The following is a 144179-nucleotide window of genomic DNA, read 5'->3' as shown; positions in this document are numbered from 1 at the left end:
AAGCCTTGGTGTGAATCCAATGAAAGATGCAATTAAATGAAAGATAATCCTAAAACATTTCTCCGTCTCAACTTCTGTGATTTCAGATAGAAGCAAAAGTACAAAAAAAGTCACAGCAGCTTCTTACTAGGACGTCAAAGCCTATATTGAGTTTTCAGATTAAAAAAGAAGTCTGCCATCTTCAGTCAACTTTTACGCCAGGAAGATTTAAAGATCAACAGTACTCTGAGTATGATTAGACATTCCTATCCCAGAGAAGAATAAACTCAGAAAACCCATAGCCTGGAAATCTGAACAGTGAAAGAGATTAGATATGGAATTTAAAACTTACCTCTGCTATCTTATAAGCTATGGATGGATTTTCAGTAGATTTTTTTTTTAGTGTTTCTTGGAAATGAATTATATTTCTGAATTTTTTTAGCCAGACTAAGCAACGGAGGAGCTTGCCGGTGCTGGGTTTGACATTGTGGTCACTTTGCCCCCAGAAAAGCGGCTGGCCTGAGCCAGGCAGCACCTCAGGGGCAGGAGCCCTGTGCTGTCTCCCAGTTGCCCTCTTGGGATCCAGGAGAGAAGCGGGGTGGGGCAGAGTTGGTTACATTCAGAGGAAAGGATGGGGTGTGCATGCGTAGGTGGGGGTAACCAAAAGGCTCTGACTAGCCTGAGAAAAGAAAAGGGGCTTATTTAAGAGAGCAGTCATTTTCCAGGGCTTTGTTTTACTATACTCAGAAAGCAAGAATTATCCTTCTCCTTAGCATGTAAAGGATTTATCACTCAGTAAAGAGAAGTTATCTCAAAATAGGGCTTCTGGTCTGGGGTTCTAGGTGCTTCTCCAGTTTTGTGACAACCCCAATCTTGGATGATACTCCGAGAACTAAACAGAGTATCTTTCGCCTGTATTCAGGGACATGCTCTGCAGGATAATTCAGCATCAAACTGACTCCTATCCTTTAAGTTATTACAGCCTCATCATGTTTTCCAATTCCTTTCCAATCAGACAATGCATATTAGAAAGTGACATGTGGACTGTGGTCTTGTTTTGATTCCAATGAGATCCTGCATTGCAATCCTGAGACAGAGCTCTTCTGCTTTAAATGGCAAAGAAAAAGCCATATCACTGGTGGAAGTGGGGAGACATATTAAATGCTGTTTGTAGATATTTCATTTCAGGTTTATGAACTAGATAGCAAGAAGAAGAAACTACACAAAGAAGTTTTAATTGGTCTGTTATTCCTGGGCTCAGTTCAATTCTCTGTTATGTAAAATGTGTGATGGCCTTGCTTTCTGTGGATGGGAAATTCTCCTAAGGAGAAATATGTCTCTTTCTTCCTTGGGGAATCCTCAGTACCCTGGAGACGCTTCTTGTTTGACATTTTGTTTCTCAAATGATTAGTGGGCCTTTGCTCAGATGAAAGAAGCCATTTTTCTTTCCCTGACGTCAAGTAGTACATGTAATTATGTAATTGCAAGGCTCTTTCCTTTTTGCTTAAGGCTAAAACTGCCCTATAATAGTGGATATACAGGGGTCTGCCCTCCCCCAGTGCCTCTTTCAGCAAGAGGGAGCTTGGCTGGGCTACTTTGGCTATGTTTTGGTGTCAAGTAGAGCAGTGAGCTCTGGAAACCCCAGTTCAGCCCTGGCCTGTTGTCCATTCCCATTTGCATACATGAGATCATAGGGGTTTGGGGGCCAGACTCAACAGACCTGATTGCTAACCAGTGCAGCACCTGGCAGGAGTATCAGCTTCAAGACAGGGCTGATAGACAGTTATGGTAAGTTTAGTTCATAGCTGGATTACTTCACACGAGCCAAGGGTTAAAGTAATCAAAGACCTTGTATTTAAAAAGTGGTGAATAAAAGAAGAGTAAGAAAAAATGCAGTGAAAGTAAACTCTGACAGGGAAAATCCTTGAGTTGCATAATTTCAGAGAAATGCAATCATTTAAAATATTTTTAGTAGCGCTACGTTTCAGACTTTTACCTTTTTAACCTTCTTGTAGTTTTCTTCTCTTTCACAAGTCTTTTAAATATTATTAAATGGAATAATGGATTTCCCTTTTAAGTTAGTTGGATTTCATTCAGTCATTAATGATTTCCCTTCTCTCTCTTTCTTTCTCTCTCTCTTTCTTTCTTCCTTTCTCCCTCTTTCTCTTTCTTTCTTTTTCTCTTTCTTTCTTCCTTCCTTCATTTTCTTTCTCTCTCCTCTCTCTCTCTCTCTTTCTGAAACAGAAGCTTTTGATATGAAAAAACCAGTGGAGGAGCAAATTTGTTATTTCCAAGAGCAACAATCTACCCTGCGGTATTTGGTGTTCTGTTATTGTCAGAAAGGAGGCAATTCTTTCAGAAACAGCACTGGACCATGATATATAAAAAAGCTTCCTATTACTCCATAATCTTCCTTTTTTACCAGGAAAAAATGCTAGAAAAAAAAGTCCTGAAACAGTACAGTCCTTGCTGACAATTTGCATGGAAGTTCAGGGAATATGCTTTTTTTGTATATTTTTTTTTTCATGAAATACCTTCTCTCTTTATCAGTCTGGATTACTACTGTGGATATAGCTGCTCCTTACACGAAAGCCCAGACAGTTTTCTCCAAACAGAGAGGGATCCAACGGACTGTTTCTACCCAGCATGGAGATTTTATGCTGAAATATACAGCAGTTTTCCTTTGACTCTAACAAGCTTTGAACAGAGATTATACTTTTTATTATCAAGATATTATGAGTATGTGATTTGTATATGAAAGGATTAGTCTGGAGTAACCTGTAAGCTCTAGGCATTACTATAACACCATAACAACAATGAAGACAAAATCATTTTTTAACATGCAAAACAATGAAATGAATGGACACTACAGGCATGCAGAACATGCAGCTAGAACCTTACTGCCATTTGCATTACCTGTGCAGGTTGCTCTAAACCCTCTGAACAAGGATATTTTTGTCTGTATGTAAGTTCAGGGTTAAACAGCTCTGCAGTGCATGAAGACACGCTCCTATGCCGCCCAGGAAGGGCTGCTCCAGGGCTGGGAGAAGTCCCCTTCCAGATGCATTTATGCTCTGGACATCTTGCCACTTCCCACATTAGCTCTTGAGGGCTCTTCCTGCCCAGACCCTGGACACTTAGGCATGGATTTTACTTTAGAGGTTTCCTTGAGAACCTTCCTAATTTGGAGGAGATTTAAGCAAGTGTATAGAGCTTGTCCAACCGCTTAGGATTTCAATGAATCTCTTAGGCGTTAGATGTCATATTTCTCCATCTCAGTGGGCAACAGCACCCTCAGTGTTGCAATTATGTTCATATTTATTCATATTAGCAAATGGTACTCAATAGTTCACACTTTGTCAGGTACCTTCCTTAGGCAACCAGAAAAGTAACTGGAATCCAGTACCTGCGGATCTTGCTTTCTGAAGTCTTTGATCAGTTGTATCTGAAATAAACCAAAATCATGTTTACTTTATCAGAAAGAGTAGGACATTTAGAGAAACATGATTTTAAACCCACAAACAAGTCACTTCTGCTTTACTTAAAGCCAACTATCTCTTGATTTCTTCAGTGGCTTCCCACATTAGCCTGGTTCCCTGGAGGAACAGTCTCCTCCTCCCTTGGGTGATGTGTTTCTTCAAGTCTGCTGCAGGATTTTGATCTCCAGTATCCCAGGACTTCTTGCCCTGCCATTATCTCTTAAAAAAATGTCCACGTATGCTGAAGGGTGGCTTGTCCTACCATTATTGTTTTATTCTGCTTGCTTTCCCCAGCAGCCCTTTATTAAGCTAATTCAAAGTAGTGACTCAGCTAATGTCCTAGGAACTGGTTCAACATTCACTATCCATTATTTACTACAGAGAAGCCAGGTCTTTAATGCACAAAGGAATATGCTGGTTCAGAGTGCGCGCAAAGCTTTTATGTGCAACTATCAGTTGTTTAGCAAGAGCAAAAGGCGTGGAAGGGAATCAGGAATCTGATTTGTCTTTCGCAGTTCCTTGAACTGTGCTTCTGGCAGCTCGGAGGGAGCCTTCCCTGGGGAGACATTAGGCACATATGCTTTTGAAAGCAGGAGGATGTGGGGCCGATCCTCGCTGTTGCTGTGAAGTACGCATGGCCACGACATGCAGCCCAGCTGGAACCGAATCTCCCTCGATGCGAACGGGGAGGCACGTAGCTGCACGGCCGCTACGGCTTTTCGTGACCGAAAGCGCATGTCCTGCTCGCTGTGTTGCCAAAAGGGAGGGCAGCTCCCAGTAAGGCACCCACAGCACGTCTCCGGCACTGAGTGCTAGTGGGGCTCTCTGGGGCTGTGGATGTGTACTGAGATTGAGCTTTAAAAACTTCAAAAATGATTTTAAAACTTCAGAAGTCTTTAAAAACTCACCTCTTTGTATGAAACTCCTTGGTTATCCTATTATGTCTTTGCTAATCAATATTTCATCCCTTGGAAGGTAGGTCTGTATCCTCTTTGTGTGCATGTGTGCCGTGAATGATGCTGCAGGGCAGATGGGTCAACGGGTACAACAGTTTGGCTGACTGACTTGAACTACTGCTGCCTCTTGATGACATTTCATGCACCAAGTTACAAGGGGCAAGTTTTTCCAAAGGGATCAGAAATCTGTTTGAACTAAAACAATCCTTCCTTTCTCACCAAAAAAAAAAAAATTGAGAAAAAAATATAAATAGTCTGTATATCTGTGTTTAACACACACATGCACGCTTGCACACACACTTTTTAATTACTGTTTATTTCACAAGTGTAATGCTCCAAATGACATTTCTGAAGTACTCATACAATGTGTCTGGAAATCCTAATGGGGGAAGAAAAAGAAGCCTTGTTTTGTAACTATCCTGTTCCATTTTCTGGCCAGATGGCAGACTGGCATGTAACAGCCTTTCTCCACCGCTGCATGCATATGCAAGTCAATTGGAAAACTTCAGAGAGAAAAGTGGTCACGTGAAGCTCTCTGAAACATTTGACAGAAATCTAAACCAACGCATTGCAAAGAGTTACAAACAAAAATCAGTCTCAAAACCAGTGCTGCTCCTGTGACACCATGTCACATTAATCACTGATAGATTATCCTAAAAAGGATGAAAATTCCCCCTTCCCAGCCTGTTCCCCCAAACAAAAAACACGTCCTCCACTGCGTTGGACCTTCCTTAGCGTCTGCCAGCATGGATGGAGCTGGTAGCTTTGCTAAAAGGTCAGTGAGGGGTTCGAGGCCCTGGATGGGAGAGGATCCCAGAGGGATGGATCCTCACAGTGGTTTGCTTTTCCTCTCAAAAGCACATTAGAGGGTCTCTGAGATATGACGATTCTTGATACATAAATAAACTCTTGCGTGTGGCCCGAGATCAAGCTTCAAGTGGAATCCATTGGCTGGAGATCCAAAGTAACAATAAACTGGAGAATCCCCTCCGCCAAATCTGGCAGCACAAACACTTACCTCTTCTATTTATATAAATAGCAAGTTAAACACGCTTTTCTCCTTTGATTTAATATTGTAAACAAAGAGAATTTAAGTGTAGGGAATCTACTGATATATTAATAGACCTGTACTCAAAGTGGAATAGGAAAGAATGTAGTAATATATACAAATGTATTTATGTTGAAAGACCCTGAAGAGTTACCATTTGCTGCTAGCTGTGTGATTTGCATTACATAATGCAGCTATCTGCTTTAAGATGTTCTTTCTGTTTTGTGGACGTTGTTAGCAGTTCGTCAGTAAACGAATGTTTGGATGTTGACGTGTGAAATGAGAAAACTCCAGTTAACAGAGTTTACATGTTTCCTTCCTGAACTATTACAACCTGTACATGTATGCATTTGGTCCCATTTTATACATCCCCATTAGTAAAGTTTCTACCAGTTCTCCTTTGAGATCTGTTCTGCTGACCATTCAGTGCACACTCAGGAAATCTTCTTTTATATTCTTCTTAACTTTTAGTTTCTCCAGTTTCATGGCATTACTTTAGTAATTCATATAACTGAACAGTACTAGCTCTGGACCTTTTCCAAACGCCACTGAAAGCAATGTCCAGCATAGCCCTTGGTACTTTAATGCTTTTCATTTTAAACCTAGCATTTTCCACTACTTATGAATGTGAGAGGTTTTGAACTATCACGATGAAATGTTTTAGGAGGTTGGCTGATAGGTTTGCTTGCTTTGTTTGCATGATTGGGCTGCGCTCTTTCCAAGTTTAATTAAACAGGGGTAAAACATTTATTAGGACTGAAACAAGGAAAAACCCTAGAGAAGAGGGCCCACTTTTGCTTGGAGGAGCAGTGCGGGTTCACAGCCCCGTGTTGAAAGCGTTCATTCACAAAAGAGGCACAAGCAAGTGTCGGGGGCTCCGTTGCTGGTGGCTGCTTCATGGCCTCAAACGATCATCTAATTACACGGCATTTTAGTCCCGCGTGCTTCTCGTGAAGGACATATTTTGACTTTCTTCATCAAGCTGGCTTTTGTAATTTAGGCTGTGATTGAACAATGCATTAACATGAAATCCTATGGGAATTAGCTGCCTATAGGCAGTGAGGATATATATATATATATGTATATAGGTGTACGTATGTGTATGTGTACATGTGTGTGTGTGTATGTGTGTGTGTGTATGTGTGTGTGTGTATACATATATATATGTATAAAAATATATAGCTAAATTAATGTTTCCCACATCCATAAGAGGGGCTGAATTGATTTAACTAAGCAGGGGCAGATCAGGCCAATTTTTTGCAGTTTAGTTGTAAGCCGGCTTAGACGACGGCTGATTGCTGACTGCACATGGCTGCTGCATGGCCCCGTCTGTGCTCGTTGCCCATGCTCCCCGGCCTTGCACTTGTCCCTCACCCGCTCCACTGAACCTGAGGTTAACATTGGAAGTGGCCTTATGCTCCCAGTGATGGGACAGCTGTGCTTTAAAATGGACCATGGATTTAAGTGCAGTAGAGAATGGGACCTTAGTAATAAATGTGGTCATGTCCAGCAGTATATTTGCTCAGGGTCATTTATCAAAATGTTCCATAATAAGCTGGATTGTGAAAGGCTTTTCTTTTTTATCCTTGGAAAAGGACACACTGAAAAACTTGGCCTCTGCAGCACAGTTTATTGTAAACCTTCAAAGAAACAACGCTATTTCATAAGCAATCTTGCTGTAGCCAGGCAGTTTGTCAAAATGTGAACTCTTTGCTTATTGTCTTTCAGTGTTTATCTTTAATTAGAATATCTGAATTCATATTTGAAGAGACTGTTGTCTGCAATGGAAAAAAAAAGACTGCTAATGACATACTTAATACCAATATAATCGAAGGATATTAATGTCTTTAAAATTAGCTTAAATTAAATATTTCCAAAAGCTTATTCTGACTTGCATTCCATCTTTTCTGTTGGTCTAGAGGCAGTACAAAATAGCTAACTACAAGGAGAGATCTGCTTCAGAAATCTTATTACTCTCTGAATTTAACACCAAAGATTTAGACAATACGGTGGGATTTTGTATATGGAAAAAATAACACATCACAAACAATTTAATCTGATCTGCCAGGAATAGTGTCTGTTTATATCATAATTTAGAAACATTGGACAAGGCTGAGCATAGAAGGCCCTTTATTATTTAATATATTTCTCTAACGCTGTGAGGTGTAAAAGTGACCACCCAAGGGACAGATAATCATCACTTGCTCTCCCTGAAACTCATCCATGTTTCATTCATTAAGTGAGTGTTGCAACCCTTCAATTTTGTTTTAAATTCTGGACTTGGCTGAATCTAAAAGTTATGACACTCAGCAGAAGCAGTCACATCTTGACAGACCAACCCAGATCACCCAAAATCAAAGACGTAACATTAAAAAATACACCCTGAAGAATAATGAGGCTGGGCCATGGAAGGATGCAACTAATTTTCATGGCTATTGTGGTTACAAAAATAGCACTTGAGGAGAGCAGGGATGCCCCCTGGGTAATGAACATACAGAGCCCCAAACCCTGACAGCCCTTTGCAGTCACTCCAATGTCGTGCCTCAACTTCTGCACAACCCTCACCGTAGAACTCCGATTGTAAAACCAAAAAGATGATAATTTCACTTTGGCCCACACAGAAGCCAGCTTCCTCAGCCTTGCTACTAAGCTGAAGTTTAACAGCAGTGGGAAGCAAAAAGAATGTCCATAATGATAAGACATGATAATTTTTACAAATTATCCACAAGGGCATTTGTTATTATTGTTTGAAGGATCAGTAATCAGCACTGAAATGTGTTTGTCAAAATAAATCACCAGTTTGGTGATACCTAACCCTGAGTTTGTTTCTCACGTGTGTTTCCTCAGTGAGAGCTTAATTTAAGACTTGAATCAGAGGAAGCCTTTCCCTTGACCAAAACTCATTAACTCCCTCTAGTCAACAGTTTGGAGGCCAGAAAGGATCTTTCCGTCTGACCTTCTGAATAGCATACATTGTGGCATCATTCACAACTACCCCTGTACTGAGCCCAGAAAAAATTGTCTGGACAAGTGCATGTTCTCTAGAAAGCTATGCAAGGCTTTTGGGCAGAGACAACATCTTCAATTGGATCAACTCTTTTCTAGAGTAGAGAAAAAAGAAATAAAAAAAATGCTAAACGTTTGTTACATGTGAGGAGAGAATCCATCACTTCTTTATCTGTCTCTTTGAATATTTACTAACCAAAATGTTTAAATTATTGATAGCATGAACTAAAGTATGGACAAAGCTTTCCTTGAAAAATCACTGAAACATTTCCTTGAAAAATCTCTTTGCATGACTTCTATCTTTCTTCTGCTGTAGTATGGCTTGATGGTTCCAACATATCCCTTCACTGTTAACTGATTATTCATCAGTGGTTTGAAAGGAGACCTTTCAGCTAGAAACCTCCTGAATATTTAGCGTGCTTAAAGATTTGTTTTAATCTAAGCCCACTGGTGATATGTTCTAACTGAAAGTACCTAAATCTCAGTGGTTGTTTCTCTTGGACAGCATCGATCTTGTCTCTGCAGGGTAAATCTCTCTACATTGTCCAATAAAGGAATGTGGGAACACATATTATCTTACTGGCCAGTTATCACATGAGAAATCTTTTTTTTTTCAAGTTCAAAGAATTCTTAAAGGGAAATAGGAAGCATGATTCAGAAAGATAGGGAGGAGAAGCATTATTAATATTCTAGGAGTATTAGAAATTCTTGCCTATCAGCTTAGATTAGTCTGGATGTGACGTAAACATACATACATGGATAATATATTTTAACATACGTATTTAGAGGGGAAAAAGTTAACTCTAACCTGGCTATGCAAACACTCCAGATGAGGAAAGCACGGGAGGGGGGATTTGCTCTACCATTTCACTTTTTCCCACCCATCCGCTGAATGCAGCAAGGATTTTCCCTGTCTGCTTGGTGTGCTTATGAGGAATGATGCCTTCCTTTAAGGGTGCTATCAAAACAGCTCAGGGGAGCGCACCTCTTCTGGTCGTCCCTGGGAACAGTTCACTACCATGCGGTTGTGAGTGGGTTTCTCGAGCATGGGGCTGGGTCCGTGAGCCTCAGCACCAGCCCCCTTGGAGACTGGACGCGGCAGTCCCGCATAACCAGCGATAGACAGGAGTCAATGCTCCTGGCCTCAGCTTCCTCCCAGCTCTCCGCAAACCCCCAGCGCCTCCAGGAGAGACTTATGGGACACTGTGCCATGTTGCCAATGATAGCACAGCACAAAATCAGAGGTTAGCAGGACGTAATTTACTGCTCGATGGTGCCTTCCAAACCTTACCAAGGCTTTGAAAATATCAGGCTCCTCAGAGAATATCATTTGTCAGAAATATTGAAAGGTTTGTTCCTTTCATCACACGATATCTAATGTTTTTCTCCAGTTAAAGTTCCTTTCTGGTCTTGTACCAACTACTTTTCCAGCTTGCATCAACAATCATTTGCTAATAATAATCGCTAGACAGCTTGGAAACTGGTTTCACAAAACATCCTCAATCTTAGCTTCTGAAGGAAGAAAAGATAGGCAAAATTAGCAACGTTTTTTTCAGTCAGCAAGAATGGCTTGTGAATACAGCTTTCCAGATGGAAAAGCGAAAGCATAAGGCCTTGCCTGAACTTTATGTGACACTGAATAAGGTGCTGCGCTTCTGTGAAACACATTCAAGACAGCTGTGAGATAAGTCATGTGCCGTGCCTCTGAAATGACCTGACAGACTACAGTAAGATGTAGTGTTAAGGCAAAGGCCTATTGAATACGTGACGCATGAATACATTCCCCTTAGGGCTCCCTGGAGCCGGACTTGGAGGCCCCCGAGCAGCCTCCGGGGCATTCGGCACCCACTGCGCGACCTGGTGATCCTCCGCAGCCGCCTGGGCTCCCCGGCACGCAGCGATTGCTGGGAAACATTGAGGACGTTATCCCAGAGCAGATGGAAGGAGAAGCACGTGAGCAAGCAGCTTGCCAGCCCCTCTGGCCGCAGTCGAGCCGCCCGATTTACCCGCCTGGCTCCGTGCCATGGCCCAGCCGCTCCGTGAGCCTATTCCTGACAGTGGCTCGCACCAGATGTTTTAAAAGATAGTGCAAGAAAACCTGAAGGTGACAGTTACAGAATAACCTGCCAACAGAGAGAATTTCCTCCAAATTCAATTACTCAGAGGTTGGCTTAAACCTTGAAGCATTAAACTGTATACCCCTCGTAAACTCTGTGTTTGTTTGCTCCTTATGTCTTCACGATGGTAACTGTGAATGTCCTAGGCAAAGGCTCTCCCTGTCTGTTTCTATTTAAAACAGAGAAATTCTTTAAGTTAAGGCTAGACAGAAAAAGTAAGATGCAGTCCCAGACATTACATCTGTCCTGAAAGGATTTTATAATCACTTTTCTACTCTTTGTAAATAGTTTTGCTCCCTACTGAAGGCCACACTAACAACAGGGAGATCTTCCTGATGGGCTGTTCAAAGACCTGGTGCATATTAAATGCACAGAATAAGCAACCTCAGAGAAGTCGCTTTGTGTTACACCATGTTACTAGGGGATGATAACAGAAGAGACGCAAATAATTCAGAGATGTGTGAAGGGAGAGTAGTCAGACAATTCAAGTTATGCTTCCAAACTATCATGTAGGACACTAACGAGACCTTTAAAAGAACAGGCTTCAAATATAGCTGCTGGATGCTCAACATTTTTGAAAATCTTGTGTGTTCACATCCGGACATGGGTGCCAGAATGTAACTGTCAGCACTATTTGGTCCAAATCTCATTCATAATTTTTAACCTGATGGTCCAGTTTAAACACAGAAGACTTCACATTTCAAATAAAGCCCCTCTCTGTGGGTAAAGTTGTTGGGAAGAATAAGTAATTAAACATTTTGAAATGCAGTGGGGCCACCTCATCTCCTCTCAGCAGGTCCCAGGCTGTGAAGGCACGGCTGAAACCCATCCTTCATGGCTGGCCCCCAAAATCTCCCTGCCACTTTCTGCGGCCCATCAACTCACCCAGGCTGTTCCCTCAGGCCTGCCTCATCCATGACGGCGCTAGTCTCTCAAGAAAGGGGCTTTTGTTTGACCACTGCACTGAGATGAGGGCTGGGACGATGATATTTGCTCTCTCCCGCCAGCTCACCCCTAGGGTATACTGCCACTGTGCATGGTGTCCACCTGGGGGCACGCCGTGTCTGCCACCGCAGAGAGGGGGGACCCCAGAGGGCAGCCAGCGGGGAGCAGGATTGAAGCAGAAGCAGACATGAAACTAATGACACGCATCTCTGGTCAGGGTCCGTCTTGCATGGCTGTTCAGTAGGCTTGCATATGACTGAGGTACCTTAGTGTTAGCCCAGTGATATCAATAACACAGTACTATCAATGCGGGAAAGAAAGAGCGTGTGCTAGATGTAAAACAAAAACAATAACAAAAAAAAGACAGGAGAAAAAAGAAAAATTGGAGGGGAAAACGCGCTTCGGAGGGAAATGAGAAAAGGGTTGTGGAAACAGGACTCAGCTGGAATACTGAGAGATTATTGAAATAATACCAAAACACTACCCAAAGGAACCCTGGAAAAGGCTTGGAGAGAAGAAGAATTAAGTGTAGAGAAGAATGAAGGCAGAACAGAAGGAAAAAAGGATAAAGATATGAGGGGGGAAATCAAAGAGACAGAATAAATCATTGTTGGCACTTTTTTATTTTATAGAAAATTTGCTTTCGTACAGCATCTGACTTGCTGCTTCATGTACACGAGCAAACAACCCCCCTCAAAGAAACTCACAGCCCTGGAGATGGAGGCCAGAGACAAATTGCATATGCTCCGATTTGACTCTTGTTGGAAGCTACAGATGTTCATTGTTTGGAAACACAATGGACAGCTTAATATCTGCAGATGTTCACCAGCCACCCTCCAAGAAAACTAACAGACAGACAAGGGAATGAACACTTTCAGCAACAACTGCAGTTTCTGCTACTGCTTCAGATGATATATTTTGTCAGTTGTTATGATCTGGAGAGCACCTGCTCCATATGCAGAGTCTGTACGACACAGCAATGCCTCTAAATGCCACAAGCCACCAACGCAGGAAGCCTGTAGCTGGTCCATAGAAGTGCCGATAAGCTGACTTCTACTGAGACTTGGTCTCCAGCATTGCTTTTGACTATTTTATCTGACAGGAATAAGCAGATATTTAAAATTACAGACGTATTTAGATGGTTGGATGGTTCAGAGAAGCCATTAGCACAGCAATAATAACACTTCCGAACCAGAGACAAAACAAGAAAACCCCTATAAGAAACATGAGCAGTAATTTGTCTGTAACTATACTCCCTATTCTCAGGGGAGAAAAGTGTGCCTCTAGGAAAAAGCATGTCTCAGTTTAGCCCTACGCGATATACTGTGATACAATTAGTTACTAGACATTTAAACTTGTAGAAAGACTTCTGGTAACACTTTTGTGGCACTCTAGATAACAAATGCCCATTTTAATCTGAAGAGAAAAGGTATTTTTTGTCAATTATCAATGCCCTACTACACAAAAACACAAGTGAGACAGCACTGAAAAATAGTAATTTGGCAGTAGCGCCAAGTACCCCTGAAGAACATTCAGATAGTTTTGAAAATATTAGCTTTTTTATTATTGGCATTATTACCTCTCACGCCCATTCGTGAGTTTTCACTGTCAAAAGAGTAACCTTCTACTAACACAAACAAGTAATGTTAAGTGAAGGGAGTACAGTTATCACCTTCAGTGTGTTAATCTGTAAGAGAAAGAAAAATAGAATCTGGTCTTCCACTGCTAGGAAGAGAACACTAAAAAAGGTGTGTTTTATTCAACTTGAATAATTTAGCGAAATGGATTCTCATTTGGCAGCAAGACAGACTTGAGTTTCTCATCTTGAGTTGTAGCTGCATTACAAATGCACATTGTACTCCAGCAGTGCTTCTTGCCCTCCGGGTGCGGCCCACAAGGACACCACAGTGGAGCTCAGCTCTCCCGTACGGGGTCGGTTTGGTTCAGCTGACTTGAACTTCTCTCCCAAAGACTGCCATAAACCAATGGAAACAAAAGATCTGCAAAGCTGAAGGTAAAATCCTGGCTCTTCTCCAGTGAAACCACTGAGGAATTTAGCTACTCATTTCAAGAGAATGAGGAATTCATCCCCAAAAGATAGATATCCAAATATTCACCACAAAGTCTGTGGGACCTTTTGATGCCCAGCAGTTTTGAAAATGCACTCACTTCTGCCTGGAGGTGGGTCACTTAGTTACACAGAAAGAAAAACACATTTTGCGACAGACAGCAGGAGAAGATAGGAAAGGGTCCCTTGATAGGAAAAATGCGATTTAAAAAAAAACAGCATGCCATTAAAACATGTATAAATACCTACTATATTCCATGGGTGAACTGTGTTCTCTTTGGTGTACGTGCCTTTTTTTATTAATTCATACACTAAGTGCTAGAGTGTTTCCTAATGCCATTAGGTGGTGCTTTCAGTAATTAGTAGAATAAATAGTTCCTGTAGAGTTCTGTTCCGCATCATAATCTCATTTTCTTCAGTAGAAGAAAATTTAAACAAAACACTATGAGTGCCTCCTCTTTTTGAAGCCCCCAACCTTGCATAAAGCTGAATATCATGTTTCAGAGGCACTCTGGCTCCCCTCGGGTGTTATAAACTGTACTTTGGGCACAATGAGGGAGGGATTGGTTCTCCTCATGGAGTTGCTCCTCCGAATGGAGTTGTTTCTCCTCATGGAGTTGCGTTTTCGCAGGGAGTTTTGATGGGACAGCTCGCTCTTCTGGAGAGTCTGGATGAGAATCGATGGCTTCTCATCAAGCTCTCGAGCACTGCAACGTGGGGCTGCGACTTTGACGGTGTTGCCAAACTTGGAGTAGTCGACGGCATATACGCCTTCCTCTTCGGTGACAATGGGCACAAAGCGGTGACCCCATAGGATCTCCTCTGCTATGTAGGAGGTTCTTGCCTGCGTCGTGATGCCAGTAGTCTCTACAACTCCTTCAAGTACCACTATGAGCTCCAGATCTTGGAGAGCCAGGTCAGCAGCAGAGATATCATAAAGAGGACTTCGTTTGTCTATGACGTGACAAATGATTAAGGGAGCCACAAGGAAAATATTGTTGCTTTCAATGGGATTATCCACAGGGATATCTACTTGGTGAATGGGTATGACTTCTCCTTCGGGGGTAGTAGTCTTCCTCACAACCTGGATTCTCACAGAGGCACTAATGATCATGCTCTTCCTCAGGTCTCCCACTCGAAACATGAAGCAAAGCTTGCCGTTTCGAACAGCAATGACTGCCTGTCGGCTGAAAATCAAGGTCTCTGCCCGCCTGTGAGCTTGCGCAGTTTTCATGAATATGCAGCCCAGCATGACGGCATTGATGATCAGACCCACAATATTCTGCAGAATCAAGACTGTGATGGCCAAGGGACATTCTTCTGTCATCATCCTGCCCCCAAAACCAATGGTCACCTGAACTTCAATGGAGAAGAGGAAAGCAGAAGTGAAAGACCTGGAGAAGAAGATTACACAAGGTTACCTCTAAGCTCGTTGAACACAAACTGAGCAGTTCCTAGTGTATGCTTTCTAAAAACAAACTTAAGGGCCTGTGTGTAACAGTCCTGGTATGCTTAAGACTTCTGTTAATGTTAGTGAAAGCATTGCACGTTCAGTGACTCAGTGTTTGCCTGATCAGTGCATCATCTAATGGTGAGAAGGAAGACTTGAGAACCTGAGCGCCTAAAAGACTGGCTGTAACACTAGGTGGGTCTGAGAAGCTCAGGAGACCCACTGCTCAATAGCACATACTCCCCACCATGTTAGTGGACAGTGCTCTAACACTGGCCATGACCTTTCCACCTTCTCTATCCCATGAAGATCTCGGTGGGGACTAGAGGTTTGCAGATATGTGAGCAATTGGCTAGCACACCAAGATTCTTCCACCAGCCTAGGAAACGTGGAAAACTGCAGCATTTCACTCATACTACCTGCCTCTCTGTGTTGTGAAACCCTTTAATAGGAATGAGGAAATTCCTAGATTCGTACAGCCTCCAAAATCCTTGCTCTCCTTGTGACTAAGCCCTGCAGGATCAGGCTGCAGAGGGAGGGCCGTGGCCTCCACATTCCCCCTCTGGTCATCCTGGTAGGAGGACAATGCTGTGATTCAAAGTTTTGGTTTAGTTTGCTGCCATGGGAAGACCAGCTGGAAAACTTCAACACAGAAATGGGATGTAGAAGTATGAGTTAACTCAAATGGCCCTCATGCATTACAGTGCTGGACATCACAGGATGCTGTCCACAACCTTTCCAAACATATTTTCCACAGAGTCCAAACACAAACTACTACATTTAAAGTAGATCATGATATCATCTCCCCTGTATACACCAGGTCTTTCATTTCCTTGTTTAATTTGACACAGGTGATGACACTCACCAAAGTCTCATATGTACAAAATCACTATCTTAGGGTTCATCTGTGAGACATGCAACACATGGGTTCTCATATGAACTGGCATGACAGTTACCCTTTCTAATGTGGTGCAATGCACCAACCTGTGTGTGAAGCATCTTCATGCATAACATGACTTTACCTATGAAAAATGTATGTCCTTTCCATGAGGATGGTTCTAAAATATTCAGTGGTTTTGAAAGAATCTGTTTTATATTAACTTTTCCTTTTTTTTTCCAACCTTATTTTCAGTGAATCCAGGGTCATGAAGTAAAGTTAGAATAGCATAGGCAGTATCAGGGATAATTTTCTGTAGAAAGAGAAAATTCATCTTTCAGAAAACTACCCAGTCTCTGCAGAGGTGTCTTTGAATGAACTTTGTCTTTTTTTCCCCTTTTCTATTTGTTTTAAACTTTGGCAGATTCCCTTGTACTGAAGGGTTTATTCTTGCACTTTACTGTTAAGAAATCAGGGATGGCGGAGCCGATAAACAGAATTAATGGAATGATTTCTTTGTTAATGAGTATTCAATTCCACACAGAATGAGGCTTCTGCCTGAAACTTAATTCACTATATGAAAAGCTCTGTGGAGTAGAATATTCAGATTACCCTTAACCATACTCCTCAAAAAAAGAGAGATAAAAATAAATGATAGTCTGCCTTTCTTCAGTGGAAGTTCTGAGACTGAAGAAGCAAGTTTTTCTAACATTTTGCACAAGTGAAGTGGGAGCCAGAAACTCCACATCATTCTATCCCCAGGTCTGTCGCTTTAGAGCTCTGCAACAGGTCTCCTCTTTGGATAACACTTCCTTTGTGTGGCAAAATTGCTGTAAGACTTAGAAATTCCACAGTACTTTGAAATATTAAAGTGCTGAGCAAGTTCTATGTGCTGGTTAAAATTTCCAAAACTAGGAGTCCCATAACTCTATAATGGGACCTACCCAAGAAAGCTCTCCTAAAACATCTAGGGGCCTAAATCTCAGAGAAGTAAATTTAAAAACATTTGCCATTATTTCGTGCATATTGTTCCACATCATGGGCTAAAATAAGAAAATACACTACTTCCTCATTTGCTCTGCTTATTCATACCCCTCCCACTGATCCCGGAGAGCTGGCAAGGGGCAGCTACCTGCTAAGTTGGGTGGGACAATCCCACAGCTTCCATCCAGGAGCGATACACCAGAAATGCCGAGGGAACCCCAGAGGATTTCCCCAGGGGCATAAGCTGGGTTATAACACCTCATTGTAGAGGCGATTGCTTGTGGCCAGTTACTGGAAGAGACACAAATCAACAGCCCCCTTGTCATCCCCCTGCTCCAAAGGCCCCTAATTACTGAAGATTACTCTAGCTTGGAAAATCTCCATTTAGCAAAAAAAGTGTGAAAACAAAGGGAGAATGAAATCTCAGCTCCCTCACCAGCCAGATACAATATCACTTCAAACTTGGCGAGGTGCCTCAGAACGACATGTAACAGAAAGGAGAAAAGACCAGCGGATACCTGGATTGCCTCAGCCCCACTCCCCACCCTGCAGCCCTTTGCAGAGGCCCTTGCAGCCCTGCAAAGAGTACAGGCAGCTACTCCAGGACAGTCAGGCAGCACAGGATCAGGATTTTTCTGCTTAAAGACTTGTGCTATAAAAACAGATCTTACTGCTAGGTGACAAGAGTGATCTTATTGCTTACCCCTACATTCAATTAACAAATACTCACTGTTCTGTAGACGTACGTGTTGCTTTATCAGTGCCTTGAAAATTATCATGGCTTTGGGGGTTGAGCAGCATGTAACCTAGTAGTCCCTAAGATTTCATCGTAGACCTCCTGTCTGATACAGCAGACACATCACAGAATTGGTTCCTCCATCAAACTGCTGGCCTATGTGTTCCTCAAGGGCCAGTAATTTTGGTGCACCTCGGATTTGGCTGTCTAGTAAAAGTAATTTTTACAGAAGACTCTTTTTGCCTTAAAGGGCACTTTGCTCTCTAGCCCTCGCTGAGGCTGGTGGCTGGTGTCCTGCCTCTGGGACGCCGCTCTCGAGGCGGGCCACCTTTCGCTGACGCGGGGAGAGGCTGGCACCGCGCTCAGGGCGATGCCGCTGCCGTAGACAACGTTGCAGTACGGATAACACATACCCACTCTTGCAGCAGGCTCTTATCTCGACAGCAAGGTATGCTACCCACAGAGTGTGGAGACACATGAAAAGCAGCAGGTCTCCCTCTCTTTCAGATCCTGTAAGGAATCAAAGAAATCTACAGTACAGTATTTTCCAAGCCTTGAAGGCTTGCTGAATTTATCTAATCTAGAGGAAAACACTGCACTTTTCAGTTGTCTCACCCAACGGTTCAAGTAAACCAAAAGCTGCCTTTTAGGCATTGGCAGGACCCCAGGCAGCTCCGTTCCCCCCTTTCTTCATCCCACCTACTGCACTTTACCTGACACACGTCACGCACGGTGTCCACTTGGTGCTGTTTGTAGTGCACTCAATGCTTGGGTCCATGTCCCCATGGGCGAAAGCCACCAGCCACCACATCATGGCAAAGAGCAACCAGCTGCACAAGAAGGACATAGTAAAGATGACCAGCGTGTGACGCCACTTCAGGTCCACCAACGTGGTGAAAATGTCTTGCAAGAACCGTCCCTGCTCACGGATGTTCTTGTGCGCCAGGTTGCATGCCCCGTTCTTGGCGATGAAGCGGGCTTTGCGCGGCCGGTCCCGGATCCGCGGCTTGCGCAGGTTCTCCGCAGCGATCCGTGCCAGCACATACTCCTCAGGAATAATACTCTTCCGAGCCAGCATCTTCCTGCCACCATAGTCCACCTAGCGGGATGCCAAGTGGGGGATGGTCCCTCTAGCACGTCTTTGCAGGTCTCACTCTGTACCCTGTGAAAAGAGAGAACGTGGTCAGATTTGCCACCTCTGCATCGCAGCGAGAAGCCCTTGGTACCCCTGTGCCAACAACCATTACAGTAAAGGTTGCTGTGTGATTATTCTGCAGCGCCCTCACTATTTCAGAGCATGATTTTCATATGACCAATTGGTATTGGCTCCCAGCAGAAACAAAATGTGCTACTTTGACACTTCTTGCAGCGAGGCAGGCTGCAGAATAAATCTCGCAGACTTGGTCTGAAGTAACATGCCATAGGACAAGTCGGTTCCTCGGGCTGCTTCTCCGCAAAACAGCTGTGCCCAGGTGGGTGCCGCAGCACGGAGCGCTCAGCTACTCGCACACTTCGGGATCGGCAGCATCTGACTCGTCTGTTTTAGACCAGAGCTAGACCGTGGAGAGACCTCGGGGAGTAATTTCTTCTGGCTGTAGCCCCGCAGTGCAGCCAGGAGCCCCACCGAAAAGCCACTGTGCCCAGTGCCCCGAGAGCATGACACGCCGTGGCTGCGCCGTCAGTGCGGGAGGCAGGGAACAGGACCCCCCCCCCCACGGCCCCGGAGCGGGCGTCCAGCTTTCCCCTTCCCAAGTTCTCCTCGCTTTCCAGGATGAGGCGGAGAAATCCTCCCTTTTTCCCAGGCTTTGTCCCCCGGAAGGCGAGTGACGGAAGGCTCCCGAAAGCGAAAGCGGCGCTTTCGGCTGCCGGCGCTGCAAAGGGGCCGCCTGGCCCGCCGCGTCCTCCCACAGCCTCCCCCCCCGCCCCGGAGAGGGGGGCGGCTCCGCGCCCCCGCCGCCACTCACCGCAGCGCGGCGGCGGCGGCGGGGCGGAGCGGGGGGGGGGGCGGCCCCGGCCCCCGTGACACCCACGCACACGTGCACACACGCTCTCACACACACACATGCACACAGGCTCACACACGTGCACGCACACCCGCGCTCACACGCTCGCACACCCACGCGCGCTCCCCCGCGCACGCACACACGCTCTCGCACACATTCACGCTCACCCGTGCACGCCCTGCCCCGCACTGGAAGGACACGGCTACCTGCGGCCGATCGGGCGATCAGGGGATTCAACGTGCTGCAGCCATAGTTTAGGCTTGATCCAGCAAACTTCCAAGCCTGGCTTTGTTTGTTTTGGTTTGGTTTTTGTTTTGTTTTGTTTTGTTTTTTGTTTTGTTTTGTTTTCGTTTTCGTTTTTGTTTTGGTTTTCATTTTTGTTTTGGATCCGCCAGGCCAGGATCCGCCTGGAGGGCAAGCTGCTCAGACCCGCTGCCTGCGTGGAGCGCCGGCTCTGTGCCGATGTACGAAGCAACCGACCGCAGCAGGACTGCAGCACGCTTGCTTGCTTCCTCTGGCCAGCCAAGGGTTTCACCTTTTTAACTTTACCTTACCTCGGATCTGAGAAAACTCACAGGCAGAAAACTAAGCGCCTGCATAAAACTGCGGAGGACCAAAGCCAGAATCGCATGGCCTTTGCAGCTTTTGACAAACTTAATTACTGTTTCTGGAAGGACAAAAAAAGAAAGGACAAGACCTTCCTTTTAGCAGTACAAAACTCCTGTTAGCTTGGACGGGCACTGAGTCAGACCCCTTGCAATGTTCAGCTGGTATAATGGGCATTGACAGATGGGTATTGGCATATGAGATGGGTATAGGAGAAACTATGCACAATGTTGAAAAATAAACAGTGAAATCACAGAAGTTCATTCTTTTTCCCACAGGTCGAGGTTTACAATTCTGGCAATTTCTCAACTTCTTGTGTTTAATGGAAACTTGCATTCTTGGAAATTGCAGCTTTTTTTTTCCAAAGTCATTGGATTTGTAGTAGGAAGAATAAACAGTACATCAACTTTATGAAAAGGTCTAAATTTAGATTTTTAATGAAGCAAAGTGCTCTAGAAGTCATTGTGTCAGATTAACTCCTCCATGCCCAAGGAATGTGTGTGTGTGTACGGGAAGGAGGTTTCTAAGGTTTTCTGTGCATGGCTTGAGAGAATGACTTCCACAGCATAAAATTGGTATGGAACATATAACATTACTTCTCTTTGTAAACTAGAGAAAGATAGAAACACTTCACAGGCTTGCTGCAGCCAGGAAGTTTTTAAGCATATTCAGGCTTTGAAAAGTTTAGAAGGCGCATCTGAAAGGCACTCTAATCCGCTCGCTGAAGATAGCTGTCCTGGAGAACGCGTGCACATGCTCAACTTCAAACAGATGGGGAAACTTTTCTTGCAATATCCTTTTTTAATACCAAACACCCAGTAGTTAGAGAAGATGCAGGCTCAAAGCCCCAGTCGTATTTGGCAATTAGCTAAACATTTGTGCTTAAAATTAAGCAGACCACTAGATCCAGTTTGAAAAAGCAGAATCTAAAACAGCTCCTTTAGCTTCTAGCCAGATGCTGAGTACAAATACATCAGATCACTTGGGTGGGTATCTACAAGATGAGAGTCACCGTTTCCGACTGTGGCACCTCCTAGGCTCGGCTTTGAGAGCTGAGTACATTATACTGCTTCAAATGCTGTGGGAGAGACTGGTCGCGGGGAGGGTTGATACATTTGTTTGATGTAGTTTTTTGTAGATAGTCTCCAAAAGTACATCCGACTTGGGCAAAACCATTGGAAATAACTAATTTCATATGCATGCAAAAATATCCTTTCCTTTTCCTTCCTTTCCTTTTTTTTTTTGCCCATCCCCCTTCTAGCTCCTCTGAAGTATTTATTCCATGCTAGTGCTGGAAACAAGATTGGTAGCTGCATTCCCAGTATGGTAGCTAGCTGCATTTCAAGAAAATAAAGAACAGTCTGGATACTATGTGGAAACCCGCCTCCTTTTTTATAAAGACCTTCAGTTCCATTATTTTGCTTCTATCTCAAAGTAATTCATGTCCAGTCATCAATTGCGTAGTCTCCTTTAAGGTTATTATTGAAATCTATAGCTGTATGCATGAGGGCAGTAAAACACTGAGAGACAGAACTGGAGCTGAAAACACCATGGTTAAGCAACAATTGCTTTGCACAAATGGGAATTTTACCTTAAAAAACAAAAAACAAAAAACAAAAAACAAAAAACAAAAAACAAAAAACTATTGCTTTGAGAGGGACCAGCCACTGGAAGTTCTTCCCCCTTGGCCAGAGCGCTGCCAGATTTGCAGTCCCTGTTGCAAGAGGGATCAAAACTGTCTGACAGGGCAGGTGGGAGCAAGGAGCCAAGGAGGTAGCTTCCTAAAGCAGGTCACGTGCAACAGAGGCTCTCCTTGCTCTCTGCACTGCCGGAGACCCCTCCGAGCTCCCAGCAACTTGGCAATTTCCTCCCCCTTAACTGTGTGCACTGTGCAGAGGCCTGATTTTTCACAGCTGAGATAGGAAGGGGTCTCAGCATGCGATATGCAGAAGTTATACGTCATTTCCCCCTTTCATTGGAAGAAAAAGGCTCATAAAGTGCTATCTTTCTATCTCCATCTTTTTAGTACTGCAAGGCCTTCCCTCTATCCGAAAGGGATGGATGTCTTCCTCCACTGATACAGCTTGCGATGAGCATTAGAGGAAGCCTCCTGGACCATGACTGGGGCACTGCTGGGATGCAAAGATCAGGAGCAAGATTAACAATAATCATCCCCTCTTCCAGGCTGAATGTTAGGCAAGATTTTGAGCACAGCATACGCATCCCCAAGCTACAGCACACGAATATGCTGCAGAGAAGGACAGCTACCAAAAATGTTGCTCTTTGCCCTTTTAAATACTTGCTTAGTTGCCATATGTACTTGCAAGTCTGAGATTTATATAATGGCTGGGAAAATCTCCCAAAATGTCTCCTAACCCTTTTTTGTAAGGAGGGCAGTGTCTGAGTGTTGTGAGCAGAATCTTTTGAGTGAATAAATGATCAGAATTGATATCGATTTTGGATCCAGTTTTGTTATGGCCCATCATGCTTCTCCCTTCTTGCTGTTTCCTTTCCCCTCCACCCACAAGAATTACTGATATTATGGTAAATATCACTTTACAATTAGAACCATCTAAAAAGGATTAAATAGTGTGCTTAGATTTCATGAATCTGAAATTTCCACATCATAGCTGTGTCCAGCCCTTTCAGAAAATCCTACCAGTTTTGTTTGAAATTCTAATCTTAGCTTAGAGATAGGCTGACTTTGCAGGCCTCCAGAGATGTCACGTGCTCAGCACGCGGCTTCCACAAAGACACAAAGCTGATAGATAAACCATATTCGGACAGCATGGATGAGCGCGTCCCCGGCTGAAGGGGCAGTAGATCCATCAAAGATGAAAGAACAGAAACTGCAAACTAAGGGCATCTGTTACCCTGAACCAGCTTTCTTCTGTCTTACGCAAGAGCAGCAGGACAAAAATAGCCCTCATCATTAAAATACATGTAGCTGCTGCCCCTTGCACTGTACTACCTAAGTTGCATAGTGAGGTTCGTAGCTGTCCTGTGGTTTGGTGGCAGGGTGATTGTTTGCCATTAAAACTATCTGGTTTGGAAATGATTCATGTCGATGAGATCTTAGCCACTCTTTGGAGGAACAGCCATTTCTTTCAGCTTTCTCTGTCACTGTAATGGTCTTGTGCCACAAAGCTTTGACAAAAGACTGTGTGGAACCAGTGCCTGCATATATGTGTCTTCGACGCTCCTATGCTGAAGAAACGGAGGCAGAGGTTGCTTGTGCAGAAACCACCCCGGGTGCAGAGCGTTGCATTTGTACGGCTGCGGCAGTAGGGCGTCAAGCTTCGTTCTTGGGTGCCCTCACCTGTGTCTGCCCTGTTCGACGGGTAGCACTTCTGCCACGCGCCACCAAGGGGAAAGCTGGCGCTCTGACTTTTCTGTGAGCACCAGGCTAAGGGGTGAGGACCAGCGTCCCTCAGCACAGCTGGGGATACGTTGTCAGTTCTGTAAATCTCTTTATGGTGCTTCCATCGCTGACATGGGGTCTGGCACGTTTGTCACTGGCAGCTGAGTATTTTCTGACTCTCTGCAAGGAGCTACGAGGAGATGGATTGGGAGATACTCGGTGGTGTCTCTGAGGATGTGGTGCTGTCCTTTCGAGGTTCACCTGGCAGCTGAGCACGTATCAGGACAGGGTTTTGGGGAAATGCACGCAGTCCCACAGTGCGAGAGAGCAGCCGGCGAATCCCTTCGAGCCGGGGCTGCCGGCCTGGCCTCTGGCACAGTCAGCAGAGCAGGGCGGTGGGGGGAAAGGAGAGAAAAGTGATCTGATTTATGAAATCCAACATCTTTAACCTCCAGTTCCCTAACTCCACCTCTGCTCCAGGGACGTGCATGTGCCAAGAAAGGGGTGGTTAAAGAAATGCCTTTTGTTCCAAAATATACCTTATTCTCACTCTCTGCCATAAGTCCTCGCCTCATTTCCCTCTAGAAATGACAGTATCATACTACACCCTTGCGTAAAACCCACCAAGATTTTTGCATCCCTACTCTACTTGTCCATCTCTCTGTTTTTGTCTTTAATTTTAGCTGTGTTTGTTTTTTCCCAAATCCCTAGTTAATAGCACAGGCTGAAAACAAAGGCTCAACTTGGCTGAACCTCAGCACTACAGAGGCTCAGCCTGTCACAACACCTTTATCACAGAAGTACTGGCACGTCTTTTGCCCCATCCGCTTTTTAGGTCATGGTATCCCTGTCTGGCAAAGTTAGGAAATCCTCTGTTTTTTCAGTACACAGAAGATATTAGCTCTTACGTCTTTCAGTTTAAAATGCTTTAGCTCAAAGTACAGAAATACACCACATCTGTGACTTCTCCAGTCAGTCTCTGCTAAAGGGTGAGATGACAAGAGTCACAGTAGTGTTACCTTCTTTTTGGTGTTTGATACTCTGAAGTACGTCTGCCATGTTATATGTTCCTTCCTGGGACAGCTGTTTCCTCCAAAGCTCTGGGAATAAGCCAGTTCAGATTTGGGGTTTCTTTGCTTCCCATATCATAATTTATGGAAAGGATGTAAAACAGTTTCCAGGTGGGCAGAACATGGTTAGAATAAGTCTGTAGCTGTATTGCAATAGCATTTTTTTCCATAAGCGCTTCTTCTCTATGGCCAATGTGCTATATATTTCCCTAATGATTTTTTTTTTTTCTGGGAAAACTGGCTGCAGATCCATCTGTTTATGATGATTCACATTTCTGAGTTCACAGAGCGGGAGGCAGGCAGATCCCTGAACAGGGTGAATAGGGACGAGAATGCCTTTTTGCCTCCTCCAGCTGGCGGAGACGTGGACACTCCTCTCCCCACTCTTCACCAAACTTATGATCTGCCATCAGATGGAGGCATCATGGTTTGAGTTTGCTGGCAAGTGAAAACACAGCTTAGGGCTTCCTGCAGCCTTCTAACCTGCTGCACAGTTTTCTCAGGGCAGAGAACAGGCTCTGGCCCATTGTATTTAGTAGTGTAGCCATAGCCTAAGAGTTGGCTCTAGGAACAGGCGAAGTTGCCTTAGGCAGCAAAGGGCTGGAGACAGAGGAACAGTCGCTACCTCCTTTTCCTGTGCCAGAAATCTGGAGACCTAGGCACAGAGAGAGGACATGTGAGCCTATTGCTGGGACTGGGACAAGCAATAGCTGCCATTTCTCCTCCCCTTCTTCTCTGCTGGTAGCTGGAGCAAAAGCCAGGTTTCAAGGATTTTTCTTTCCAGGTCTTGTTCAAGCTCTGCTTTTTTCTCTCCTGTAGCAGGAGCAGGAAGGTTTGTGGCTGGCTTCAGCCTTAAAATAGCATAATTTAATTTCGTCTGCACTCCTGAGAAGCCTGGAGCTACCTCAGAGGGCCCTGTCCCCAGCTGAAGGGGATTTTTCTTCTAATTTTTGAAATAGAGCTGTGAAATTTTTTTACATCTCCAAGAATCTTCTTTGTACTCTCCCTGTCTGTGGGTGATTTTTATAGCAGTGAATTCTGCCGGCTGCAAAGTGGATGTTACATTAAAATATGCCTTTGATGGAAGATAGATGCCACCTCCCGTCTTCTTTAAGATCATATCACAGGATAACTGGCAACTCAGAGCCCTCTGATCTCCGATGCTGTGGTGGGACCTGGAGAAGTAGATGGCCCCAAACCAGAATGATTCAGCCATGAAAATCTACAATATGTAGAACCTCTCAGATCTTCAGGTTCCTGCCTCTGACGGAGGGGACCTAATGGTCATAGCCTGTACTGCGGAAAGAGGAAGGATCTAATCTAGCTGGTACAACAAAAAGACACATAACTGGTAAACAGGAATCTGTATCTTTCTGCTTTTCAAAGCATATCCAGCATTGGAGGGTGTGCAGCTGTGATAGCGAAGGGTGGTGGTTCTGGACCATATCATTTACACTGCACTACGTTAGCTCCTTAGTTACATGGTTAAATATTTTACTGCACATTTAAGTGATATTTATGGATGTAAGCTGGTACAGCCTGAAAACCCTGAAATAAATTAAAGGGAGAGTTAAGAACTGTCATGAGAACAGCTATGAGATAGCCTTACAGAGAGTACTTGATGGCACTCTTGATCACTTATTTATACCTTTTATCCAAAGGGTAACTATGTAAAGTATTTATATGTCAAAACAACTAATATACATGCATGCAAATGAATGTGCTGGGTCAGTGAACGTGCAACATGGTAACAATTGAGCTGAATGCTGAATTATTATATAATAATCCATAGCATGAACATCTCTTTATTCAGTTAAAATGATAGAAAATGTCTTAAACAGGATAAATGTCAATACGCCACATATTAATTTCTATTAATAAAAAAGGTATTTTTAAAAAATATCTGACTGCTTATAGCCTGTTCAGAATGTGGCTTATTGTATTAGAGGCATAAGTAACTCCTGCAGGGAAGTTCAGCTATGTTTGCATGGGTAGCGTCTAATAGCAGACAACTACTATTAATAGTGAACAATTAATAATAACTATGTAGTAAATAGATTAAGACTTTTCTAAAAATCTGTCTTCTCTTGATGGATTTCATTTGGAAGATCCTCCAAACTCCACAGCTTCATTGAAGCCAGTACCCTAAGCTCTCCTGCGATAACAGCCTCAGCACAATGCTAATTTATATGAGTCAAAGAACATTTGCTTCACAATAATTATTTGATAATTTGAAAATCTTGCCCCACAATTCTGCACAGAGGTCAATTCTGTTGGAGAAAAAAAAGACCACTTAAAAAAACCCCCAGAAAACAAAACAAAAAAACCCCCAACAACAATGTCGAAATGATTGGGATGTTTGTTTGGCAATGAAGAATTTGATTTACAGTTTTGTTTTCAGACTTTTTTTAGTACCTTGTTGGTGTTGCCTTTGAATGGATTTATTTCTGAAGGAAAGTAAAGATCTCTTTATTTGCCATCATTGAATTCATATCAGAGAACTTACATAACATATTTTGATTTCCAATTAGGCCTTCCAAAGATACTACTTGAGGATATAAAATGCCAAATGGGCTGAATTCATCTTCACTTTTTAACACATTTAATTGGAGGATCATGACTTTAGCCACTAGATAGTCATATTGAATATTTTCATTTCCTGACAGTGAAAACATGGTGCTTATCCACAGCTTTCTCATAAAGGTTTGCCTCAAATACATTCTGTTTCTGTTTGTGATAATATGTTGCATAGCTTGTGTTAAATGTACATGTGATGCATCCTTCTTATTGTCGTGACACATTAGCAGAATGGGATGTGAATATTTCAGCATCTTTTCAAAACAATGCACGTTCTTGTGCAACAATCCCATCGTTCTGGGAAGAGAAATCACTTAATTAAATCAAACAAGCAATTTATTGTATAAGCAATCTGGAGAAACCTATCTGACCATATCGAATCTTAATGATGTCATCTGTTCTTTAAGAAAACATAATTTGCTATGTTTGTATTGAGCTAACAGAGGTTTTACATGTAATGAAATGCCAGATCCTCTGGGCCATATTTTCTGTTGTTACTAATGGAATTCAGTGGAGCTGTATTAATTTACAGCAGAGGTGTTTTGCCAGTTTACACCAACTTGAAAAGGATTCATCCAAGTGCTTGAGAAGCCTTTGATAGCATATTCTTTCAGCTAAATGATTTTTTGGGGGGAAAAAAAAAAGACAGGCAAGCTCTTGCGAACAAAGACCTTTTTCAGGTCTGAAATAAAACCACAACTTATAAAGACTTCAGGTACCTTTTTTGCATATCATAGTGCCTAATAAAACAATGACCTCTCCCTACAAACCTTGTCTCTGGCTTATCAGAGCTGAATCCAACTACTGTAGGACTGTCTACTTTGCAGGAGATGCCTTTGGATCAGTGCCTTCTCTGCAGGTTATACACAAATTGCCATGCAAGTGGCTAAAAATCTCCCCTGACTGTCTATCTCCACCTCTCAGAGGCTCCCTGAGGCTATAAATTTAGCCATCTAAAAGGCAGGTATTGAGTCCAAGCTCACTGCCTAGACTTCTTCTGTAGACGTTGGTGAGAGACAGGCCAATCCTCACTCCAATGGGTGAAGCACCCCATGGACTGAGTGATGTGGACCTTTGACCGGCTTTCAAAAAAGCGTAACTTTGTTCTTAGAAGCCTTTCTTCTGACCAGAAAGGAAATGTATCCTGACTTACTTGTACCTTATGCTTCTTTAGAATAAAAGATTGTATGTGTGTTGTTGTGGATAAACTCACATATGTATACACTACATGTTATGTATCAAATGGCAAGGTTCTCCAGCTTGTTTTAGGAGGTCTTCGTAACAAAGTGAGATGAGTATGAAGAGTTAGTTGTAACAAATTCTCTTAAATAATCTATAATACTCATCTAAAACAAGCTTGAAATTACAGAAAAATCAGCAATAAACTCTGCTCAGAAGTAGAAGTCCTTACAGCCACTGACTTGATTTACTTCCTTAAAAAAAAAAACCCTTTCCTATTTAGTAACTGTTTTGTTTGAAATGTCAAGTCCAAATAATTGTCATGCTCCCAAAATCCCTGGAGCATAAATAACAATTAGTAGAGCACCAGTGGTTCAGGCTAAGGTATTCTTAAGGAGATTCTCACCCTCTTTCAAACTGTAATTGCCTAGAAAACCTCTTGAAAAAAGTTCCCCTTAGATGAATCCTGCCATCCACCATCTGCTGCGTGATGTAGCTCCGCAGCAGAGTGAGTACATGGAGAAATCTGTTTTACCTGCTGGATCTTGAGAAGGCAGAAACATCCCAGTTTGCAACAGTGCTGCTTTGTAGCAGAGGCTTGTGGACCGGCTTCAAGCACTGCTTAAAACCCCTATAATGGGTTTCACAGCACATTAAAGATTTGACTCAATAATAAACACAATGGTTGTATGGAATATTTCTGGTTTAGGAGAAGCAGTAATGAGCAGTTAGCTGTTATTAGTTTGATGAAAGACCACATACAGGACTGGGAGCAGAGCTATTCATGTCAGCCATCAGACACAACTCAAGGGATGGCAAAGGTAACCCACAGGTTGCAACTTAAAGGTTGAGGAACACTCTTGGGGATCCACAAGCCGTGGCATTGGCAACACGAGCTCTTACTCCTTCTGTTTCCCTCCCAGAAAGACTTAACAGAAAAAGAAATGCAGATGAGATAAAAAACCAAAATTTTAAATGTCTCACAAAGCTAATTTCCCTCCATCCACTGTTTAAAAAAAAAAAAAAAGCCAATGTTTACATTCAAAGCCCCTTTCTGAAGGGAAGACCTTAATAATCCCAGAGCATAACATTGCAATAATAAAAGCTTGTTTAGTTTACTGCATGGAAAAAAAATTAAGTTATTGCACTAGGGTATACATCCCCCTGAAGAGGAGGGTGTTATGATAGGAAGTGAGAGGAAGGCCAGAGAGGGAGGAGAGAGTGCCGAGCTATGTCAGGAAATAGAGCAGAGCGTATGAAGCTAAATCAGGAAGGAGTGGGTGGCCACAGGCAGAGTAGGGAGCATTCAGGGATACAATCATGAACCTCAAAGAGAGGATGATATAAGGAGATATTAAAGAAAGGAAAAAAAAAAGGAAGGAGGCTGCAGTAAGAGGATAAGGGCTGACCAGCAGAGGAGGGAGTGTGAAAGAGTCAAAGAAGCAAAATCTCTGTAGGCTGACATTTCCTTTACCAAGTGTGTCCCACAGCCTAAGGAAACTGCTCCTTAAAGGGGGACATATTTAAGACCTTTACATGAAATTAAGAAAAATTTGTTGCAAAGACTTCATCCCTTCTGCACCATTCTTAGTAGCAAAACTGACCTGTGCGACACTTGGGAACACCCTTCTCCATTAGCGGAAAACACAAAAAAGCAAAGTTCAGCCTATGCCCTTGGTGAGTATATAACATCATATGCACAGCAGCTATAATGCAAGGAGCTCCGGTGGGTCTATGGCAATTTGTGTCGTGTTTGCTCTCTCTCTGGGGAATTTGTGTATGCTGAATAGAACTTTATATCTTCAGGAACCAAACTGTGCTTTTAAACCTGCTATGCAGCTGTAAGATACACTGCAACTATCCTTTCAAATACTTTGCCACAGCTAAGTAATATTAGGGCAAATACTCCTATACTCCTCCATCAAAAAGGAGGAAGCATTCTGGTAGGTTTTTCTCAGCATTTTCTTTTCTATGTGTTGAAATGGCAGTTTGTTAAATTCTATAGCTCTGGAGGCACTGATGAGCAAAGAAGGTGATTCTTACTCCAGTAATGGCTTTGGTACAAATTCTTGGCACAAAATTGGTAAGATTCTTACTCCTGTAATGGCTTTGGTGCAAATGCAAATGTAAGAGGAAAGAGGTGCTAATTGTTCACCCCTCCCATGTTTGACAAGGTGTCTCCTAGAGTTCCAGTCCCACAACAGCCATTTGATTCAGTGGGTACCGGGAGTCCATTTAACTGGGCAGTACCACTTAAAATAAATCTGGATTGCATCATCATCAAGAATACTCAGATGAACAAAATAATTTCTATTTCATCTTCATACTGAATTTGACTGCAATGAATCCAGTTCAGTCCTAACTTTTCACTGAAGACAATGAAATTAAATCAAGAAAGATTTTGGCCTTTTGGCTCTGAAATCTGTGAATACCACGCTCTTCTGCAGTAAATATCTGCTTTTTTTCCCTTTGTTTGTATGACAAACTTCAACACAGGGAATTAATCCAGAAAAGAGTAAAACGTTTTCACAGCAGTAGACAGGGAAATCACAGAAGCACTACCCCTCAGAAAATGTTCAAGAATGATCTTTCTGTTTAATTGTGCTACAGAGCTTTTATTTCCAATAGTTAAGATGGAACAAAAAATATATATATATATAAATTACTGTATCATTTTTACACTATGAGACTAAATGTGATCCCAGTTTCAAGTACTACAACTTCTTCAAAATTCAGAGCATTTTTTTGCCAAGTCCAGTCTCTTATGCTCTTTTCACTACACTAGAAATAGGTTTAAGTGTACCTTGTGTTTTTCTTAAAGCATATGAAAATTGCTTAGAAAGAATCACATTGAACACTACCAGTGAAGTCATAAAGCTGATGTCTCAAACTCTCCATTTGGAAGTATGTACATGAAACTCCTTCTGGAGATTTACTCTCTGTTGTGCAGTTGTAAAGATTCAGAATTTATCCATATGCATTAAATGAGTGCAGACAAGCTTTTCAAAGCTATATGATGCAAATATGAATCTAAATGCACCTAAATCCTTGAAGGTATCAAAGTCATTTGAAAATCATGCCTTCTTGGTCAATATCTGATTTAGAGATACTTCAGAAATGTGCAAAAGAAAAGAAAGGCTTTTCCAGGATAGGAAATAATGTGAAGGACTCTACACTATAACTAGTGACTGGCTAATTGCACACCAGTTGAAGTGGAATATTTCAGTAGAAATGCTTATAAGATTGCTAATATCAAGTTTATAAATTCATGTTAGCTTTAATACAAAGTCTGAAGATACTGCATCTGAAGTATCTGAAGATACTGAAGAAAGTGCATCTTTCCATAAGCCTATTGAAGCATGCATAATTATAGGGTGATTTGGGTCTTTGACTCTCTTAAGAAAGTCCTCAGAACAAATACGGATTTAGGAACTGGCTGGGTGGATGAGCCATAATTGCATTAAAAATGGTACTGTTCCAACTATAGCGTGTGAACTAAAGTGAAGGACAGGAAGAATTTCCTTACTTCTGATAGGATTCCTTTCCCTCAGTAGCTGGTCCTGCATTATAACTTGAAGAGCAAAGTTTATGCCTTTGGAATGCAGTGGATTGCCCCAAGTGTTATGGGTTTGGGTTTTTTCCTTTTATTTTTTCCCCCTTGGGGACAGAATGCTTCTGGTGATCTCTAGCTTCCTTGACAAACTGCACGATCCGATTGCTGGCTCCAGCATAACATATGCAGCTTGTAAAAGCCATGCATTCTTTTGCTCTCTATAAGAAAAAAAAAAGTCACTAACATGTCTAAGGAAAATGCTGAATTCCCAGGAAATAAAAACTTCTGCCGGCGTGTGTGCATGTGCATGTGTGTGTGTGTGTGTGTGTGTGTGTGTGTGTTGACTTTTTTATTGGTTTGAAGCATACACGTATTGCAATGGGTTTTATTATTTTGGAAAGATGGAAGTGTGAAGAAAGAAGCTCTGAAAAAAGATTTAAGTGATGTTACATTGAATAGAAAATATTTGCATTTCATTTGTTTAAAAATAAGCTATTAAAATACATCATGTGACTTAGTGATTCTTCACATGTCAGCCCGGACGAATGAAGCAAAGATGCCATCTTCTTGAGAAAGTAGGTTCTCAGGCGTATCATATTCTAAAATGTTTCCTCGCTTCATGACGATGACCAGGTCTGCCGTTAGAATAGTGTGCACCCGATGCTGCCATAAAAAAAAGCATATAGAAATTCTCATTATGATAATTCTCATCGCAATTCATTAATGGGCTTGACCCGAAGCATATGAAGTCGGTGAAAGGCTATCCTTGTCTACAGTGGTAGGTCCTTGTACTGTATCTTTAATCTGAAGAGATCTCAAATTACTTTACAGCCTCTGGCACCAAGCCTGAAAATACTTATGCATGCGCTTCACTTTCGGTCAGCTAATTGCAGTTATGGACAACACAGCTGTTGGAATAAATCCTATGGCATCACTAGATTACTTCTCCCCTTTTAGGAAAGGAGTGAGAAACATTTTGGCTATGTCTACACTGTGAGGTGACTTAGCTTCCTCCTTCACTCAGGGGTCTATGACTCTGACTGTCTACACTGCACCTATCTTAGATCAATCCTGGGCTCTCTTGCTGTAAATCAATTAGCTCTCTCTGACATTAAGTTTGTGTGTGCTACAGGGTATAGCTCAGCCCTATAGGCATGAATGAAAACACGGATGAAACCCGGCTGAGTTTGATTTTCATGCTGTGTGAATACGGCCGGTCAGTTATAGACAGGACTAGCTCCTAACAACGGGACACTTCACTACATAGCCTGAAGGGCTGGGACTGTTTTAGCGGGTGGTTTCCTTTAATGGTATGAATCTAATGTTGGCTGCATGCCTAGGCTTTAGCTAAATGCAATCAGGGCAGTCATGAAATTAAACCCAGAAACTATGCCATAAACACTTCCTTGCACTGTCATCTCAGAAGTCATGCAGTAGAAAGGAAGCAGAGTGAAAAGAAACTAAAGAGTTAAAAGATAACTACCACAGAGCCAGAAGTCTTGTGAACAGTGCGGACTGAAAGAGTCTACTTGTGAGTCTTCACCAAAGTGGTGAACAGGCCGTCCTCTTTGAGGAGTAAGTTTGAGGCAGTGTCACATTCAACTAGAAAGCCCTCAGAAAGGACTAGGACAATGTTGGCATCCAAAATGTGAGATACGCGATGCTAGAAAAAAGAAAAGAGAAACAGGTGGGTGGAAGAAAGTTCAGCCTTAGATGAAGAAAGGAAATAAGCCAATTCTGTGAAGAAAGCTAAATATAAATGGGTATCATTTTGTTTGAGATGCCAAGACGAAAAGCGAAGCAAAAAAAAAAAGTGAGATTCCAGTGAGAAGGACAATACTGAAAATTTGAATGGCCTTAACTGGATGGGAATTTCCTTACTGCTACTCTTTTCAGTATTTAGACATACAAGAATCTTAGAGCATGTTGTAAATGAGCTAGGTTAAGTGATTTGCCCACGTCACTGACAGATTTGAAACCAGAATACAGGAGACATAATTCTAATCTCTAACCACAAGATTGGATCCCAGACAAAGCAACTGAAACAGCTGTTGAAGCACATATTTATCTCATGGATAAAACATGTGTTTGTTGAGTAACTATGCCATCACAAGGTGGAATAATTCTTAAAGTTATCCTGTGTATGTGTGTATGTGTGAGTACGTATGTGCGTATATATGCATGCACATACATATATATGCCCATGTACATACCTACACAGATACACAGAACTTTTAGGCATGTTTCATGTCACTAGAAAAGGCAGAAAAACAGGAAAAAAATCACAAACATTTAGCTGAGTAGGGTTTAATTTTTTGAAAATTTTCCATTGATTCCAATTTGTAAAAACTTTATCAAGAAACCAAACTTTTATTCTGAAAGAGAAAAAAAGATCATGTCTTGGGAAACGGCACCAAAAAAATTTTGAAACCCCAGCTCTTTTTACAAATACATGCCACTACTGTAGGCACTATATGTGGATTTTAAAGGCAAAATTCAATTCAGATTTTGAAGAAAGCTTCATTAATGGTTATACCCACGGGTTCAGTTTTGATTTGTTCACTGAGAATGAATTCAAATTTTGTTGGAGATAGCGGGGATGCTGAAGTTCCCTGATTCCAGATGCTTTACTCCTGTAAAGTCCATGTCCAGATCTAAATGTTTAGTACAGTTTATTCTTGAAGATAGCAATTACATGTAAAATTTCATTTTGAAGTTATGTGTTTTGACCTGTTCTAACACCTGGGAATATTTGGCCTTGGGTTTTACTTTTATTTTGTTTTCATATTGATATTTAGCTGGTGAAAGGCAAGAACCACTGCTTGAGGAATGAGGAAAGACAGCATCTACTAGCATGCATACTTACAGCTATTGTTACAACTGTGCGGTCTGCAAAGGCAGTCATCACAACCTTCTGCAAAATGTTTTCCTACCAAAAGAAAAGGCTGAATAGTTACTCTGTCCTTGTACATTTTACATTGTTATGTGTCTTTAAAAACCAAAGAGACAAGATCATATTCCATAGTCTCTCCCATGCGTGCACCAGACTCAGTAATGAAATGTGACACAGGTAGAAGCAATGATTTTCTAATATGTTTCACTCTGTTATTTTTCCCTCACCATAGGCACTAAACGCAAAAACACATCAACAACAACAACTGAAACTAAATGCTAGACAAAAGCAAAAACGCTGTCAGTCTTTGCTAAAGCGATCTCTTGACTGACGCCTAGGGAACACACCTACAACACCTTCTATCCTAGCAGATCCATGCACTGCACCAGTGGCACTAACTGCTACACTCACTGTGGCCATGTCAATAGAAGCTGTGGCTTCATCCATGATGAGAATGCTACTCTTACGAACGAAGGCTCGGGCCAGGCAGAAGAGCTGTCTTTGCCCTACGCTGAAGTTCTCTCCTCCTTCTGTTACCACTGCATCTGTAATAGAATTAATTAGGGTGAATGTTGCACCACTGACACATTGGACATTTATATGCTCAGGAACAAGTGATTTTGAGTGGACACCATGAAAACTCTGCTCGTGCACTATTCCAGCAACAAGCAAAATCTCTGTAAAAGCCAAAAAGCATAATCTTGACTGAGCATTGGAATGGAGCGATACCAAGAAAAGTGAACGCAGCTGTTGGGAGAGAGGTAATACATCATCAAGCAAATAGTTGGCACAGATAGTTAACATATCTGGTAAACTGCAGTAGAGCATCTCAGTAATATGAAACACTCTTAATATGGAAGGAAATACGTGAGTTTCCATCACGAACCAGATCTGAAATGATAGGGAAATGCAGTGTTCTCGTCAAGAGCTACAGGTCTGCTGACAATGCCAGATTCTGCTGAAGGAGCAGAGGTAAAGTGCTCCTTTTTAGCTCTTTGTTGACTGTTCACCTCACTGTGCCGCTGAAAGGAAAGCTTTTCTGCAGTGAGTGGAAAATCAGACTATTGTTCAGCTTTTTGGTAAAGGTAGCAAAGACAGAATATGCATTAGGTGCCTGTCAACTGTCATGATGGCTCAGAGTGTGAGATACTAGGGCACTCTCATTACATCTAGTGAGATACTAGATACTCTCATTACAGAGAGAAACTCAGGTACATTTTTCCTATGTATTTGTTTGTATGTGTACATGCTTATGCATGTATACTTTTTTTATTAGCCTATATTCATGGATGCTTGGTTCAGACATACCAAGACCTCCTGGCAATGACTTGACCATGTTCTTCAGCTGAGCAATCTCCAGTGCTTCCCAAAGTCTATCATCAGTGCACTTGCATTCTGGATCTAAATTAAAACTGCAAAGAAGAGCATAACAGGAGTCTTGTCACTACAATCATCGTTCATTCAGGCATTTTGGAATTGTTTATGTGACTTGATTTCCCTTAGGCAGACTGTGCAGACTGACTGGAGCGAGCAGGAAAGGTTAGTTCAATTTTACACCCCTTCCTCTTTCACAGCCCTTTCTGGGATTAGCACCCACCACAAACACACTGTGCAATCCCGCTCTTCACCCCTCAGACAACAAGCACCTACCGGATGGAGCCACTGAACAATATTGGATCCTGGAGAATAATGGAGAGTCGGGAACGGAGTGTATGAAGAGGCAATTTGCTGATGTCTATTCCATCAATCACTATCCTCCCTGTTTAAAACGACATGCAGCAGACGTGTGAAGGAATTGCACAAATTGTGTGATTTGTCAGTAGCGGACAGAAAGATAAAATAGAAACTTTGGGCTGGACTCCAAATTATGAGACAGAGTGCTTCTGCATTCTCTCAGCACTGGGATATAAACATGGAGAAGGTGAATATATGTAGTAACACAAGCCAGAGGGAATCCAGTTTATTGGTGACACCGGTGCCCTTCTCTCTCTTTTTTCCCCCCTTCCCTTAAAGGAAATGTGTGGCTTCCATGCTAAATGATTAACGATAGCACCAGAAGGATAGTTTATTATGAGGCAACCTGAGCTTTACAGCAAAACAGAGTAAGCACAAGAGCAAATGATGTAATTAGCCATGTTCTCTGCCTTTCTTTATTCCCCTTAACTTTAATTGTAGCAGGATAGCTTTCATTTCAGATTGTGCCCATTTGTTTTGTATAATATACTTATGTACCTAATCCAAACATCAGGAGCAAAACTGTCCTTGGAATTATAGGAAGGAATGATGTAAATTAACTTTTTAACAAGAGAAAGATCAGAGAAACAAAAAGGACGCCCCACTCCAAGCCATTTTAATACCATCCATGTGGGTTCCTACAGGTCAGTTCCACTAAGTATTTAGTTGTGAATTAGCCACATACTGTTCTGCTATCATAAGATTACTGGAAGCAGCCACATCAATCACTCCTTAACCTAGCAGTTCCTTCCCTTACAAGAAGTTACTGCAACATCTGAGATACTTGGTAAAGGAAGAGGATTTTTTTCCCCTTCTACCTCAGGTCAATGACCATTTGGATCTCATCTGAAAACCTGATTTGTGACGTGTTAGGTGTGGCAACAATTGGCATGTAGACAGAGGGAGATGGGGAGAATGTACACAAAAGTACAGGAGAGATTATGGTTGGCTACTGTGCATGTAGGAGAGGGTCGGAAGGATGCAAAGAATCTCTGTCCTTGAATCCTTGAACAAAAGCCAGGAACAACTGAGCCTCCTGACTTTCCCAGAACACAGAAACTTCTTCTGGGTTATGGGAAAGAGATGGGACAAGGCAAACTGAAAGAAGGCATGAAATGGGGTATTTTCATCAGGCTCAGTTCTGCAGTTTCCCTGTGGATTTCTTAGCTGGGCAGCTGCACCAAACCTTGGAAAGGCCTACGTTAAGTTTATAAGTTCTCTCTCCTAACATTGAGGAGAAGTGAACCTAACCATAGAGTGGCAAAAGTATGGACATTCAAAGCTGTGGACATCCAGCCCTGCTGTCATTCCCAATTGTTACGATGCTGCAATTTATAGGTTACCCTGTGTGGTCCGAGTCTAATGAAAGCCTTAATGCTCACCTAGCCGGACTACCATTAGACTTACGCTTTTATTAGTAGTTTAGAGGAACCGTGCTTTCATCTGTGGGGTGCAAAGTCCAGTTGTTTTCAGACTTTCAGAAAGTCTGAATCAGATCATGAGACCAGAATGACACGTCAGTCGCAACATGAACTTAAGCAATTTCTCTTCCCCACAAATGAAAACACAAGAGAGTGTTTCAGGAAGATGAGATGGACTAATGGGAGAAAAATAATGTGGCATTGCTTGGGAATGGAGGAATGTATTTTTGATAGAAGCCAAGGTACTCAGGGGAAAGAAAACGCAGATGAGGAGACCTAAGAGAAAAAGTAAAGTAGAGAGGAGTTGGTAAACCAGGAAAGCAAAGAGGGGCAATCAGGCAAGACAGGAGAAACGAGAGGTGGTTTGACCAGAGGGCAAGAAAGAGGAGATGCTAAAGAGCAAAGAAGGGAAGAGTTGTAGGGGAATAACATGGAACATAAACAAATTTAAAGAAATAATAGAGATATGAGGAAGCAAGATGGACACCATGAATGAAATCCTGGTTCCAGTAAAGTCACTGGAAATTCTGTTTTTTAGCTTTTTTTTTTAAGAGTTAGGACTCCACACAGGAGAGGAAGGACCAGCATATGGGCCCAATATCGTCTAGCAAGATAGAGAAAGGGATGTGGACAAAGGATACACAGAACTTGATTTAAAAGAGTTAGGCTTGCCCAGTGGGAAAAAATAGGGATACAGGAGGAACTGACAAAGAAAAGATAGAGAAAGTCGATTAAAGTAGAAGGAAACTAAAAGCTGGGCATAAATAAAGTTATTATTTGTTTGCACTGTTTTAGTATCCAGGAACCCCAGTGACAAATCAGAAGCCTATTACTATAGATATATATAGGCATAAAACAACAGCAAAAGCAAGTATCAGATGAACCAGATTTACTTTTCCTTACACATCCTACTGCAGTTTCCCTAGCAAATATTCCATGTGGAATGGCCCAGCTAGAAATGTGCAAATCTTTGAAACAAAAAGATGACTTTCCAGTAAGTTTACATACTCCTGCAGCAGTACACATGTAAATGTATTATAAACGCCAGTGTGCATATTGCTGCATACCAGTTCATTCCAATTAGCTGGGAGAGTGAAACACTGCAGGAGCAAAAACATAGCAAGAAGTTTCCAAAATCCTTAAACAATTTCTGCAGTAGCTGTGGGAAACCACAATAAAATAAAAAATAAATATCAAGGGAATGCACTTGTTGAGTTCTATTTTCTATTTTGCTAATATTTTGACAGTTATAATAATTTAATGCAGTTATTCTTTAGGGAGAAATTTAGAGGCTCCAGAGAGCTGCATAATTTTCCTTCTATCTGGAGCATGGAATATTGTTTTGTCAGAGCATATGAAAATAAAAAGGAGAGATTTAGAAGCATAATCTATGAGGTGCAGAACATTTCCTGGAAGAACCAAGCGCTACTCACAACACGTCAGTTTGTACTTTGCAGGATGAGGCATACCGAGCCCCATTCTAATCAAGCATCTTCCAAGCCAGAAAGGCAGGCTATAAGCTATCAACAAGTCTCCTTGTTTCTTCTGAAGAAATAAGGGGGAAGCAGGTCAGGCGTGACAACAAACTCCAGTGAAAACTCACCATCAAATATGTCCACCATTCTGAAGAACGCCAAAGACAGGGAGGATTTGCCACTGCCAGTACGACCACAGATCCCAACCTGCAAGAGAAAGCAAAATGTTGCTTGTTACAGAAGGAAGCTATAAATCAAACTTATATTGTTCTGGGAAAGCTGGACCATGAAAATGGCCCTACTGGTGAGAAGAAAGGTCCTTCCCAATGGCCAGTGTCAGATGCTTGGGAAAAAAAACAACGAATGTGGCAAGCATGCTCCTCATTTCTGGCTCTCTGCATGAGAAGTGTATGTGTAAACTGAAGAGATCATATAATACAGGCAATAGTGATTACCACCTTCCCAAAAAACTTTCTTAACAATCACTTCATAAAAGCTAGACAGCTTCAGCTTGACAAAAAGAGAGTATTATTTACTTTAAACTCTGATGGTATTTCTCATTTACATGCAACGGGTTTGTATCCCTGCTAATTTGACAAGGAATTTAAACACAGAGCTGGTTGAGAATTTTTTTCCTTTGAGTGTTATTTTCCAGGGGAAAATACAATTTCTGTAACATCAATAGTTTCTTTAAAAAAATGCAATTTTGATCATGGGAAAAAACAAATTTTTTTTGTTTCTTTACTTAGAATTTTGCTATTTGAGTTTGTTGAACTGACCAATGGGGCAATGTATATTTTAATTTTAGTTGATTTGAACATTTTGTAACAATTCAGTAAGTGAAATTAAACATAGAAAACAAGTGAATTTCAGGAATACTGGGATATGTAGTCAAATACACTGAAACAAAATAGTTCTGGTTTTCCCAAATAATTCTTTGGGAATTTCTGTCCCAGGAAGATTTTTGAAATTTCAGCTGGATTCCAAAGATATTGTGTGCTGAAATGTGAGATACTCTTGCAGCTTTGCTCAGCTCCAGTTTGGTGTTCATCTAATTTCATCTTGCCAATTAGGCTTGCTCTATGCTAGGTGGATGGACATGGAAAGAGATGGGCCTCTAAGAAGGACAACTGATCCCATCCAAGAATGAGATGTCCTTGGTGTCTTGGCCAGGGACCTCAGAGAGAATTATCTATTTATGCACCTGTCATTGCAAATTGCTGTTACGCTTCTCTTCTGCCACATTTGAAGAGAAAGCACAATTAAGAAGGACGTGGTCTAGAATGAGGATGATATGCAACTGCATGGCATAGTACCTTCTGTCCTGGTTTGATGTAAGCCTTCACGTGCTTAAGAACAGGCTTCAGGTTGTTTTCATATCGAACGCACAAATTTTCAATCTTGATTTCCCCCTCTTGGGGCCAGTCTTTAGGGACTTGGGAGGGGTCTGAAATATTTACAAAAAAAAAAAAAAAGAAAAAAATGTGATGACAGGTCACCTTTTATCATAGTCCTCTTTCTCCCCTCCCTCCTCACTGGGCACCTGTTTGGAGCCACATTAGAAATCTGTAGCCTTCAGTCCTATTGCAAAAGGGGTAGGCAGCACAGCACTGGTGACGAGTGGGCCCTGCTGTAAGTTGGTATGCTTGGGCTGGTTCCCAGGGCAGCTGAGAACAGCCTGACAAGCACATTAGCTCCCAGATCTTGACATATAAGATGAGAGGGTAAATGCTAAAGTGGCTGCCAGCAATGGAACGGGATAAAGCCAAACAAGCAGAAAGGAACATAGTGCCAGTGCAATGTTAACACAGTCTTAGGTCAGTAGCCACCACAGGAAGGGCAGTAGGAGGAAGGATGTTGTTACTGCCTCACAATTTGAGCTGTTGACATTATCACAGCTCGTATTTCACCCTGGTTTGCAAATACGCTGGCAGGTTTTGTCTCCAGACTGAGGGGCTGGGCTTTCCAAAGAATCTTACCGGTTTGCAAGCTTCTTTGGCCTCGTACTTCTAGCACTTCTAAAATACCAATTTCTACCATCAAAGCCAATTTGAAGTATGAGGAATATGAACAGCAATGTGGGGTTCAAAGAAGAGTTGCTGAGGTCCTATTGCTCAGTGTGTCCTGCGCCACAGCCCCAACTTGCTGCAAAGATCAGAAATGTCAAAATATATGACTGCTAGTGCATTTCTACTTTTATCCATATTTTTCTTCTCTGAATGGCTTCAGGGATGTTTTGTTTATACTACCTGTAACTGTGCCCTAGTACTTTCTAACTGTGCTATGGGGTGATCCTCTGTCTGTCTGGCATTTGGTAGTTTTTTATGTCGATCAGCATGGGTTACATATAAACCAGAGATCCCATGGTTGCTTTTGGCTGTCCTTGTCACTCAAGCCTGTGGGAGTTCCTATATAACAAAGAGAGCAGAATTTGGCCAAAGAGGCCTATATCTGCCTTGGTTCCACAATACCCAGAAAAATCAAAAAGTTTACAGTGCAATACCCAGGTAGCCTTCATAGTTCTCCGACTCCATGTTCAGGAAGCTGTGTACTTTTTTTACTGCACCCATCTGCACCTCCAAATCAGCAAGATTTCTCACCACCCAATTCAAATAGTTGGTTATCTGCATCGCAAAATGAAAACAAGGACAAGGGTTAAGTTTCTATCTGTTCATCTATCTGTTTTTGAATAAAGGTCAAATACATTTCTAAAAGTGTTTGGCCTAACTCAGCCCAGTGGGTCTAGACCTAGCGCAACAGCATTAAATACGGAACAGGCTAGTCATACTCCACCCCAAACAATCTTGACACAGAAATTTAGTGCTCAGTATTCTCATCCTTATTTTGTGAAACAGAAATATGGAAAGGTTACATCTACAGTCTGAAGATGTGACTGATTAAGGGAATCTCTTATTCTGAGCATTCAATAAACAGTACTGAAAGGCACTTTTAGTGCCTTTTTAAATGCAGACATAGAAGAAACTAAAACTGGTAGCTGTGCTTGGAAATATTGCATTTTCTAATTTTTCAAAGACTGCAGATAAAGAATAAGAAAGTTCACTATTCACAAGTACATTTACAACATTTTGATGACCATTTATTTTCTGTCTCCTTCTATTAATATTTACATCACTCTTTTCTCTCTCTGTGGAAAATGTGGTTGTTTTAACATAGAAATATGCAGAAAAAATGTATTGTCATCTCAGTGGTATTTCCCTTTTACTTTTTGTTCAGATATACAGGGATTTGATTAACAGTAAAGATATTATTTGCAGTAGATAAAAGTTGATAAGTATTTGTCTAACAATACCAAGTAGCTCAAAGAAGCGGATCCCTAGTCAGGACTGACTATCTGTAGGCTGAACATTGTAAAGTAATTTCCCAAACTTAGGTTCCTAAGTCTGTATTGAGGTGTTTGTTTTAAAAGGCCCCTGAACTCATTAGGAACTTTTGAGTGCTAAGCATCTTTAAAAACTCAGCAACTTTAGACACCCGCATAAAGGTTTATATACCTAACTTAGCCAAAGAAAACATCCTATGCACAAATATATCAGCAGAAAAGTTTTGTCGTTTCATTTGTGAGAAAGATCACTGAATCTGCCAAATAAGAAGTTTGTTATGAATAAATCTCCCAGACCCACTTGTTTTCCACTTACCAAATACTGATGCAATAGGCCTACAGTAAACAATTTTCACTGAGATTCCACAATAAAATTTGTTGTCAATTTAGAGGATGTAGTTGTTTGTCAAAATGATAAAGAGTCATTCTAGGAGGTAGCATGAAGTAATTCCTTATTTTTAGAAACCTACACTTCTATGTTCAGCTTTTGAATTAGGAATTTACAGAAATGGGTGCATTTGTAGATAAACTAAATGATATGTAGACCTGCTGCTTGCACAGTCACAGACTGCAGTCACAGGTCCAGCAGAGTTGATAACAGAGCCTGGCATCCCAAAGGGTCTACATGTCATTTCAGTCTTCATCACAGTTTGCAATAAAGTTGGCAGTGTTTATATGAGAAAAGAAAATGAGCTTATGAAGGTCTCCTGTAAACACGATGTTGGTACATACACTTTGCTCTTGCCAAGTTTCATACATCAGCCCACTCTTAGCCCCAAAGAGAAGTGACACAAAAGCAAGTTGGGGACACAGCTAATGACCCAATTGCATCCAAAGTGTTACTAGTTTTGTTGTGGTGGAGGAAAGAGATAGGTACCAACTTAATGACTGGAGAGTCTCTTAGCCTGCTATGTTAGACTTCCGCAAATGGCTGATTTGCTCTAATGTTCAGTTTGCAGATACAAACTAAATACAAAGTAGGGTTTGCTTATGCAGACATCTCAGAGCTTCCAGATCTCTGATAATGAAGCAGGATTACCAGGAATGTTTTCAGAGTGAGGTTAAGACATCGGGATTGATTCTCAGTCGTTGGCAGATTCTCATAGCCCTGCAACAGCAGCACAAAGGGGATTTAAGGCCACCCTAAGGCAGTTGCTGAGAATTTTCTGTTGTAACCATGTGCTGGCCAGCATCCAAGCACAAAGCCAAATTATATTAATCCCATACACTCATCCTTCCCATGGCATCTGCTCCCTCATGCCAGAGCTGTAAAGCAACCAGCTTTTTGCCATGCCAGCCATGATTTCAAAAATTCATCTTCCTTTTATCCTCATCCTGCTTTCTCCCCTGCTCCCTGTGGATTAATTCAATGATATTGCTGCTCTCTAAGATGACAGCACTCGCTTTATGCTCATGAAGCACTTTGAGCCCCTCTCACAGTCTACTACGCTAAAACCTTCCCCATAACTGAGCTCAAATCCCTCAGTACCAATGATTAAGAGTTAAAATGAATTGGCTAGGGTTCTGTCAAATCCTCATCATTCCTGACCACATTTCCTCCACTTTCCTCATGCTACCTGTCACGCTGAAACATGCCTACCAGCCCTAAAGGTCCCAATCCCTAAACCCATTCAGAAGTGGATGAACAATACCGAGCGTTTGAGTGGTTTCCCTCAAAAGATGGAACTGGTATTTCTAATTCTTCAGCATTTATTTTATTTGGTCAGTGGTTAAATGCTACCTTGGTTATGACAGTCTGTGGGACAGCAATTTCGGGTCGGTTTTGCCATATACAGGCGCAACTAACACTGTGTTGTGCAAAACAGATTGCACAGGAGGTCCTCTTACGCACTTTTAATTTTCCTGCTCTCCTTGGGAGCATGCAGGGCCTGGGAATGGTTGTGTTTTTTTAATTGGCTCATGAAACCTGAAGTAAGTCCAAGTTGCCCTGAACTCTCTCAACTTTGGCTTGAATCCATTATTTGCAAGACTGTTTTTTTCAAGATTAAGAAAGCTGGAAGATAACCATGTATATGTATTTTTAAAACTACCATGAAACTAATATATTAGTCTGATAGTGCTTATGCTTTGCCTCAGTACATACCGTCAAAGCATACAGGAGACCTAGCCCCACAAACCCAGAGTTAGGCCCTTCGGTGATGGAAGTGACAGCTGCAGTAAGAACTATACATGCACCGAGGTAATCCTAAAATGAGAGAGAGAGAGAAAGAGAGAGAAAGGAAGAAAAAGAAGATTGTAGACAACATTAAAATGCAGCAACAAGAAAAAATCTTCAGTTACAAAGCACATACCTTTTACTAAGGCTTATATCTATAATGATATCTAGTAATTAATTCTGGGCTGTTTTCCCTGGAAAGCGTTAGTTCTTTTTGGTGCCCAACCTGAAACGCTTTAAAGGAACTTGTTGAACACAGGCGAAACATGACAGCAAATCCAGCTGTGCTAGGGTATCTCAACATGGCCACCTCCAAAAGAGGAGGTATCAAAAAAAAAGTGTAAAAAACCCATAAGAATTGTATTACACTGACACCCCTAATTCCTACCACTAAAACAAATAAATCCTCCTCCACGTCTCTCCACTCTCCTTCACATGGGCTTGACTTTCAAAAAGGGAGAGGCATCAGTGACTTTGAAAAGCCTATGAAGGATTTTGGTACTGCTTGGATTTTACATGGGAAATGTTCACATTTTATGGACACAAGTGTGCAGACAGACATAAGCTGTCTACACCATGCAACGGGACACTGCACATGGTGACGGCAGCCCTAAGTCTGCCATCACACTCAGTCTGTGGGTGATGTGGCCTACGGTAGTGTGGACTCTCAAAGCAGTATAGCTGTGTCGCTGTGGTACTATATTTGGGCTATAAGCCCTTGCTTCTGCCCTGCCCCACTTTCAGTTCCAGTGACTCAGTGGCAGATACCTGAAGGATCTTAGCCCTGGTTATCACCTGCCTCACAGAAAATGCTGTGGAGGAGCTATCAGAAAGATCTGATTCCTCACAAGCTTTGAAGGAGCTTGAACCCATCTTCTCGATGTGCACCTCAATTTTGAAGTGAATGCCAGCTGCATGCGATCCCACGTAGATTTCCAGGTGCCTGATGGCCAGAACTGGTGGTCCTCCCATGCTCCCACCACTCTTGGCCTGCTCGGTAATATCCTGCCTGGAATCTGTCCCTACGTGATTTGAAATGAGAGCTGCCTAGTACATTCGTCTGTAGGAAGCGTTGATAAGTAAATGGCAGACTCTAATTTAACATCTACAGTGAAAACATGCACTAGAAGCACAACGCTCTTGAATCTCCACCAGCTATTGGGACAGGACTTCACAGTTGCTGTTAAATCCTATAACGTTTTGAGCGATGTTAGTATCATTGTGCCATTAGGCAGAACTAAATGAGCTATTCCTTGGCAAGCCTACGTTATTTCAAATGCTGTGATGAAGCAATGCGTATTCTTGGATCAAATTCATTCCTAGTGTAAGCGAGCCTAAGACTGTGAAACATTAATGGACACTGCAACAACTTACACCAAGGTTGGATGCTGCTCTGTTCTTTTTCTGTCTTCAGTCAAGAAGCAAGCTCAGCCTGATCTCAGATGCTATAGGAAGCTGAAAGCTTCATGCATAGAGGAAAGCTGTGCCTAAAAAATGCAGAACTTTGTTGCTCCAGCAGTGTACCAGGAAGTGCAAGTGAAGATACAGCTCCTGATGTGAGGATTATTCATGCCTGTCACTATTTGTGTCTAGCAGAGCTTAGCTCCTTGCTCTCTGGACATGTCTGCAAGGACAAGATCACAGCTCAGTTTACTTCCTGCTCTTGTAGTGCAAGATAAACAGGGAAATCACGATGATTTTGCTTGCCCCTCATGTAGGCCTTGCAAATTAGGAAAGCTGCTTGTGTGCTGTCCATGGAGAGCCACCATCAAAGGCAGGAATCTGACTCATTGACACTGGCTGCACTGTGTCCTGTTGCCTTTGTTTTTAAGTTGGAGTCCACTTCTGCCATCTTTGTTGATATTGAACTGTACATTACAAACAGTATGGGCTCACTGCTGGAGTAAGGGCACTGCAGATGGGGGCTCTAAATTACAGCTGCAGGATTAAACCCATTGCTGGGGAGATCCCTCAGGGCCCGGGAGCTGAACGGTGCCTAAAACATGGCCCTTGCATGTTGTTGGCAAAGTTCACAAAACTACTTAAAAGCCATGTCCTGTTTGGAAAGTACCTTCTGCAAGGGTAGGTCTGCAGATGCTGCACAGTAGTAGAGAAAGCCTTATTTCAAGTTATGTAAATGTTTGTTCTTGCACTCTCTTCAGACGGTAGACATCACACCAGCTAAAGATGAGGGAGCCTTGTATTTTCTTACCCCTGGCCAAGAAAACTGAAAAAAGCCTACGGCTTTAACTTAAACAATCCCAATCTATTTTAAGGAACAGTGTGTATAATCTCATTGTGAGATTAATTCTCGTTATTATCTCCTCCTCTGCCTCAGGCAAAGTCTCTGTTTGCTTCCAAGGTTTCAAAACCATGGCTGGGACTAAACTGAACGTACCGTCCTGACCTCCAGCCATCTGTTGGCAGCCGACAGAAACAAGTAGGCAATGTTGTTCGTGTCCGTTAGTTCCAGCATACGTTGTTTAAACCTGGCTTCGTGCCTGCCACAAGCAAAGTTGTTATGTTACAACACATATACGCACTCACACACAGAGCATGAAGCATTAAACTCCTCTCTCCTTCCCCTCCCCGCAAGGCAAAAGTTGTTGCACTTGTGCCGCTGCCAAACTTTGGGGTAAAAACTCTTCCCTCAGGATCCATGCGTGCTGCTAGTGCTCTCTCTGACCCAGCAAAGTTGCACTCACAGTGGGAAGGAATTTCTTCTACAAGCAATTACGTTTGACTGGATTTTGGATCAGAGCATGTGTCCTAAAAGAGACTGGGATGCCAGGGGAGCAAGGGCCTGCTTTACTTTGCAGAGCATATCTGCCTTTAGAGCTGTAAACGGAGACTGCCGCTGCCCTGCAGCCCGCTCCCAGGCGGGTGGTGCCCGCCTCCTCTCTTCCGTACAAGCCAGCAACAAATCCTTACGCTCCGGAGCAAGAGTGGAGCAAAGGTCTCACCTGCCGCTTTAAAATCTAGTCTTACCTAAATTACAGCTACATTACAGACATGAGTGGTCATTTCTTTGCTTCCTCAGCTGCCCCTTCTTTCTCCCTCCTACATAATGCCAATAGTGATTAAAAACCAGTAAAAGAAGGTCAGAGTGCCTAAGATTTTGGGGAGCGAAGCCTCTATTGGCCTAAGCACATTAAATTCATGGGGCCTTACAGTACTTTAGGCTCTGACTGGCAGTTAGATGGAAGATATTTTGTTGTTTCACATTCCACTGTCAATACTATCACTTAAAAAAAATAGCCAAACTTCATTCAACAGCTTATCGTCTGTTTTATCATGGCAAGCTCTCTCTTACTGCAAAGTTTCAGGGCCCTGCTGTGAGGCACCTGTAACCCTTGTTCTGCCAAAAACCTTGGGGTTTTTTGCCTTTTCATGTTGGTATGTTATTTCCTTGGTTATATTTTGCACAGCTTGTAAACGTGACAAGCAAACCCCCCTCCCCACCCCGAATAACAACTTGTAACAGTAATGACGTGAGGAGGAGCAAAGATTCGGTGAATATTGTGCTCACGTCTGTCTTTCTGGCAGCAAAACTCCTGTTTTCCTAACGGAAAATCTGACATGCTCAATCTGTATCTTTTCATCCACGTCCAGCTCATCCTCTGGACAGTCTTAGACCTTTATCCAGTCAGATGACAAATAGCAAAGGTCACTGAAACCACTTTCTGCTCCAACTGTGCTACTTTGTGGAAAGTTATGTGAGGAGCTGTTCTATTTTACCCTGGAACATACTGAACTCAGACTTCAGAGAGTGACTAAGAGGATTATTAGCAAATATGACCTTGCTGATAAAAACTTCTGGAGACATCAGGTTTGGTTGACAGGGGACCGTAGGTGGGGAAATGGAAAGACTTTGATTCTCACTGGTGGTGATTCTGGAAAACTCAAACGATCGGTTATGACGCCTGTTCCTTTCCTAGGGCTGCCTTTTGCTCTCTGCTGTCCAAGACCAAGTTGCTGTTTTGTAAGGTAAAGAACAGTTGAATGACTTCTAAGGAGTGCTAAGCTCCTTCATCTTTTTCAGAAGATAATGTGATGAAAGGCCACTCCCAACCTCTCAAGAAGCGTATGTCAGCATCAGGCCTTAATTATGACTTACTGTTTTAATACACCATTCTGATCAATAAAGCTTGTTAGAACATTTTGTGTTGACCATTGGCTCACACCTCTTCAACAAGGAAACAACATTTTTGCTTGCCCTGCCACAGTCCTTTCTGTAGCACTCTGAACTGTTGGCCTGGGTCCCAAAGCTAGCATTAAGCAATGAAAGTCTGAAGAAATTTGTCATTCGTTTATGAAGATTAAAGACAGTTCTTCCAGCTACTGACCCCCTGACCCTCTAGGGTTTTGACCCTCCCCTACCCAGCCCACCTCCATCTTGATGGAAACAGGCACATAGGGTTAAATTCAGCCTAAAGGGTCTTGGTCACAATGGGGCTGGAAAAAATGTCAGAAATCCCCTGCTGAGTTGAAGCTGATCAAATGCATGTTTAAATAGCAGTACAGTGTGATCTGCACTGAAATTCTGCAAAGTACAAAATGAGATAGACTTACTCGGGGACAACATCAGGTTGGCATTTTGACAGAGTTACACTAGCTTTAATCTAGTGAATGTAGGAAGAGAATTTGGCCTACGTTTCGTGTGGTAAGAAGAGAAAAAAAAATTAATGCATAGCAAATCAGAAGAGTTCTCTGAAGTCTTCTGGAATTTTATTTTTCAGTTTTGATTGACAAAGCTAGGTTTTAGAATATTAAGTTCAAGTCTCTGCTCTGCCACAGTCGGAAAGGCTGTCTAGTTTCTTTCTTACTTCTCAGACGGAGAACACTATGATGTTTCCCTGCCTAAGAAGTGGGCTAAATGCAGAAATGATTCAGAGGCACTTGTACAGCACAGACTGTAGCAGAAGCAGTGACGCCTGTGCCTCCTCTGCAAAGGGAGCTCCCTACTGTCAAAATAAGGAATGGTTAAACTAAACACCTTAAAAATTTAAAAGTCGTACCCTCAAAAGTCATCATCTTTAACTCAGCAGAAAACCAATACAGAAAAATCAGCATGTTACTGAAAGTCTGCCCTGGTGTTTAACGGTGCGGCAAGGAAACAATAAAACAAATACTGCTTCCCTTTTATGAAATGGCTTAATTAAAGCCCACCAAACCAAATAATTTGCCCTCAGACATGCTCCAAGGAAGCTGCACAGGCCAGAGCACAACCCAAGCCTCTCTCTTATCATTTGTTTTACAGACCCGAATGCTCTAATGGTAGTAAGTCCTTCTGCTGTTTCCGAGAAGTGACAGAGTAAAGGCAGCTGGGTGCTATCGTCAAGTTCCTGGAGATCTCTGGAAGTTAGAGAAACAAAAGGCAGCCATTACAGTATAAACATCTCTGCCTGTAGATATTTTACTGCCTAATAAATAAGAATAAATATTTTATTGCACATAGTCTTTTCAGGATCATACAGAATAGTCTTTCTATATCAAAAAGAAACTGACATGGAATTCTCACATTTGTCTTTTGATAGTAAAGCCTTCTGAATTAGGGAAAAATCCCATCTCCAAGCAACCTCTACAGTTCTGGGCTTTGCCCACAGCTAAGCATAGAAGGGGCCTCTTCTACAGCCCCAGTTTTGAGTTATTTTAAGGGATGTCTACAAAATACCTTCAGATGATGAGCCTGGGGGAAAATAATAATAAAGATAGAGAATACTAAAAATAATCTATCCTGGACAAAGATACTGGTTCTGTGGGATATTACAGTTTTCTTCACAACCCACCACCAATTAACCTGTCACTTTTCCAAATGTAATCATTTCAACCTCTCTCTTCCTTTTTGTCCCAGCATGATAATGACATTATCTTCTGTATTCTGGCTAAAATCCTGCTGTGAATTTTAGCCAGATCCCAACCACCTAACCAACAAATAGTCTAATTTATTAATATAATTAACTGAAACTCAGAACAGTTGATTGTAAAGTCTATAGCACAAAGTTTGTGGCTACCGCATCAGGTATAAATTAGAGCTTGTGTATCTGCAAGCTTGTCTGTTTTATTGAAGCTGTATCAGCTGGACTAATGAAGACTTTGCGTTTCCATATAAGCCTTGCCTCATTTTGAATATCTGTACGTGTTACACCATCCTGAACGCAAAATATAACAGAGTATAGCAGACCACCTATTTGTAGTGTTAATATTACTACATCAATTGAAATAGAGATAGCTCTGATACAGAAATAAAGAACATGGATGAGAAATTTCCTCAATTATTCACTGACAGGATTTTCAAGTCCTGCATGGAGCTATGATGTATAAACCTAAAGGTTCCATTCTGCTGAAATAAAAATGTTTTCCAAACCACAGAGGCAAATACATCTTTCTTTCACACTCAGAAAAAACTATCACACTCTGTCATTGGCACAGCAGCCAGCTGTGTAAATATGAAGAGAAGAAAGGCCAGAGCATTAGATATTTAAACTCTTAATTAAAGTCCTACTATACCGGCATACGGTATTGGATAGCTCAGGAAAAATAACTGTTCCATGATGCCGAATGTTACATATACAGAAGTGATTTTTCTGCTTATATTTTGATGATAAATACACTCTATTTCAAATTTATAATGGAAAATATACAGCTGTTTTTGAAAGCTGTAATGGAAAATATGACAAGGAGTCAAAGTGCAGCAAGAAATACTGTAAATATTTGCATTTCTAAAAATTAGTGAAGCTCATATGCCTTGATAGTACTACATGCAAGCATGTTATAAATCCTGGCTCAGGCTATTCCTTCATCATACATTTCACAAGAATAACTTTTCTAGAAATAACTATTGCATTCATCCTTTATTTCTATCGTAAAGTAAAAGAATACAACTCAACCCTGGATGTCCCACAAGTGATTAAAAGTAATTTAAATAGATTTTTAACAAAAGAGTGCTTGCCGACACTGATTTTCCCAGAAAACTGTAATGGAATAAAATGAATGAGGTAATTATGGGCTTGTGCAACATATGCGACTGCAGTCTGTGTGTATGCTGGCCTACAGGAGTGACCAACCTCTTGCTGGCTCGCACAGTATGGCTATCAGTGGGAAAAAATAGGTTCGGAAATGGATGGAGGCTTTACTCCCGCATATAAAATCACAGAGGGAAAATCTCATGGTTCCCTGGGGTCTAACACTTGAGATTTTGCTTATTCTCACATATTTTCAAGTAGGACATTTAAACAGTGTACAGTGCTAATATGTAGCAAGACAGGATGACACTCAGAAGATCATAATGGAGTTAAGAATGAAAACCAGGTCTTCTGATTCTTCATCTACCTCTGAGATCTGCTGTAGTGCCAGGTACAGTTTTAGTTTGGAAAACTGATGGTGAAAGGATAAGGTTTCTGGAAAATCTTGGAAAATTCAAGCAAATTGTTTCAAAATTAAACATTTTTGTTTTGCTAATTCTGATTTCAGAGTTTTCCCATGAATAAATCTTGGAAATTCTGAGGAAAGCTGCAGAACAGCAGGCTACAGTGAAACTAAATTATTCACCTGTTACTCTGTGCCCTATCTGATCCATTGATTTAAGGGGGATAACTAACAGAAATCTTTCTTGGACCATCTAGATAAGAGTGTTGTCCATGAAGCCACCTGTGCTGGAACACTCAGTTGAAAATCACTGTGTCTTAAGTGGATTGTACAAAACATTAGTTAATGCTTTATCATGTGCTGACTGCAATAATGGGACCTGAAGTGACAATTGCAAATGATGGTAGGTTATTTTGGTCTCTGTGTACTTTCTGTAAGCAGGTACTTTGATTGATATTTTTAAGTATCAGGAAGCAGAGTATAACTAGCCAGACATCTCGATGATTAAAAAAAAAAGAGGCATGACTGATTAAATTTCCAAAAAAAACCTTGAATGCCTTCCTAAGGATGCTTTACTAAATTATATATTGGATTTAACACTGAAAGACATAATTGTAAGAAATTATGACACTATTTTCCCTGAAGAAAAGGAATCTTTACAATTAGCCAAACCATTTTGAATATGAAATGTTACTGTACAGTGGAAATGACTTTCTGTGGATTTTTTTCCTGTTATGATGGAGAAAAAGCTGTGACCAATGTTAATGCAGGAAGTTATTTTCCATTCTTGACTAACTCTCAGAAGTTAGTCAAAAGTTAAGCTTTGACCAGATCCTAGTTGCCTCAGTTGACTAACAAACTTCATGTTCACTAGTTTCGAGAACCAATAGTATACCACAGAAGGATACCACAGTCACTATGGCAAGTTTTCTCTTTGGCTAGCTCCAACGACCTCACATTCCATCACAATCCTTACATAAAGAATTTTTAAAAGACATCTTCAGGACAGTTTCTTAATACGTACTTGGAAGCAACTCTGAAGTATTTCTGGATGAAATAAAAAGCTATCCCGAGAGGCACGAGGGCAACAAGGAACCATGGTGTGGCATATGAGATCATTCCAATGGCTGACAGGCAGAGTAAGGTGGACCGAGTAAGTGACTCCAGGGTAGGAGGAATGTGCTAAAGCAAAAAGAAGAAAATATATAGGATAAAAATCACAGATAGTACCACTACATGCCTTTTCCTATAGAGAACCATAGGGAAAGTGAAACAACCACTGCTATCCACTAATTGGCATCCCCTTTATATCAGGAGCCCTTCTATTCCTATGGGTCCGCTCCTCTAGCGTGCAGAGGTTAAAAATGAGTCATTAGCATTTTCTAGAGGTCAGTGCTTCAGAGATCATGGGGAAGCAGGAGCCATTTCCATCTTGTTTAAATAATGGGCAAGAAAAAGATATTGTTCTTGATATACCAAATATTTACAGAAACAGCATGCTCTTTCTCAGAGCCTTGTAATTTTCCTTCTGTGTTCCCACCACCCTTACATTCAGAATTATTGCTCATCCAAACATTTTGATTCACAGGCATAGCGGAAACATCCCTTTCTCTCCTGAATGCTCTAAGGTTATATACGTTACAGCCAGGACGGGCCATCTAGTTATTTCCTGTGTACTCTCACATAGTATTATATTTTACCCTATTCCTATTCCTGATTTGAGTCAAAAATCTTGTTTTTTGCTAATACAAGTCTTTCAACAGAAGCAACCAGTCTGGATGTGAAGAGGTAAAGAGCCAGCCATTTCCTACAATGTTTATTCGAATGGTTACCACCTTTATTGCTGAAAATGTATGTTTAATTTCTATTTTGAATTTGTCTTTTTCTGTTATCATCGCCAGAACTGTTTTGTGCTATGCATTTCCCTACTGAGCACTTCCATACGTCATCTATTCAGTAGCTAGGTGACAACTTACAGAGCCAAGATGTTCTAAAACAGAGTATATTTTCCGTATATGTCTACCTGATCAATGATATTTGTATCAGCAGAGAAGCGATTTAGAATTAGTCCCAATGGAGTCGTATCAAAGAACCTGTTGAACAAAGTAAAAGTAAAAAGTTACTTGAAAAGGCATTCCAGTTTTGTATAAAAAGCCTGGTCAGACAGAACACAGGCCTGTTTCCAGCCATTTCCTAAAACCAAGTAGTAAACATGAATAACACAGCAGATCATGTCCGCATTCTGATTATCCAAACACTTCTCTTGACCTTTTTTTCCCCCAACTTTTAAGCCTCCTCTTCCAAAAAGTTATCATCTTGGTCTCTACTCTTTCATCTATGCTCTGGCTCCAACAGGGTTTAAGATCCATCCCAGGGACATGCTATCCCTGGCTGCTATTCAACCTCCTGCATAGGACAGATCACTGGGACTCAGGCGTTTCATGGAAGAACAGTGACAACTGTACTCAACATGCAGGCACTCTTTTGGCCAACCCACTGCTTGTGGGAGACTGTGGTTAATGTGCACAGAACCTGGCTCCTGGCTGCCCGAAGCAGCCCAGAGTCCCCATCATGCCCATTCATGCCCATTGCTCAGCCTTGGAACTGGGTGCCCTTGAGCTAGGTCTGCACTCAAAACCTTCCTTGACATCTAAACCTTGGGGGTTGCTAGCCATCTGACATTTACATCTCTGTCAGAAAAAAAGGGGTCAGAATTTCACATGTTCCAACATGAAAATGTTTTTCCCTTGATCACTTCTCTTTATTTTCACTTTTTGTGGACTTGAAGGAAATTGGGCAAAGAAAAGAACTTTTCACAGGAGTACCCTCCCAGTTACAAAAAGCACAGTTTCAAACAAGTAGCTTTTCAGGAGGAGCATTACTTTTGCAGTACCTGATTGGCCCAAGGATGATCTTGTTGAGTAGATTATGGTGTAGGTTCTTGGCTGCTGTGAGGCCCATCCACTCCACGGTCAGAGATGTGATGAGGCAAAGGACAATCCCTGCTCCAGAAAGGATGCTGAACACAGCTACATGATAGGTCTAACAAAATGACAAACATGTTAATCCTAGAAATAAACACACTTCCCCCCCCCCCACCCACTATGAAGAACCCAATCCACTGCTCTTCAAAATTAGTACCTGGCACTAGTAAGCTGGTATGTCAGAATGCCTGTACTACATAATTATGTTAATATAATCTTTGGGAAATAAAAGAAGTATCCTGGAACGGCAGTTCATCAGGTTGACACCATTAGAAGATCTGACCATGTTCAAGATCCCTCAAGTTACTGATGAGCATCCTTCAAGACCTTGAAGTGAAAGCACTTAGATTTCTGGAGATAGACTGACTGGATAAATATGTAAATAGGTAAGTTGTTAGCTGAGAAACTCAGACAACCAGAGCAGAACCTCTAAAGAATTTAAGCATTTTAGAGACATTGGAAAGTTCCGCACCATTAAGCTCAAGCACCAAAAAAATTCACAAAGCAAATCCTAAACTAATCTGGCAGGACTCTAACAAATTTAAGCCTTCTGAAAATTTGCCAAATGGATTCTGCTGAGATATATGCATATTAGTCAAATCTACAGCAATAAGCAGGTCCTATTTAAGTAGAACTTTTGGAGACTGTTTTTATCTGGCAGGACATTACTGGATACCCAGCACTTAGGCAAATGAGGTCATTGACTTAGGTGTTAAAAAACAGATGGAAAGCATGAATTTCCTGCTTTTGAAAATGTACGCCAATCATTTTTCTAACTGGAAATATGCTTCTTCTCCAGTTTTATATGTTCAAAAAGGTTGATAAAATTTGAATTGTCTTATATTTTATCAATTCACCCATTCTATATAATAATTGATCTAACTATATTTATCTGTTTTTCTAGTTTAACTAGTTTTAGACAAACAGCAAACAATTATTAGAGAACACTTTCCTTTTTTTTTTCTAGCACACTCCAAGATATGGCCCACCTTCTTTGTGCTCTTAACATCATCAGCATTCCTGAGTTCATTTCCATTGTCCATGGATGTCCACGTAGCCAGCCAATAATCTATAGCTACTATAACTGAGTGTTTTAATAACTTTGAGAAAATCATCAGAAAGAGCAAGAAAAATCCTCCAGATGTAAGATATCTCCAACAGGTTTTCCATGGCATCTTTGTCCTGAGTCTCAAGACAGTTGACATATTGTCGTCTTCATCTTCTTCCTCTTCTTCCTCTGTGACTCAGACATTTGATCAAATTAGTCTGGATTCAGTACTTCACAGGGAATTATTCCAGGTTTTACTGGATTTGGTTGACTTTTTTGTTTTGAATGGTACTTTTTAATGGCAAATTTCAATTTATCATTTAAAAACAGCAAACACTTCAGACATTTTCAAAAGACATTTCTCGTGCTCTTTGGGCAACTCTGTAGACTGTCAATCTTTAATCAGATATAGTATTGTTAATAAAATATTTTTGTAAATCAAGTCTGCAGTTTTGACTGCACTTATAGTAGATACTAGGCCTCGCAATTCTAAAACCTTTCCCATCCTGTTCAGCTTCTTCTATTACATAGTCAACAGAGCACTCAGGGTTACATGGGAAGGTATAGAATGGTCTCCCAAGCTTTCCATCCAAAGGCTCAGTCATCTGTTGCTTAGGAGAATTTCACTTTGACTTTATTTAAAAGTACTAAAATTTTATCTATATAAAGGAGTTCAGACATGGGATTAAGATTTCTTCCATCCTACCTTTGACTATATGAGAATCATTCACACCATGCTGAAATACAACATAGTGGCAGACTTCTGTTCTGGGAGATATATATTTCATATATGCATACACATTACCTTTTCAAGATTACATTTCTCAAGTAATAAGACCATAACTTCTCACAGCCTTTCAGTATACACTTGGGGAAGGCAAATGTTGACCTGATTTTACTAGATAGCCTTAAACTGACAGTACATGAAACACATTTCTGATTTCGAACATTAAAAATGAATTAGTAGGAGATTTCCTGAAGTTGAAATTACACACATTTTGGGACAGTGACACTATGTGCGATCCCAAAGTCACATAACAAGTATGGGTGACTAGAGTGCAATATCAGATTACATTTCAGCCCTCAAGTTACTGACGTGTTTTATGATCCTAATGATGTCTGCATTTTTCAAGCGTTCTGTGGACTAAATGGATATGCCTCTTTCCCCTGTGTTTTCTATCTTACCCCAGGAAGAAGATATTGGTTTCTAGTCTCTTGGATTAGCTTGTTGCAAGGCTAACATGCATAGACCAAAAGCAGGAGCTTGGGAGTGACCTTGATTTAAACATCTCCAAGAATTCTACTTATCAGTAACCCTGTGGTTAGTGCTCCCTTAGAGTTATTAGCAAGCATGCAATTCATCTGTTCTCTTCCCTGGTACCATCCTACTGCTTGCCAGGACTGAATACTCCCTTTATGCCTGGTCTAGCATCCCAGAAATGTTCTTGATTGGTCTTGTTGCCAGCTGCCAGTAAAACCCTCACCCAACTTGAAAAGTAAGTCAATCTGAATCTCAGGCCACTCTGTCCCACCACGAGCTGGGTGATACAAGAAGCTAAGCTTGAGAATAAATCCTCAAACTACTTCCATAAACAGACTCAGCTTGAAAAACAGCAGATTAACTCATATCCAAAAAGGTACTGAAAATAGCTACAAACTTGACCACATGGTGGTATTTCAAAAGCCTAGTACAGACTATTCACAGCCACAGCTGATCTAACAGCATCCTGCCAACAATTAGACAGAACTACCTCAATTTACATTAACTACATTTCTTGCTACTGTTTTACTGCTGTCTCACCCTTCAATACCTCCTGGCAGTACCAGTTAATACAGAAACTAACTTCTTGTTGTACACCTTTATCCTTGCACAATGTATAGAGAACTCTGTGGAGAATCCATTAATCAAATCATGCTCTAAACAGGTCAAAGTATTGGACGATCCACTATTATTACCAAAGTGTCCACATCTTCATATTTCATTGTGAAGAACCTCCACCCATGTATTATTCAAGTGGAAATGCAATGATACATGTTAATGAGTAAAGTGAAGAGATGAAACATACCTTCATCTTCATCTTCCAGTTGTGCTTTGGATTCCCTGGGGTACATTGCCCTTCTAAGAGTTTTCCTCTCCAGAGTAGTCTGGTCAGCTTCCATATCCTGTAATAAGAAAACTTTTTCATTAATTTGAGAGCTCAGCTGTCTGCCACTGTCATAGCACTAAAAGTAACCTCAAAGAGAATGTATTTGTATCATTTAGCTCACTGAATGCAAAAGCACAGTATTTTAGGATTTATCTTTCAGAAAATCCTGCTTTGTTGACTTTCTTCCCTCTCTCCTTCCTCCATTCTTTCATTCCTTCTCTTCTGAAATGATAATAGAGCTCTCAGGCTATAGGGCTATGAGAGACTTTAGGAAGCTACTTAGTTTGCCCCTTGCCACAGCAAAGAATCAGCTGTGCACAGCATCCCAAAAGGATGTTTATCTAATGTGCTCTTACAGACCTCCTATGATACACACACTTCCTAGACAATTTATTCCAGTCCGCAAAGCTCCTTACAGTTCACAAGTTTTTTCTTGAAGTTTAGTTTAAAACTTGCTTGCTGACCTGTTTTGATTTGTTTTAAATAATTCAAAAAATATTTCCTTCAGGAAAGCCCATCTTTGCCCAAATGTTCCTGTTTACCTTTTCCAATTCTTGATCTTGGCGATTCATCAGAGTTTTCCAGTGTTCATACAGCTCAGTATCTTTGGTTTGGATATCCTTTAGTGTCCCTTCCCTGAGCACCATTCCATCCTTCATCGCAATGATCTAGGAGAGAAAGTATTCAATAGGTCTACTCAGTGACATATTTATCATAATGACTGACCTGGATGCTGCAAGACATATCTCAGTACTGGTGAGATTACCATTATGCACTTTTCTGTGTTTATCATATACAACTACATTCTATCAATAACTTTTTAAATTTGTTGACACAACTCATTCACTGAAATTTCTATAAGTTGTGCTTATCTGTATCCAAATTTACTTGTAAAAAACATGGACAAGACATAAGAAATAACAGTCATACTTGCAATTAAGTCACAGTTCTTCTGTGGCTTTCAATCAAAAAAACTGAAGTAAATTTGTTCCTACTACTATAAAACACATACTGTGTAAGATTGCAGTTAGCTATATGACATATAAAATCAGGAAGGAGGAACTCTATTACACAGAAGAATAGTGATCTTGTCAAGTGTCGTGGTGCTATATATGTTCACCATTAGCAAATCTGCATCGTGGTGTCTCCTCTCTTACCCAGTCAGCATGCGGTAGATACTGTAATTTATGTGTCACCAGAACAAGAGTCCTTTTGTCTTCTTGGAGAAACTTCAAAATCCCTTCCTGCATTAAGTGATCACTTAAGTGAATGTCCAGTGCAGAGAACGGGTCATCCTGAAATAAAAAATTAAAAAACCCAGCTTTTTTATTATTGTTTTATTTCAATAGTTTTTTAAAATAGGAAACATCTGCCATTGCTAACCTTTCAGCACTCTCTAATGACTAAGACCTAGTCAGAGGGGTAAACTATGACACAGTGAGCTAGAATCCATAACTTGTTGATTCATAGCAATAACTCAGTTCATTTTTCATGTCTAGATCTGTGCGCTGCTGGTAGCACAAAGACAGTATGGGGTAAACCTGATCAGGAAAACTAGATCTGAAATGTCTCATCCAAATTAGAAAATGCTGGGATCTAAGCCACAAGCTTGGGCCTAATCTTGGTGAGAATCTGACACAGATGAGATAAAACAGAGACAGGTGCTTGTTACTTTTCTCCAAACTAAGCTGCAGATGTGCTTGGTCTTTCACTTGGAGTGAGTACGGCTAGCAGTAAGACAATATTCAGACTTTGTTTCTTGACTTCTCCAGGGGTGTCTCAGTAAGCATGTTAATATGCAACTATTCAGCAGGAGACTGCTGAATGCTCAGTCTGTTCATTCTCCAGAATCATGCTGCATTATGATGCTTTTGCTTACCTAGAAGCCCTATTAATTTCAGTAGGCCCATGTTGATACTAGATTATCACTGGGAGTGAGTGCAAGTTAAAGGATCTGTTCCACTCTTTCAGTGGTAATCTCTGTAAGAGATCCGTCCTTCATCAGTTGCTCAGTATGCTTTAGTACTGCCTCTGGTGGCTGTTTATTTCCTATCTCTGTAATTTGGACTGGGAGTTGAATACAAGTCTCTATGGAAAAGCTAAATATAAGGAATGACAGTTTTATTACTAACTTTCCATACTTCATATGAGAAAGAATAATCTTACCAAGAAGACAATGTTGGTGTTCTGATAGAGCGCTCGAGCTACGCAGATTCTCTGTCGTTGGCCGCCACTTAAATTAATCCCCTAATAAATATAATGGATCAGAAACATGCATATTTGAATAAATATTATGATAGGACATGAGAAATGTGGTATTTTATGATTATACAGAGTTCTGATAAAAAGCAAAGGCTTAGTTAAAGTGCTAATCCTGTTGATAAATAAGCATAATCCTTGTACACTATCCCAAGAAAAAATGATTATTCAGAAAGTAATCATGAATTATAAAGACCTTCTCTAAGCTTAACAGGCTTCTTAGATTGAAAAATGCAACCAATAGTAACATCAATATGCAAGCAAAATATTGGAGACTATGATCAAAATAAAATTTTTTTGAGATACAGAACAAGGGAAAAAGCTTTTAAAAAAGCTTTTTTAAACTTTAATGAAAGAAAAACTAAGATGTAGCTATTAAAAAGGAGCATATTAACAAAAGTTTTTTCCCCTTCCAAAACTTTTTCAGCCATTAAGCTGACAGTTTCACTTGTGGCATGTCCACCCTGCAGTCCAAGGATGGATTACCCCTCATGTGCACATCCCTGAGGTGTTAATAAGCTAGCTAGCTTGTGTACCGAGATCTATGCCGTGGCTGTACAGTGCTCAGCCTTGTCCAGCTGTCCAAATATTTACCCAAGGATGTTCCAATCAAGCTTTATTCTGCCACGTATGCATTATTGAGATGCTGGAGTTAGCTTTTTAAAACTAACTCATTCATACATTCAGACTGTAATGGAGATGTGCTTTACAAGAGCTTGGGAATAAAGCTCTACTGGTTTGAGATCAGTGCCAAGTAACCCTATTTTCTGGGAGGACACTACATACAATATAAATTTACTGAATTTTCACTTATAACAATACCTCTTTGCCATATAGACATACCGTAAAAGGGCTATGTTTCCACTCACTTTAAAGTCAGCTTATCTTGTTACTACTGCCACTGGTGTAAGTTTATTCTACAATGACCAACAAACTTATCAAAATAAGTGCAGGTATGAATCTTTTGCAATTTTCTTATGAATTATGTACAATACTCGTCCCTTGAGTATCTGTGTTCTTTTACATGATGTATCATAAAATCCAATATAGTAATTCTATGTCATTTGAAAAAAACAGTATATGCATGGGGGAAAATTCTGACTTCTGAAACAAAATGAATTATTTAGATTTACACCTGTCCTGAGCTCTCCAGATTAGAGATCACATGGTAATATAGGCTAGTGTCAGAATACCCTGCTCAATGTCACGTCTATCCAGAATGTTGTAACAGTTAAAATAGAGTAACTGCAATAAGCCCTGGTGAATTACTAGTTATTTATGAGGCTGGGACCCTAATACTGTCCAGATGAGTGATGCCAGGGAGAGTCTTCTTAATACATAGTCTAAGCAGGTATAAAAGCCTTCATATTATTTACCCTTTCTCCAATTTCTGTCTGATCACCGAATGGTAGTAAGTCAATGTCAGGCTGCAGAGAGCATGCATCTGTAACAGCTTTGTACCTGTAAAAACAATATGGTTATCACAATTATCTAGCCAACCACTTTCTTTGGTAGCACAAAAAACTCCAGCTCAAATTCACTGCTAAGTCATTGTGGCTCTGTGATGGCCGGATAATTGCAAAAATAAGTGGGGCAAGCATTACAAAAAAATGGCATCTTTATTAGAGATCATTACTGGTAAGTCTACTTTTTTTAAAGATTTGATGACTTAAATTACTGAGTACATTCCTCCCTGCCATGGAACTATTTTGCTGGACTCTGAAGTATTCAAAGCCATTTTCAATTTGTTATTATTCTTCCCATTTTAAGTGCCTCTACATTTACTTCAATGTGATATTACAGGACAAAGGGTTCTTACAGTACTTCTGATGTTGCCAGAATCAGGAAACCACTTGAAGGAACTCAAATTCTCTTAGGAGATTTCTAGCTCTGTGGGGTACTTTGGATGGTATGCTAATAAGCAGCTGGGATCGGACTCTTTCAGTGGTATAATTCAGCTTTTCCCCTTTGATACGAGTGAAGTTAGGCTGTTTTGCACGAGGTAAGAATCTGGCACCTGACATTTTACACGCTCATCTGGACTTTGACCTATTCGCTCATTGCTAATTTTTATTAAGCAGGAATGCAATCATACATCTTAGCAAAGCACACACTGAGAGGAATAGGATGTATTTTTTCATGACTTAAAACAAAGTGAGTGTTGCTTTTGAAAGCTTCAGCAATTTATTTTCCTTAAATCAAGACACTTTTGCCACTGTGTTTGTTAGCTGACCTTTTAGAAGGACATAAGGAGGAAGTGCTAGACAGGTAAAATACAAGTTGTGCACCTCAGCTTTCACATTCCCTTCTCCCGTGTTTTCCAAGGAAGAATTAAGGCTATTTCCTTGAGGTAAGCACACATGAGGCACCCCATCTTAACCCGCGAAGTGTTTCTGTAAAGTGGCTGCTACAGTACCTCGATCACAGCAGTATTAGGACATAAAACTCAATAGAAACATGCCGAATATCTCTGCTTACAGAGTCCTCTGGCAACCTCAGGCTCCATTAAACAAAATTAAAAATGTCATTAGTCTCCAAGGATGAGATTCGTCTCACCTAACTTTAGCTGCTTGAAAAATATATATATGGCTTCCTTTGTATCCCATGGAGAGAGAGAGCCACTGCCAGTGTGTGATTCCTCACACATGTCCAAGACACGCATCCTGCTTAGAGAGGAGACCCTGAAAGAGCAGTTTAAAGTAGAAATCCTGCTTTGAAATGGCTGAAGTCAGGTGAGCTAAATCCACCCCAGGGGTAATATGTCCACAGACATTTTTCAGAGTCTGCAAATTTCCCTCTTTTGCCACTGCAAGTGGATTGATAATTACCTCTGCTTGTTAAATGGGCTCCCAAAGATAATGTTTTCCTCCACTGTTGCATTCAATAGCCACGGCTTCTGAGCTGCGTAAGCCACCGAGTATCTGTTTCTACTAGAGATACACAGATAAAAAGCATTAATAAAAAGCAAAGTACCCCTGGGAAATGTCTGAGAATCAGGGGTAACAATGAGTGTTCATAAAAAAAAAAAAAACAAACACAGAGAAACACATAGACAAAGCAGCTGTTACAAAAATGGAGGGAAGAGCTTTACATGAGATCTTTTGTTAGAACAGCACCCACTCTCTCCCCTGATGGCCAAATCTATATTCTAGGTTGTCTTACTACAGACCTCTGGTACCTACCTCAATTTAGTAACTGCAATTTCAGTGCAAAAGTGAATTACAAATAGTCAAAATGATGAGATTTTCAGACAAGTTATTTGGTAATTTTTTTCTCCAATATCAAAACAGGCAGTGAAAAGGCACTGTTTTATTGTCATCAGCACATTTAACTCACTACTTTGTGAAATTTCAGATTACTTTACATGGCTGTTCACCTGAAATACACTTAAAACAAAAAAACATCTGCTGAGAAAAGGTATTAGATCCTCAGTGGACTGACATGATATTGAAAAAGAGGGCAATTTGATACAGATTTGGAAGGAATCATTGCAATCTCCCAACTAATTATTAGATATAATTTTAAATGTATAATTTAAAAAAATAATGTAAATATGTCTAAATACCTAATAACATGTGTACAGTAGCTGATATGCCTATGTACTGTGGCAAAGAAGACCATACAATTTCAGACATTTTTCTGAGATGTGTAATGAAGCTGGTGTGAATGGTAATGACTTGTGAATCCGAGTGCTTACCCTCCTTCTCAGTCTCTTTGTTTATATTGCTTCAGATCAAACTTTTTTTATGGTTTTGATTGTAAGTATCTAGGATTTGCTAATGAGAGAGAGGGTGCTAGGGTATGAGAAATAGCTGGTTAGATCTAAGCAGTCAGTAGCATCCCAAAAATTTTTAGGAGTTTTAGCAGTTCAATATATGCTAGTATGGAAACATGTCCTCAGGATTATCAGCTATCAAATAATGATGTGGCTCCCAACCACAGCTACGTGTGCCACTACTTGTTTGCCACTCATGAAATGCTTTTAGTCTAGTTTGCCCTTCTTTTAAAACAGCAGGCCCTTTCACTGAAGTCAGGGCTGGAATCACTAACTGACTTCAGCTGGAGCACATCCAGCTCCCTTCGCACATTGTCTGCCTTGCTCTGTCGCACAGCTGTGCACTGATCAGAAAACATGCAAACAAATGGGAGGGCACAGGTAATGGTATCTCATATATAGAGGCTCTGTCTTGCAGGATATGGAGCACACTAAGCTCCCAGGTGTGTTGAATGTGAGCTGGGAGTACTCCACATCTTCTGGACAAGACTTGGCCCTTTCTAAGATGTTAGCCTTTAAATTGAGGTAGTGGTACAACGGCTGGAAAAGATTGGGATCCACTGGATTTAACACAATTTGTCAGTTAATCCTACAGTAAATGATTATTGACATGATAAGAAAACACAGAAATGGCTGAAAGGTACAAAGATGAAGGTTCGAGGAGATTCTGAAGAAACAAATGAGTGTATTCAAATACACTAAAAACAGAAATAATACCTTCTGGATGCTTCAAAAGAAGGTTCAGTTTCATTTACACTGTAAGTTATGGTAAATGACATTTAGTAAGCTGGAAATATAGAGAATAACATTTTGTGCAAGTTTTATATTTAGGGAAACTGAAGCTAATACACAATTTTAAGAACTCAACATCAGTTAGGGTTATTTGTTCTTAATGGGAAAAAACCCCAAGTCCGATTAGCAGCATATAACTTCTAATTTCAACAGTTTCATATCTATAGTGTGTAGCTGTTGAACAGGCAAATTGACAGTAATGCTAGAAAATGTTTTAAAAATGAAAAGTATAATGTAACATCTACTAGAAAACAGAATTATTAATATAGCCTGGGCATATAAAAGGTTGACAAACAATAGGTCAGCTTCTCCATTCTGTTCCACCAATGACCTACAAAAGTTGAGAGCTATTCTAATTCCACATTTCTCCTGGAGCAATGGTAAGCCTTGCAGATAAGATTTTGTAAGGTGCAGATAACAGAGTTTTACTTGTGAATCAGGAAAGGTTTTGAACACGGGTCTACAGTGGTAAAATGAGGCTGCATCAAGATATGCATGACACTACAATGCCTAGGCTTTTCCAGTCAGTCTCCACTTCTTAAGGAATGCATTCATGAAATACATTTTCAAGAACATGCAGTGGCAGTAATGATTTTGCAGTTTTCCCTTGTTATTAATTGACTTGCTAACAGTGTTGAGAGCATGGAATGCTAGACACAGGAGGTCTGAAGTAGTGATGATCTCCTCTGCCAGCAATGATGACACATCACTGCAAACTGCAAAACCTAAAAGAGTAAGGTTATGCCAGGTAAATGGAAATAGACATCAGAAGGGACTAAAAAAATGATATTATTAATTTGTTATTTGCCTAACTTCAAAAAAAAAAAAAAAAAGCAAATCCTCCTCTCCCAAGCTTAGGAATCCTCCAGATGAAATAGTTTACTGCTGAGACGGAAATGTCTGCTTGCCTGCGGGGATACCAGCAACAGCAGCTGCACTCTGGAATATCCAAGTCTGGCAAATGCATAATTCTAACAGCAGAGCCCTCATAATGCCAGACTCACATATTTAACATCTTCCCAAAGTGCCAGAATTGAGACATGTTTGCTTTATGTGCTGCACATCAGCTCTAAGAGCCCTGATAATTCATGCCTCTTGAGATGCACAGTCAGTGTGTTTTCTTGGAGCACCAATAGCCGCAGAAGATGTTATAGCATGCGAGGTGAATAAGCACTGTTGGTTATCTCAGCAGGGTCAGAGAACCCCAAATCAAGGCTCAGAACAGATATTGTTTCACTAAAGTTGGTCGTTTATTCAGAAGAAGCTTCCGGTCTTCTCTACAACGGAAAAAAAAGTTACGAGAAAGCAAAAGATGGAGTCTAACAGGAGTTTAAGAAAAGAGGAGAAATAAGGTCAAGCCAAACCAAAAAAGAGGAAAAATGAAATTTCTGCTGTTAAAAAACTACAAACTTATCAGCAGTGCATTAAAACGGTAGACAACAAAAGAGATGATAATGCTCTCATAGGTAGGTTTGGGAGTGCCCATTGAGGTACAATTTTACAAAAACTGGGCACAAGCCTTGTAAGATCCCTTGTAATTCCTTACCAGAACCACTATACTTTCCATTATAATCAAATAGGTTAACTGAATGGACACGGACTAATTTTAGGATCCCAGTTTCTCAAACTCTTCTTTCTTGGTTAGATATTTCATTGCATGCTTAACTTGACAATTATGTTTTAATTTTCCTGAATTCTGAGGTCTGTGAGAACCCATGTTCATGAATAATCTCATAAATAAACACGTGTAAGACCTCTGCTGAGCTGGGGCCTTCACAAATACGGAGATCAAGTGTTTGGTCTCATACTTTATTACCCAATTCAAGAAAGTGATGCAATTGCAGGGCATGGGAGTGGGCTGAAACTGAAGCTCCTGAGATTTCCATAAAGAGGTTTTTATTTGCACACTGGGATTAGTAATCTTTGCTCTAATTTCCTTTTTAATGAAATGTGCTTGTTTATACTGATTTTTATTCTGTATCATAAAATATACATATTCCACAAAACAGGGCATAGAGAGTTCAATTCTGAAATGACAGGAAAGAACAAACTGATTAGACTGAGTAGTTACATTCATATGATTTTTGACTATGCAGGCTGATCTCTCAGAAACATATTTAAATCAAAGGTTTAAGGAAAAGTTAACAAAAGACTTTGTTGAAGGTTGAACAATTTGTATACTAACCCTGGACCTTTTAAAATAGACTAATGCATCTCTAGCTGGGCCCAGATCCCCTCAGCCTGCAAAATGAATGTGGAGGAGAATAAAGGGATAGAAAATTTCTAGGATATCACTGTAATGGCAGGACAGATCATTTCATTTTCTAATATATAGGCAAGAGATTTCCAAGGACCAAGCACTTATACAGACTCTATCCAACAGTTCAGAGGAATTATTTAGTACTATCCCTAAAATGCCTGTACACCAATGCACGCAGCATGGGGAACAAGCAGGAAGAATTAGAGATCTGTGTGCAGTCACAGGGCCATGATCTCATTGCAGTTACAGAGACGTGGTGGGATAGCTCGCATGACTGGAATGCTGTCATGGAGGGCTGTGTGCTTTTTAGGAAAGACAGGCCAGGAAGGCAAGGTGGTGGAGTTACCCTTTATGTGAGGGAGCAACTGGAATGTATGCAGCTCCGCCTAGGGGCGGATAAAGTGCCTGTTGAGAGCTTATGGGTAAGGATTAAAGGGCAGGCTAACATGGGCGACACTGTTGTGGGGTTTACAACAGGCCACCTGACCAGGAGGAAGTTGTCGGTGAGGCCTTCTACAGACAGCTGGAAGTAGCCTCACGATCACAGGCCCTGGTTCTCATGGGGGACTTCAACCACCCTGACATCTGCTAGAGGAACAACACAGCAAGGCACAAGCAATTCAGGAGGTTCCTGCAGAGCACTGAGGATAACTTTTGGACACAGGTGGTGGAGAAGCCAACGAGGAGAGGTGTGCTGCTGGACCTTGTACTAACAAACAACGAAGGTCTAGTTGGAGATGTGAAGGTTGGGGGCAGCCTTGGCTGCAGTGACCATGAGATGGTGGAGTCCAGGATCCTCCAAGGAGGAAGCAGGACAATAAGCAGGATCGTGACCCCAGACTTCAGGAGAGCAAACTCTGGCCTCTAAGGGACCTACTTGGGAGGAATCCCATGGGGTAAAGCCCTAGAAGGAAGGAGGGGTCCAGGAGAGCTGGTTAATATTCAAGCGTCACTTCCTCCAGGCTCAAGATCGGTGCATCCCTATGAGTAAGAAGTTCAGCAAAGCAGGCAGGAGACCTGCATGGATGAGCAAGGAACTCCTGGCAAAACTCCAACAGAAGAAGGAAGTACACAGAATGTGGAAAAGGGGACAGGCCTCTTGGGAGGAATACAGGGAGGTTGTCAGAGTATGCAGAGATGGGATAAGGAAGGCCAAGGCCCGTTTGGAATTAAATCTGGCAAGGGATGTCAAGGACAACAAGAAGGGCTTCTTCAAATACATCAGTAGCAAAAGGAAGACTAGGGAAAAATGTGGGCCCGCTGCTGAATGGGGTGGGTGCCCTGGTGACAAAGGATACAGAGAAGGCAGAGTTACTGAATGCCGCCTTTGCTTCAGTCTTTACTGCTGAGGCCAGCCCTCAGACCCTGGGGACAAGAGAGGAAGTCTGGAGAAAGGAAGACTTTCCCTTGGTCAAGGAGGATGAGGTTAGAGATCATTTAGGCCCACAGATCCATGGGCCCCAATGGGATGCACCCACGAGTGCTGAGCGAGCTGGCGGATGTCATTGCTAGGCCACTCTCCATCATCTTGGAAAGGTCACGGAGAACAGGAGAAGTGCCTGAGGACTTGAAGGAAGCCAGTGTCACCCCAGACTTCAAAAAGCGGCGAGAAGGAGAGAACTACAGACCAGTTAGCCTCACCTCAGTCCCTGGAAAGGTGATGGAACAGCTCATCCTGGATGTCATCTCTAGGCATGTGCAGGAAAAGAAAGGTGATCAGGCATAGTCAGCACGGATTCACCAGGGGGAAATCATGCTCGACCAACCTGATAGCTTTCTAGGATGGAATGACTGGCTGGGCAGATGAGGGCAGAGCAGTGGATGTTGTTTCCCTGGACTTCAGCAAGGCTTTGGACACTGTCTCCCATCACATCCTCCTAGGTAAATTCAGGAAGCGTGAGCTAGATGAGTGGACAGTGAGGTGGATTGAGAACTGGCTGGATGGCCGAGCTCGGAGGGTTGTGGTCAGTGGCACAGAGTCTAGTTGGAGGCCTGTAGCTAGCAGTGTCCCCCGGGGGTCAGTCCTGGGTCCAGTCTTGTTCAAAGTATTCACCAGTGACCTGGAGGAAGGGATAGGGTGCACCCTCAGCAGTTTTGCTGATGATACAAAACTGGGAGAAGTGGCTGATACATTAGAAAGAGTGTTGCCAACAGATGATCCTGCCCCTCTCCTAAGCCCTGGTGAGGCCTCACCTGGAGTACTGTGTCCAATTCTGGACTCCCCAGTACAAGAGAGACATGGCACTACTGGAGAGAGTCTAGTGGAGAGCTACAAGGATGATTAGGGGACTGGAGCATCTCTCCTGTGAGGAAAGGCTGAGAGAGCTGAGCCTGGTCAGCCTGGAGAAGAGAAGACTGAGGGATGATCTCATCACTGTATAGAAATATCTAAAGGGAGGGTGTCAAGAGGATGGGGACAGACTATTTTCAGTGGTGCCCAGCGACAGGACAAGAGGTAACGGGCATAAACTGAAACACAGAAAGTTCCATCTGAACATGAGGAAAACCTTCTTTCCTGTGAGGGTGACAGAGCACTGGAACGGGTTGCCCAGAGAGGTAGTGGAGTCTCTTTCTCTGGAGATATTCAGAAGCTGTCTGGACACAATCCTGGGCAACGTGCTCTAGGCGACCCTGCTTGAGCAGGGGTGTTGGACTAGATGATCTCCAGAGGTCCTGTTTTGTGATTCTGTGATCTTCCAGTTATTGCCACCAGCCATAGCAGCACAGGAGGGCTACCAGTCATGCATACTTTGGCTGCGGACAATTATCTGGCCAACTATTTATCTGTCTATGGATGATATCCTTCGTTGTCTTCTACAGACTCATGTGGCTGCAACCTTTGATAAGCAGTTGCTCTTGGTAATCCTGCTGAAGGCAACACTGACATTTCCTAATTTTTCTTGAAGCCTTTTATAGCCTAAGTGCAGAACAGGCCATTTGGGAGGCTCTAATTCATAATTCTTGTGTTGCCCATGCTATTCACTTGATAGACAGTAACCTTTCGGCACAGAAACAAGTTCAACAAATAGAAGATGTATACTAGGTGAAGATGGTTCTGACTTGGTGTGGATACGGGGAATACATGTCTGTGTATTCCCCACATCTGTTTCTGTATAGACTTAACAGTTTGTAACTTAGATCTTTTCTGAGCCTCACAAAAGGCTCAACTGAATAACTGAATCTGGATGGCCTCACGCATCAGTGTTTAAGAAGATTCTCTTGTCCATCGTCCACTGGGAAAACTGAAAGCCAGCTCCTTGTCTAAGGTTTGTAATATATCTGAGACATGTCTTATTTAACAGGGAAGAAATGAAATCTGGCCCATAAGATTTGTCCCGGCCAAGATCTCTTAAAGAAAGATGCACTAAAATACTTTCTTTTCCTAAGATACTGAACCGGTGACAGCCCTGCCAATAGGATGTACAGCTAGCTCTCTCTGCAGCCAACCACAACAAAAATAGTGTACCCAAGCTCCATGATGGGCCTTCAGAAAGATTTATGACAGGATTACTGCAATATAAATCAGGCTGAAGTCTGATCCATCATTACTATAACTGTGCTGTTTAATCTAAATTTGTTGGGGAATTTCATCCCTGGATCAGTAGCTACATTAGTCATGCATGAGGAATCATATGGAAAGGGATTTAAGAGCATAAATAGAACCTTTACTATGATTTTGTTGAGTACAGCAACAGGATCCATCTAGTTAAATACCTGAGATATCCTTCTGTATTTATCTCTTTGCCAGGCAGTCTGAAATTATCAGCAAAACATAACTATATTTGCATTCAGCTATACTGCAGTAGTAAATTATAGGTTGCAATGAACAGAGTCACTCAGTAAGGCCTCCGATGCTCACAAACAGCTGAGTTACCTGTTTGGCTATGTAGAGACTGCTAATGCACAGACAATATAGACTTAATCTCTGTTGAACATCGTGATACTCGAGTAGTGTGTCTCGGAGAGTATAGTTTACAAAGGACAAAAACAGGAAAACCGATATGCATATTACTAATTACAGTATACAGCCATAAGGCACTGGGCAAAATGTGACCTTTACTGGAAATCTTTACTTGGAAACATTAACAAATTTAGGAAATAATCCTAAGAAATTTAAACATCTGCAAAATCTCAAACTTGTCTGAGCAGGAAATGATAAATGTTCAGCACGTCCCAGATACCAGTTAAAAATACACCATCAGCAAAGTTAAGATTATTAGTCCCTGTCTGATAATGATCCTGTCATATTATCTCAGAATTTCCCTTCAGTACATGCTAACTTTTCTTCCGAGAGATTTGCACATTCTTTCTCAAATACATCTTTGAAAAGTCATGAGAATAATTTTAATGTACACTCTATTCACTCTTTTTTTTTTTTTAATTACTCAGAAAACAAAATGCCTCATCGAGATGGCAACATTCTCATTGCAAGGAATTAACTGTGACATGTGCTATTACTATAGGTCAGGTAGTCTTCTTTCATTAAAGTTTAAACTCACATCTGATTAAAGAAAAGTTATTCTTGCCTTGGCTCCAACTGTACCTACTACTCCAGTGAGATCATATGTTTTAGAATAGCAGACGGTGAAATACAGCTAGGGAACAAAAAATGCCACATGTATTAGTACAGGAAAATAAAAACTATCCAGCTTGCAACACTGCTGTAGGAAAAAGATGACAAAGCAGGTAACTATTCAAGGGATGAGGCAACAAAATGTTGGTCTCTGTGGCAAAATTCATCCTCTCTGCCCTCTCCAGGATAAGAGGGAATGGGCACAAACTGAAACACAGGTAATTCCGCTTGAACAGAAGAAAACACTTTTTTACTGTGAGGATGGTTAAACATTGGAACAGATTGCCCAGAGAGGCTGTGGAATCTCCATCTTTGCAGATACTCAGAACCCAACTGGACATGGTCCTGGGCAACCTGCTCTAGGTGGCCCTGCTTGAGCAGGGGTTTTGGACCAGATGATGGACCTCTCCAGAGGCCCCTTCCAACCCCCACTATTTTGTGATTCTGTTCTTCCAATATTCATTAAGAAGAGTTTGGCATGCTAGATGTAGAGAAACAGAATTGATCTTTAAAATCTCAGAGATAGTCCTAGGGTTATAGCACATCTCTTCCACGGCCTCTGTCCTGCCCTATGGCAGGAATACTGATTGCTATCCCACCTAGTATCTATGTGAAGTTCTCACTCATTGGGTGTGAATTCATGTGGATCCAGAAGCCTGACCTCATAGGCAACTTTCTCCTCAACAATAGCTTCTTTTGAACCTTAGCTCTCTAGGTATTCGGTGCCCCTCAGATGCTTTCTGTAGATGTTAGTGTGAAGAATTACACTGATTTCCATAGGCTGAGGCTTGGACAGACACCAGGGAGAGGGGAAAGCATTGCTCACATTATGTAACCTTTTTCTGCTAGCAGCAGTGTCACTGAGTGGGAAAGACAACCTTTGCTGTATGCTCATGCCTCACATGTTGAAGATGCTCTAGCCTGCCATTTCATCACAGGTATACAGTTGCAGTATAACAGTGTGGAAAACACAGGGGCTGACTTAATAATCAAGGTAGGAGTTCATACTGGAGCACTGTCTTTTCTTTTACGTTTGTTAACTGTCCCATTCCTTCAATGCTTTTTGAAAAATATCACTATTTTCACAACTTCAGTTGCAAGTGCTATGTGAAACATTACTAGACAGTAAACACCTTTGATGAAACACAACAAAGGTAAATTGTTCTTACCAAACAGTGATTTGGAGATAGTATGGAAATGCCTGTTATTTGCTGCATTTCCTTTTTAAAAGAATACAGCGGTTAAGAGCTATAGGAAACATACTTGCTCCAGTGAACTTTTCCCTCCAGCGTCTGCATCTCTCCCAATATAGCGAGGAGAAGTGAAGACTTGCCACAGCCAACTTGACCCACAATCATTGTCATCTGACCTGTGATAATTAAAATAATAAACACATTTTTAAAAAAAGGAAAAAAAGATTCAACTCAAGCCCACTAGGCCCAACCAGATCCAATTCTAGAGTACTTTAAATAGTTGGTTAAATTTGCTAGTATCCAATATTGCATGTGTTCATCCATGGACAAATACTTTGAGAAAGTACTAGTACACACTAATCTCCAAAGAAATGAGAATACTGCTATGATATATTATACAATATGTAGGAATGTGTTACTTTGGGGAGGTTATTTAAGATGAAATGATATAAAGTGGGGAGTACTTATTGAGTCTTTGGTTCCATGAAAATTTAGGCCAATCTAACAGGTCACTGCAACTGAAAGAAGAAGATCCATTACTCTTTCCTCTTTTGCTCTACTCCTCCTTCCCCCGCTGCCACTCTGCACTCTTACTATATGGTGGCACAGGTCCTCGTCAGATATTCCCATGAACTAGGAGAACTCGCTAACTTTGCTAGTTAGTCTGTTTGCTAGGTTAGCTTTTCACCAACTGGTGAGTTAATGGACTCATTCCTTCCAGAGGAGGTAATCTGTTACACTGGTTCATCCAGCTTGCAAGCCCATGACTTTAGGCTGTAAGCTCCTCCAAGCAAAGACCTTCTGCTAGCATTAAATGTTGGACAGGGCCAGCACAAATGTCTAGGACTCCTAATGGTACAGTGAAACAAATGATCTGGAGTACTTTGGGCTGACTTAATAATAACTATATGTCAGCCAACATGGGTCAACCTAAAGTAACAAGCTGTTTTAAAACTAAGCACTAAAATAAAATATAATATGAACTAGCAACAGAGTAGTGTCAGGACTTTTATTCTAGTAGTAGTAGTAGTAGTAGTAGTCGTAGTAGTAATAATAATAATAATGATAGAAAATAATAATTAGTTTTCACACTTGTTATATAAGTCTTCCAAAAGAAATTGTGTTGTGTAAATCTGTGGAACTCATCACAAAGGGTGTTGTAGATGCAAGAAATTTACAGGAGCTCAGATACAGACTGGACAAGTACTCGAAAAAGAAAGTCATTGGGGATTATTCAAGAGACAAATCACGTGAGGCTAAGGAAATTCTCTGAGCTAAAAATACTTGGCACTGGGAGAGTGTAAGGATGAAGAATGGGAGAAGAGGTTATAATATATGTCAGCTGTGTCCCTGTGCATCAACTGGTAGCCACTGCTGGAAACAAAATATGGAACTAGATGGACCCTTGGTCCAGCCCAGTCTGAAGTTCTCCTTTTTTAAATTTGACTATTAAAATAATAATGAATTTTTCTGTAATCATCCTTTTCATATTTCTTCTTAGTGTTGACTTTGTTCCTGCTTTTGGTATTTTTTTTAATAGATAAAATAAAAGGTATGCAATTTTTTGTTAATTTGTAATACTTCAGGTTAATGATATAATTCCGTGACCCATATAGTTCATGACCTTGTATATCTTTTCATCCTCCATTTTTCCTTATAACAAACTAAATGTGTAATTTTGTGCATGCCACAACATGAAGAAATGGAGTTAATAGCAATCCGATATCACATATTTCATGTTTAAACCGTGCATTTATCCTACCTGTTGGGATTCTGATATTTATATTGGATAATGTAGCTAAACCACTGCCCCATGAAAAGTATCCATTGGTCACCTACAAAACAATTACAACATGTCAGATATGTAAACAAACGAGGAAACAAATTAGAATGACTGGCTTGGATTTAAAATGAGTTACTAAAAAATCTGTGATTGATAGATATAGCCAGGTATGCTCATACACAGGAAAATATAAGTCAGGTTAGCAAAGACTGTCAAATTCAGCAAAGTTTGTGAAAAGGAAAAGTTATATACACGCATATATATATACTGCACGAAATGCATTAAAGGGCTGGTCTTGAGTTAACTCATATACCAAACACTTTAATTCTGTCAAGTGAAATTATAAACACTAGAAATAGTGATCACGAGATCTTGGTGTTTGGTGACAATCTAAATACCGTAGCTCATGAAAGGAGGAGTCACTCTGCATATTGTGATACACAGCTTATTGTGAATTGATTCCCAAAGTACAAATCATATACTCACATGGTTCCTCTAAAGTGTTCCCCAGTGGACCCTGGGCTTGTTTGTGCATAATTTCTTTGAAATTAACACGGCCATGACCCATTCTTCGCATAGAGAACAGGGACGTATTAGGACAAAATTTGGTCCAAATAATCATTTGAAACCAGCACACCTAATTCCTATGAATTTTGTCAGAAAATACAGGAAAAGCTCCAGCACATTCAGTCAGATATGCTCTTAATCAGTAATAAATGACAAAAATGATACAACAGTTTTGATCCTGGGACTGGGAGTGTAAGAGGAGTTCATGGATGGAAAGCCTAAAAAAATCTAAATTACTTTCTTCATATCAGATTATTTAGTTTTTTTTTCTTCAGATTCATGATGGCTTGTTTCCTCAGAAGCCAGGGGATCACTATAAAGAGCTGATCTGAAGTAAATTCTTCTCACTTTACTTTTAGCAAAAGCGCTAATTTATTCAAGGGCTTTGTGCTTGCTTTTGCAATGGACAATTTGCCTTTGGAAGAAAAGCAGCAATTGGGCACTATCTGGTACTATTGTAGTACTGAGTAGGAGGACCTGTTCCTTGCAAAAAAAATGAGCTAATGTTTTCAAATCACCTTAATTGCGATATCATCTATCTCCACAGGACGTGTTTGCCTCCTTGACGGCTGTTCGTAGCTTTCAAGCTGATACCTCAAAGGTTGCCTCCTGTTGATGGCCTTGGTGTGCTACATGATAAAGTGCAGAACAGAGAAAAGTTGGAATTTTCAAGAAATATTTGGTGCCTTCTAAAAAAGACAATCTATTCCCTTTCCTTCCACAAGTCTAGGTCACAAAAAGAAACTAGTGCTTCTCAATATGTGTTATAATAAAGATACACTACCGTGAAGCACATTTGGCAATGCTTTAAACACCCTTAACTGAAGCACAGGAAATATCTTCATAATGTTTGTTTCCCATGCATAATTATCACAAATTTCAGCTGTGTCTTCCTCCTCAAACCACTAGATAACTCTGCCCTACCTGAGGTAGCTCCAAACAAAGCTGTGTCACAGAAAGTGCAATGGCATGCAGAGTTACCAGTTTGGTTCTTGGAAGCAGACCAGCTGTGGGAGGGGGAAGCAGACCAGATTAGCTTGGCCAGAGTACCTAACTAATGCACGACAGTGATTATGGAGCTAGCTCATTCAAGGCTCCCTGGGGTATTTACAAGTGGCACTGTATTGAGCTGAATAGGTGTAATCTTAGTGATTCGTTAGAGCTGAGCTGTCTATAGTGAATGATTTAACCTTTATAGACATTACTTTTATTTTTCCCTCTCCTCCTCATCTAGACTTTGTCTGTCTGTAGGGCTGGGTGAAAAATGGACAAGAGAAATAAAAAAAAAACACTGAAAATTTATTTTTTTCTCCTTTATTGTAATTGCTAAACCAGAAAAACAAGGAAAATGTTGTTTCAGGTTGGCTAAGTTATTTAATTCAGCTCAAAATAAAATTCATTTTATACTAATCCTTTCTGTTGTTATCTTCAAGTTTCAGTCACATTTCAAATGAAATCATCAATTTGAAACAGCTGACACATTTTGTTTTACAGAAACCTCAAAATGGAAAATGTATTTTCCAACATCATCTCCTTGTTTTGTTTTTGTTTTTGTTTTCCCAGAAATATTCCTCAAATTTCACTCAAATTCATGAAATGTTTAGCACTCTAAAAACAGCATTTTGGAATGAATTTCTCTTTGGCAAACTCTGGTGTTGTTTTTTCCACCTCTAATTCTGAATTTCCCAGAGCAGGGATGGGTCCTACCTAAAAACGCCCAACACACCATGTCAGCAATATGCTATACAACCTCTAACAATATACTGGCAATATACTTTACAATCCCTGTAACTACAGGAAATGCACCTGGGACATGTATAAAAACTGAGAAAGCTGAATTTGAAACCTACATAAACGTGTTGGTGTGTTCTGGTTTTTTTACTACTACTGACCTCAATGTGGTGCCTCAATGTATCTGGAGACCCTTCATGCCATAGAAACACACAGGTTCCAACATAGAGGAGGCAAACCTGACAGAGGAATTGGCTTGTCTAAGATCATTTACAGCTTAGAGCCAGGCTAAACCCCAAACTCCTGACCCACATCTATCAGGCCTTTGGCCTTCTATTGGGCTGTATGGCCTCTCTGCTTGGAAATTCAGCGTCATAAAACAGAACTTACAAGTCCTGTGTGCTTCTTACAGGATTCGTAAGCTACAGAGCTGTCCCCACCTCTCCAGCTGTCATCTCCAATCTCATCGCTGAGGAGAAACTCATTCAGCTTCTGTACACTTTGAAAAAAATAGGACAGTGAGTTAAATAAACCCAGATTTCTGTGGGTACATTTCCAGTGCTCTGCAGTCCAGCCAGCGGGATATGTTGGAAGCTCTCCAAGAGACGTTAATGAGCCGCTTTCCACTCCTATTGGATTGCCTGTCACCCTGACAGCAAGTGAACAATCATTTGTGCGGAAGAAGGATAGACAAAAGAAAATAAACAGAATACTAGGAGCTGGAAATGAGGAGGAGAGCTAAAGTCGTGTGACTGCCACTAGAGCTCGGTGGGGTGGTTTCCATCTTGGCAGCCTTGTCTGCTCTGTGCCTCTCATAGCTGCACACAGTCAGGATGCATAAATGGGTCTTTCATCTACTTACATCCTCTGAAAATTTCAATGCAATAGCTTTCATATATGCTGTGGTAGGGCCCCACGGGCACCCCCAGCCCTCGCTGTCCCAGCCCACTCCCAGGCCTCCCCTTCACCCCCTGCCCCAGCCCCATCTCAGCCCAGCCTGGGGCCGTCATTCCCTGCTCTGTGATGCCGCAGCTCCAGCCCCATCACAGCCCTACCTCTGCCCAGCCACAGTCCCCACTGACCCCACAGCAGCGCCCAAGGTCTGGGGCTGCCCCAATGCCCCACTCCCTCAGGGCAGTAGGTCGGGCCCTGGTGGCCAGGCCTGGCCCTGCCCCCCAGGAGCCTCCCAGCAGCAGCTCCAGGAGCCCCTGGCCTTGATGCTCCCTGACACACCACATACAGACAGGTCTGAACACCCCACAGAGCAGCATGGCCATGGCCAGCTTTGAAGAAATGCTGCAAAAGTTCTTTGCCTGCTTTGTAAAACTGCTTCCTGGTGAATTATGGCACACAGGTTCAATTCATTCTCCACCGCAGAAAGATTTCTGTGAGATCCTCGCTGTGCACCTCTCCCTTTCAGAGTGCCATAGATCCTTGGATTTTTGTTATTGTGGGGACGTGAGGTAGGCAAAAGCACCCACCTGTCATAGTGAATCTCTGCCTCTTAGTAAAAACTAAAATTAAAATGCACTGCTCCAGAGACTGAGAAAGTAGGAGGGCATGTGACTTTACGTTAGTGATTTGAGCATTAATCTGTGAGTCAGAAAGAAGCCCTGTTTCAAGGCCTGTTTGTGCATTTTGCATGAAAACATCAAAACCTGTTCAAGCCATGGACATATGGGCTAGCAAGAAAGCACTGCTACTGTCGCTATTTCCTCTTGTCAGTATACCTGCTCCTATCTCTGCTTTTGAAAGGAAAACCTAGAGGACTAACTCCCATAGAAGAATTCCGGTCTTACGCAGGTGTCCTCTTGGAGCCCAGAATTAGGAAGTAACATCTTGGAAAAAGGTGATATAGAAAATACACAATACCTTTCTTCAGCATTGATAACAAGCTGAAGGTACATACTCGCTCATTGTACCATTTTTGTAAGCCCAGCAAAGCCTAACTCATTACATGGGGAGGATGTGGCCTTAACTCAAGCCTGCAGAACAAAGTCCAGAAGCCAGGCGCCCAGCAGCTGGATGTTATGAAATGCTTTATCTTTTTCTCCAAAAATTCACAGAACCAGTCACTGGTATTTTGATTCAGTCCTCACTTCACCCCAGAGACAGACAGTGCAAGAAAATCAGAGGAAAATCAACAAATTGAAGACAAAAGCATGGCTATGAAGAATTTCCTCTGTCAGAGAAAGTGTACGTGCACCAGGCAAGATATTATCTTTTTGTAACAGATAACAGACCTCTTTCCAATCATCTGCCTAAGAAGACCAGGATCAGTCACTACTTCGCATTTGCATCACGACTGGTACTTTCAGAAAGTTTCATGTCATCAAAACTACTCTTTAAGGTGAAAGGGAGATTCTGACCAAAGTATAAGCTCTTAATCACAATACAGATATATGTATTTGACTGATGATAGAGGCCATTGAGTGGCCAAGCACACGTTCTTCATGCCTCTGCACTTGGGGAACATGAGGTTCATGGGAGAAAGATGATAGGAAATAAGTTTGCCAAAGGGTGAAGTTTGTTTTGGCAAATATGGTCTTTAAATAATGTCCTGAGGGGTGGCCAGCAGTGCTAAGGAAAACACATAAGCCATTTTGATATGAGGGCTATGCTAAACATAGCACAGAGATGCAGAGACTAGGATGATTTATAGAGGAGATTCGAGATTTTCAACTAGTCAGAAATCATTTTCAACCTAGGGAAAATCTCTCATGTGGCCATGCTGCTGCTTCAATGAAAATAAATCCTTTTTGTTTGTTTGTTTGTTTATTTATTGTTAGTGAATGTGGTGCTGGCAAATGGTGGCAGAAAGCTGTGGAGCCTAATGTCCCCTTGACTGCTGTTTATTATTACTGCTATCCAACAAAGAGAGGCAGGGACAGCAACACTGCAATATCTTGCCAACGTGCCTCAGTCTTGGCAAGGAGGAACTATGTTTAAGTGTGGGAAGGTTGGTCTGGTCTTGACATCCTACTAGTGCTCCACAACTGGTATGTTACTGCCAGCCAGGTGTCAGTTTGTGCCCCTTGGGACAGCTTGGCAATGTGCATGTCTACATAACTGCCCCATGACCGTGACGCTTTCCAAACAGACCGCTAACGCAACAGCTGAAAGTCTGAAATTTAACTTGCTGCCAGTCAGCTCACTTGAGATTGAATGCTCTATAGCCCAGCACAAAGGAAGTTGTTTTGTTGTTTTTTCAGGTTATTTGGAGAAATAAATAGAAATAAATGAATGCCTGGCACATATAAACTTTTGATGAAGTAAGATATTTTATGAGTTCATTTTTTTTACTTTTGAATCTTTTCTACTTTGTGCCAACTTCCTCCCTGTCCTGCCATGTAGCTCCCTAACCTTCACAAGCTTAACTCCCAAATGTCTGCTTTACCATGCCTCCTCTCCTGCACTTCTTTACTGCCTTTCAGAAGAATAGAATTTTCTCTATAAGAAAAGTCCTTAGGGAGTGCTCAGTTTTCCTCAAGTTACTAGTCCCTCTGTGCCCAGCGTTCCTCCATCCACTCTTACTGAAGAGAAGTCGTGCTATTGCTAGACAATGAGAGGACAGGACAACACTAAATCCTCACTTAAAGCACAAAGCACCCTTTGTGGAAGTAAAGTTAAGCCAGTTGCTCTTCATTGTATCAGCAGGGCCAGTCTTGCTAGAGAGCTTCACCAGAGCCTCTCCTGCCTTCCCTGTGTTGGCTAGAGCTCAAAATCGAATAAGTGAGAGCAGTCGTGGGTGGCCACACTATGAGAAGAGGAAGAACAGTTGGGCTCTGAATCCAGACTTCCAAAGCTGGTGAAATTATGAAAAGAATGGAATATTTCTCTGTCTATATATCACACAAAAAATAAATGTTTACTCTGTTTTCTCCCAGGTTTTTGACCATTCTGAGTCCCACTTCTAATTCTTCTTCTAAACAAGCAGGGAGAAAAAAACCCTTTCTCTAGCACTTGCCCTGTTGTGTTACTGAATGCAGGTGCTCAAGGGTTGGAGGAACAAAAAGAATTACACCGCTTACCTTATGATAGCCTTGACTGCAAAGCGAACCACAGTGGAGAGGAGAAACAATGGTGTGACAAGGATGTGGAACAATGACAGCGATGCAAAGGCTTGGGCAGGCTGCAGAGGCTTAACATTGGTATATGCATATGTCACGAAGGTCTGTCACATCAGAAAAAGAGCATGTCAGGATAAATATTGTCTTGAAAAAGATGGGGAAACAAAAAAAGCAATATATTTTTCTCAATCAAGGCCAAGAACTATATATCTCAGTTTTGGGGGAATTCCACTAAATTGAAGAGACAGACATCTTCTGTTAAAATGAAGAAGATTTTAAATCAGTGACTTACACATTTAAGAATGAAAAATTCAAGCGTTTTGTTTTGTAATGTTTTGTAATTGATTTCAGGATTTGGAGGAAACAGACTACCCAGGAAAATCAGCAAGAAACCACTTTAATGTTATCTTTTTTCACAGATACAGAACTATGGCCATATTTCATTCAGTTCTGGTACACCCCACCAGCATTTGCTGAGCAATGCCCTCAGAATTGTGTCTATTAAGATTTCTTACTGACCAACATGCTGTATTTCCTCTAGTGCATTAGGCTGATGTTTGAACCTGGCCAGAGGACAAGTAAAATTTATTTCTCTTCTAAGTCCAGGTTAAACTTTATTTGAAAACTGAAATGGTGGCTTATGCTGTGCTTTAACAGGAATAAGTTTCATTGCTGCACAATGGAAAAACAAAGCCACCTGAAAACTCTTCAAAATGCTAGCTTCTCAAAATGAGTCTTCTTTCAATTTGCTATGAAATATGTTTTTTGCTGTCAATGAAAATTTTTATTTCCTTTTGTTTTTACCAATCCAAATCACAGCTGGTGGAATATCAGCTTTAGGAACGGGCACTTTCAGTGTAATGCTATCTTACAGACAGCAGAGGCACACTCATTTGAGGGTTTTATGAGCAATAGATCCCACAATAACAATGGTGTCATTTCTGTCTTTCACCCTCTCTATCTCTTTCTTGCTCTCTTTTTTTTAAAAAGCAAAGGTGAAAAAAATCATTTCTTACTGCAAGAACAGCTGCTATTGGTATGGCTGCATTCATAAAAACTGTGGAAGAGAAATAAAACAGGTATCAGATTATACGAAACAAGAAAAACCATCTTACAATTAGTTGCACGGCATTACAAATTATTTCCAGTTCAAGTAATTAAAATTCCCAAAGGAAAATTATTCTGCAGAAAGAAATTCCCTTCCAGCACAGAGAAAGAGAGATCTTAAACATACAAATAAGCCAAGGAATTATATCATCTGTAGATTTGAGTGAACTGGGATAACAAGATTTCATGTGCACAATTATTAGGCAACGCAACTAAAATAGTACCCTCTCAGTTCTTCTACAGTGCAAGAAATACGATTTATTTTAGGTAGTCATTTATCTTTGCTGTAATTAGAACTGCTGATGTTATCCTGAGATATCCTTTACTTTAAAACAACCAGCAACTGTAATGTCATAATAATGAAGCTGATGGAAGACTTACTACAAAAGAGACATTAACGAAATATTCTATATCCTTTCAAGTTTCTGTGTTACACATGTCAGGTCCTTTTTTTTTGTTCACATCCCACAAAAAAAAATGGCAAAGGCACAGCTGTGCCTTGCTTTAGTTGAAGGAATGTTGACATGAAGAGCAGGATCCATTTCCAAGAGCTAAAACCACAGTTACTTACTGGAAAGAGATGTATGAAGCGCAAAGGTTTTGAGACTAGTGAGTTCCTTCATTCTTGTTTCTTCCACACTAGTACAAAAAATGTGCTCCCAAGCATAGAGCTTTAATAACTTAATGCCCTTTAATATCTCATTGGTTTTCTTTAATCTCTCAGTAGAATAGTCCTGTATTTAAGAGGAAAACAAAGGTAAGAAATTGAGAATGGTTTAGAGAGAATGCTTTTCCCCCTCCTTTTTGTTGCAAATTTCAATAAAAGATTGCATTTTTTCTGTTTGTGATCTTGTACATGCCTTAAGTTATCCTACAGAATAAAATACAGACTTTCGTGTTCTTTGGAGATATTAAAATGATTACATTCATGAGGGGAAAAATTAAGAGATCATCTCCTGAGAATAAAACCAAACAAAATATCTGAATCACTCAAGTAGTGTGAAACTCAGGAAGGTGCATTATAGGTCTGTGGTGCCCATAATAATAGACAGAAGGTTACATGTGAGTGATCGCTGAGGCAAGAGTCATTGTGGGCTGCATATAGAATGGTCGTGAAACAGGTGAGATGTTTATTGATGTATTTCGCTAACTGACCCTCACCAGCAAAACAACGCTCATTTTCTTTGGTAACATCGTAACTGAAAAGATTTTAATGAGTCAGAAGGAATTCAGAAAAGAGCAACAAGAAAAATTCAGACTACTTCCAAAAAAATACAGAAGATATCCTCTATTGATATAAACTGGCATAACTCAACAGGATTCAAGTATGCTGAAGATTAGATCCATACATGTATAATGTGCTCCTGAATATGAAGATAAGAGGGATCTTTAAATATTTGAAGTCTCTAAACATCACAGGTTGATTAAAGAAGTTCAAGGATCATAAGAATGAAGTTAAAAATTAGATAAAGTATCAGAAAACATTTCTAATCGGTAAACTAGATTAGACCGCAAAATAAACTATCAGCATTGGAGAGTGTACAGTACTGCTTAATCTAGCAACGGTAGTTGATATCAGATAGTGCAAAGGCTGTAGGGTGAGAGGTTAAAAGTCTCTAGCCACTTCAGAGGGGGTTGTTCACATTCTTAATATTGTGTTTCTATAATTTATCAGTCACTTGTACTACTTGCTAACATCTCATGAAACACAGCATTTGAAAATACCATGAATAACACCCATTCCTGGACTCCAATTCAGAGGATGCTGTGCTATTTGGTGAAACTGCTATTCTCTATAAAGAAGGCAAGTCAAGGCCCATATACTTTTTCAGTTCCTTGTCTGACAAACATTGAAGTTCTTCTACTGAGCCACGGAAAAACAGAAAGGGAGGGATGGCAAAATTAAGTGATGCCTTGCCCAAACTTCTAAAATGAATGGGCACTAAAACAAGAATAAAATGCAGAACTCCTGCCTCCCTGTTCTCATTTTTGGATCACAAATGCCATTAAAATAAATTACTTACAAGAGTGCTCTTCTGAGCCTCAGCCAATTTAGTAGCTATGAAGTACTGTATTGGAGCTAACAGTACAATGACAGCGGCACCAACCAAGGCACTCATTCCAAGCAAATTATAGAGTAGGATCACACCCATTATGATCTATGAAGAAAAAGAACAACATAGAGAAGAAATTAGATTTCAATGTGCCAAAATGATAGCAAGAAAAAATATCTATTCTTCTAATAGTCAGATTAACAGTTCGTAGGAATTAAGTGAGACCTTCCTTCAGAATGTCATGTTTGGAAACTGTGGGAAATAAAGCTAGAGGCCTTTATTTTTAACATTAAATGCAAAGTTTGTGTTGATGCCTAGTAGTTCTAATTCTGGACAAGCTTTTCACAGGCCTAGATGGATAGTAAAAGAGATGGTGCCCATCCCAAGGCATTTTGCAGAATCACTGGCCTTATTTACCCTAAAGCTCCTTACATCACCCTGGAAGTATACAAAGGTCTTAGAATAGTCAAAAAAAACATTTGCATTCTGTTTCATGGGTCTTCTTGTAACTGCAGATGGAGGTACATCTCAGACTTGCACTGAAACATGATGCAGATATGCTGGGAGTGACATAAACCTGAGTTTGAGTGTCAATACCATGTAGGAAAGTAGCAAGACGCTAGCTCAGTCCCACAAAGAGTTTAGGTACATTTTCACAAAGGTATATTTCGGAATGGCTCTGATCAACTACTGTGATTCTGGTTTCAGAGCTCTACTACAAGTATTTTTATATAAAGCTCCACATAGTGGTACAGAGATGTCTTCAGTGATAACAGGACATACAGAACTAGTTCCCTACTTTGTATTTTCATTTTCTCTCTCCCTCTCTTATTAAATTTGTCTTCTCTGTGTATAGTCTCACAACTGAGACTGTGAACTGAGTTCAACATTTTGAAAACATTATTTAGCTTTTCAGGCCCTTGTAATATAAGTTAATATACCTACATGCCATTTCTTTTGCAGAATTATGCAAGGTTACAGGTAAAAATTTGTACATGGGGTAAACCCTGAAGTTCTTACTCAAGGCCTGATCCTACAGTGAGATTTTGCGCTTGATGGCAGTCCATACAGTGATGGATACACTAAGTAATTTATAAGATTAACCACAATTTTTAGCAGATTATGGTCAATTACACCATATCTGATTACACTGTATGAATGTTAACTTCAGTATTGGCTACAAGATGTTTTGCCTGAGGAGGGGGCAGCCTTGACAGTTGCTGTTTCTTGGGATATCCCTTGAAGATCATCTTTGCATAAGGCAAGATGGGATAGTCCTGTCACCTTTTCTAGATTGTGTGGTAGCCCATAGCTACCATGGGCTAGTTCCTTCCCTTTTTTTTACAAAGAGCAGCCAGCTGAGCTGATCAGGTAGTAAGACGTACTACTGCGACACCTGCATCACTGATACCAGCTGCATAATACCTTGAGAAGGAACTAATAAGTAAGCATTCTCCTTTAAATTTTCTTGCTGGAAGTGTAAAGTAATCACTTCAATTTATACAGCTTAAGAGGAGAAGGAAGACCTGCTCAGCTTAAGAGGAGAAGGAAGGCCTGCTCACTCAATAAATTCTGCATCGGGGGCGAGTTCATGGGTGATGCCATATTCATTCCGGGGAAAGCTACACTCAAGGCTTCCCCTGCCTCCTGATTCCATCAAGATGAACTACAGGAACCAGAAAAATCAACAGAAGTGTCCTCAGACCAGGATTTTTACTGTATGGGTAACACACCATGCTGCAGTGAATGTTTATTAAAGAGACAAATGAGTGGTGAATTTAGGCTACATATAATTAGCCACAGATATCAGACCACCTATTCATTTGAAAGCATTCAAAGTATTCTCAGCAATGCTTCCAGATAAACCTGGATGTGAAACAGTGACTTAAAATGAAAATCATGGTATTGTTTCTAACCTTTGTTACTATGCAGATCTTCTATTCTCTTTTCCTCCGTAAGTTATTTTTATGACCTTCTAACCCCTACCCTAACCTAAAATGCACATATAAAAACAAGCTTTGTTTCCATTAGCAGTAGTAATATTGCTGATTACCATAACAGACTTTTAATACTAGGCAGTTCCAGCAATTTAGGCAAAACAGATCCAACAAAAGAATGGCTTCCATCCCCTTTCTAGCTTGTTTAATGTCAGTGTCACCTACATATTATGGCCATGCCCATCCCACCCCAAGCTAAAATTTGGAAAGTGCTATAAGAGCCCAAGCCTCATGGAAAATCAGTGTGGTTTAAGTTATTAAGCCTTTTAGGTGCTTCTGAAGATTTCCGTCAGGCTAACAACTTTCACCTCTCCTTCCTACAGATCTGTTCTTCCTCTGCGTTTTTTCCAGCCTTGTTAAGAACCAGAAGTTTACAGTAACAAAACTTCTTGTTTAGATGAGAGCTCCTCTGAGCGTTTCATGCAGCACGCTGTTAGTGCTGCTGTCAGTCACAGAACTGGATCCAATTGTTTTTCCTTCCTGCCACAGCACATAGTTACAAGTGGACACTGCAAATGCAGTAATACTTTGCGCTCTGTTCTGGTCAGAGGCTTATGCTGCTGCCATGTGGCAGAAATAAAGGCAGTTACTCATGTCGGTATTGGAAGAAGCACGAGCAGGGAAAGGATGACGGGTCATCGTTCTGAAAGTCACAGACCATATCCGTGACCTGGAAACCCTGCTCAGAAAAATCCTCTCTCCTAGCTGGCCCTCGGTGGGACAGCCTCCCAGCCTTTGGAGAAGAAGACGGGCAACATTTCTGCTTGTTAGTCCTCTTCCTGGCAATTGCTTTTGACCTGACTGTGCAGTCCAGTGCTAGAGGTTTCCCTCTGGATTTTGAAGTAGTCTCATAAACGTGCGCTGTTTTCAAAGGGGTGGGAGAGTCTCTAAAATAAGGCCCTTACTTTGATGCTCTACCTGAACAGGCATAGCCCACAGATTTGGGCACAGGAACAAGAACCACATTAATTGATTGGTTTCTATGGCAACCAAGTTATTGATTTGTCCCAGCGTCATCTCTCCCATGGACAAGTTTGATGTAGAAAGCCTCAGGATCTTATTATATATCATTGCCTGTGGGGGAGGAAACATATGAAACATATGAAAGGAAACATATGAAAATGATATCATTATAAAGCAACAGCAGCAGCAGGACATTTCAAACGTCAGTATTAGTGATTACCTACACAGTCTTTCTCCCAGTCTCTCAGCTAAGAAAGAGAGAGGATGAGAGAAAGAACGAGAGAGATAACAGACTTTAAACACCTCCAATTCCTCTTAAAAGGATCGGTGCGTAATGTAGACCTACAACAGAACAAAATGACAACAAAACATCAGAATCAAGGGACCAGGCAAAGATCTTTTTCTAATAAATGTTCTGATGAGCCTGTCTTTCTGTGACACTGTCTGGCACAGATATTCTTGTAGCTAAATAGTTAAAGTCACAAAGCAATAAAACAATTAAACTCATGCTATGGAGTTTTGATCAGTGTGGGTACGTACTCCCTTCAGTTTCTCTCCTTTATCTGGCCATCTACTTCCACAAAATCTGTAGGAGCTTAACAGTAGGAAATTAATCAGGGCTTATATCTGCTAAAATTCTAAAAGACAAACATTATGAGCCTCAGGTATGATGAAATATCACAGTGCAACTTCAAGTAAGTTTTTAAAATAATTTGTGCTCTTTGTCCTGTTTTATCTGTGAGCAAGACAGATCCTGCAGAACTAAACAGAAATGTCTGCAGGCTATGGTGAATTACATAAGCTGCACATGGTCCTAAGAATCCCAATTATGGCATCTGGGAATCACAGAGGCACAAGGAAATAATCAGGTGCTCATTCCTCACCAAGGCTGTAATATCTACACTGAGAGAAAGCAGAAAATGCTTTCTAAATCATTTAGAAATAAAGCAGCTACACCAAACACAGTACACACAAAAAAGGAGCTTCCACATTGATATGATACTCGTACAGTTAGTTACACCTGGCAAAACATCTATTTCAGCTCTTGTTTTGCACAAGGTACTACTACTGCCTGCGGATATTGGGCTCTGGATGTTCCTGCTACAGCTCACACCATGAGATATAGCTACTGGCTCCAGTTCATAAACATGACTTTCACGCAGGGTTAACAGATGTCCCTTCTAGAGATACAATCGTGGAGATGAACTGCTCCCATCCCATCTCATCCAACAGGGCTCTGTGCAAAAGGGCATAAATATTCAAAATCACCACTCAAGATGCATAGACAATGTTCCAGGAAAACAGAACTAGGCCAAAGATACTCTGCAAGTGACTCTGTTCACAGTGAGCGAAAGTAATCTCATAAGCAAATACATAAAGCCAACACAGAACCAAAATGAAATTGTTTATCTTCATATATCTAACATCAGCTGTAAAGATGCATTCTTATATGAACAGAGTGAGTGTAAAACTTCCACATGTTGGTGTGATGGTTTTCGTTTTCAGCAAAAGAAATTGCTGCCGTTAGTCTGGCTGTGTCAATGATACTATTGTTTTCAGTTTTCTGTGTAAAAATACAACGCGTATCTTCTCTCAAAATATTGTCGTTAATTGACTCTTTAGATGAAGGACAGGATAAATGAAAGAACAAAGCTGGAGATATTATTAATGTATTTCTTGGCAAAGCATGGGAACAATATCTTTGCTCACCAGTAAAGCACCTCGCAGGTTGATGCCAGTTTCTGTAGTCACATAGTAGGAGGCCTGCAGGAATGTCCTCTGTAGGATAAGGGCCAAGAAGAGAAGAACTGCCAAAACATAAACATTCCTGAGGAATTCCTCTGAGGAGAGGTATGAATTTGATGGATCCTTCAGCTGAAAAGAAAGGAAAAAAAGAAATGATATGACGATAGCATCGGAGGGGTTGTCTGTTAACGAGACACTGGAAACAAGGAGTTCCAGGCATTGCATTAGAATAAACAGCGTTGATGGCATTACGACAAAGTTATGAATATGTAGGAAATAAGAATTCTCACTGTCCTGTGCATCATAATTATCTGGATAGAAACTGAACTCGGGTGCTCATGTCCCAAAGACATAGACCCCTACCTTTCAGCAGTTCTGAAATGAATTGTTATTAGCAGAAAAGGGACAATGAGATCACCAGGTCCACCTTATCTTTAGTTTCTCTGTAGAATTCTGATGATTCTTTCGGGGGACAAATATGTTACTCAGTAGAAAATAAAGCCCGTTTCACCTGCACCACGAAGAAGCTGAAGGAAATTTTTTTTATTATTATATGGGACTGGTTACTTGTGATGGATTTGTATATTATGGAAATAATTCCTTACAGAGATATAATCTAAGAAAGAATACATTTTGCCTGTGGTAAGGAACCATTCTGAATAAATTAAGACTATGTCTGCAAGTCCTTCCCATGAAATGAAATTTAAATGCCTCAAAAGGGCAAAAAAAAAATCTTATTTAAATCACTTCATTTGTTTTCATTTTCTAGTTTTAACGTTTATTGGGCTGCTCTGTTTCAGCCAGAGAAGGAAGTGAACGTACCAAAATACTGCGAGAAAAGCTGTTCCTTTGGTATTTCCGATCCAGCTGGAAGCAGGATGCATTGGAATTCTTACAAAAAAAGATGAAGAAGAAAGGCTGTTCTCATGAAATCTCCAGTCTGATTTTGAGATGAAAGGTTTGGAAAATATTCGAATGCAAGCCCCATATCTTAACCCTTCATCCTTCTTGATATTGTCATCTACCATGAGACTTGCAGACAAGAGAGAGGAGCTCAGTTCCACCCATGCTTGCTTCACTGCAGTGACCCCAGCCTCATCCTACACTCATTCCTCTGTCACAGGCAGCTGAGACCCAAAGGGTGTGTAGTTTGGGTATGGACTTAGCCCGTAATAGAGGGGAGTTCGTTTTCCATCCCTGGACAGACATTTTCTGTGATAATCAACATGCCATAAAACTTCCAGAGCTATATAGGTACTCAAGCATTTATAAGCACCGAATGGTATTTTCAAAAGGGCCTAGGTTTGTAAGACACATGCAACCCACTGAAGTAGTAGGACAGAGTAATTTAACCAGCCCAAGACCCTTTGAAACGGGGGCTGCTTATGTGCATGATCGGTCAGATACATTTGAAAATCCTGCTCTTAATGTTTTCCTGCATCTGACTTCCGCATGTGTACAGTGGGGATAACAACAATAAAATACCATTTGTAGATACATGAATGTGCACAGAGTTCTCAGAAATGAAAGCTAAGGGGGAATAAGCACAACATTCAATTAATTCACGTGAATTCAAGCCAGAGAGATTTGAAAGGAGAAACCCATAACAGCAAGAACAACCAAGAGAAAGTTTATCAAAATCCATAAATTAAAAGCCAATGTATTCTGAAATGTGTCCAAGAGAAATAGTGACCGTCACCAAGTCAGTCTCTTGGAGTGGTTTCAAGTTCTCCAATGATTTTAAGCTTCTCTTAAGCCAGTGTTGATTAAAATTTTAAATACCACTTTGCTAGAGAGTGCAAAAGATGAAGGAAGGAGGAAAAGATACAGATTCCTAAATTTTAGCTCCGAAAATTATCATGTTCAAGTTAAAATGCCTTGTTTGTTTAATATGCAAAAAACCCCTATTTTTTAGGGAAAAGATGCGCTTTGCCTTTTGACTCTGTCTTAAATCCAGTACATGGAGGTTCAGTGATGATAAGGAGCATAATCTGATAACTTGCACAACTGAACTCTCCTTTAGTGCAATGGCTAAATGAGAGTCGAAAGCCAAATTCAGAGCACCAGTCAAGAACATGAGCGTCAGGAGCAAGCAACCAAGGAGAAGACACTCAGATAAAGTTATGACAGTCAAATGCTTTATCTGAAGGGGAGAATGTTATTCCATTATATATCTATCAGCTCATTCAAATACAAAACACTCACTGCATAAAGTGTGTGCAGATGTTTCCATATCAGAGGAAAGATGTAGGAAAATGTATTCCTCGCATCTTGTCTGCTGTTGGCTAGTGAAATAATTTTACCTTTATCTTTTCATTAGTTACTGACCAACTCTTGTTCTTATGATAGAAAGCGTTCTGTATCAGAAGCTTGTGCAGTGCTCATTGAAATGACCTCTGAAAATACAGTCTTAGTGAAACTTGAAATGAGATGGGAACCAGCATCTTTTGAGTGTCTCTAGAATCAGGAATGCCACTGAACAAAGCGGGTGCTTTTCAGTTCCTCACCTGGGCCATTCGTTCTATTACCCACGTGGCTTTTCATCACAGTAACAAGCAGCATAATCAGTCACAAACAGGGATTGTCTACTCATAGCTTCCCAGTGGAAAGCAGATTTCAGAGAGCTCAAATCTGTTAATGAACTACAAATGGACAGATGCACAAAAATTACATGAAATCCATGAAATCCACAGACTTGTCTTTGCTGGCTCCATCACAGAGCCACTGCCAACAAGTGTCCTGCCTGGAATGAAGCGGCACGGCTGAATGAGAGGCAGAAGCTGTTTCTCCTCCCCCAGACTTCAAGGGTGACTCCAGAAGGAGGCAGACAGCAGGACAATTTGGGGAATCCTGCCAGCCTGCCCTACCTGTTTTGCACTCCATGTTATACATTCATAGCAAAGGCTTCCACTTCTCAGGACTATAATTTGACTGTGTCTCCCAACAAACACTCAGTTTCCTTGAAGGAAATAATGACAGTAACAAAATGATGATCACAGACACACGTGTAGGAGCACGTAGCCAGACATATTAAATACCTGATATGAATCAAAAACTGATACCAAACAAAAATCTTCCTAATAGTGTTGCCAGGTTACCTTTCCTGTTGCATTTGTATTGTTGGACGTATCCTGGAAGCCCTGGACAATGCCAGAAATGCATAACGGCCCAGCAAAACCCAGCAAGTCAGCTAAGTAACGGAACGTGCTACTGAGAAGAATTGGTCGTCCAAAGGCACTGTACATCGCTAACCATATCGAGGGACTCCGATTGGGCTGGTCTGCTACCTTTTTCTGTAAAAGAGGAACAGGTGTCAGTACAACTAGAGGCCTCCCTGGTAGTTTTTGGCAACTTTGATTTCATTCCTGTCTGGAAGCCCAATTAGTTCCTGAAAGGTGTTTTAAAGTAGATGAGTTAGTAAATATGATGTAGATTTATCAATAGATGTCAGACACCCTTCATGGGAAATCTAAATTCTGCCTTCTCTTGGTAATTGTGGTTTCTCACCTCTAAATACTAACACTTTCTGAACCTATGAATGCAGGAACACAAGCATAGATTAACCATACCGGCGCATAGCCATTGCTCTTTGTCACACGCGTAGCTCGGGAGAAAGTCTGACCTTCCAAGCCCTTGCTTGCATGGGTAATCTTGCTTTCACTGTAGGTATGAAACCACTTGATCCAATAAAGGCTCCTGATATGAGTAAGGGATCGAAGGGACAAACCCAGGAAAAACATGCAAGTACGTAATACCTGCATGTGCGTAATATGACTTCATTGTTTATCTTGATGTTTTCTATCTCTTGGATGCCTTTCAGGAAGATTCACTTCAGCTGATCCCAAATTACTAGACTCAAAAAGGTGAAAGCAGTGGGTTATGTTGGGAAGTAAGATTAAGTCATCTAATGATCCTCTCTAGCCTCCAGTTCTGTTCTCTCTGGCTCTGTTAATCTATGCATCAGGACTCTTACACTGAACTTCAACCAGCGTACACCTCTATGTCTGGTCTGAGGACTTCTGATGTTCCTGAAGTCCTTTTCATCTACAGAAGAAAGGGTTTTTACTCAACAGATCTACGGTCTGCAGAGTATTTTCTTGCCCTTCAGGCAGCAGCTTTGACACACTAAAAAAGCATCTGTCATTTTTCACAGATGCCTGCAAGTTGTAACTTAAACCAAGTCCCCTTGAGTGTTCACAGAGACATTTTGAGCATAGCCTAGAAAAAACAACAACCCCTTACCCAGCAAATTAGCCAAAGCAAGTATGTCTGTATCCTGCCTGGCTGCTTCATCTCTCTTTTTTTCTTTTTTCTCAGTTTTTTCCTTTATGCCACTTTATGCCTTTTCCTTTATGCCAACAGTGAGATAGAACGTGCACATGGTACCAAAAATGTACAAATATACCAGAGGACCAAGCAGCTGCTAACTGGCTTGGCGCAATTAGCTCAGGGTGGTCATAAGCAATGATAAGAAGCTCAGTACAGAAAAATAAGCAGCACAAGGACAAATTGGAGCTAATATGCTGGTTTTAAGTTTGTCATCTCTCAAAGGTAACTTTTTTTTGTCTGCAAGCAAGTAGAATTGATGTCAAAGAGAATCTATGGGATATTCAGGTAGCAGAGACCATGTTTTAAGCTGTTTCGGTACTTAAAGATGAACTAATCAGGTTAAAAAAAAAAAAACAGGTGGGAACAGATGCACCAAAACTCCCATTGAACTAATTTTATACTTGGTGCCAGAATATGATTCTCTCAAGGCACTTCTCTCCTATTGAAACCATAGTACTCACAGGCTGATCTTGTCTGAATAGATCCTACATGTGCCTCTGTACAGACACACTGCTGTCCTCATTGCTTCCAGAGGGAAATTAAGATTAAAGCAGCAGAAGTTAGGTGTGTCAGTAACTCAGTCAGCCCAGGCCTAAACTCTCCTATAATCTCTGTAGACACATAAAGATTCCTCTAACCAAACGTGGCATTTACAGCGGAGTCAGTGCAGAGTAAAAGGCACAGCTGGGTGTGAGTCACCTCATTCAAAAGAACATATCTAAAATAGTTCAGTCGAATCTCTTCCGTAAAAGTAGCTATATCTCTCCACTGGTTATACAGAGAGCTTGGGCTACTAGCTCAGATGCAGCTGCCTCCACTGTAAACACCAAAACCCAGGTGAGATAAATCCTTCTACTAGTTTCTGGTTCTCTATTTGCCTAAACACTTTTAAAATAACTGAGGAGTTAAAGAGCTTCAGAAGAATTTCAGAAAGCAGGAAGAATTAAACTATTTCTTTTGATTAGGGATTTGCCATAGCACAAGGCCCTTATGCAAGTTTCCCGGAAAAAAAGAGGTCAGGATTTGCTGCCTAATAGGTTTTAAGCTAGATGGCTATACAAGAGCTAATGTCATCCTCTTCAAATAAATACTCTGCACTTTAACACCTTGGAGAACTCTTGAAAGGAGCTAAGATAACTTATTAGGAAAACATATGTGTAGTAGTCTTTTAGAAACAATAGCACCTACTGTTCTGGACTTGCAATTAATGGTAAATTTCAGCCATTTTTAAAAACAATCCTTATTTCTTTCATAAGCTTTTGCTATTTCAATAGCCACTTTCAGTACTACTACAAAATGCACATACTTGTTATCAGTACGTGAACTTTATTTACCTTTCATTGCAATTCTATTAATTAAATTAACATTCCAATTTTAACAGTGGAATTTTCATCCAGTCTAAGTATGGGCCTTCTGCATCAGAAAAATGTTATGACCATGATGATGATTTTTGGTAGCTTCCCAGACTTCCCACACCTTTGGAGGCTATATGACTTGGAAAGTCTACTGTGACTTACGTCTTCTTGTAAGAGTTGGAATACCGTTTGCAGTACCAACTAACAGATTAATAACTAATAAAAATATCAGCTACCAGTTACTTAGCTGTGTGTTGTGTTGTTTTATATGATTTGATATCACAACAAAAATATTGAACTTAAAAATTCTATAAAAACAATGTAGCATGAAAATGATAATAAAATCACATTTCTTGATGTTTTGAAAAAAATAGTTATAACTAAAGAATTTTGAGTAGTGGAGGTATCTATAATGCTAAAAACTGCTTGATGCAAATTTATATATGTAAAAAAACCCAGAACAGAACAGTGAATTCAGATTTTCACTGGGAAGTATTAGCCCAGGTCTAATGGATCAGTGGGCAAACCTTCCTATTGCAGGAATCAGAAGGATTCTATCTAAATAGCAGAATAAGGACTTCAGAAGTTATCCCACTGACATCAAAGGAAACGAGAGAAGGTTGCCTCCAGTGTTCATGGACTTCATGATGAGTACTCAAGTGGCATAATATTATCTTAGCAAACTATAGCAACTATAAAATGTTAATTCAAGATTTACAGATTTATCTGCCATATGCTTGGGGACAGGTTTGGAAAACAGTGATTTTGAGGAAACAGTCATCAAAATTTAACCTGTTTCCTTTTCCTTGTTCTATCACTTTGTAGAGAACCTCAGCTGGTTTTAATTTTCATTTCAGACAGAAGGCATAGCAAAAAAACTTCATATGGGTTATCTCAAATGAATTTTACAATACCGAACATTCATGTTCATGTTCAGTGTCTTTCATCAAGGTGTGATAAAAGACATTTGGAAAGGAACAGAAGCTTTATTTCTGCAAGGCTATGGAGTGCAGGCAAGACTAGCTATCTCCAGGCAGAGGCAGGAGTAACCCAGCTTAATCCAGAGGATTCTGGTGGGCTCCCTTCACCAGCTGCAGAAGATTAAAATGAAATACACCCTGGTAGCAGAGACTGTGATATAACATATCTTCCAGATTGAAGATCGTCTTTCAACCTGAAGAATTTCCCTAATTCTGTGGCTGTTTTCTAACCCAAGCCTGCACAAAACCAACACATTTCTCTGTGGGAGTGAACAGCTGCGAGTTCTACTGCCAGGCTTTTTGGAGTGGTTCTAGCCCTTTGGTTTACTTTAACATTATCTATGAAGTACTAGTTTATTTTAAGGTTACAGCCTGTTTTAGAATATTAACACAAATGTACTGGAGTCTAGGCTAATCTGGAGATTTTAAACAATTATGGAAACCAATAGGAAGGAAAAATTTGTGGTAAACCAGCTTTATAAATATAGGTGCATATGAGTGGATACATACACTTTTGCAAATCTTCATATGTGCATAATGCACACTGATGGAGGCACTTGCTGAATGGCTGCATGCATGCACATGAGCAAAATCATGATTAATTGGCTTTTTGGCATTGGAATAGCATATTTGTGCAGGCACATACAGTATCCGCAGATACAAATGAGCTAGAAACAAATGCTTGCAGTCAGTCATGCATGCCTGTCATTAAGAGTCTCGCACAAAGACCCAGATCCTCAGGGGCACGTAGGCACCTAAGCCCCATTGATTTCTTTAAGTTAGCTTTAGGCACCAAACACTGCTTTAAGGAGCTGGCCTAAGAGATGCACATTGTTAGTGTGAAAAGCACAATTCCAATGACTCAGTAGTTTTCTATTTAAGGCAGAAGGCCCTGGACTCTCCGGGTACTCTAGAAATCAATTCTAAAAGGGAAAATGAAAGAGATACAGCTTAAATCTGTTAAATTAGAAAGAATTATATTAATTATGACTTCATTGCAGATTGCACATAAAAGAGTCTGTAGGTCTCCTACCAGGAGAACAGAGCTATTCCCAACTTTTCCTTGCATTGCAGTTCTAAATCGCTACACTGCCTGGAAACAGGCTTATCTGGTGTGTAAAAGAAAAGGATTTATATGCCTTTGTTCAATGTACTACATTCTTGCAAAGTGGCTTCTGAATGTCTGTATTCTCTGTTTATACTTGAGAACTGATCTGTATGTGCAAATAGCAGAGGCAGGCTTTCTCATCCTCCCATGTTTCTGCAAAACAGATTATTTCTTTTCTGGTAGAATTGCCAGCTTTAAGCACAAATGAAACTCCATAGTTTTGCCTAAATGTATCCAGAAGTTTCTTTGGAAACTTCTCCCCTATCCCAGTGAGTTTATCCAACTTTGTTTTTCTTGATGCGTGTTTTTGAAACGAAGGTACAATTACAAGGAAGAGGGTTACTCTAAGGCCTCCATATGCAAAAAGATTTTTGTGTTCACACACCTCTCTTGGTCCATACAACTTTGCCCCCCTCTCCCAGTGTACATCTGATAGGAAAGGCCATAACAGAGCTCTCACTCAATATACATATCTTGCACACATGTTAATCATTTGTTAGCTTGCACCCTCCCACTATACATGTAAAGAACAACAATTACTTAAATGTACAGTATTTTTGAGAGAGGATTTCTGGAAAATAAATGAAGATGAACGTTTCCAACTGAAACTATGGACAGAATGTCATCTAATTTAAGATGCTGTCATGAGTATTTAGGGTTTAACGTAAGCTTTCACTTCTAAAATGAAATCTAGCAAGTGATCAGTCTGTTATGGTTATGGTTCCAGTTTCTGGCAACTGTTCCCTGCTGTAAATTCACTTAAACCCAAACAGTAACCATTGAATTATAATTTCTTAAGCCAAGTTTCACCTTGGAACAAACAGTCCTAAGTTAAAAATTCCTAAAACTAGGTTTTCATAGCAGCAGGAAAAATTCAATGTCACACACACATCATTTTTAAGGCCAGTGACACAGACATCTTAGGTTACCTTTTGTTCCTCGTATGCTTCTTTGAGACAAACATAATTTGTTAGCGCTCTCATTGCAATTGGAAGCTTCCCGATTGCCTTCAGGTCTACAGGTTTCTTGTGAGCAGATATAATAAGTGTATTCATCCACCAGTAGGTTGCTTTTGAGAGCAAATTGACGAACGGCTGAAGAAACCTAACCCCCAGGTCCTGCAGATCCTCTGGTGGCTTTACTTTCTGAGGGTTCATGAAAAATACATATCTCTGGGGGGGAGAAAATAGACAGCACATGCTCAGGAATTATCTGTATTAATGGCAATTCTTAGTAAAAAAGACATGTACAGTGTCAAATTTGCATTTAAAAGTAATTGTAAATTGAATCTAAATATAAATTTAAGTTTAAACAGGAATATTTCCATTTTGACAGCATAACTGGCAACAAAAGGAGCAAGCTGGAATGTGGACACAGCTTTATAGCCTACCAGACCCACTCATCTCTCTCATAAAAAAGGGAATGCTTGGGATATAACTATAGTTTCAATTATAACAGGTAAAAATATATATTTAGTTTTACATTCACTGCATATATCGTTTATCTGAATTAACATAGTATATAATGTAGAGATTACATGTACACGCACACGCACACACACACACACACACACACACATATAAATATGCATGCACACCTACCTCTACATATATGTAGGCACTCATGTGTGTATGTGTATGTGTGTGTGTTTGTATACATATACATACACATACACACACATGCATACCAAGTCCAGGGTCTAAATCAATGGCATGTTTTAAAGAGATGTCAGGTCCCACTGCTTTCTATATAATCAGATGTTCACAGTGAAGCTAAACTTGGGCCTAAACCTGACACATGCCAGCATTACTGGGACTAAAGACCCACCTTCATCCCTGAAATACCACTGATGACTTTTCAGATCCTGATAAAGAAACCACATACCCTAACTCGAATGACATTGATCTCCACAGCCATCAGCAGCCCGTAGAGAATGACCATAATTCCAGTGATGCAGAAGCGCAGCTGAGAAAAAGGCACGCCATCCTGGCAGTATCTGACAAGCTTGATTGTTTTGGTGACAAAGGCCATTATCCAGTAAAGAAAGAGAGCTGTAAAACAGACACATACCCATCATCTTTTTTTAAAAAAAATATTTTAGCTACACCAGTGCCACTGAGGTTGTAGCACTCTCCAGTAATTCAATGCAGGCATGGTGACCCTATATATGGCTAGCCCGCAGGCTGGCAGGGGCACTGTGTGATGTCAGCCATGGTTAAGGACTCAGGACTGAGAGATTTGCTTTGCACTTTATTTCCCCAATCACTGTTTTCTTTCCTGGGCCACCACCTTTCAATGAGATCCACGATGGTGGATCTCCACACAATTACAAAAGTCCACCCAAAGTAATCTGATGGGGAACTTTCTTCCTGAAATGAAGTAAAAGTCACTTAACCTGATAAATATAATATAGCCTCTTGGGAAAACTTAGCAGAATGCATCCGAAGTGCTCATCTGAAAATGCACTCGTTTTGAAAATGAGCCCATACAGTTGAAATTCTATCCTGCCATCCAGTTTGTATCAGGCAATGGCTGGTTCAGGTTTTTGAGCTATGGGTAATTTGGACGGTATCCGTTCCTGAAACATTGTGTAGCAACATCTAGTTAAATTCTGTTGTTCCTGCACCATCTCCTGACTGAACTAGATATGGGGTGAATATCAGACAGCTGTATTTCTCACAGGTAAACATGTCTTTTGTCCCTTTGGAAAGGGTGGCAGATGGCAGTCATCATTAGGCTGGGTAACCTTCAACTGCAAAGGCTGCTGGGAAGTAACAGCCATCTACACAGGATGGTTCCTGATCTGATTACAATTAAAAATGGCCTTTTAAAATAGTCCTTGTGAATGAAGGCAAACTTTTGCCCAGAAATAATGAGCAGTGTTAAGAAATTCCTAAAAGCCCATGCTAGAATTACAACAGGCATACTATATCTCCCCTTTTGTGATGATTTGCAGAAATAGTTTCAGTGTGTACCTTATAAAAGGTGCAATAGCTCCTTTAATAATTCCACTTTTAAGAGCAGAAAATTATCCCTCTCTCTGCATATTCTCTTACATTTCTCCATCCTCTTTAATCTATGCAAGCTGGCTTTGAAAAAATTTGGAATAAACTACTATATTTTGTAAGATTACGTAAATGTCAGACTTAGACTTACCCAACAGTAACTTTGGAAAGTTAGATGTTTCAATATTATGGTAATAGACTATGGACACTGTGGCAGCCACAAATCCTATTATAGCTGGTAGGAAGAGATGCAGATGGCGAGATTTCATTTGTCTGAAAATAAGTAAGGTATAAGTTAGTGAGTTGGGTGGTTTTATTGACCACTGTTGCATCCCTAGGTGTTCTGCTAATCTACTTAAGAGGACAAGTATGACTTCCCTACAGACACAAAGATTTCCACCCATGTGAATGCTTTAACTGCAGTCAATATTTACTGGCTGTTGTAGCTTGAGAGGAGAATAACAATGTGCTAACAACAGCTGTTTTGCCTTCATCCCATTAAAATCTGGATAGTTTGTGAAGCGCTGCCCCATCCTTTTAGGAAAAATTCCTTACACCTTAATAGCAGGTCTGCCATGCATTAACACTACACATTAACAAACGCAATTAGCTAGACTATGCACTGAACAGTTACTTACGTATCCGAAACTATGCCCTCTGCTATTTCACACACATGTACGAAGAGGAGGGTGAATGTCAGAATCCACCGCAGATTGTGTCCAGGGAAGTGCAGCCATGTATTGTGGTGAATCTGGACTTTGGAGCTTTGGCTTCCCCAGCCTGGAAAATAATATCAGTGAAAGAGAAAGGCTGTCACACAGCCACCAGGGATCTGGTTATCAACCTCCTGTTCTAATCCATACATCTAACTCAACAGTATACAATGAATGCAAAAGAACAAGGAGGCTACAGGGGCTGTTGTTATGAATCACATGACACAGGAGTGTCTGAGTTGCCATGTAGCCTCTCCCTCCCCCAACGTAGACCTGGCCCTGCAGACAACGGGGTAAACAGACTTCTCAAAATGCCAGTCAAGGGCAAATCCTTGGTCCCCTGGCCAAGGAGCAGAAAAACAGTAGAAACATCTCAGAGTTTTGTGGTCACCTAACAGGGATGGAGAGAACTTAAATGGTGGTGTCAGCTTGTTTTTCTCAGTCACAGATAACAGCGGGTAAAGTTTCTAACTGATATAAAAGTGGTATCCTCCAGTGAGTCCTCAAAGAGATATATTTAACTCAAAAAACCAAAATTCGTTATCTCTCAGGCCTGGTTAGGAGCACGGTCTCAGGGGATACTGAAAGACAAGTTCTCAGTCTCTGCCCGTCAGACACAGCCCCTTCTTGCTCGACGCATTCCTTGCACATTCAAAGCTCCCAGCACAGGATACAGCTGATTTAATCCTTGAATTCAACTTGGAGCCCTGTTTAACTTCATCTCCTAAGACGGCACCTGTCCTTTTCACACAAGACTGAAGCCAGTAACCTGACAGCAAGCAGGACACCAAGGACCTGACATGTCTGACCATGTTGGAGGAGCTGAGGACTGATTAGAGGTTAGCCTGCCCGCAGGTGAATGAGGGCACCTGACCCTGGCTGAATCCTGTCTCATACATGGGTTTGTAAGGCAACTTGTCCTCTGGCCCTTCCCATCCTGGTACAGACCTGTCCTGAACCATTCAGCCAAAATGCTCCGGTGTCTGTGTGTCCTTCTGACCATGGAAAAGTAAGGCAAATCCTGAAATTCCCTGACAGACCTCATGAAGCACATAGACAGTGCCAAGAACAGTGAATTAAGTGGAAGAAAAGAACAGCAAAAGAAGTTTCACTAGGGGAGAGAACGTTGCATCCATTTCTTTCAGCAACTGAATAATGATATGCTTTTGATGCAAAAGGATGCAGTATCTCATAATACGTGGAGTCTTGGATCTCAGAAACATAAACAAGAACCTAGCTAATTTATTCTTGGAATCTGTCACGATTTCACCATTTCATCCTTGTTCAATGTACAAAGCACTGCAGGAACAAAATATTGTCTCTTGTCCATGTTTACCGCAAGCATTTTCTACAGTTTTCTGAGGTTTTCCTAATTGAATGTGGCTTTCTTTGACCGTGCTCCTATCTTTGTCTCTTCCAAGCTGCTTTTCACTTTTATTTCCTCTTTGCCCACACACTTGCACAAACATGCCTTATCATCAATTTTCCTTTTTTGGGCTGAGTCTGTATGTGGACTCCAGTTGGCTGCTAGGCTCCAAACAGCCATTAACAAAGCCTACCCTAGACAACATGCCTGAAGCTGCTCCCTTTTCTGTTCATTTCTGAAACTGGATTTCACTAAACAAAGGATATGTATTTTGGAGAAGACGAAATATTGTGAGGGCTGTTCTGCTGTATTTATCTGCATACAGACAGATTTCAGATCTTTCAGGAGAGCCTAAGCTTCAGGAGTTCATATGGCTGGTCTCAAAACACAAGAGATTTGAGATTTGTGCCTCAAAATTGTTCCAGATTTCTCAGTGTTTTTAAACTCCTTTTTAAAATAGCACAGGATTAATTTTGCCTTATTTTACGTATCTGTAGTGTAGATATCTTAACTGAACTAGTCACATGAATCTCTCTCGTGTCAATGTACTCCTAAGGCAGAATTCATCCTGAATTAAACATTTAAAAACAATTCAGTGAATTGTGCCCTACAAATTCCTATTTCTCTCCCTGGGCTACATAGCTCCCTGGGCTATAAAGACACCCTAGGTTACTGGCATAGTAAACGTGAAAAGATACCTAGGCAGTTTTTTGTAACTATCAAAAATCATAGTAGCCAAAGATGAGTACTGCTGAAATACCGTTGCTGTTTCCTAACTCAACCAGTCTTTTAGCTTCTAACCGAATCTTAAACACAAAAGGATAATCTTTCACATCACAGTATAAGAACATCAGTTCAACTACTATTTGTCCTGATAATCATGGAAAAAATAGAAAACAAGAATTATATACAACTTAAGCTACTATGGATTTTTTCTAAATGTTGGCAGAAAATAGACTGAGCCTTTATTTGCCACAATACTATTTCAAAATTAATTGGCTAATATCTGTAAAACTTGATCCATAACATAGAATGTTATATAAGATTATTATCTCTGCCCTCAGACCTTGCATCGAATTTCACTCAAACACTTCTGCGGAAAGCCCAATAATTCAAGGATGGACTACATCCTATCTTAAAGAAAGATCCAGCACTGATGTCAAGATTTCTGGTGGAAGAGAGTCCTCCATAGTTCTTGCTAATTTTTCCAGTATTTAATTATTCTGTTGTTGAAATATGTATCTTATTCCCTTGTTTAATTATTTAGTTTTCAGTCACTAGATCTTGTTATGCCTTTGATTGCTAGGTGTGGATTGTCTTAGCCTACGGGGTTCCTGTAGCCTATGAGTCAATCATTTCAGCTTCTTTTTGCATGATGGAAGTCCTTACAGCTCTAGTTCGAATATATTCCCAATTTCAAATCTTCCTCATGGAAGGAATGTATTACTACGAAAATACATGACACCATGGAGTTAACATGGAGTAAGTGACTAGCCATTTCTCATGCATTTTTTGGGAGATTCTTTCCTTCTTATTAACACTTATGGCTTTTTTGGCAGTTATTAAAGTTTCTTCATCTCCTACAATCATTTAGAATGTCACTGTTTGACAGCCCTGAAAAAGTCTTTTCAGTTGAATTTGTCCCGTCACTGCAAACATGTGAGATAAAGATACCACTAAGGGAAGAAGTATAATTTGAGTATTTACATGGGTCTCTCTACAATAATATGTAAGTTGCAGCCACTCCGCTCTCCTAAATTCTTCTAAAGATAGATTTATCATTTCTTATTTTCATTCCCATGGAAAAAGATTATCTGCTTTGCTCGACTTTTGTTTACAAATGTTGGCAAAAAATGAATTATTCTGTTTTAAAAGTTTCCTACACTTACCCTAGCCATAGATCCAAGTTGCTCACTTTGGATATTCTCCAAAATTCATTTAACTTCAAGGGAATTCAGACCCACTGTCCTAAGTCTATAATATCTAATAATAGAGAAGATTGCAAGCTGCCAAGTTCAAATCTGAAAGAAAACTTCTTCAGAGAGAAGTTTCAAAGCATCTGGATATGATTTCTCTGGTTCTGATCCATCTTTTCATGCTGCTTAGTTCAGATTTGTATCCAAAATTCACACCCTTTCAATTGGGTTGTCTTCTGGGTCAGGCCATTTTATCTCTTCTTTCTGACAGCTAATAAATAAAAAGCACCTAATGGTTTGCACCAGCACCCTTGTAACCTAAAAAGACCACAGGCCTCCAAGCACATATAAACATGGCGGAGTTCAAATACATACTCAAGCGTTTGCAGGCTTGCACAGCTCCATTTGAATAACTCACCAATGAACAAAATTGGAAAGGTGATAAACAGCAAAAAGACATGGGGAACCAAGTTGAGGGCATCCACAAAGCAGACATTTCGTAGGACACCAGCACTGATGTTATAGGCTGAAGCATTGTCATTACCACAAAACGCAAGCCTCATTGCTTCCAGAAGGTCTGCCTGCTACAAAAGAGAGAGAGAATATCAGAGATATGTTGAAGCAAGAGTGTGGCTACCAAGACTGGTAGCATTTCTTTTAGCTAAGCACAAAACAAAATTAAAAAAAAGATTACTTACAGAAGGACAATGCTAAACAAGCTGTAGAGAATAATTCAGTTGGGTTCTGAAAATGCTTATGCGCCCATCCAAGTTTCAGCACAATAGAACGAAAGCTGTATTTACATTAAATGTACTATAGAGTACCTATTCATTGGCTACACTGTGCAATGTCTTTTAGTATTCATGACATGCATAAACGCTGTGTTGCAAGAGCTCTATATTCAACAGAGCATATAGAGAAAAAGAAAAGTTTTGAAAAATTTTATTGCTGTTTCTCGTAAGAAAACTCAAATGCACATAAACTGAAGCCTGTATGTTACTGCTTGTTTGATGAGGCAACATTCTCTGCATGTCTGCGCAACATCTCTGTTCATATGATCTGTTGTACTTCATTTTCAGTACAAGCTCTGAATCTTTGATATTTGTGGCTTGGCAGCTTTGCTTTCAGTGACATTTTGCATTTCCTCAATGTCCCATAGAACAATAACAGTTACAATTGCTATTACAGATGCCACATGCCAAACTCTTCACGAAAGTAGGTTGTATTGAAGATTGCATGGGTGGTAAATCAGCATTTATGCTTGATCCTGTAAATCCTTATGCACATGCTTAGCTTCATCTGAGTAGTTCTATGGCTTCCATGACTTCTTATGAGATTACTTTTGTGCACCAAGATAAGCTTATGTATTCATGCTTGTAGAATGGGGGCCATAGTATGACCCAGAATTACTGCCAGCTTCTGGTTTTTATCAGCCTATGTGATACTTATTTACTCATTCTTTATAAGATCAAACAAGGTTGAAACCAAAATGTTTCCATGCTGGTTTCCTTTTCTGCAAATTATACACAGCAGCATATTTCTGTAGAATAGGTTGCTTAAGCTTATGTGCTCACTTTTTTTTTCAAATTTTACATATCAAAATGCAAAGAATGTCATTGATTCAGTAAAGCATATGTATGCTTTTGTGAATGCATCTTTCTGCAACAGTTTTGACATTAATGAGCTTTGTGAAATCAGAACAATACAAATATACAAAAAATGCAAGAATGCAGTAAGAAAAAGGTTAGTTGAACAGGAAAATACCGCTTTACTTCTTTCCTCACATAGATCAGATAAGTTCTACTGGTCTATTTATTTAAATGAGGTAAACATAACAAAGAAGCCATAAGCTGCTCAAGTACCTCCTTAGAGTGAACATAAACGTATGGATTTTTAAAAGAATATCAGAGTTCAAAGAGGAACCTTGAACCTCTGCTAAACCCCCTTTTTGCTTTTTGTTTGCTTTTTGTTTGGTCTGCAAAGCATAATTCAAATTGAAATATTTCAGTGAAACTTGTAAAGGAGTTGGAGTTTCAGTGAAAAGAATGTGATAAATGTAGGCAATTTCTAAACATATCAGCAAGTCAAGGACTGACATTAGCCAGAAGTTAGGCATAACTCAGGGTCATACAGTGGACCACATTCTGCAAAAATGCGTGCATGTGCTTATGGTGGTACACAAAGGTGATCTTACAAGAAGTAAGTGAAGCCCCTGAATTATTCACATTCAAAAAATTGAGTACATACGGAAGGCTTTTCAGCATCAAAATTGGCATGCTGACAGGAAACCCATTCACTCTTCAATAGGAAGATGAAGAATTTGGTCAGTTCTCTATAATAAATAGTGCAATATGGCTAATATCATTTTATACCAGTCAGACAATACAGAACAACAAAAATATATTCAAAATTGCAAATGACTAGCAAGGCAAAAGAAATATTGTATTAACATGAATTATGCCTGAATAGACTGAGGAATTATTAGTAGCATATATACGGAACTTTTCAAAAAAACTACAAGGAGATTTTCTTCCTTTGTAAAAACTTGACATGTCTCCTTTAAGAGAAACATAATAGTAAAGATAATCTTGACAATCAAAAGTGTTGTTTCCTCATTTTTACTGAAGGTCAGAAGTCCAAGGGAGTTCTGCTGGGAATTTTCCTCCCTTTCCCACAAATATGACTCTTTTCTGACATAGCATAAGATGCTATTGTGGTCTAGTGGTTGGACTGGTACTAAAAGGTAGGAGTATCCTGGGTTCAAATCAGCACTGAATCATTGACTTCCAGTGTAGCTTTTGGCTTGTAGTCAACAACAGAACTGGGAGAAAGTATTAAAACTGTGTCCAAGAGACCAAGCTAAGAGGAAATTTTTTTTCCATTTTTCTGGAAGGGAAATGTAATAGAGGCAGCAGAATTCCCATTGAAGAATGGACTATTAACTTCCCTGAGAGTGCCTTTTGCTAGCTATTAGTTTGTAGAGGTTTTGTATTGCACCGCGAATGCTAGTCCCTAGAAGGTCTCTATCATGATGCATAACAGCTGTGCAGTGCCTAATTTTGTGATGCTGTTGTAGTATATCCAATAATACACTCTCTTAAAAATAATTGTACTTCACATATTGGTAGGGCTAAAAAAAGATCTGGCCCTTCATTGACGTAAAGATCTGGCCCTACATCGACTGATAAAAAATTTCGAAAGTGTGTACAAGCAGTCTGTTCAAATACTTGCATTAAATGCTTGTGTCAGAAAGGAAGCAGAATTTAATTGTCTTCTCCGAAAACAAGAGAGAAAATCACAGGCAACAGGCTGGTTACTGTTTGTCAGAAGAAAAAAAAACACAGGCAGTCAAAAGTATTGTATTGTCAATGAGCTGAGATATGGTAATTGACAATCAATTCCCAAATTTTAAAACTACAAAATACTTCAGCATTGACCAGCACATCTGGTGACCATCTTCATTAAAGCTCCAAAGATTTAAAATCTATTTAAGCATTCCAGTCAGTGTCATAGTGCAGTGTTGATCCAGTGCAGCTTATGATTTGGTCTTGTAAAATGCTCACCAAGCAAAATTTCCCTTTTTAGGAACACCTACTTCAGCACTCACTTTAAATGTATTCCTCCTTTTCTGTTTCTTTCTTTCTCTTTTTTCCTTTTTCTTTTTCATTTTCTTTCTTCTTTTTTCTTTTTTCCTTCCCTTTCTTTCCCTTTCCCTTTTCCCTTCCCCTTTTCCTTTTCCTTTTTCCTTTTCCTTTTCCTTTTTCCTTTTCCTTTTCTTCCTTCCTTCCTTCCTCATGTTTCATGGGGTAAACAGAGTGCCACCACTGTGCTGGAAGTGAGATATGACTGCAGGTGGTGTGTCTGTATCTGCAGTTCTGTATCTGCTGATGTACATCAGCTTTCATAGATGCTTACTCTCTGGTGTTTACACAGAGAGGCCGCTAGCAGTTCTCTCTATCTTGAAGCGTGGTGTATGAAAATATACTGCACTAGAGCTCTAAGAAGGAATTGTATCCCAAAGTGCCTCCAGGGAACAACAAACCACTCCAGCGCTCCCTTCCCATCCACTTCTGGTACAGCAGGCAGATCCGATATGTCCTACCACTCCACCTCCACAGGTTTGCCCACATGACCCAAAGCACTGGCTCCAGCTCTGTTTCTGGAAATCTCATGTACACAGGAGGCTCTGGAGATGCACAGAAACACATGCTCATTGCACAAGGCATAAAGCCCCTCATGTAGTTTCTATTTCTTTCCTCAGGTTTCACAGATAGGTCAAATGAACTGGATTAAATTCTACTGGCATGCAAGAGAGGGCTCTCTGGATTTAAAGTCCCTGGGAGTGACACTCCCATTTGGTTCAAAGCTAAAGTTAGCCAGAACTTTCTGCTGCGTCAGGGCATGCCTCCAGAAGCTCATTTTGACTGGCCTCGGCATTTATATTCTGTGTTCACCTGCAGAAAGGAAAAGACAGAACAAAAGACCCTAAGGCAGAGAAACAAGACCTTGATTTCTCTAGATGGTATGGGGCATTTTGCAGCAATGGTTGTGAAGCTCCGCCAAAGTTAACAGGAGCTGGACAACAAATTTCCAGATGCAATTGCTCATCCTAGGAAAAAAGGATAACCTCAGGGTTTCTTCAAAAGGAAAATTGGACTATATAATGGCAAAAACTACTGTGCCCCCACTAAGATCCCATGCTTCCAAAGATTAGCATGGCTAGCGACAAACAACACATCCTTAGGGTGGCAACAGTGCGCATGTAGCATTTTCAAAAGTATCTGATTGATTTAAGAGTCTCAATTACATTTTCAAACAGTATTTCAGCACTGGGAGTTAAGGCTAAAGAGATCTTTAATAATTCTAAACATTTTAAAGAGTTTTAAAAGGCCTCTGCTCCAGTGATTTTAAATGCATCCTAATATCCTATATCACTTTTTAAGAAAGGGGACATATGGCATCCAAATAACACAAGCACTTTGAAACTTTTCACCCAAAAAACTGATCCCGGGAATGAAGATAACTTGGAAGATCTTGACTGCAGATAACCAATGAAAGGCAGAATGAACAGGCTCTATTCCCTCCTGTTCTGTAATCAAGATTTCATTTCACAAAATGGAAATGTGAAATGGAAGAATAAAATGGAACATCAAATTAAAAACAAAAAAGTGAAGAATTCAGTTGTGCCTACTGTTTCAACTCATCAAAAACTACAGCTGCGTTTAGAAAAAAAGATGGAACACATATAACTGTCATTGATCAAATCTGTGCTCCTTAATAATACATTAAACTACTCTTCCATTGGCTTTAATTCTAGTAAGTCAACACACTTCAGGCAGAACTAGATCTGCGGAAAGGTGAACATAGGTATATCAGCTATGTGAGAAAGAGCTGCTTGTTCCATTCTGTGCAGAGCATTGTGCAAGTACATAATTAAATACACTAAAGACTTTTTAATATTTTTCCCAAGTACCAGTCGTTGATCTTTGCCAAAGGCTGACTATGGACACACTGAACTGCCTCATCATCTGGCACCCACTGGCAACCCAGTAATCAAGAGCCGTGCTGAAGATCTCACAATTAACTCCAAGAAAGCCAGAATAGAGAGTTGACTCAAGGCTTCCCACAGTTTAGGTAAAGTTAATTTTCCCCTGCTGAAAGAGGAGGAGATAGACTTTTCAGGCTGCACTAAGTATGGAGGGAGGCATCAAAGAGTTTGAAAAGCGGGGCTTTTCAAAGAGGAGGGGAGGAGATTTGAAGAGATTTCTGGGGTAAGGAGATGGAAGAAAGAAAAGCAGTGACTGTCGCAGCTAAGAGTGGTTATCCCCTCCCCAAGCTGCACTTGTGAAGAACCCTTCCCTGCTAGTGCTGGCAGCAGCCCAAAGCTTGGCCTTAGAGTGGTACTTAGGTGGGAGGCACCACGTGCAGGTACCATCCAGCAGTCTGCTGCTCCCAGCAGCTGCCTGCTTCATCGTGGTCTACACAGCCTAGTGGAGAGTAAGGCAAACATTAGTTCGGTCTCAGAATTAATGGTCCTATATCACCAGTGTTACTCCCAAGATAACTAGACCTGCTCACAACAAGCTTGAACTCCATGCTGAGTTCTTGCAGCCACCATACTTCAGTTTCATAGTTAGCTCCTTCGGGACTAGCTCAAGGACCTGTAAACCACAGAGCACAGTACAGCAGAGAAATGTCCACTGTTTTCCTGATGAGTCTGTATCTGTATCTCTGCATCCCAATGGAAGCGACGGCTACTGGAAAATGCACAGGCCTCTTTTTCTTGTATGGACTACTAACACCTTCTTCCTAAATTCATATTCAGTTAAGAATGTTTGAAGCTGAAGGTTTATTCACATGAAGACAACTTTGTCTAGTAAATAGTAATGTCTGCATAAAATAGGATCAGTTTGACTGCCAGCTTAAAAAGAATAAAATGCATAGCCCAGACATCAATATTCAGGAGAGAATAGATGGAAGGATAACAAGTTGTTTTGTCAGTCATCTGAAGTTATTGATCGCTATTTCCCGTCAGCAAGAAATAACCTTTCAGAATAACTGCTGAGATCCTCTTATACTCATTTGAGAAAACAGCCTTATTCACAGCCATTGCAAAAATACTGAGGTTTTCCCAGTGTTTGGAAGGAATAGAGGGAAGAGAATAACTGCTATTCTTTGAAAGAACAATCTGTTAGATGAAAAAGTGCCCAAACATTTCACCAAACTTACAACTTCATTAAGCCACTAGTGACATACAAATAACTCTGCTAAAGCACACTGGGGCTGTGCTCCTGATTTGCACAGACCTTTGTAAAGGCCTACCATGCAAGGCACATGTATTTGCTGGTTTCCTCAAACTTTTCAACAGTTTTTGCCTTAGAGGTAAATTGTTCCCTTTAATTTCAGTCTTTACAAACTCTAGAACTGGTCAAAAAGTTTCAAAGGTGCTTTCCTCCCTTTGAGAACGGCCTTTGCTGAGCAGTCAGCTACAAGCTAAAGGAGCAAGACTTCAAAGGAGAGGAGAGGAACGGAAAGAAGGACCGGGAAGAAGAGCTCATGGTGGTGCCAGTAGAAGGTAAGCTTCAGCTCTCCTTTCCATCATTTACAGCATCTCCTTTATATCAGCTTCCCTGTTGGTTTACTTTAATGAGTATGCAACTATGTGAATGGCAGTTCACCCTGCAACTAAATAGCTAAATAAAGTTATGTTCTTCAAGCATTTAAAATTTCATCCTAAAATCTCCATTACTGGCAAGGTGAGGCTTTCTGGTTTGGGGTTAAAATAAACAGGCTTTGTCATAATACAGCAAACAGAAATCCGTACAAAAGAAATTTAGGAATAAACACTCACCATGGATGAGAAAAGAGTTTTGTGGAGGGAAAAAAAAAGAGTAAAGTTGCAAGCAAGAATATGATGTAGCATTTAACCTAAACACTTTAAAAAGCCCAAGGAACTCATTTTAAGAAACATAAATGGAGATTCTCAAGGCACCAAGCCAGTTCCTGAGATATATTTTCCATAAACAATTGTGAAGAAGACAATGAGAAAATAGCAGGTAATTTTAATTTCCAAGAATAACTGTAAAAACTGTAAGAATTCTACTTAAGTACATGTTAATCACTTTCAGGTCTTTCAAAGTGGCCTTAAAAATCTTCAGGTTCAAGAGTTTTGTCTCGCCTGGACTATGACTCCGGTTTCCGTGCTCTGCAATGGACTCATGACTCATGACTATAAAGAAAAGAGTATAAGTACAGTCCTCAGGTGGACCTTGTTTGGGGGAAAATTGAATCTTTTGAAAAATTTTTATTTCAGGAGCTCTCCTGCCTATATTTTTTATAAATTCAATAAGCTAATACATGTCTGCACTTCCTGATTAAAATATATCTGCTTACAGGTCATATATTTGGGTCTCAGTTCAAATTTTATTTTCTTCTTTATCTTACATATAATGCGCATTATATGTTGAGATATATATATATATATGTTTATATTGTTTATCTATATATATGGGTATGTGCATTCACACAGATGCAGGTTGGAGCAAATACTCAGAGTTTTACAAAAGCAGTTAGTGTTTATCTTCTGAATTACTGAGTCATTATAAAGGCAAGAATTTTTCTTTACCTGTGGAATTTCACAGAAAAAAAAAATTAATAAAGGTCCAATTCTGAATGTATAGGTTTGGATAAGCACAATGGAAGGCCTAACCCTGACTTTTGCCATGGATTTGAGGTTACTACTCTGAATTTGTTTCCTTTCCATTTATAAGCCTTTTATTTTGTTCTTTTTATCTCCCTAAAAGGACTTGGTCTAATGGAAGCCAAGTGTTTCATAGTCCGTACATTATTTGCAAAGAGCTCTGCTAAGGTAATGGCAAAAGGTGCCATTCATGTAAAATATATTTTACCAAAAACGATCCTGTTTAAAATATCATTTTCCTTACTATTACTATTTCAGCAGTGACCACCTCTCCTGGAGATAATCTGCTACCTTTGTAAGCACTGTCCCCGCTATCTTGGGCCTCCAGGTGATGAATTATTGTAGATACTCATCAGCATTGTCATCGCTAACTGGCATATACCAGCAGCCTGAGCCAAACTCTACTGACCTCAACGCAAAGAATCTCATTGACTTCAGCAGATTTTGGATCAGGCCCCAAACACAGAGAAAATCACAACAGCAGCGGTGCTAAACGTGATACTGATACTGAAAAGCATTTCACAAAAACATCTGCAGTGCTCTCCCACATCGAATACATTGCTTGTTCCGTTTTGGTAAGCTGCTTAACACAATGCCATTTCAAACATCAGCATGCTACACTGCCTGCTGTAAAACCTACGACTTCACATGCTAAGACAGGACAGTTTAAAAAAAGAAACATAACCCTGTGAGCAGCAGCAAAGAAAACATCAACAGGAGGGGGACTGTAAAGCCTGAGAATGCTTGAGAATGGGAAAGGAAAAGGAAAACAGATTTGAGTTGTAATCCCAGGAAAAGAGCGAGGAGCAGTCCTGTCCCACAGATATACGGGGAAGGAGGAGGAGGTGGTTAGTGGGAGATGATGGGGGAGGGTCACTGCATGCCCCGCTTGGTTGCTGAATGTTAGATCAAACTCTCTCGCTTACCTTTGTATACACAAAACCAAAATACCAACCCAAATTTTCATTCGGTTGTGCTATGTGATCAATATCATCCCGATGGCAGGATTTTCCTCCACTTAGTGAAGCAGCTCCAAACCCGGGAGTGGATTATTTTTAGGCTGGTGATGGGAAGATCAGCTGCTGCCTCCTATCGAGTTTCCGAAGTGCACAAGCTCTTCTTGTCTTTCTCACACGCTAAAGGGGGCAGGAAACTGGGAAGAGACAGGCAAGCAAAAAAGCACCAATTTTTCGCCTCTTGAAGCTACAGCCCCTTGGGATTTCTGCTGCTTGCTTTTATTTTCACTTTTGCTCACAGAAGTAGCAAGAGTCCAACAGACGGCATTAGAGCACAGGGACTGCTGTCAGCTGGCTATTCTGAAATAATTGATTATGACACAAGGTAGCCTAACTTTTGGCAGGCATGGGAGCTTCGGCTTTTGAATTAATCTTTGTTAATTTGAATTTGACAATATAATTTTGCACATCTTCCATCATCCTGAGCCAAAGGGAAAATACAAGTCTGCTCAGGTATTTTACTTTACTTTAGATCCCTCAGATTCTACTGCTTCAAATACAGAACAAGTCCTACTTTTTTATCACACAGAAAAAAGGAGGAACTTGAGACACTGGGTATCTTTTCTCTTTAAACAGTTTTTTTAAAATTTGAAATTAAAACATATGCCAGGAATATAATTTTCAATGCCATTGCAGGAAGGATTCATATTTTTTGCAGCGTTAGGAGCTGCTATACTGTGTATGTTTCTCTATTTAAAGAGAAAGAGGTCCCTAGAGAGCCCCATGCAGTTGGCTGGGTTTATTTATTTATTTTCTTGCCGTGCTATTGAACCAAGATATACCAGCCTTCAGATTTGTCGTCATGATATTTTCACTGCAGCCAAACAACTTGAGGCCACAAATGGCAAAGATCGTACTGCCAGATGCAGACTTCGTGGTAGCTCTGTGCATCAGAGGATGCACCACAGCTCAGGGTGTTTTTGATCATAACCGATCTTTAGTTAAGTATCGGAGCTGGAGGCCTTTGGGACAGATTTTGTTTAGACCTATCAGGATCTGGTGGTTACATCTAGACCACGAGAGCACAAACGCTCGCCGATGGATTGGGTTCAGGCTTGTTCTGATGCCATGAAAGGGACCGCCATAAACTCCGAGCTGAGAACATAGCTGGATGGTTGGGGCCAGATATTGGCAGGATGCATCAAAACCTTGCAAGACCCACCTTTTTCCTTTTTTCTGTGATTTTTTTTTTACCTTATGACTACAAGGACAAGAAGGCAGAAACCTCAGATCTTCAGAAAATTACTGCCTCTTGTTGTCTCCCATTGACATGTAACTTCCAGCACACCATTCCATTGAGTAACTGAGACAATCCTCCATGGCACTGCAGATATTTTCCTTGCATTTTAATTTTTCTGCTTTCTTTCCTTCCCTGTCTAATTTTATTTAAAAGTTCAATACCTTAGAAAAAAGAATGTGGAGCGAAAGCTCCTGAGTTCTGTTACATATGTATGTTCTGTTTAAGAAGATAAAAAATCTTAAACCCATCTAACCGTCATCTAAAAGGGCACTGTGGCCTGACATTTCTGGAAATAGGCATAACTTCACACAGAGCTGAATGAAGTTTATGGTCGGAATTTCCTTTATCAAAACATGGAAATTTTGCTCAGTATCAATCATGTCTGCCATTTCTACCAAAGTGTATAAATAGGAAGAAAAAAAAGAAGCTAAGACACACGCAGAAGCAGCCAGCGTGTTTCATTTTGCTGTTTTCTAAATGAAGCGCTTCCGTTCCTCTACCTGAAAAGCGAAGGTGCTTTGAAATTTATTTCTGCAAGTATTAAGAAAAACGGATAGCTCCAAAATGACAAAACACATTCTGTTTTGATCTGAAGTGATTTTTTTTATTTTGTATTCGCTTGGGCTTTTCAATTTGCCGGGGGGGGGGGGGAAGAGAGAGAGAGAGAATTACAGATGTTTCAGGATGTGTTTGGCGTTGTAATTAAATGGGGGGGGGGGGAGGAACACACAAAAAGAAAAACCGTCGGCCAACTTCCAGGTAGTCCCATTTCAAATACTTCACCAAATTCCCCACGTTCGCTCCCAGAGGGAAAAGCTTTCCGCCAGCTGCGGCTCCCAAGGAGCCCTGGGAGCTCCCGCTGCCGTCCGAGCGACGAGCGGCGGCCAAGTACGCGTTGCGTTGGCGCGGCCGGCGATGCAGCGGCGAGGCGATGCGGAGGCGGCTGGCAGCCGCCATGTGCTGCCGCGCAGCCGGCGCGCTGCCCGGCGCCTTACGCAACGCGTAAGCTCCCCTGCCTCCCCCGCCGCGCTCCGCGCCCCCCGCGCCGGGGACACTCACCGCAGCGCCGGCGGCCGCGCTCCCCCCGGGCCGCGCCGGGCGCCCGCGCCGCCCCTTGCTGCGCCTCCGGGTAGAAATGCTGCGCGAGGTGGAGAGAAGAGAAACAGGAGCTATAGTACACTCTACGTTTTGGGCGGGGGGGAGAGAAAGAAAGAAAAGTGCCAGAAATCCCCAGGGGATCTTACACACCGCTGAGTTTTGGCCCCTCGCTCCCAGGCCCGCCGAAATCGAGAGCCAAAGCCCATTAAAACACTAGCGAAGCCCACTCTCTGGTGCGGGCTGGTATCGGGCTCGAATCGGTTAAAACCCAAGGAGCCTAAATGGAAGAGCAGCAGGAGCGGAAGAACACTTTAATAAATTAGGACTCACCTATATGAGGAAATTGCCCTGAGCGGCCATTCCGGGTATGGATCAATCTGCCATAGTTCCTGGTTGAGCACTTTCCACTTCCATTTTCTTGGTTTATTTAAGTCATTAAACAGGAAAGGACATTTGTACTCTGCACAGTATTCACATAGCAAGCTCTGCTAGACTAGCTGTGCTCTCAGTCGACAATAACTCTCTCAGATAGTTCCCATGTTGCAGACTGGTCCGGAGACCTCCTGCTAAGCGTAGTCTATGGGCACACCAACCCTAGCAATCAAGTCACTGGGCCGCAATGAGCTGCCAGTCATTAGCTGAACTGGGGTAGCCCTATGCGGGGTTTTAGGCTCTCCACGTGCTAGGTAAAAAGCTGAAATCACTGTATTTTCACCCTTGCATGCAGGTAATTTTGTTAGAACTGTTGACACTGAAGTAGGTGTTTTGGAGAAAATCTCTCACGCACATTGTGCTGAACAAGCGGGGAAAAATTGTCTGACTTATTTTAAACGCATGTAGATCATTTCTACCAGGGCTTCATGCTCTTTTATTTAAGCTTTTATGGCTGTATAAACAAATGTATGACTAAATTATATAAGCTATGCTATATCAAGTCTTTGTTTTACTTCTAAATTTGTCACAGCGATGGAATTCTAGTAGCACGGTGTCAGAACTCTTGCCATCACACAAAAAGATCAGATTGACATGGATTCAAGCTTAATTCTGTTTATGCGTACAGCCCTATTTAAAAAATAAAAAACTTGCTGTATTGGTTTTAGTTACACTTTGCTTATTTTATCCCCAAAATGGACGTACCAAGATTTTTAAATGTTAGTGAAGCAGCAAAGATGCAATTTTCTGTTTTATTTTTCTTTAACGTAACGGAAAATGTGGCCTAGTCTTTGAATAACTTCTCTTTCCCTTTTAAATATTCATTGCGATTAAGCTTGGAAGGGGGAAGCGGCAGAAGCTCAGAGTATCATTTGAAATATTTTCCAAGGCTTTTTTTAAAGTTATTATTCCTTGTTTCTATGGGGAAAAATGTTGTGGAAAATATATACAGTAAAAGTTCAACAGAGCAATCTACGTAGAGAGGAACTCTACAAGGAGAGCTACAAGACAATCCCAGACCTCGGAATTCACCACCGTGAAGGAGTATGCAACAGGGATTTCCACTCCTGATCTCTGAGGGACGACTGAGCGTGAGCGGGGCGGTGGTGGAATCGCATGCACCAAATGCAACACTGCGATTCCTCTTGGCAGTTCTTGATCTCAGGTGCGCAACTGCAGCGTGTAGTAGTTCGTTCCACCTACAGAAGGGGTTTGCACTGTGGCAGGTATCTGGGTGGCTTCTGCCCGTGGCACATACGCACAGGTCTGAACCACAGCTTACTACTGTTAGCCATGCTCGTCTTCCCACCGTGCTTCCTCCCACTGGTTTGCCAAACTTTTCAGCCCCAAATAATACTTCCATGATTTAAAAACACAACTCAACTAACAGAAACAGTTTTTAAAAAATTCTCTAATATTTGCAACAGGAACACTTAAATAACATGCCTGTGCACCCAGAACAGAAGCTTCTTAGAAAGTGGCAGAAAGCAAAAATGGGATGGACTGGTTTAGCTGCAGTGTTTCAGACCTCAGGAATATGAAGGAAAATACCAGGGTAAATCCTGAAAAATACGTTACATGCTTAAATGTCAAACACAGCATTACTCTTCAGATCTCACGTTTTATCTGTTCTATTGGTGAAGGTATTAATTTTTTTAATCAGTCACATTGGCAAGAAAATATGTGTCAGTTGGATTACATTTTTTTCTTTAAAAAAAAAAAAGAAAACTGAGACCTGCTCTTTTAGTATTGGAAGGCTTCCCAAGTCTGCCAAGAACAATGTGAGATTTGCATGTCCTCCAAGCATAGAGGAGCTTCATCCTAAGTACCATTAAGTATCCTTTTTGTACTACAATTTAAGCTCTACCAAACACTTAGACCCACTTGTAGTATAAATTATAGTGTCTGTGTGTGTGTGGAGCTGGAAGAAAGGGTTGTCTTTTTTCTTTGCTTGTATTTGTGCTATGTTGAATTTGTGCCCTCTAGGTGGAGGCTGGACAGTTTAGACTATTCTTCTGTGTTACCCATAGAATTTTATCTTATTTCTAAACAAACAAACCTACTAGCTTGATTTCATCCTGTCTGCAAACACGACAGGACTAAACTAAGGACTGATTCTTTTTCTCCCTCTCAACTCAGCAAGTTACCTGCATTAACTAGTCCCATTTTCGAGTTTGGTTTTTACATAGATAATAGTCAGAAACAAAATGATGTTTAGATGTCTAATTCTAAATGACTGAAGTAGGAGTTAGATACCAAACGCAGAATTCACCTCAGTATTTGGATTTTACGGCAGATAGCTGATTGCTTATGTCTCAGCCAGTCTAGACCCCATGTATAGCCTATGGAGAGAAAAAGACATTTTCAGAGGATAGTTTTTTTCATCCTAAAGCACACACATAAAATAGTGGGGAATCATTCACCTCTGGATATGACTGTTTCTCCCCACGGACAAGGAGATAGTCTATATAGACTAGATATATATATATACACAGGTTTAACTAATTCTCCTATATCTAAATTTGGGGAAGTGGGTTCCTACCCTTAGCACTGCTATGCTACATTTGGAAATGGGAATTAAGAAGCTAAATCACTGGAGCATTTTCAAAAATTTTACCCTATATCTTTTTCTTTGCTTTTTCTGGAGGGGGCTCAAAATCAGCTTGAGATATTTTTACAAATATCCATTTTATGTTACTGTACATAGCAAGACAGTCCTTTATAATATGATGAAAAAGGGTAATAAACATCACAGATGTCTTTTAGAAGCTGTCCTCACCATTTCTGCTAGACCAGGCTGAACCCACACAGTCCTCCTCCAACCTCCCTTACCACCTCTGATTATAATTCTGTAACTTGTCAGTCATATTTCAACACTGCCATATTCTATTCTGGGAAAAATGTACGGAAAGCTAAACCATTAAAGCCATAAGAAAACTCTTTTATAAGAAAAGATGAAATTCACTTGCCCATGCTAACCTTAGAATTTCCCATCCGCTGTATCTAAAACACAGCAGCAATTGTTTTGTTATTTCCACCATATATAACACATTCTCCAAAAGTCACTGTTAAACAGAGACCATAAGAGAATGCACGAATCCTTAAGAAGATTCATATCTTTTTTCAGGCAAGATACGTGGTGTAATTTCTTTGCTTTTATCTAAATCCTCATACTCCAGTGTCTGAAATTGTATATCTCAAAACTAGAAACTTTTAGAAAGGCCTTGTTAAAGTTCCCAGAAGCAAAAAAGAACTTCTATTAAAATTCACTTTCATAAAAAAAAGGCAAAACCCAAATATATTTTAAAATGTTGTGGTCATCCTTTAAGGTGTGTATTCAGTTAATAGTAGATAAGTCTTTTCGGTGATTTAACTGCTGCAGTATAACTCTAGCACTGCCCTGTTCTTTGCTTTTTCAACTACCCTCGTATATAGTGGATTTTAAATGCTAACGTCCTGATCTGTGACCTTTTCTTATTCTCTCTTTGCTGGTGTCATCTGTGACCCTTGCTGAAAACAGGAAACGGTAAAATGCCCAAAGTTTATCTTAGAACACATAAAACTCTATTAAATCCCCACAGTTACATGGATGAAAAGCTGGAGTAGAATTTAGTCCAAAGGACTGAGGTTACTTTAAAATAACTCTACTTCTTTAGAGCAGGATATGCCAATGGCAGACCACTGGAAGGCAATAGCTTAACAGAAGACACAAAAGACCATTAATGACAAGAAGTAAAAACATCCAAAATTAGCCAGCAATCAGCACTACCCTTCTTCTCACCTACAGAAACGTTATGATACAAGGAATAGCGTCCCCACAAAATCTCCAAAAACGCTCCCTGAAGATCCTCCATAGGCTATATCTGAGGTATTTCTGTAATGCTTCCTCGTGGTCTTGTGACAGCAGTCAGATAGCATGGTCAGAGTACAGAAAGAGTGGGGTAAGTTGTTAAAGCGCATTTTGGTCCAAATACAAGACAGCAATAATGTGATACCATATGGTACAAACTGGTAAAAAATAAAAGTCTTTGGGGTGAAAATGACAGTTCGTAGAGAACAGTAGTGGACAAACAACAGGATGAAGTGTAAAATGCTTTAAGGCAGACTCTTGGCAGACATGTAAGATTTATTAATGTGACTTCAGGGAGATTTACATCATATTTATGTGTAATAAAGCAAACTGTCTGAGAAATGTAAAAGGGAATTAAGTAGACTTTCGTCAGCATTCACTCTCTGTTTTACATCTTGTTCCTGTGACAGTCATGGGATTGACTGGGAGCGCTATCTCATTTCAAGTGAACCAATGGATTATTTTACAACTTCACATGTGAAACGCTAACATGCTGAGGCAATTTGGAGGTCATTGAGCAAATACGACCAGAGTTATTCTGGCCAAATTTTCTGTTTGTGAACTGGTTTTTAAGTTGACAGCGCATGATGCTGCAACTATTCTGATGAATTTATGCCTTCTCTCAGTTATCTCAAGGGTATGAAGAACAAGCTAGTATGTGTGCATGCGTGTGTGTTACGTGTTCAGTAACATATTGCTTATCATTCCTGCTGCAATTAAGAATGAATCCCATCTGTAGCGCTCACATCCAGATCTGGCCTGTAAATGAGTCATCACCCAGCAGATGTTTTAACCTAAAGGGTGCTTTTTTTCTACCCTAAGACAGATCCTGTGTGTCCACTTGCAGCATCTAACTACTAGACGTGGCTGAGTGATGTCTGCGCAGCAGAATATAATTGGTTTTGGCTTTGAAACAGAAGGCAACAGTTGTTTGCAATAAGAATCACATATGTGTGGCATGTTATGTCTGGACTGAGGAAATGGTGTCTTCACGAGGTAGATCTCCTCTATTTACCCTTATAGAAAATCCTAGATGGAAATAAGAGCTCGTGAAGCTGGAATGCAAGATGTTCAATATGTGTTGCATACACTGTATTGTGTCAAGAGCAGCACGTGTGTATATGCACTCTTTTACTTAGATTAAAAAAAAATCATTTTATCGGTAAAAAATCATTTTATCGGTTGCCATGGTAATATTATGTTGTTGGAAACCAGTAGCTAATGACATTCTGATTAGCGTGGCTGCACAGAACGGGGAAACAAACTGTGAGAAAAAGTGAGGTGAAAGAAAGGAGAGTCACATTAGAGGATGATTCCAGGAACATCTATGGCTTTGAGGAAAAACACATCTCCACATACCCCTCTAACCTACCTTAAGCAGACACTCTCTTAAGACAAGGTGGCTTCATTTGGCCTGGATATTTGGCTAAAGTAACTCAGAAGGAGGGATTCGGGGCTGGGGGCGGGGAGGGGAAGGAATCTGGGCATTTTCAGAAAAGAATAAAATAATGATGAAGAAGAACAGGTCCTAAGTGTGGTGGTTCTGTTCTGAATTTTGCTAAATTCATATGTTGTCTGTGTTTGGAAAGGATAAGTTGTTCTGCTCTTTACCATTCAGCCCAGGAAACTAGTGTTTCTAGCTGGCTTTGTACTAGCTGATAGAAAATCCATGATTAGTAGAGCTGGTAGAAATTTTGCTTTGAAAAGCTTTTATTTTGTCTAAATCATTTGTTTTTCCAGAAAAAATTGTCCGAAGTATTTTTGGCAATGTTTTTACTCTTCGCTTGTGGAAAAAGATTGTCTTTTATTTCTTATTTTTGTCTTTCCCTCCTCCTTTTATTTCCTCTCTCTCTTTAGTAGCAAAATAGAAACATAGATGCAGGAAAACCTTCTTTCTAGCATTTTGAGAGTCCTTAATATCTCATATTTGTTGAGCTGAAAAATCTGATAAAAATAAAACTGTGAAAAATCATAGGCGTGAAATATGTATCTTTTTGATGCCTATGATGTTTGTTTCAACATCTTTAAAATGCAAGATGCTAACTTTAGACCCCATATTTTGACAAACTTAACCTTTATTTTTAAGGACCAGGGCTAACACAGTTAAGTACATGCCTGCAGAGGTTGGGAAGATATTCATATTCCTGGCACCTCTGAGAATCTAGTTTTCTACAAAAACTTCCAGAGCTAGAAAGTGAGATATAGATTAATCAAAGAAAAGAAACAGGGGGAATGTAGGGGATGATGTAGTTACTTAATGCATTAACACATTTTATTACTGCTGGGGAAATCCAGCAAAATGTGATCCTGATAAATAAAGCACACTAAAAGAATATCGTATAAGAGATAATATTCCTATTGCATCTAACACAGCTTCTGTACAAACTTTAACAAGGACAAAACAAGATTCTTATTCAGAAAGCTTTCTTTCCTGCAAATATGCATTTCAGCTTCTACTAAAAAATTTACAGACTTTATAACAACGGCAGAATAGGTCCCTTATCAAGGTATTCTGTTTCATTATCAATTATCACCAACGAAAGTGTTTGATACAACAACCATCATATGAAGCAGATACCTAGAGCAACATTCCCCTTGTAAAAAAGGGATAAAGCCAATATTGAGATGGCTACAATTCAGAAGCTTAAACACTATGTTCATTTGACAAATCAAATACAAAATGATATACAGTCTCAGATTTATAAACTTTACCTTGCACAGACAGAAGCTGGTGAAGTCTTCCAAGAAAAGTGATTTTACCTACTGTGGCTGTACCTACCTGCCTGTTCCTAGCATATAACTGTTAATATTGATTCCACTATCACTAAAACACAACCCAGTTCTCGTACACACTTTGAAGCATACAAAATTCCCCTGAAACAAAATGTACAGGCATCTTCCATCTATGTATGGAGTTGCAGAAGAAAAGAGAGTGAGAAAGGGGAAATTTCCTGCTCCCTATCAACACTTGCTATCAGACCAAAGAGAGGGCATTCCCTCTGAGCTCCAAGAAACTCACCAACGAAGACAGAAAGTTCTTGGCCTGAGCTGAAAGAGTAGCTCATTAGGGAAACTGAGGAGAAAGACGGGGGAAAATTAGCCTGCAGTTATGGTTATAGGGGAAATACAGCCTAAAGAGAAAGACGGTTGATGGAACAGTTAGGTGCTACTTCTCATGGTCAGCGTGGCCATGGTCAGCCCCAGGAGGAGCTCCAGCTCAAGAAGGGCATGCCATTGCAGTCATCAGTGCACATTCTACCTGAGACAATTAATCCAGCCTAAAAAAAAATATTTATTTCCACATCAAACATATTTTCAGGAGGTTTCCACAGTTAGTGAGAGGAAAAGGAACTGTAGCCTATTTCAAATACTGTAACAGGTAAGTGATGAGTATTTAATTGGCATTCACTGTACAGGCCTTTGCAAGTGCTTGACTGTCAATAGTTAGTAACGTTTTCCAGGAATTAAGGAACAGTAGTGCTATGTGATTTGCCTTCAACTTCCCAGGAAAGCTTGCTTCTGTCCTTGAACACAGGTCTTTGTTTTTCATCATTTAGAATAAGCAATTTTGAATCCCCTATATTATTGTAAGACATGGTACCCAGCATGTGACATGCAATGCAAGCAAATTGTAGTTCATATAGTTGGAGGCAGTCCACTGCGTAATACTGAAGTGCAGTACGTCTTAAAGAACAGATCTGTGTAAGGCATAGACTGTGGTTTGGAAATACAATTTGAGGGTACCTGGTGCGACAGACTGAGGTTTTAGTCCCGCGTTATTACCAAAAGCTTATAAAATGTAATTTTTCAACAGATTTTATTGGAAAATGTCAAAAATCTTGCAAAGGCAAGGGTAAGAAAGCTACGTCATAAGATGGAAGTTATTCTTGAATTGGATTGAGTTCTACCAATCCTTTTAGGTTGAAGCTAGAATTAGAAAGGATGTCACCTTTGAACTTTAGTACAGTCTTAAGTTAAAAAAAAGCAGTTTTGTGGTTCCAAATGTTCCAAATGTATCAATATGTTCCCAGAAATTCAAACTGAAATCAACTATATTCAGGGATCTTGTTGGCCCACCCACAAATAAACGGTCTACTTTTGGGGCCTGCTGATAGACAATGCCTACCTCCAGAAAGCAGAGGTTTCTAGAGGTTGGACACAGGTCCAACTCTTGTCCAAGACAAAGCAAGGAGAAAGTTAGGGTATATGAGTCACCTGAGGTACTTCACTTTAGTCATCTTAGCCCTATTGGTCACCTTAGCTATCTGTTTTCCCTCAGTCAGGTACCTAAAGTCACCACAGCCATCATTAAATTAATCAAAACTACATGGTTGAAGCTGTTTGAAAGCAATCTATAAAATTATTTTACATTCCAGATATTTTGAATGTTCTATGTCCTTATTAACAAAATCCTTTAATCCATAATACTTTAATCCATAATCAGTGTAGTTCTTGTTTGGGTTTTTTTTTTAAAACCAGAAATTAAAAACTAGCACAAATGTTTCACAGCTGTATATTAGTCTCTATAAATATGTATTCAATGACTTTGCTTTCCCAGCAGTAATTCTGACTAAAAAGTGGCTCACGTCATGCTGCGGGTAGTCCTAAATGACTACTAGCTAATCTATTAGTTTGAGTGTGAGAACCATCTGTCAAAAGTTTCCCTCGTAATGAAACAGGAAGACTGTACGTGCAGACCTGAGCTCTGTAATCTTCTCAGCAGCTGTCTTGAGGCAAGTGACCCTACAGATATGTGACACAAAATATCTTTGGGTCTGAGAAGACACTTAGCTAAACACAGGGGCACGAGAGAAAGAACTTTCTGACGCTACTGGCTGTTGCCTAAGCAATGGTGAGTGGGAAGTAGATTTCTTAATAGCATGAATTACAAAGGTGGCACCAGGAAACTCTGATCTCTGTCTGATCTTTTGTACAGCCTTCTGTAGTTCACATGCTCATAGAAAAATTATTAAGACAGCTATTTATCTGACCCTGCAAAATTATGTTCAGGCTGTGCATGTGCTTTCTATCTAAGGCTTGCTCTGTGGGTCATCAGTCAGCAATGAGATTGGGAAAAGGAACCAGTCCAAACAACAACACTTTACTGTGCTTGTTTCCCATCCAGCTTGAGGCCTAGATACAGGGAGGGTGTTTACATTGAAAGGAGGAAGACCAACATGCCTGTACAAGTGATTCATTTCATTTAAAGGGAGGCTACCATATGGTCTATTTCTGTAAGTTTTGTTCTCTAAATTATAGGAAATCCAATTCAACATAACCATAAGAAAAATTAAAAAATACACTCAGTGGAAATTTAAAACAGTAATAGCATAATGGCATCTGCAGAGGCTATTTTATGGGTAATAATCATAGATAACTGTCTGGCAACCGATCTATAGTAAAAATAGCTGGTGATATTATTTAGTTCTTCGTGGACAAATTTATAACATCACTGTTAGGGTTAGAAAGGTAATTTAAGCAAAGTTATAACTCTTCAATTCTTGTTCCGTCTCTGATAATGATTTTCTCAGCTGATGTTACTTGCTTGCATATGGTATGGTGTTAATGCTGTTAAATAGTGTCAGTAGATGGCACTGTTCCCATCAGCTGCAAAAATAAGAGTGTGAATACTACTTTGGGTTGTTAATTTTGGGTTATGCCTGGTTATGCCAGGTTATGAGCAGGTAAGAGCTCATAACAGGAGAGCCCACAGGAGACAGATGGAGATGTATAAGCTATATGAATCTATAATTAAATCTACTTGCTTCAGATAAAGCAAGATATAAATTGCTTTAGGCTAGGTTTGAATAAAGCAAGCTATGTTCTGATTAGGCCACAAATGCACATCAAAGATTTATCCTCAGCTGGGAAGGTGACCTGCAAAGCGTTGCACTTAGCAGAGTAAAAAAATCAGGGATTTCAGTGTCAGACAAAAAGGAGGCATTATATACACAATCCTGTGCTTCAAGTGGAAGAATTTGTTACTGTGTAAAATGCACATACAGTTCATAAAGAGATAAATATATTTGGGGCATATAGGGGTCGCAGATTGAGGATGTTTATGAACTCAGGCAGATAAACTGCTTAATGACCCAGTGCACAGATCAAATGAGTCAGCTGGCTGCTGAATTTGTAGAGATTTTTAACAAAAATATTAAGAGTGGTATGAACACGGTATGAATAGAAACACATGTGTGTGGAAGCATCAGATGAAACAGCAGGACAGAATTTAAAAGAATAGACTGTATTAATAACAAAGGATGCCATTCCCTGGACAGTGTTCCCAGGACATTGCTCCCAGCAGTAAAATTGAGTAATGTGATGTTTTTGTCAAGCCCAGAAGGCCTGCACTCTGCTAAGACCCCTGCACAAATGACTGGTCAGCAGAAGATGTTGCACCCAAACAGCAGGAGGATGGCAACAAGGTTGCAGCATATGACACATACCATTTATTTTCTTGTTGACCCATCAGGAAAGCAGACATACCTTTCAAACAAACAAGAAAAAACAGACAACAAGCAGCAACTGTGCCCAAGATTTAGGGAGACTGAAGTAAGCAAGATCCTGAAGCAAAGGACCAGCCTGCAAAAAGTATTCATTCCTACAGGGTATGGAAGATCTGTCCAGGAGTTCACTGTTGTCAATCCAGAAGAACCCCAGAGAGATGAAGACCCAATAGCCAGTGTCCCTTGTTGTCTCTGTTGCCCACAAGCGATCCTTGCCAGAGAGACACATTTTGGTGCTAGTATGTGATATCAGAGCGTGACTGAGAGTAATCTATGAGAGAACATTTAGCGCATAACACCAACTTAAATAGAAGTTTTATAAATAAATATAAACTTCCCCTTCTCTAAGATCTTGCACTGAGTTTTGTGATGCTGAACTTTCCTACAGTATCTTTTACTTGTGTTCCCATGTCCCTTGGCTCCCCACTACCTCTTTCATTTCATCCCTATTGTAATCTCTGAGACTTGTGTATGATAGCAATTTGGGTTGTCTTTTTTTTTTTTTTTTTGCCAGACAGCTTGGCAGTGATAGCAATTTATGAAAGGACTGAGCTAACATATAAAATACACTTTCTCTGTCTGTTTTCTTGGCTAGACTTTCTTCCTTACGAGTCATAATTTTTAAAAAATCAAAGAAAATGGGGCTGGAAAGGACCTAAAGAGATTGTTTAGGTCACTTGTTGTGATCCAAGGCAGCAGCAACTATATCTAAAACAAATCCTAACTCTGTGCCGGTGTCAGCTGCCAATGAAAGAGATGTCACATTCCCCTTGGTAATATATTGCAGAGTGTAATTACCCTTCTGATTACCATTTCTAATAGCTAGCCTGAGTATCCTGTGATGTAATTCAAGCTTGTAACTGCTTGTCCTAAACACACTGACATGACAAAGAGTTTATTTTCTCTTTTCTTGCAGCTATTATTTGAAGACTATTATCACATCTCCTCTCAGTTTCTGCGTCTTTTAATTGAAGAACTCCATTTCCTCAGACTTTTTTCACAGTTTCAGTCTAAGAAGAGAAACCATATAGGCTTTTCAGTCTTTCACTTTAACAGCTGGCAACAACTTCCTCATGTGTTTGGGCCTCAGCTGGCCTCCCATAGGATGGCTGGTGGAAGATGTAAGAACAGTAGGCTAGAAAAAATCACCTAGTCATGAGTGTGAAAAAGGGTTAGTATAAAAAAATCCCAAAATGCCAAACCATGACATTTCCTGCCTGTACCAAGATATAAGATTCTTGAGTCAAAAGACTAAAAGCCACTAACAACAGGAAGAAGATACCATTTGCGTACTAAGTCCTTTAAGTAGGAACTTATGATCAGAAGATTTTAGGGAGGATCATAGCTAAACAATACTACAGAAGAAAAATCAAAAACCACCATGAAATTTCCCAAAGAACTTGGCCAGTCTGAACTGGGGGAAAATTCCTGTCGCCTACCAATCTGGCCATGAGCTTAGCCTTGCCTGTGAAATCAGGACACACTAACTTCGCATCTGAGAAAGATGAGTGTCATGGGATCACCAGCACCCCTAAAACCTTTTTTCAAGAGTCATGCTGCTGATGTAACAGGTTCACCCCCTCTCTAGTCACCCTATTCTACATCTATTTGTATCTTGTTAGTGAAGACTTGTGTCTGATTTTAATTTTGCAATGCATGAGCTGAATACCACCTATCTGGAGGGCAATCCAAAGTTCAGGTGCCTTCAACCATCCCCTAAAGAAACCATTTGAAGCATATTTGAAGGTATCTTTCCCTTTTGGCTATACAAAGAACCTGAGGTATTCAGGCTTCCAGCTTATTGCCTCATTTAGATGCCTGCATTTAGGTAGGATGAATCTAAGTCATGGTATGGAAAGTTAAGCATATGTATAATTTTTGCACTTACATTTGCAACATCAAGGACTTGATTTGCAGAGTGATTTAGGTTCTCTTACAGTCAAAATTAAATGTGAAATTAGTGTTGTTATTATAAGAATTAATAATTACTTTATAGCCAGATACGTAATGTCAACACCATTTGTCAAATAATGTAATAGTCTTAGTAATAATAATAAAGACTTCAGTTCAGCTGTCTGAAATCACTTTTAAATATACACATTGCAGTACTCTCTGATTTCTTCTGTATCCATCAGATGGCCAAAGGGAACACAATCCATCCACCAGACATTGAATTAAACAACCGTGTATTTCAGTATACTTCAGCAAAGTGGTTTGTTCCATGTCATCTGTGTAGAAAGTCTGAGTAATACACCAAGTCAAGTGTAAACTCTAAGTAATCATGCTCCTTTCCATCTGCTTTTCAGAGATGACTTATAGAAATCTCAGAGCCATGGGCACTTCCTTGACCTTTTTAAAAAATAAATGTTAACCCTTATTTATCTAACTCATATGGATAGACAGACTATATTATCCCAAGACTTGCATGAAGCTTCCAATAACAAGAACAGGTGATTTGCCTTACTTCCTGAGGCCCATTCCTCATTTCATTTATAGTGGTTTGACTCGAGCATGACTCCACTGATTTCATCGGAGCTATGCATGGTTCATTGCAGGGAGAGGTAAGACCTGGACATCTGAACTTTTCTATTGCTGTAGAGAGGCCTTGAAAGAGTAACTTCCAGTTCACCCAGACACAGTGTATCCCTAAATCTCTATCACAGGCTTCCACTACACGCTTCCACTGAGAGTATCTTATATGTATCTACAGTATTCATTGTTCTGTATGTCCTAGGAGAAGGCAGTACTCTGCCTTCCCTGCATTTGGGTCTGTCTGCACTGATCATTGTGGGGTCCTACTCATGTAAATGGAACTCACTTCAAGCACACAAAATCACGTCCTGTCCCCAGGTAGGTCAATGCTCTTTTACCATTGTTATCTAAGGAGCCAGGCTTTTGTCAACATATCAGAAGGCATTTCTCACGAAGCTAAAACGTGAGCTTCCTATGTTTTTCCTATCTTAAAGACTGAGAACAGTGTTACAATTAGTGTGAATGGTAGAAAGGGCAGAGCAGATCTCCTGACTGGCAGTTCAGAGGGTGCTGGTTTGAAATCAGACCTCAGCTGTCATTAGGAGTTAGGTTTCTTTTCAGCCATGGCTGATATACATTAATGACAGTTACATACTGCATACCAAAATATTGTCCTACGCGTGCAGGGGATTAATAGCCATTGTGTTAATTCCAAGGTGTGGTCCTTGTTAGTAGATGATTGCTTTTTAATCGTGATTACAGTGATATCTGAACACAAACTTACCTAATACCTCCAATGTTGGTCATTTGTCTCCCCACTCTTACAAACAAACAGGAATGAATGGGCTTCTTTCCCGAGAGAGACTACAATATGATACTTCAGAGCAACTGAACTGTGGCCAGAAAGGAAATTCACAAATTTTATTATCCTCAATGGAATCATATGGCATGGAACATGTTTTTAAAATAGATCTATTCCCACTAATTTTGTTAATATATCATTATTTCCTCGAAATGAACACATTTAGCCCTATTTGTTCAGAGACAGTTGGACATGACAGGATAAGGGACAGGCAGGCTGTACTGTCACAAGACTGTGACCACAGTATTTGATGTGGGAATGTGTGCTGCGCTAATTAGTAATGATGGGAGAGCTGAAATCCTTTCCTCCACACTGGGAAATCAGTGCCTGGAGGCCATTTCATGATTGTGTGAAACAGGATATGTTCCAAAGAAATGAAAAGTTTCATCCTGATAACAAAATAAAATTCTTACTTTGTTTTGCTCTCCACTGTTCTATTATTAAGAATAGCAGATGTTCCTGTCTCTTTGAGCACTGTCACCAACAGTCCCTTCAGCAGCAAGATGTCAGTACCACTACGGAAGAAGCAAGTCAGGTGTTACAAGTCTGGTGAGTTACATGTACTCAAACAGGCTCAGTTACCAGTTTCATCCTAGCGTACAGAAATAACTGGCTGACAAAATCTCAGAACCAGAGTTATTGAACTAGAAAGGACAAAAATGCTGCCTACTTTAAAAATGGGGAGAAAGGAAGAGCCTGGGAACTATCCGCTACATCTACTTTAACAGGTAGTCTGACACAATAACGGCAGCTTTGTAGAGCCAAGTTATTTCTGAGTACCCAAAGTCCACGCTAAATGGCCTTTGCGCAGTTTAGTTCAGATTAACACTAATGTGGTTCTGTGAACTAAGTGACCGTTAGCAGCTTATGCACTTTGAGACTCAGTTCAGAAGTACACTCTTGATCTGAGCTAAACTGTTGATATAGATGCATTTGGACCATCATTTTAACCATTAAGTCTGGAAAAAATGATGGAATAAATAATCAACAAGTTTTGGTAAGCACCTAAAAGAAATCAAGGCAGTTAAGAGCAGTCAACAGTAACTTATCCAGGACAAGTCAAGTCAGAATAATTTCATTCTACAAAAACAGGCCTGTGGTTAGAGAAGGATGGAGTACATTTCATATATCTGAAGTAATTAAACTTTTGACAATGTCTCATATGACTCTCACATAAATGAACTAGAGTAGCATGGTTCACATGAAAACATTATAAGGTGGGGCCAGGATGGGTAGGAATAAATGCAAAATACTGCAGTCAACTGCAAAGATACAGGTTGGAAGTATCTTGCCAGGCAATAGCTCTTGCAGAAACAAATCTTAGATTAGAGTGAACCACTGGCTGAATTAAATCAACAATGTGCAAAAAAAAGGAGAAGTATACAGAGATATATAAATAGGCATACAGCCTTCAAGATATATGAAATAGTAATCCTTCTGGTTTACTCACTTGCAGTATTATGTTTAATGTTGAGCACTACATTTTAAGCAGTCCAGAGGAGAATCATGAGGATGATCAGAAATCTAGAAGACTTGAACTAGAAGCAAGATTGAACTAATGGGTTTCTCCTAAAGAGGAAAAGTATAAGCAGAGAGCAGAGAGAATTCTTATTTTGAAATATGCAAGTACCTGCTGGAGAGAGATGGGAAACAATCTGTTCTCTGCATCTATTCTGCATAAGACAGGAATTAATGGACTTATTCAGTTAAGATTGGGAAAAGCTTAGCAACCATATGAAACTCTAGATTGGCTGGAGAGATTATGGGATCAACTTTACTGATAATGTTTAAGAATGGGTTAGAGAAGCGCCTGTCAAGAGAACATGGATATTTAAGATACTGCCTTGAGGACTCTTCCAGCCCTATGATTCTATGAGTAAAAGTTATGATTCTGGTATGAAGGGAAAAGTGAATGCAAACAGGTTTTTAAATATGTACAGACTTGTAAAGAAAATCTTACTAGATGAACGTCATCGAGAAAATCTATGACGTTTGCCAGATCTGCAAATGTAATTTCTTTTCTGTATAAAGGAAAGTGGAATCCAGACTGAGCTCCCCATTTAGGACATCCTTAGACTTTGAGATACTGAACTGAATTATGTAGATGAAATATGTTTTAAATACTATTCTTTTATTATTATTATTATTATCATCATCAATGAAGCATCCAATTTTCATAATGTGATGAAACAAAATATGGAAATTTGATGTTTTTAACCCATTGCTACTTAGCAGGCAGGTGTTTTGAATATGGTAACAATTATCTCAGTCACCCAGAAAGACATTTACTATAGCATATGTTTTCTTATTCTTCGGCTGATAAAACTTTGTGTATTCTCTTTACAACATGAGCAATTTTTATCATAATACCTTCCAAAATGCAAAACTCATGTTTCAAAATTTATGGAAAAGACACTGCAGTAAGAAATCTGATAGAGGAACCAATGAATACATATTACATGACAATATGTTCACAACACACTATATAGATGCTGTCAATGGTTTCTTTAAAGGAATTTCTCTGAGATTTGCCCAAAATTTAAATGATTTAAAATAAATGTTAGTCTGCAAAATTGACCCCAAATGTACTTATATCTTTCTTTGGAACAAAAAGGATCTTTGTTTGCAACAGAAGTGTTGCACCTTGTAACTGTTGTCTTTGCTAAGAAGTTAGGCTAGAATTTGACATATTCCTTTTTCTTATATCTATGCCTGAAAGCACTGATAGGTAGGCTCCAGTAAAACCAGTTGTGTCAGGTGAAGAAGTTACCACTATTGTGCACTTTGCTTTAAAAGAGCACTTTGCTTTAGACCCTCCTGGAGATGACTGTCGCAACAGCAAAGTTGGTGGTCCTAAGCAAGGCCACGAGAGGTGGCACTGCAGTAGGGCTGGTTCAGGAACATACCTTGTTGAACTCTCTCTCTTGTGGGAACAGCAACTTCTGACAGAAGAGTAGTGATAAACAGGTAGGGACTTAGATGGGCCAAAGGCCTGGAGCTCTAGAGTTCAAAGACTTCAAAAGTAAGCGCATAGGAACTGGTCCATAGGAAACAGGGAACTTAGCAGCTTGAGGTTGCTAGTTTCAGTCTCGCCTAGAAAAGTGGTCTGAAACAGGCTGCCATGACCCACATGGGAGAAGAGTGAGCTCTCTTTGCTGTGATCCTTTTGTACAGATGTGTACTTCAAAAACAACAGACCAAATCCACAGTAATTATTTTTTAAGCGTCCAACTATAGCTGAGTAGAACTGGAAAGCATTTATTTTGGCCTTGGTAGATGAGACTCTTCCAGTCTGCAACACATCTACAACAATCTGAAGACAACTGCGCTGAACTGGGTGTGATACATTTCCATTATGGATCGAGAATGTGAGTCTCCAAGACTGACAACACATTTCACCTGCCTCTAATTCCTATTTCCCAAAGCGTATTAAAAAACACAGTCCCGCACAGCCTTACATCGGTAGTTTATTACTGTGTTTTAGCCATCCAGTCTTTCATGAGCTAGTTCATAGGACTTAAGATAGGATGTTTTCACATTTTCATACGCTTTCAGCAGACACAAAATAGAAGCGATGAAGAAAACTCCTCCTCACGTGTAAAAGGGCTCGGGTGTGACTACTCTGCCCTCTGCCGGGACTCGTCACATGGAAAGACATGACAGGCGACAAACCAGTTAAGGATAGGGATTTATACTGGCAGCTGAAGGAAAACAGCAGAATCCGGTTTATGCAGCTTTCCAGACATAACGCTGCAGTGCTTGCTCAGCTCCCTGCTTGCAAGGGCTACAGGCTGTACAGTACCGCAGCGCATGAGCCTAAAGCCACCTTGGACGTGCTACCACATGAGACGCAGCTACGCCTGTGACTAATTATTTCAAGCGCACAAACTCTGTTAGTAACAGAGCCTCGTGTGACCCAGCTCGGTCTTCATAGCACAAAGCACTCTCCCTGGCACCTTGGGAGTGCCATCCGAGGAAACCTGCGGTGGCCCCATCCCACAGGCAGGACAGAGCCCTGTGGGCTACCCCACCCCAAACAGCGGCCATCTCTTCCCAGGCGGAAAGAAAGACGACTCATGTCCTCACGTCCCCCTTCCCCCCAGCACCGAGCTCCGGCCCCTCTCCTCACGGCTTGCCCGCCCCGCCGCTCCCTCACCCAACGGCTTCCCGCTGCGCGCGCCCCTCCCCCTCCTCCACGCATGCGCCGCCGCGCCGCTGCACGCCCCCCCCCCCAGCGGACTACATTTCCCAGCATGCCCCCAAAGCCGACCGGGGCCCAGCCCCAGCGGACTACATTTCCCAGCATGCCCCAGCCCGCCCCGTGGCAGCCAGCACCGCGCCTAAGGGCGTAGGTAGCAGGAGGTAGCAGTTAGGGCGCGGGGTTGGGGGGGGGGGTCGCGGAAGGTGGCGACATGGAGGCTGGCGCGGGCGGCTCGGGCGGGCTGCCGGCGGGCGACGCGCGGCCGCGCGGCCACCTGGCCGCCCTGGTGCTGGCGCGCGGCGGCAGCAAGGGGATCCCGCTGAAGAACATCAAGCTGCTGGCGGGGGTGCCGCTCATCGGCTGGGTGCTGCGCGCCGCCCTCGACGCCGGCGTCTTCCACAGGTGCGCATGCGCCTCCCCCCTCCCTTCTTCATCCCCTCCCCCCTCCGGGTCCACGCATGGGCGTGGCGCCGGGGAGGGGGCTCGGCGCCATGTTGGTGGCGGGGTGGGTAGGGGTAGGCGGGCGGGAGGTTTCGGGGTCGTGTGGCTGAGGGCCGAGGTGCCCCGGCACTGGGTAGGGGAGCTGCTTGGGAGTGTGGCGGCGGGGGGCGGCCCTGCTGCCTAGGGCAGGCTGCTGGGGCCGCGGCCCCGTTTCCGGCTGGCTTCCCCCTGAGAGAGCCCTGAGGCGAAATCTCAAATAAACTGCTGCCGGTATAGAGGCTCGCCCTGTTATTTGTAGAGGGAGCGGTCCGCCCCTGTGAGTCAAAGTAATTTCTAGTCCCCTTTCAGACAGCGGTGCTGTCGGTGTGCGTGTTAACACGGCAAAGGTCTGCTAGTTTAAGGGGTAGAGTGCGTTTGAAGGAGACAGCTTGAAGCGCAAGGAAAATACCCCTGGCTCCGGCGTTTGTGTACACGGGGGTGACCTGACGTCCTGCCGTGGTCGTACCTGCTTTCATTACAGTAATCCCTTGATGTCTTTGAAAGGAAAAACTTAAGCACCGTTTGCTGTGTACAGTATGTTGAGAATGCCAATATTCTAGTGAGAACAAACTTAATAGGTCTCTCTCTCTTTCCTGTATGCTTTTCTGTAAAAATGATGGCAGCAGTGGCCTCACTAGGCTCAGCCAGTGTTTGTCATCACATAATAGCCAGGCTTAGCCCTTCCCTTTGTAAATGTTTATCGTACCTAAGCCATAACAATCTTGCTTTGCTGGTATGAGGGCTTTTTCTGTGCCAAAACGCCTGTGATGGCAGCTTGAAAAACTCTTGCCCTGGGTTTGGATGGAGCCTAACTGGTGCGCTGCGTTATACTTGCAGAATAAGCTAGTTCTATAACTGAGTAGTAGTTTTGTTCAGAAGCAGCCCCGACAACAAACTCTTCAGTGATTTTGAATACATCGCTCGACCCATTCATGGCTCAGCGGTCTGTTAGTGTGCCTAGCAAACTGTAGCACGCTGTCATGGCACATACATGGCAACATTTCTGAATTTTGTGTTGCTTAAGCCACCTACACGCACGGTAGGTCAAGTACCATACTGTATTAAATTGAAATACCACTCAGGCTAGAGATTTTACAATATAGCAGATGTGTTTTTGCTCTTTACTTCTAAAAGTTGCTTGTTCTTGTACTGACAGGACACTTTTACTAATACGAGGGTATGAGCCAGTTCCTTTTTCTTCATTGCCAGATTTAGTCCGTGCGTAAACCAGGGTGTTGTTCAGGTTAGCAGATTATGACAGGCAAACTAGTAATGTTGGGTGAGCAACCTATTGCTTCTGTAGCTGTTATGTTTCATTTTAATAGGATGTGAGGCAAACTAAATTGTTATTCTTTTATATAAGTATTTGTTTCTGTCACTGTCTGCCAACAGTGTGTGGGTTTCTACAGACCATGATGAAATTGAGAAGGTTGCAAAGCAGTTTGGTGCTCAAGTTCATCGCAGAAGCCCTGAAGTATCTCAAGACTCCTCTACTTCTCTAGAAACTATCAGAGAGTTTCTTAACCATCATCATGGTACATCAGTATTATTTGTGTAGTTCCAGTAGTGAAATGTGCTGATTTTTTATATTTTATTTTAACCCCAGAACGATGATGCATTTATTTTATTTTATTTAGAAAAATAAGTAAAGCCCGTAGTAAATATAAGCTAGAAAGATTCTCCCTTTCATGTAGCATTTGCTCACACCACACTTTGCAATTGTCTGCATTTAAAAATTCATTGTTACATAAGTGTTTGTTTTTTTTTTCTTTAGAGGTTGATATTGTAGGAAATATTCAAGCAACATCTCCCTGTTTACATCCCAGTGATCTTGTAAAAGTGGCTGATCTGATCCAGAAGGAGGGCTTTGATTCTGTCTTCTCTGTTGTGAGACGGCATCAATTTAGATGGAGCGAGGTAAAAAAAGGAGGTAATGTTTAGCTTTTTTTGGTTACAATTATACTTAATAAAAATTCTATTCAAATGATTTGTGTCCATATTGTCATAGGAAGTGATATCAGAGATGTAGGCTTAAGTCCTGGAGGGCAATGAGATCACCTGGAAATTTCTCTAAGTAGTGCCGCTACTCATTGTTTTGTAGAAGTGATGAGATGCTGAAAGTGAAAACGTTATTAACATGTGTAGACTCAAAACATAACTCTGCAAAACTTTCTGTGTTAACTCCTGCTTGGCAAGTATTCAGGTGTTCACTGACGTGATGCTGAGGACTTGTCTTAACTAGGAAAATGTTTTGTTCTTACTGTGCGCTAACTAATGAAAGGCTGATGTGAGGTAAAGTCTCTATGAAGATAGGATGGTAACCTCTTAGCCTGGAGGCTTAGGGTTTATATCAGCTTGTTAATTCGTCTGCGGGTTTATGTCCAATTGCAAGCTGCCTTTGATTCATAAGGTCTGAATTTGTGTTAATTAGCTTATACAGAGGAATATGACTATGTTTCATAGAGAAAGTATGCTTCTCGGCTACAGTGCCAAGCTGGATAAAGACTAATCTCTTTACCAGTAAATAAAGATTGTACCTAATTGTAGCTATAGAACTATCTTTCATACTTGTACAAAGATCTATTCCCTACATTATCTATGTTGTTTTTATTTCTGTGGCTAGTGCAGAAATGTTTGCTTCTGCTTTTCCTCAAAGTGGTTAGTTCAGTAACTTCTAGGTCATTATTTTTATTTTGAAAAATGAATGTATTGCTCAGATATTAAAATTTATTCTGTGGTTTTGAAATCTGAAATGCTTCAGATGTCTTTTACGAGTTTACAGTGCATCGTGCTGTGGAAGAGCATGTGAAATATAATTGAAGCATGGTACTAGATGGAAAAAAAGTTAGGCCTTTGATTAGAATGAACAGACAGCTTGAACATCCTCCTTCTTTCTGATAAGAGGAGAAATAATGTGATGCAATTTGTATGTAACATGTAAGAGGCGCATCAAAATAATGGCTGGAAGTTTGGGATTCTGTGGATTACGTTTTAGGCAACCAGGATTAAGTCCACTTAACATCTTGAGATGCTAGAACGAACATCTGTGAAAGAGTAAATCTCATTTGGATGCACCATGTGGCTTCCTCAAGTGATTGTGTGGCACCAAGTCTCCATAGGTATCTGACATCCCGTATTGACTTCTGTAGATTCCCTGTATCCTCAACGTATTAAAATGAAAAAAAGCTTCAAGGCCTGCCCGAAACCGAAAATCATTCTTTAGTATAAAGTGACATATGAGATCTTTTAATGTGGTGGAAGATGAAGAATCCTTCTGTTACAAGGAGTATATATGAAGAGAGTGGGGAAAAAGTCATGCCAACACTAGCAGCTTAAGGGGAAAAGAAAATTGCCTTTCAGGAATGTGGTGTTTAAGGTAACAGTGATTCACAAGAGTAGAATGCAGTTCTGCTCTGTTCTCTTTTTCAGGCAGCTTTAGAGTACTGAATATGAAAGAATTTTATAGCTTTTCCTGTGTATTTGTATTGTTCCTTCTGCATTAAAGGATTAATATGTATGTACCCTTAAAGGGAACAGTGTCTCTGTGGTTGAACTGTTTACTTCCTGGAATGCAAAGCTGTAATTTATTTATTAAATGTAAAGTATATATATTAAAGCCTCAGGATCTTTGGGGTGTTTGAGAATTCCCACTAGCTTTTTCATGGGTCATCAGATCATGAGAGCTGGTGAATTTTAGCTATTTTGTATATGAATTTGACTGGGCTTAAGAATAAATGCCTCTGATCCCTGGTTCAGGTTCTGCTTCATTCACTATTGGCATTTGAAAGCAATATGGAGTCTTCCTTGTTCAAAGACACTGGTTTGTTTATTTGTGGGCGTTGATTAAACCAGTTAAGAATGGTTTGTGACTACTTCTAGGGTAGGAAGTGCCAACATGTTACCATAGGCAAAATTTCTTCTCATAAGGTCTTTTTTGACCTGCCAGATTTCAGGTTAGTTTGCTCAGCTTTCAGAGTTGATTTAGGGCATCTCTATTTTTAGGTGTAAGTAGATGAATGTTTTCTTATGTTCACCCTCATTGCAAGTTAAACCCTTTCTGTAGTGTATACTGGGAGATAGAGTATGGAAAGGCTGGAATTTCCTTCACACAGGCAAGAACACTCTAGAAGAATGCCCCCCTCACCAAGTTTGGAACTGAGGACATCTCACATCTCAGGAATTTTTTTTTAAGTTGGAATGAAAAACTTTTCATTTTCCTTTTCTATAAAAGTAGGGCAGTCCTCCAGTTTGTTATTCATAAGTTATAACAAAGAACAAGCAGTTCAGTGATTCTTTATAAAGCTAAGCTATGAGAAACAGTAATGAAAGAAGCAGGTGACTGAATTATGCCCTTAATTTTTCAACAGAAAACTATTTAAAGAAGGCTATTAAGCGTCTCTGAAGAAGAATTTCTGGAAAACTTATGTTGTCTTTTCTCTCTGTTTACAGAAAACAAAATGACAGAGCCCCAAAACCTGAATCCAGCAAAACGGTACCGGAGGCAAGACTGGCCTGGAGAGCTGTATGAAAATGGCTCGTTTTACTTTGCTAAGAGGCATTTGATTGAGAAGGGCTACTTGCAGGTTAGTGTTTCTGTCTTTCATAGCTTCCTAGAATAATGCTTCTTGTACTTTTGCCATAGAGGATTCTGAATTCAATAATATATCTCTGTTTCTAACACAGTCCAGTGTCCAGTAACAGCATTTTGACCTCAGGACAATTTACGTATTTTTAACTTAACAAGACCCACTGTAGTTAGGGCAGTTCTAGTAACACCTTCCTCCACGGCAAGTAAATTCATACAAATAATGTGCATATCTGGCTATAAGCCAAAAAGAATACAGTATTGAGATTCACATCAGTTCACCAGGGTGTGAGTACATATTTCGTAATTCAGTTTAGTGTTACTGATATATTGTAATACTGACCTTAACATAGTATGACAGGCTTCTCATATAACTTGTAACATGTACTTGATTTCTGTGTAGCTCAATTTTCTAATCTGTCATGTATGGGCAATGCTTTTCTCATGGGTTACGACTAGACGAGAGTTTTTCTTAATCTTCAGCTCAAGTGTTGTAGTGTTAAAAGAAACCTGATAAAGTCGCTTCTACTCCTTTATCAAGCTCCTTTCTAGGAGATTGGTCTAAAATTAACTTTTTTTTTTTTTTTTCCTCCCCTTTCTTCCAGTAGCTTTTCTGAAAGATTGTTACCTAACCCTTGCCCTTCAGTAGAAGCATCTGTATGATCTCAAGCCTAAACTGGCCTATTCATGGTCAGTTTAGAGCCTTTGTCTTGCATCAGTTCTGGACTGTAGTTTCAACAGCCTTTTCCCCTTTCTTGATGTAGTATATTACACTACTTCCCAGTGTAGTAATATAGAATGAGTATATTTGCTTCAGCTTTCATTTGTTTGTCTACAAGCGTGGCCCCTTAATTTTCTCATGTAAGACAGGTTTTCCATCTTACAGATTGTTTCCAATATTTGTCACCAGAGCTATACAAAAGCCTAATGCAGATATTTCCATGTTTCTACTGGGAATACCTTATTAGGTATGGCAAGAATACAAGATTTCTTATTTCTATCTGTTGCAAATAACTCACTAGTTTCTAACTTAGGTCTCTATAGTTTGGGTAGATCCATGCAGTGCCAGTTAGTGCTGTGTGGACTTAGAAGCATTGCTCTGCACTGCTTTGTACGTTTTATGAAGGTTGGGTCACTAACTCTTACATGATCAGTGGGTTTTGGGGCGGGGGGGAGGAGGGTGATGGGTTTTTTTTGTTTTAATTAAATTGGGCTTCGGTAGATAATGCTTCCAGTTGAGATGAAGTCTTTATGTAAGTAACAAACGAAAAATAAGCATACTTGTACTGAGTCAATGCTAAATGTGGTACTATTTTACTGTATTAGTTAAAGACCTAGTAAAAGCGGAATGACCTAATGACTACAATGCAAAGCATCTTTCCTGTGTGCTTTCTCTAGTTGTAGAATGAGGGTACCTACTAACTGTTTTGCCCGTGTAAAGTTCTTTACAATGCTGGATTCTGTGTAATTGGCAAAATGCCATTGTTGGTGGTTCAGTTGTATCTAAGCCACTATGATGGCTGTGTAAACAGATATTTAGCCTTCATTACATGGCACTAAATTGTGCAATTTTATGGTTGTAGTAACCCAAATGGAAAAAGTTAATGGATTATGTTTTATTTAGGGCGGTAAAATGGCCTACTATGAAATGCGTGCAGAGCACAGCGTCGATATTGATATAGACATTGACTGGCCTATTGCGGAGCAAAGAGTGCTGAGGTAGAAGCACTTTTTATTCCTTTATGTCTTTAATATCAGTCATTGTTTCAAATTATCATCATATGAATTCATAATGTTTGTTTAGTTTTAAGGTTGCAATTTAACAAAGTAATCAAGATCAAAGATACTTGAACAACTCTGTTTCCATACATATTTTTTTTCCTCTGTCCGTTGAAATCAGCTGAATTACCTTTGCTATTTCTTTTTTAAAATGTCAGCCTAGAGGAAAGGGAGGTTGTAAGTCCTGCTATACCATAAAAATATGTTAGTATAATCTAATAAGCTTTTTCCATCTGCGTTGTCCTGCGCTTCCATGGCGAGCACCATGTTTACTGATGCACATTACTAAGAGAGAGTGGTGCATGCAAAAGACAGGAGGTGATTCCAAGTTGCCTGCTGTCTTTTCTTTGCAGCTACTCTGTACCTGTATTTCTTAAAGGAAATAAGGGGTATAAATGGAGCATGTTTCCTACCCTTTTTTTATCCATTACTCCTTTTTTTTTTTTCTTTCAAAATAAGTGCTGCAGAATGTAAGTTTTATGCTAAGGAAATAAGTCTCTTCCTAATTTTTGAAGAGACAGCATAACTGGGTTGTCTTAGATGGGTTTTGTTTTTAATTTGATGGAGGAGAATATAGTTGAAGAGTGAAGATGATGAGAAAAGACTTTAGAAAAGTCTTAAAGAATTTCAAAGGTGATAAAACTGTGATCTTCAGACAAAAAAATTTGAGTTATTGTTTTTTCTTGACTGTGCAAAAACTTCCATCCTGAAAAGATAACTTCTTTGTCTAGCTTTGGATATTTTGGTAAAGAACCATTAAAAGAGGTGAAGCTATTGGTTTGCAGTATTGATGGATGCCTGACAAATGGTCGCATTTATGTGACAGAAGATCAGAAGGAAATGATCTCTTATGATTATAGAGATATTGTTGGCATTGACCTGTTAAAGAAAAGAGGAATCCAGGTAAGCATTGTTCTGAAACGTGAGGCTTTCTTTCTGATGTAAACTGAACATTAAAATATTCTAAAACCTACAACATTTGAAATTTCTTCAGAATGCTTTTGATCAAGCTGCATAATACACTGGTACGCGTTTGGGACAGATGTTGTTCTCAGATTCCCTAGAGGAAAATTAATGCCTTTTGTTAAATTCTTCTTTTCATTCATAGTGGCTATGGCATTTTTTTCCTTTTCTTGCCCAAGAAAAATGGGAGAAGAAGTTTGTATGGTGTTGTGCTAGCACTTATCCTACAGTGTGCGGTTCAGTGTAGGTACGCATTAATTAGCTTTTGGTTTACAACGTTCTTGTCTACTGTGACGTCTCTGTCCCACGCAGACTATGAATATGTTTTTTGCAACAGCTCTGCCAAGCAGGGATACTTTGTTATCTCTTAGTTATGGAAGAGGAAGGGGTACACTGGGAAATTCATTGGTTCATCTTAGATTACCCATGATGGTGGCAAAGTGGGAAAATCAAACTCCAATCACTTTTGTCCTGTAATTGCAATAACCACAATTTATGCTCTCTGAAGCTGTAAGAATTCAAGGCAAACTGGAACAGTGCATTGCAATATGTCTGCTTTCTTGAATTGTTATTACTGAATTCTGCTAAACTGAGGATTTGGTTACCTTTATGTAAAATTAGCCTCCCTGCTATTTTCTGCATGTGCTGCTGCCTTTGATATAGCCAGGAGAATTTCTTGGGGTAAGGGCTGACTGATACAGATTCAGACTGTCTTCAAAGAACTTTATTTGAATCCTGCTGCAGGTGGAGATAGGTATGGACAAGATAAACTTGGCTAAGCCCTGAGGAAACTGTTTAGATATGTTTTGGAGTCTCCATAGTAGGAGTTCTTAAAACAGGTTAGGCAAGACATTCTTGAAATAGAGGTGTAACTGGTGCTGCCTTGGGGCAGTGGAAAGAAGTAGATGGGTTTTCAAAAGTCCTTCAGCTCTATTTTCTATAAGGCAAAAGGGAGGAACCTTGCAGTTTTGTTGCCTGCGAGCTCCCATTTCCATTCCTCCTGTGAATTGGAATCTTTCATTAGAAATGTCTTGGGCTTTGTGCTGCACTTGCTGTATTCCTAGTAGATGTTGCTGACAGACTCTTGCTTTCTGAACAGCCCCTGCTCATTATTTAAAATTGGTGCCAAATATTCATTATCACTTAGCCACAGTTAGGGAAAGTGATAATGTCCATAGCTTGGACAGAAAACTTGGCGGGGGTGGGGGGAGGTCTGAGATTAAAAATCCTACTGCAATAATCTTTATTTCCTGTCTTACGCATTGTTCCTAAATTTCAAAATTGTAATCAAATTCCTGAGATGAATGTGCCACATCAGTTTGTTTAATGTTCTGTTGATGCTCTGAAGGCCTATTGTAAATAACGAGATTGTTATTAGGTAGAGTAGTCATGGAAAATATTTCAAAGTATTTGTCTAGAAATATTACAGAAACCATCCCCAGGAATTTTTTGTATTGCCTACTGTGGCTTAGATTAGATGATACTGTATTAGACAGCTAGCATGCCATGGTACACTGATACCCAATATTTTATTTGGTACATGTTGCATTTAAAAAGAAAACATAATTTCCTTTTCTGTGAACTTGAAGGAAACTTGCAGAATGATTCACTTTCCTTTATCAACTTGTAATTAAAGACTGCAATGTGTTTTCTGAATCCTGATCACTTTTACTGTGAATTTTGAAGGAAAAAAACAGATGTGTAACCCTTCTGATATCAAAGAGCCTCTATTAGCAAAATTTCTACTGTTCTTTCATAAATCAGTTTGTCTTGTTTCTCTGTAGAATTTATTCTAACTTGACTTAATTTAATAGGTCCGACTTATCTCTGAAAGAGATCGTTCAAAAACGCTGTCTGCCATGCAGCTGGGATGTGTAGCAAAAGTTAATGCAACAAATAAATTAGAAGTCCTAGAGGACTGGCGAAAAGACATTGGTTTGAGCTGGAAAGAAGTGGCTTACTTAGGTCAGTTTCCTTTTTTTGGTACTAAAATTTCATACAGATATGTAAACTTTGTGGTGCTGTTCATCTCCAGAGTACTTTGTCCTTTGTTAATAAACGAGATTTAATGGAATTAAAGTGCACATTGCAGCATAGAATCACCAACAGCAAATACATTTCTTAAGTCCTGTTGGGGTCCAATCTAAATATTAAATGCATTAATGAATAAGGCCTGATCTGGTAAGTTGAGTCTCAGCTGTTTTTATGAGATTTAGAAAAGTATAATAAGCTTTTCGTATGGTTACACGCGCATACAGCTAAAGTTCACAATT

The 144179-nt window shown here is 40.6% G+C and overlaps 3 protein-coding genes across 10 annotated transcripts in view; 1 reads left to right on the top strand and 2 right to left on the bottom strand.

The window, feature by feature from the left end:
* Nucleotides 1-12135: 12135 nt before the first annotated feature.
* On the bottom strand, nucleotides 12136-19763 carry KCNJ8 (potassium inwardly rectifying channel subfamily J member 8). 2 transcript variants are annotated; one of them, XM_009690325.2, is made up of 3 exons: nucleotides 19065-19571; nucleotides 18359-18807; nucleotides 12136-14992 (listed from the first exon to the last, which is right to left on the bottom strand). In XM_009690325.2, the coding sequence occupies exons 2-3, from the start codon at nucleotides 18721-18723 to the stop codon at nucleotides 14092-14094; spliced, it is 1266 nt and encodes a 421-aa protein (XP_009688620.1). In that variant the 5' UTR covers nucleotides 18724-18807; nucleotides 19065-19571; the 3' UTR covers nucleotides 12136-14091. The 2 variants fall into 2 exon arrangements, with proteins under 2 accessions (XP_009688620.1, XP_068805760.1); XM_068949659.1 differs by lacking the exon at nucleotides 19065-19571 and adding an exon at nucleotides 19610-19763 and having other exon boundaries at nucleotides 12142-14992.
* Nucleotides 19764-31019: 11256 nt separating this feature from the next.
* ABCC9 (ATP binding cassette subfamily C member 9) lies at nucleotides 31020-115819 on the bottom strand. Of its 7 annotated transcripts, XM_068949614.1 has the most exons (42): nucleotides 115738-115819; nucleotides 113349-113575; nucleotides 104641-104806; nucleotides 100866-101007; nucleotides 100379-100500; nucleotides 99107-99273; nucleotides 98152-98394; nucleotides 92549-92743; nucleotides 89415-89579; nucleotides 87660-87815; nucleotides 84715-84849; nucleotides 83262-83424; nucleotides 82600-82640; nucleotides 81545-81687; nucleotides 77904-78012; nucleotides 76301-76411; nucleotides 75195-75267; nucleotides 73503-73608; nucleotides 65332-65370; nucleotides 63668-63769; nucleotides 62216-62300; nucleotides 60747-60827; nucleotides 59738-59875; nucleotides 59123-59248; nucleotides 58500-58596; nucleotides 56375-56622; nucleotides 55295-55443; nucleotides 54425-54494; nucleotides 53426-53583; nucleotides 50296-50388; nucleotides 47432-47534; nucleotides 44962-45063; nucleotides 43897-43965; nucleotides 42021-42141; nucleotides 40834-40964; nucleotides 39646-39724; nucleotides 36538-36646; nucleotides 36196-36299; nucleotides 35299-35432; nucleotides 34861-34923; nucleotides 33478-33657; nucleotides 31043-32657 (listed from the first exon to the last, which is right to left on the bottom strand). In XM_068949614.1, the coding sequence occupies exons 3-41, from the start codon at nucleotides 104783-104785 to the stop codon at nucleotides 33520-33522; spliced, it is 4755 nt and encodes a 1584-aa protein (XP_068805715.1). In that variant the 5' UTR covers nucleotides 104786-104806; nucleotides 113349-113575; nucleotides 115738-115819; the 3' UTR covers nucleotides 31043-32657; nucleotides 33478-33519. The 7 variants fall into 7 exon arrangements, with proteins under 7 accessions (XP_068805725.1, XP_068805734.1, XP_068805715.1 ...); XM_068949627.1 differs by lacking the exon at nucleotides 43897-43965; XM_068949613.1 differs by lacking the exon at nucleotides 33478-33657 and having other exon boundaries at nucleotides 32370-32657.
* Nucleotides 115820-134219: 18400 nt separating this feature from the next.
* The window catches only part of CMAS (cytidine monophosphate N-acetylneuraminic acid synthetase), an 11739-nt gene continuing 1779 nt past the window's right edge, over nucleotides 134220-144179 (top strand). The window contains exons 1-7 of the mRNA XM_068949612.1: nucleotides 134220-134501; nucleotides 135972-136114; nucleotides 136354-136509; nucleotides 139029-139162; nucleotides 140789-140883; nucleotides 141675-141846; nucleotides 143721-143871. Of these exons, the coding sequence (XP_068805713.1) occupies nucleotides 134311-134501; nucleotides 135972-136114; nucleotides 136354-136509; nucleotides 139029-139162; nucleotides 140789-140883; nucleotides 141675-141846; nucleotides 143721-143871 (1042 nt within the window). The 5' untranslated portion in view covers nucleotides 134220-134310. The remainder of the gene's footprint in view (nucleotides 134502-135971; nucleotides 136115-136353; nucleotides 136510-139028; nucleotides 139163-140788; nucleotides 140884-141674; nucleotides 141847-143720; nucleotides 143872-144179) is intronic.

The sequence above is a fragment of the Struthio camelus genome, chromosome 1, assembly GCF_040807025.1.
Source record: "Struthio camelus isolate bStrCam1 chromosome 1, bStrCam1.hap1, whole genome shotgun sequence".
NCBI lineage: Eukaryota > Metazoa > Chordata > Aves > Struthioniformes > Struthionidae > Struthio > Struthio camelus.
The sequence above is the reverse complement of the archived record's forward strand: the minus strand, read 5'-3'. Positions and strand labels throughout refer to the sequence as shown.

Coding starts and splice junctions, on each gene's coding strand:
- KCNJ8 (XM_068949659.1), bottom strand. CDS start 18,723: ATGCTGGCTCGGAAGAGTATTATTCCTGAGGAGTATGTGCTGGCACGG. Junction 14,993..18,358: donor CCGTGCGTGACGTGTGTCAG/GTAAAGTGCAGT, acceptor CTTCTTCTCCAG/GTCTTTCACTTCTGCTTTCC.
- ABCC9 (XM_068949614.1), bottom strand. CDS start 104,785: ATGAGGCTTGCGTTTTGTGGTAATGACAATGCTTCAGCCTATAACATC. Junction 99,274..100,378: donor CTTTCCAAAGTTACTGTTGG/GTAAGTCTAAGT, acceptor TCTGTTTTACAG/CTCTCTTTCTTTACTGGATA. Junction 89,580..92,548: donor ATACAAATGCAACAGGAAAG/GTAACCTGGCAA, acceptor CTTTCTTTTCAG/CTGAAGGATCCATCAAATTC.